This window comes from Magallana gigas, chromosome 7 (genome assembly GCF_963853765.1).
Source record: "Magallana gigas chromosome 7, xbMagGiga1.1, whole genome shotgun sequence".
Classification (NCBI taxonomy): Eukaryota; Metazoa; Mollusca; class Bivalvia; order Ostreida; family Ostreidae; genus Magallana; species Magallana gigas.
Genome location: NC_088859.1, coordinates 24,946,122 through 25,090,300, shown reverse-complemented (window position 1 = coordinate 25,090,300; position 144,179 = coordinate 24,946,122). Strand labels below are relative to the sequence as shown.

Sequence of the window (144,179 nt, the reverse complement as noted above, 5' to 3'; positions counted from 1 at the left end):
GTCATACTCCGCCAATCCTTCATGAAGGGCTTATCAGTAGATCCAAGGACACTTAATCTTTTGACCTTGGTGTGTTGTTTTTTTCAAAGAGACCATGAAAATATCCACATAGCCACTGCCATTAAGATTTTAAGTTAGATTTCGTAAATTTGATTGAAGTATATTTTTTATTTTTATTTTATGAATTGGTATCAATTTTACACAATTTCCCATATGACCAACTACTCATAACTTTTATCAAAATTGATTGAGGTTATATCTACAAGATCGATTGTCTTGATTGCATTTAATAATCATTGTATGTATCATTGTATGTATGTAATCATGGAATGCCAAGATTAGAGAGAACTCGTCTTTTAAACTTTTTACTCAGTGAGTTATCTCCTACATACCAGTTTTTCAAAATTGTCATGATGAGTTGTTATAAATAGAAATAACTGCTACATTTGCCGTTTTACCGTCAAAATTATCGCCCCATTTCAGGGATATAAATACTCACCCCATTTCAGGAATATGAATACTGGTAATATATGTTAATGAAGCAGCCATTCAAATTGATTTTGTGGATGTTCAAATATTGCCACAAAATATTTTTTCTTTTAAATAAAAATGATAGCGTAGTCTGTTAGCGTAGCGAAAATGTAAAGTATATACATATTAAAACATTTAATGTATCAAAGAGATTTTAGGTTGGTATATTAGTTGTGAATAATGAAAAAGTTTATTTATTCTCTGAGTATTAAAATGTTATTTCCTACCTATAATTAATCTATATGTCTCGAGGATCAACCAAGTCTTTTTAATTAACATAACTAATGTGCATGCATTACGTAAGCTATAAAAGATTTACGTTTATAGTCTAGACTAATAAAATATATATTTATTAGTTTAGACTAAACGTAAATCTTTTATAGCTTAAATATTATAGCTCCGGTGGAAAAATGTCAAATTCAGTTTGTGCTTTCTTGAGTAATTTTATCCATAGGGATGCAAACTCTCTCTCTCTCTCTCTCTCTCTCTCTCTCTCTCTCTCTCTCTCTCTCTCTCTCTCTCTAAACCCCTGACCAATAGCTGACTAATTCCAATAGTTCAGGATCAATTGTTATATAAAATTTTAAAGGTTTTCTTTTTAATTTTTAGATGTTCTGAATTCTACAATGAATGGTGGACCTAAATACAGATAATATACTTTTTTTCAATCAGAGAAGTCAACTTTAGGGGGTTTTTTCAGGTTGGCTAAAAAGGAAACTTCAATTTAATGTTGTTCTTTCACAAAGTTAACATCAATTTTCTAAATTTGATTTGTTGATTGTTTATCAATTACACCATAACAGGAAGAGAAATTGACTCATTGCCATTTAAACTAGAGATTTCTGTTGCCTTGTTAGTATGCATATTTTTGAATTGTATTTTAAATAACCCTGACCTAATTTTACAATTTTGTGGCCATGCACGGTTAGTTATATGTCTCACCTATTCGTCAAACATAAAATACTTCATGATTTAGATTCATGTTTTGTGATATTCTTTCATAAGTTTTTTAAACTATAAAAGTGGAAAATCAACGTGAAGAAGACGATATACCTTCAAATATGCCATTCGAAAACAGCAAAACAGAATTCCAGAATGCGTTGTGTCCTTTTCATTTTCTTAATAATTTAAATAAGGTGGTTAAACATTAACTTTAATTAATTAACTTTTCAACTATTGAAATATCTAAGAACAACATTCTCATGTCATAGTTAAACCAAGAATTCATAATTTTGAAGAATCATACAGGCACTTATATTTGGGCAAATAGCTGAAATTCTATGAATATATTTATGTTAAAAGCCTGCTCCCCAATGCACATCTTTTAACTCGGGTCCACCGCCATAAAACATTCTTAAGTCTGAGAATGTTCTCAAGTCTGAGAATATTCTCAACACCTCAATTCTCAGACTCAGTCGCCGCCATAAAAAAGTTGAGCAAAATAAAAATTCTCAAATTCTGTTTTATTCTCAAATATTTGAGTATACAAAAAAGTAGACTTAAGAATTTTCTCAAGCAAACAAAATGGCTGCCGTACACAGACGATTAGCAAGAAATCGCAGACGACGTCATGTTTTAGTCCGACCAAGGGTTTTTAGAGATCGTAGTAATCCCTTGGAGTCGTTGGATGACTTTGAAATCTACCAGCGCTATAGATTTCGCCCCGACACCATTCACTTCCTTGTGAATGGTGTTTCCGACCAACTCGTAACAGCGACCAAAAGGAACAGTCCAGTGCCTCCACTGTTGCAAGTGTTGCTGTTTCTACGGTTTGTAGCAACTGGGGCCCATCTTCGGCTGATTGGAGACAGCCTCGGGATTTCCGAATCCTCAGTAGGAAGATCGGTCAAGGCTGTCGCTGCTGCCATCATTGCTGTTTTTGCGCAAGCTACACTCGTCTTCCCTGTTGGAGAAATTGCAACGAAAGTGAAGGAGGGCTTCAGACGAGTTGCAGGTGAAAGCACAAACATTGCAAACACTAATATCTTACTTTTTCAAATAAAATTCCTTGTCTCTTACACTGTACCGCCACATGTTACATGCAATTTTTCCGAAGACCAAACTCATACTGACTCGATGAAAAAGCCGTGTGCAAAAATAGCACCTTAGTGTTTTCCTTCGTAACGAGAGTTTAGATGCAAGGGGGAGTACTTGATAAGAAACAAAATAAGGGCGGATCCACCTTTTAGTAAATGAATAAAATTACACCGGAGTAGAATTAAATACATATGGAACAAAAATACAAACACTTTCCTATTTCGCAAAATGAAAATATATTCTTATCCTATTTAAACTTTCTGAGTGAACAAAAACTTCTGTCAATCAAATAAAATGATAGATTAAACAATTTGCAAATTGTGTGTGTGTGTGAGTAAGGGGGGGGGGGGGGCAGTGTGATAAGGTTTTAAGAAGTTTCTATATTTTATGCATGTGCAATTAAAATTAAATACCTCATAACCACAAGTCAATTAACATCAATTTGTTGAACACAACTGCACCTACATAATTGTCCTCTACTACCACTTATTTTCATTAACACTATTTCATTTAAATTATTTATACTAGTTCATATCAACATTAAAATTCACACACATTTATCAGTCTATAGATTAAAAGATAATGATAATTGAGTTAATGCGATAATCCATATATATACAGTTGCATTTTAATTAACAAATGTTCCATCTTCCTCATTGCTAACATGAAATTGTTGTAGAAATATAAAACTAGGTATCATTTAACTTTAAACTTTCAAATCTGAGTAAAAAAAATAGAACTAATTTAAAAAAAACAGAATTCATATTCAATATTCAATTTCAACTAACTTTATTTAAAAAAAAGAAAGTATTTACATTTTTTTTTAATTTTTTTTTCTCAAATTATAATGCTCACTATTATGCAGACTTCCCAAAAATGTTATTTATAATATTTTCAAAATTTAACATAATTTTATGCACAATGAAATAGAACAACTGTTGATAAAATATATGAAGAGCAGTGGAAAAAAGGATTGATAGTACAATTGGTTTACTTTATTTTATCAAGATATATATATATATATAAGATTATTAGGCTTTGATCTACAGTACAGTTAGAGTTATAAGGCATATACATTGGCATTATTTATATAACACCCCGTTATGGCCTCTTCCTTACGGAGGGGGGGGGGGGGGGGGGGGCTTGGGGGGATGGGGTCATGATTTGAAAAAACTTAAAAATATACTTCATGAGGATGCTCCCACACACAATTCTAAATTTTAAAAATTTTTAAAAATTTTTTTTAAAAATTGCCATTCAATGAAAATGAAATTGCATCACCTTCACCAAATGATGCATATAAATGTGCTAAGTTTGATCCAAATATACCCAGTGGTTCAAAATAATAAGTTGAGAATGTGAAAAGTTTATAATGACAGATGGATGACAGAAAAATGTATTCTAATAACAGGGAAGATGTTATTTTAACTTAAATCATTTATTTTTGACAGGATTCCCTAAAGTTATAGGATGCGTTGATGGTACCCAAATTCGCATTTCAACACCAACAGCTAATGAGGCAGACTATGTGAATAGGAAAGGTTTCCATAGTCTTAATGTTCAGGTACTCATTAAAACATGCAGATACATGCATATGCATACCTAATCTCACATCTCTAAAATTCTCTTAAAAAAAGATATTGTTTAAATACAATTAAAAGCAAACTTATGGGTTTCTATGACAATAATAAATAATGAAATGATCACAGCTTTTTTGGAAATTTCAGATGGTATGTGATCCAAATTTTCGAATCACATCATTGTGTGCCCGTTGGCCTGGTTCCTGCCATGATGCAAGGATTTGGAGAACCTCTGGTCTCTATCAAAAATTTGAAAACGGTAACTATCCCTTCAATCATACTACATGTAATAACTTGATTGTACAGTACTATGTTGACAATTCTTTTGTAAAACTAAATACATGTATAACTAAAACTGTATAATAAGCAATGGATTATGATGCATACTTATGTACATGTACCATCATGAACATTTATTTTAATGCAGGTGACTACGATGGCATTTTATTGGGAGACTCTGGGTATCCCCTATCCAGGTACCTTATGACTCCGTATCTAACCCCTCGGACCCAGTCTGAAGAGAGGTTCAACTCAAGTCTCTGCCGAACACGAGTGCTCATTGAGCAGACTTTCGGGATAATGAAAAGAAAATTTCAGGCTCTACATTTTGGCCTCCGCACGTCTCCAGACCAGGCAGTGTCATACATTACCGCATGCTGTATCCTACATAACATAGGCATTGAGAGGGGGGATACAATTATCAGTGGTGACTGCAGGGAACTGAATGTAGCAGATTGCCAACAAGCAGTTATAAACGCACATCCAAGAGCTGATGGGGTGGCAAAGAGAGCCTCCATTACACAATCATTTTTTTGAAATCCTAGCTACTCAGGGTGACATCATTGTGGACTTGTCATTAAATGCCTGTCATTAATGAATCAATTGTTGATAACGAAACATTTTTGTTTATTTTATCTGTATTTAAACATGACATTGTGTATCATTATTATCATTCCCAATCTCTCTCTCCTCTCTCTCTCTCTCTCTCTCTAACAGTATACAAATAAGCTAACAAATACAAAGATAATTACAACTCGGCTAGAAAACTGGGATATAGAGTTTGGATCTCTCCTAAAAGTTTCTGTTTCTTTAACAACAAGACCTCTTTCTTTAATGCCAGAACTTCTCTCTCCTCTTGAACCCTGTGTAATTCCTCCTCCAGTCTTTTGTTGTCTAATAACAAGTTCTTCTCCTCTAGGTCCTCATATCTTCTTCTTTTGCCTTCTCCTGTAATTGAATTCCAATTTTGAGTTGCAATGTTTTGACAGCTTTCAAAAAGAAAAAGACACTGATTAGTAATAAATACATGTAAGTTTATTACAAACCTGCATCTGTCTTTCCTTTTCGTTTCACTCCATGATTCACTTGAACTGTTGGAACTTTAAGTAAAAAAAATTAAAAATGATCAAAATCTATTTAAGGAATGAATTTAATATTTATTAGTTTTATGCGATATAAAATGGTTTGGGGCAGTTTACACTTACCGGTAATAAACCACGAAGCGGTTTATAAAACCTTTATGTGTTCCAAACCATTTTATATCATATAAAACTAATAAATATTCATTTCATTGCTTATAATTTAATTTTTTGCTATTAATTGTAGATAAAAACGGTCATTTGATGTTTAAAATGAAATCAACATGTACAAAATTCAAACGTAACATCAGGCAGATTATTTATGAATTTAATGAACTACATGTGCATGTAGCTCTGATATTTGATTTGAATGTAATTAAAAATTAAATAAACATCATGTACCTTTCTCAACTGAGGTAACCGTACTAATGGTAGGCGTATCTGTCAAACACTGTTCTTCTGAACCTGAAATAACAATTCCATCAGTTTTTCATTCTCCAACTACAGACAAAGATATGTTCATTAAACCAGTAAATGGTAGCTTGAAGACAAGAAATACTTTATTTAATAAGAGGCCCATGGGCCACATCGCTCACCTGAGCAACAATAGGTATGATAAAATCAGCTTTATGGAGCCACATACAAACAAGATGTAATTATAATCAGGGCGATTATACAGTCTCCCAAACGAATGAGGCCATCACTGGTGGTAGGGATGACCCACATGGGCTAAACGTTACAGAAAACATTACCCAATTTGTATGCACACACTGGTGCAGTTATGAGAAGTACTGTATCTTTAAAAAAATAATGATTCAATTATGAAATAAACAGCAATATTAAAAAGTTCACCGGGATATGAAGTTGGCGGGTCACGTGATCAAATACTGTGAAGCCCGAAGGGCTTCTCAGTAGATTTGATCACGTACCAACCAAATTCATATCCTGGTGAACTTTTTAATATTGCTGTTTATTACTTATATTTACGCTTGAAAAAAACAAATCATCAAGAACGTTTTGAATAACCGAATAAGCGATAAGCGCGTGATATGATCATTGTGACGTCACAAAAAGTTCATACAGAATTGAACGTTTTCGCTATTCTATAGGTTCATATTAAGAAACATATTTGCAAATGTAAATATTGCTTAATTAAAACTTGATTATTTCTTTTTCTGAAATTTCATGATGTTCCCCAGGGGTCATTTACTATATATCAGGTGAACAAACATGACCCACGGAAAAAGAATATATATGGTGGGGTGGGGATCTTGACCATTTTCAAGATATTTGGGCACTTCCTGTTCGAGGGGGATCAGGACCTCCCCTGGGGCCAATGACCTACATGTACATACCATTTGAGAAGTACAAGTTTCTGAGAAGAGGATTTTAAAAGATTTACTCTAAATATTCCTTTGTAATAATTTGACCCACATTGTGGCCCCACCCTGCCCCCGAGATCATGATTTGAACAAACTTGAATCTACCCTACCTGAGAAAGCTTCCATACAAATTTCAGTTTTCTTGGCCAAATGGTTTCGTAGAAGAAGATTTATTTTTTTGAAAAATACTAACAAATTTTTAATAATTTTAATTATCTCCCCTTAAAAGAGGGTCTCGCCCTTCATTTTAACGAACTTGAATCTCATTCACCCAATGATGCTTTGTGCCAAGTTTTTTGAAAATTTGCCCAGTGGTTTTGGAGAAGAAGTCGAAAATTTAAAAAGTTAACAGACAGACAGATGGACAAAAAGTGATCAGAAAAGCTCTCTTGAGCTTTCAGCTCAGGTGAGTTAAAAAAATGAAAGAGCTAAAAAGTTGTAACATCCTTTTTTCCTTAATATTGACATTATTGAGCTGCAGAACTGTAGCTCCACAGAAAATTTGGGTTGACTGACCATCAAACTGAATTTTCCTCAGAGCTAGCCTACAGTTCTGCAGCTATAATCGATACACATGTATATACAAACTAAGACTAGTGTAATCTTTTAAAAGTTTTTTTTTTTCAAATGAAATCTATCTCATTGTTGACCATTTATAAAAAACTTAAAATGGTTTGATGTTAATTTTATAATTGAGAAAGTTAACTAATGGTATTAAATTGTACCTTGTTCGAGGTGGTCACCTGCAGGGTCAACTGTCTGAGAAACTGAAGACATGCTTGGAGCTAAGAAATAATTAAATGCTTCCAATAAGAGAATGTACAGTAGTCAATGGAAACTTCCATAGCAAGTTAACAAGTCATAAATTTTTAACATTTAAAATGATTTCATCTGATATAACAATCAAGGTTGATTGGTTTTCCACTTCTTCTTTTTTGAAGAATTAAAAAAAATTAAATAATAATCAAATTGCCATCTGTATCAATACCCCCCTGTAGACCAGAGAGATGTGGCTCTCCATCTGCAAGACGCAGAAATGTCTCCTCTCCTTGTGTGAGAGGGGGGAGAGGGGGACCACCACCAGTTTTTGGGCGTTTAACTCCATCCAGCTTTTCTTTGCCTATGACAATATATAGTATAAAGTAAAAACTACTAAAAAATATGAATGTAATATAATTTGTCTATAATCAGTATAAACCAACAATCTGATACCAATCATAAATGCCTCTTTTAAAACAATTTTTAACTCATTTATCTTTTCCATGCATTTTAATTATAAATTTAGACCTTCATCTTGCTCTTCATATATAATATGTAATTTATATGTTGCCTTATATTCAGGCATGGGGTAATCGAGTAATCATATTCGATTGTAATGATTACTCTTTTTCAAGTAATCGACAGTAATCTGTAATCGAAGAGATTTTCGATTACTTGTAATCGTAATTTAATCGATTACAGCTAAAAAGTTTAGTGTAATTATCATTACTTTTTTGATTTCTTACGATTACTCTTTACATAAACATATTGTGAAGCACTTATTGTATGAAAAAATACTCATCAAGTGTTGTTTATAATACAATTCATTGAATAAAATTGTTTATATTCATTTTTATGATTTTCCACTTTCACATAAAATATAAATATTGGTTCACATGTCATTGAGTACATAATCAGATAATCAGTTTACTCCATGTTTCACACTTCTTTGCAGATTTTTTTTTTTATTATTTAACATAGTGTGGCTCCGAAAAACCACTAAGCTACTGACAATTATTAGAGAGAGAGAGAGAGAGAGAGAGAGAGAGAGAGAGAGAGAGAGAGAGAGAGAGAGAGAGTTATAAGGATCTATTTTAAAAATCAAAACAATTACAAGCTCCAAACACAATTCATTCAAATCATGAAGCAAGGCTGCCTAAAAGTTGTTTTCTTGTTTACATGACAGAGCTCTATATATATAATTGCTTATAATTTGACATTTGAATAAGCAGTAGAAATTATAAAATGTTATTTTATGAAGATTGAAATATGAAGTCTCAAATTTTCATATCATTCATAATGAAAATACCCCTTTAACTCTAAAACCAAATTAACTTGAAGAGTTTTTATATGATATGTTCAGAACAGGTACCATGCGCATTTTAATGAAATTTTTTCTAAAGTATTCTATTAATAATTGATTACATGTTATAAAGTAATCGATTACTGGACAAAAATGAGTCTCAGTGTAATCGATAAATAATCGATTACACAAAATTCCCCGAAGTTATCGATTATTAATCAATTACTTTTTTAAGTAATCGTGTCCATGCCTGCTTATATATAAACAAAGGTCTAGCTTCAATTAAATTGTATTCTGACTATGATACTTGTATATAATTTATATGCATTTAAAACTTATGCTAAAAAAATACACCCAACTCCAAAAAGAAAAAGAAAAATGAAGTGTCAAATTTGTGTCGAATTAGAACATATTAACTATTTTTTCTTCAAATCATCAACCATTTAAAAAATGTTTTATTAAGTGATGCACTTAATTGTTAAGAATTTCCTGTTCCTGGTGACAACAAATGTTTGAAAAAAGAATAGTTATGCTCTCAATAAATTAGATCATATCAAGTAAAATTTGGCAATATTTCATATAATCATTTAATTATTTGTTATGAATTCATATTCATACAGATCCTACTCTTTTAAATTAAAATGAATTCATACTTACTTCTTGATTTGACATTATAATATTTTTTCTTAACCTCCTCCCAGGTCCTCCTTTTGGTGTCGTATAGTCTACAATATTCAAGAAATACATGATCCACCCCTTTATTAGTGTCCACAAAGCAGAGATAAAAATAGATCAGTCAGTTGCGGTGGGTTTTTTTCTTCTGATAACCAATGCATCTATCCTTTTTTCTCATAATTAGTTTGTCTTTCTTTTAAGCACCTCAGTGTATATATATCGTAAAACGTTTCTTGTATAAATTTATTCAGTTAATTGTGTGTAAACGGGCAAAGAAGAATCACTTCGACGATGTTCTTAAACTGTTAAACCTTTACGAATTTGTCAACTATATATTCTAAATTTTATACAAACGAGTATAGTTTTCCGGCAAAATTTCATACTAACGAATTCAATTTATCGGCAATCAGTTGCCATTCCCTTTCTCGCGTTACTTTTAGCTTTCCTTTGGCCCCGCTCCCTTTCATCAAGCCGAACAAGGCCCCCGATCTTGTTTTAACTTCCTCAATTAACATCACTTCCTCGTCATCTTGCCAATTCTGAGATCGGCGTTTACCCGTAATTGCTTTGTCGTCCATTTTTTGTTTTTTTAAATGAAAAAGCAGACGATAAGAGGGTATACTTACGTTTTGTTTACACGTTGTCCAATGCGTTTTATTGCTCTTTCAACACTAGAGAGTTCCATGGGGCCGCTTCATGCGTTGAAAAAAATCCGCGAAAACCGTCTCGCGAGAACATGAATTTGAGAAAATTCTCAACTCAAGTCTTGAGAATTACTCAGCTAAGAATATTCTCAAGTAGCTTTATGGCGGTGGTTTTGAGAATATTCTTAGCTGAGTAATTCTCAAGACTTGAGTTGAGAATTTTTTTGAGAATTCTCAAAGTTTTATGGCGGCGGACCCTAACCCTAACCCTAACCCTAACCCTAACCCAACCCTAACCCTAACCCTAACCCTAACCCTAAACTAGCATTCACCAGCAATAATGTAAAATATCACCACAAGTCTATATATCAATTGTTTGTTTCATACCTACACAAACTGTCGCTGGTTGGCCATCTATTGTAATATCTGGCAAATCGATCTCATCGAAGCCTTCCTTACACTCGCATTCATATAATGAACCAAGAGTGCTTGTAGCTAACGTTACCGTTGCAAAGTTATCGTTACCATTATCATCACATTCGGCATTGTCGGGACATTCGCTATCAAGAGAACAGAAGCCGAAAGCGTCAACCTGAATGGAGTAAAGTAAAGCGCAAAATACGAAACATTGAATTCCTCGCATTTTGCAGCCCACTGACAGATAGAACAATTTTAATAGGAGCTTGGACTTTGGGTAGTTGTGTTAAACAGAATTGTGACGTAGGTCTGTCTATTTCATTTCTGGCCACTCAGCCATGGCTCTTTGAAATCAACAAGATTTGTCTGGCTTTTGAGCTAAGACTACGCATTCTGTATAAATTTCAATTAAAACCGGCGTCATATTTAACTTGTTCTGACGCAAAAAATAGAAGTCACATCCTACCGAAAGTCCAAGGTCTTGTTAAAATGGTTCTAATGAGGGGATCCCTGGGTGTACCGTTGTAACATCATGCCATATGTGTATTTATATGTTTACATGCATCTGTAACTTCTGCTATGATCGGGGGAAATTAATTAACAAATAAGATTTGATCACAAACCCGTGTACCAAATGAAAATGTAATCAAATCTACATACACGTAACAGTATTCAGGCCATAGTGGATATTTTACCGTTAAAGGTCAGACGCGACCATCTTCAATTTTTTTCTATCCCCACAATGTAAAGATTTCAGCTATGTAATTCCATAATTATATTTTCATGTTATATCATTTTTAAATTTAAATTGTAAATTTAATTGAAAATATATACTATCATCACTTTTTTTTTAAAGCATTCGAATGCATTTCGCATGATATTTGAAGGAAAATTCTAAAATATTCTAGCTCCCAAAATAGCCTGGAAATATCCCCTTCAATTTTGGGGAAATAAAAGGTTTGGTTTAAAGGTTAATAAATAAGGAATAATAAATCAAGGAAAATTCTGTAAAATGGAGGAAGTCCTATTGTGTCCTTAAACATATGTCATAGAAAGTCCTGCTGAAGAAGGGTACCTTACAATGCTTTACTATAGAACCATTTTAACAAGAGCTTGGACTTTGGGTAGATGTGTCAAACAGCAATGTGACGTAAGCCTAGGCCTATCTATTTCATTGCTGGCCACTCAGCCATGGCTCTTTGAAATCAACGAGATTTGTCTGGCTTTTGAGCTAAGACTACGCAATTGGTTCATATTTCGCTTGAAACCGCGTCATTTTTAAATTGTTCTGACGCAAGAAATAGATAGCCACGTCCAACCGAAAGTCAAAGGTCTTGTTAAAATGGTTCTATTTACTGTAGACGTACTTTTGTCCGCGTGGTATTAATTTACGCTATGAACGCGGGCACAGATTTTCCGCGGAATTTTTTCCTAGTGTACTTAAAGTGCATTTTGGAATGAAATTTTAAAATTGCATTACATGAATAAGGATAATTGGAAGTTACTACATTCTATACAAGTAACACTTGCATATACGTGTACCCAGTGTACATCATTTTTATCTATGCAAACTGTCAAATTTGTATTGAGAATTCACTTGATAAATAATTTAATCTCCTAAAGATTTGAATTTTCTGTAAAATTACTTGCATGAAATTTAAATTTCTCCCAGCTTGAGATAACGGCACGTGTCAGACGACAAATAGCCCCAAGCGGGTGTGTCTTTCAATGACCCAATTAACTATTCGCTACGACCCGTGTTTTTACTGCAATTTTTAGATCCCTTTGTGCTCTGACTTTTAAGTAATAAAACTGATCAACTCATAATTTAAACTACATGTGAACCCATAAATTGACAGTTACTATTAATTAAAGTTGTGGTGTTTCACAAGACGATTTTAGCCAGCGTCGTAACATCTTGACGGCTAACTAATGACTACCGATCAGTCCACAACCGATAATTACTGTTCACAGTGAACAGTTCTTACAATTTAAGTCTAAAGTTGGACAAATTCTAGGTAATGAAAATCACTCAGAACCAAATTTAATAATAATTATTCAAATGATTTTTTTTTTCATTCAAAGAATCCGCGTAAATTTTTACCCGCGGATTAAATTGATATTGTGATTCCGCGGAATTATGACCCCGTGGAAAAAAATACGTCTACAGTATATAAGCGTTTGATTCCCGAACTCGATTCGTTTAATTGTAAAATGAAAGCAACAACCATGCAATAGGATACACAGAAAGTGAATGTGTGAGTGTGTTAACAAAAAGTATATTTGTCATTACAACAGGTAATGAAATTAAAGAATCACGTCATTTTTTTTTTTTAGTTTTCAATAAGAAAAACTAACTATTTTTTAATTTGTTTTCGACGAGGATGTATTGTGAATTCGTGAATGAAGGACACGAAACTTTAGCCCCAACGACTTTTAATGATTCCATGGTTTTTCAAATTTATTGGTAGCAAATTAAGTTAAAAGGCGACTTTATTCGTAAATTTTCATAATGTAGAAAATAAAAACAAGAAAAGATTGAGTTCAGTATACACGTGTAGAACAGGGAAGAAATTAAATTACAAGCTATAAACCGCATAATAAAAATTTAATAATTTCGAATTCATGGCAAATATATTTAAAAGTCGTGAGTCGCACAATCATTTTTTTTAAAGATCTGTAATCATTGCCATAATGATAGCTTCGTTTGAAACTGTCAACTTAAAAGAATGAAAAATATTTACCAACACAGCACATTTTGGTATTGTAATACACTTTCTGAAATAAAAGTTTATCTAAACAAAAAAAGAATCGAAAGCTAGCGAAAGATGACAAGCGGTTTGGTTAAAGCACGACCGCATATTTTTTTCACTTATCCATGATTCTTAGAATAGGTAATTCCAGGGGAAAAAAGAACGCACAGCGTAGATACTATCGCCAGAGGGGAGCAAGTCATGTCTCAAGGCGTTTGGGAAGTGCAATGGTGCAGGTGATACTCAGTACTATCCGATTAACCCTTATATTACATACAGTACAGGGGGTCTCAGAAATCTATCTATAGCGAGAGATTTGTGGAAAATGTTTTGCTTCGGGAGTTGGTACTATTCTTGTATCTGTACAACGAATCGCTGCCGCAAAAATGTCAGCATGATCGAGTGACCTACAGGTAGGGTCGAGGTCAAATATGGATAAAAAAAAGACGCAATGCAAGTATCATAATTTGATCAAATTAAGTGTTTTAGATAGTTCTGTTTATTCATTGTTCGAACTATTTTTTTTATACTAAAATACATGTATAAAAATGTACGATTTAATTTGTATCATTATTTAAAATAAAATATTCCATAAATAGTCCAGACAATTTATTGTTGACATTAAAACTTTTTTTTATCATAACATTGTTAAAGTAACTTAGTTGACTTGTAGCCTATATTAAAAGTCTAAAAAATATCACAAAGATTAAGTTGAAATAAAATAAAAAAGAATAAAAAAGTATGTACATGATGCAAGGAGATTTAAGAAATGAATACATTAATAAAGATTTAACTTTAGAAGAGAATTCAGTATTCTTTTTAACAATTTTGAATCATGGAAATAATGAAATCATAGAAAGGAAACAAGGGGAAACTGAAAAATACATGCTTATTAGGATACCTACATGTACAAAAATATGCTGACTTCAAATTTTCAACATTGAGCGAATAATGTACATGTACCATAGAAACAAAGGGAAGTAATTATTACCTTGGCGTTATCAATACTATGTGGGAGCCAATCAGAACAATTTATAGTGATTTTTAATATAGATATCTTCTTATTACATTTTAGAAATTTATACATGTTTTCCAATTAAAACTTCGGTTTTATACCTATTTATGATTGCATTCTGATTATTCCATAGTGTAACATAACATAACAGTTTGTCGTCTGCTTACTGCTACGTTATGGGTAACTTACTATAACTCATAGTTTGTTTGTTTTTTTGTTATGTTTATGAACTGTAAACTCTAAATTAAGATACCAATCTGAATAAAGAGAGTCTAGCATATCACGTAATCATTTAGTTTTTGTAAATTAGAAGTGTCGTTGTTTATGTACAGAAGTATTTGTTATACCCTTGTAAAACAGTTACTATATATCTCTATACGAAAAAAATTCCAGCATTTTGACTGTTGGACTGGAACTGTTGGATTCACCGTAAACAATCCCCAACGCGGGGGGAGTCGATAAAAAGTAGGGGGGAGTCGATTTTCTTCGTTTCGGAGACGGAAGGAAATTAGGTCACGCCTTTTGTTGGTATTTATAAGAAATATTTCCATTATATACCACACGGAAGACAGCAATAGTCAAACTTTGTGTCGGTCATCGATTTTTGGAAAACAGAATGCATGGTAAAAGTGCTTCAAAATAATTTACTAAACTTATGAATTTCAAAGATTTTCATCAGTGCTTTATTACTTGATAAAAAAATATGGTGCATTATTTTATTATCACCGTTTTATAATAATTTAGTAACTATTTACTAGGATTTGATTACCTTACTTTCATATAAACTGCCATTGCACATTTTACGATAAATGAAAATTATGAAAATTCATGTACCGGTATATTAATGCAAATCTTATGAAATTGATTTTGATTATGCAATAAAACTATTCATTATTAGCATTTCTCTATGTACTTTCAATGTGACACACATGACATGCATTAAATTTGTTTGTATATTCTATTGATTTTTTAGAGTCCGTTTTCCTGTCAAATAATAGTACAATGTAATAATTATGCATGTCTAGACACTATCTTTATTTTATGAAAATCAAACTTGATTCTATGTTTTATTGACAAGGAAGGACAATCTAACATATACTACAAGTACAATCTAACATATACTACAAGTATACGTTAAAGTAATCATTCAGCTTAGTGGCCCATGATGCGTAAAAATAATTTACAGTTTGGACGAAAGGTCGCCATACTTTATATGTAGGCCAGCGTGTAATATATAGAACTTTGCCTCGTCATGTTGTAGAGAAAGTTTAAAAGACAAACCATTAGGACGTTTATATACAAAACAATCAAAGACGATGGCAACATGACGTTTAGGGTTGATAATTAGGACTGATATCTGAAAATATACGTCACAACGGTTATGTATAAACACATGTAATAAGAGAAGCTTTGCTATAAATTTTTACCGCGGATATTTTTGGAAATATTTATGAAAATCATGTGACTCACATGATCTGATATTATGAAAGAAAATTGGCATGGGTCTGAACCATACAGAAATTCGTCTTTATCTCATGTACTATTCATCCATAAACATGTGACCGTTTGAGGAAGCTGAATATCTACACATGATGAAAAATGTTAAAAGATATAAACAAAGGCTTTTACACATACCAGGAAGAATCAATTAATTCGTCTACATGGATATAAGGAAATAATTAGAGATATTCAGGTAATTTTGCAAGTGTTTGGTTTTTTTTTTTATTTCCGAATTATGTAGTACATGTAAATACTTCTATTGCTGAAATCTTAGTAACAATCAAAAGGCATATTCTTGCTATCAATCATTATGGGACAGGGTATGTTTGTACAATGTATACACAGCACAGACTGGGGTGTCTTATTGCTTACATTTAAAAATTTACGGAAACCCGTTAGAGATTGAAATGAATGTATTCAATACAGGTGAATACCACTCTAAAATGTCATGAAAACTTATATAAGTACTTTAATTATCACCTTTCCATATTTCAGTTTGACACTGAATGATTTAAAATTCATTGTAAATTAATCCACAATTTACATGTTATTAGATATTAATCTAAATATTTTCTTTACAATTGACGCGACTTGTGTTCATTTTTATATTTAAAGATATGGATAAAGATGAAAAAATGTTACAAAGCCCTAGGAACTTTAATGTTGCACGACAAATATTTCGAATAATTACACAATCAATTATTATCAGATATATGGTTACAATATATATTATTTTTTGATGAAAGAGTTTCTTCCTTCCTCTGTGTTTCAGTTACATCTTTCAGATTGTGAGGTTTGAAACACCCTCTTGGTCAAGAAGTATTGAAATACAAAAAACTTCAAATCTGTACACTTTTGTGATGAAGGGGTGGGGGGTGGGGAGGGAGGGTTAGAAAGTCATTTACCGGTGATTGAATAAGTGTACATCATATGATGTTAGTACCAAGTTCGTGGGGGCGGTAAATACGAGCCAAACGATGTCTACGAAATCCACAAAAAAATGAATGATGATTTCAAAGTTTTCTGAATCACAAACCATCCGTTTGAAACAATTTTTTTTTACAGAAAAGCCGAATAATAAACAATTGCAATTTGTATACTGTCGTGTAGACAGGAGATCAGAGGGATGTCTGCAAGACATTCATGCCCGATTTCTTGACCCAGAATTCATCTATCACTTTCTGTCGAGTACTCTGAGAGGTCATTAACAAAGCCTCACTCTATATTCTCCAGGGAGTTCAAATCCGACCCATGATAGTATGTGTGCGTTGTTTGATTTCCTATAATCAAAGCAAATATCGAATTTTTTAAAGTTAAAGTACGTTTACAAAAGTATGTGTCGATGGCAATTTTAAACGAGGTATAATAGCCTGGAAGAGAATAAGGAGTTGATATTCAAGCTTTAATCCTCGAAGATTTTTTTGTGAAAGCTATTTCCTTTAAATCGCAATTAACGAAATATCATTTTTAAAAATTTGAGCGTCTATTGATTTATTCATAAAATAGATAAATATCAACATTTACAAGTCAATGTGAGAGAGAGAGAGAGAGAGAGAGAGAGAGAGAGAGAGAGAGAGAGAGAGAGAGAGAGAGAGAGAGAGAGATATTTCTTAAACATGAACAGGATAATTAAACACACTCTATAAGGGACTTGAAACCTATTCTGGTGGAATGAACAACAAATTGTATCCTGTCTGATGTCTTCTGTTTGTTAACTGCAATAAAAACGAAAGTTGAAAATTATTTCCTCTCAACGTGTAGATGATTAATATTTAAACTTATCTTTAAAATGGTGGGGGTTTTCATTAAAGATTCTACCCAATTATATGTCATGCGTTCTTTATAAGTATTGATATTATTATATTGCAATATCTTCCTCAACACACAAAAAGCATCACCTCAACGTTCTCTCTGAGGACAAGATAAAGATCTTACCTACATGTACATATCTACACTACCTAGCGCCAAATTTCGACAAAAATAAATAAATCATGTTTTCTTATCAGGTGAAATACCGTTATCGGCAGGCTTATACCCCTTGATATGGCAAGTTTTGACCCAGACGAATCAGAGCCTCTATTGAAGAGGACGGGAAGAGAGGGGGCCAACATGGAGGCGGAAAAGAAACCATCGAGTCGGCCGATGAGCCGCCAGCAGCTGGTGGTGGTGGGGTGCATTCTGATGTGTGAGCTCTGTGAACGGCTGACCTACTACAGTGTCACCGCCAATGTGGTGCTTTTCTGCACCAACACATTGAAACTGGAGAGTACCACAGCAGCAACTGTTTCGTTGGTCTTCTCCGGCAAGTGTCTTTATTTTCATTTGACATCTTCTTATAAGTAGTAAATACTGAGTAGAATGTATAATACATAGAGAAAGGTTACACAATTTATTATCATTATTTAAGACTTTTTGGTGAAGGGCATGGAGTTTTTGTTTTAGGGATTGGGTGGGGTAGGGGTAGATAAGATAAACGCTGTTTTTTTTAAGTTACTGATTGAAGTAGAAGCAAAACTATATTATAAGTCTGGTACGTTCAATTGCCACCATGAGTCGGTTTTCTAGTGTCTTCAAAGTCCTGCAATATGCCTGTATGAACAGGTGCTATCGGACCTCGCCCAGTCTGTTTTGTCGTGTGTTGACCTCTTACAGTGCTATGCTTCAGAGGAATTTACAGAGTTATTGCTACCATTCAAACTTATCACTTGCATATCTAGCCGATTTTAGCCACAAAATGTTGAAATCTTCACTCTTAAATAAAACAGAAATTTCGTCTTGCGTGAGTAAATATCTTGACCCTTTTCTAAGGTTAAAAATAAATCTATGTTAAGTCAGATATATTCGACCCATTTGATTTGTATTTGAAATCTTAAGATTTTAAATAAAGTGTCAAGTAAAGAATAATGACCTTAGTTAACATGTATATCTACTAAAATCAACAAATGTTGAAGTGGTGTTTTTTGGTGATGGTCAAATTTAAACAAAGATAAGACTGTATCAACGTTATCTACCCTAAATACTTTAACTCACGTTTATCTGCACATCATGTGACTTCCTATAACCAACATCAAATAACCGGCGAACACGGGTAAGATGGAAGCTGGGGATGACGAAAAAACGGCTCTAATCTCCGTACGAGGTTGGGAGGTGGGGGAACCGATCGCCCGTCCCTCGATCTGGAGGGGTAAACAAGTGGTGCTCGTGGCTTGCATCCTCTTCACGGAACTGTGTGAGAGGTTGACCTTTTATAGCGTGACCGCTAACCTGTTGTTGTATGGTACCACGGTACTAGACTTGGAGTCCACTACTGCTACCTCAGTGAGTCTCTACTTCACCGGTTAGTTACCACAGGTCAAGGGTCAGCTATCTGTATCGATCGTAAGATTCTTTCAAACTTATATTTTTTTTCTTTAAAAAAAAAATTCATATGCCAACTTCTAGTTATGCAATAGTCATGTGTTTTATTTGGCTGGGATTCTCAGACTTTGCTCCATGCAAAGCAACGCAATCTGTTATTTACTGTACCAGAGAGGTTAAGAGATGTTAAGATGTTACTATATAGAAAACTTGAGTTATTTTAGAGACTGTGGAATTTTGCAAGACATAATATTGATTAATGATATGTAATTTTGGGCCTTCGTAAATTCTGACCGAATTGTCTGAAAGTAGTTGACATATGAATGTGCATATGAAGATGAACCATACCCATCAGGGTATTTTGCTCTCATTCCAGTTCATATTTAGGAATTGAAGTCAATGATAATCTTATCAATTATCATTGAAATTGCAACGAGTTACAAGTAAGTTTTGCAAGGGGTTGACCAACAGAAACCACATATGAATAAAATACAGCTGCCATTACTTTAACTTTCCTTTCATTTCGTAGGAACTGTGTTTATTATCCCCGTCATTGGAGGTTATATAGCAGACACTTTAGCGGGAAAATACAACACAATTCTAGGATCGGGACTTATATATGTGCTAGGTAAGTTTAAATGGCAAAATCTCAAAATCACTGAAACAGTGCTACAATTTACAACAGTGCTAGCATTCATATATACAAGTGGACGCGCGCGCAATGTACGTTTTCACTAAGAGCCATTTTAAGATTCAAGATCTTTTGGTGTGATGATACTATCTATATAGTTTACTCATCAAAACAAGCAGTCATATATTAAATACATATTTTCTCAGCTCATCTATATTCAAAGACTGTCGAAGATAGTAAGGGCTTTTTTTTCCTAAGGGCTGTCGTATTGTTTTAGCCCTGCCTGTTGCGTTCAATGCATTCATTTCTATGGAAATTAACCATAAGTAGGACCCGCCTTCATCAAATTGTACGCCCAAAGTCCAAGCTCTTCTTAAAACGGCTCTAATGCTATTCCAAGATTTCTAACTTTAATAGTGAGGATTTATTTATCAACAAGTTTCTAACTTTTTTTCTTTGCAAACTTTAGGCTTGTTTTTGTTGCCGACTTCAGCGTTCGATTACACGGATTTCTTTGGCACGGATGATGATGGTGTACCCTTCGACCTGTCCACAGTAATTTACAATATTCATATTTTCCATTGTCATGGTTTGTAATAACACTACGAATCAATTTGAAATGTAAAGTTTAATACAGTTCAATAATGACAAAGATTACGTATTGTTGTGCGTGCATAATTTTACGAAATGAAAATAACGTTAAACTGTCAATAAATAATATTTATTCGTACAAATGACGAAAATTGTTACTTAAAAAAAGGTAGCCTTATAAGGAATCATTCTTTAAATATTATGAGGTGATCATTACGGTCGGAGTGTAATCAAATTTATCATTAAGGATTCTGGGCCTTAATGGATTTGATTATGCCCCGATCTTAATGATAAAAATATTCAAAGAATGATTCCTTACTTCTTTAATAATTCATTTATGGTATAGAACTGTCATACAAGTAACCAATAATATACCCCATGTTTTCAGAGTATGCGCAGAGTTTACTACTTTATGGGACTCGTTTTCGTTGCCATAGGAACCGGGGGTATCAAAGCAAACGTCGGACCATTTGGCGCGCAACAAGTTGAAGATCTTGGACCGGAAGCTGTACAATCTTTCTTTAATTGGTACGGTCCCTGTGCGTCTACCCCCCCCCCCCCTTAAGAACCCAACTCACCGTCCACTATGCATAGGGCTTTTTTCTATGTATATTGAAAAAGACGATAGCAATGCTATTTTGCCCTTCGATATAGATAGAATAAAATACATTTGTACAAACAACATTCAGTATAGGACATACCATTTTATCAGGCCATATATAATATCATATGCATGTAGAATAAAGTGGATTTTCCGTGTACTTTCTTTTATTAACAAAAAGCAAAAGTGAAGTCACCAGTACTTCATTTTTATACCCCCCGCAAACAAAGTTTGGGGGGGTATATAGGAATCACCTTGTCCGTCCGTCCGTCTGTCTGTCTGTCTGTCTGTCCGTCTGTCTGTGCAATCGTGTCCGGTCCATATCTTTCTTATGGAGAAACATTGGAAGTTCTTACTTCACACAAAGATTGCTTATGACCTAAGGGTGTTTCATGACCTTCACCCAAGGTCATTCGGGCAAGGTCAAGGTCACTGGCAGAAAAAGTGCAAAATTCGTGTCCGGTCCATATCTTTCTTATGGAGAAACATTGGAAGTTCTTACTTCACACAAAGATTGCTTATGACCTAAGGGTGTTTCATGACCTTCACCCAAGGTCATTCGGGCAAGGTCAAGGTCACTGGCAGAAAATTGCAAAATTCGTGTCCGGTCCATATCTTTCTTATGGAGAAACATTGGAAGTTCTTACTTCACACAAAGATTGCTTATGATTAAAGGGTTTGTCATGACCTTGACCCAAGGTCATTCGGGCAAGGTCAAGGTCACTGGCAGAAAAAGTGCAAAATTTGTGTCTGGTCCATATCTTTCTTATGGGGAAACATTTGAAGTTCTTACTTCACACAAAGATTGCTTATGATTAAAGGGTTTGTCATGACCTTGACCCAAGGTCATTCGGGCAAGGTCACTGGCAGAAAAAGTGCAAAATTTGTGTCCGGTCCATATCTTTCTTATTGAGAAACATTGGAAGTTCTTACTTCACACAATATTGCTTATGATTAAAGGGTTTGTCATGACCTTGACCCAAGGTCAATTGAGAAAGTTCAAGGTCATTGTTTCAAAAAAGCTAAATTCTGTCTGTGTCATGTCTTGTTTTAATGGAAATATTAGAAGTTAAAAATTAACAGTTTTCAAAAATAAAGCAGTTGTTATTTATAGTAAATGGACAGTGAAATAGATTCATCCAATATTTTCTATAATAGCAAAAATACACGCGTTATGATTTTTTTCTTAGCGGGGGGTATCAATTGTGAGCTTGCTCACAGTACCTCTAGTTTTGATTTGATTTATACAGGTTTTACTGGTTCATTAACGCCGGCTCGTTCATTGCTTTCCTGGGTGTGGCGTACATACAGCAGAACGTCAGCTTCAGCCTGGGTTACCTCATACCCTTCATTTCCATGATAGTGGCCCTCGTCATATTCGTTGCCGTCAAATCCAAGTACAAACAGACTCCTCCTGGAGGTGAGTCTTCGTATCAAGCCCACGGTCCGGAGTCGTCATAGCTCTGTCCATATGTTGTAGAATGCCAGGAATGGCAATTTTTAATTTGTCTTTTACCTACTGATATTTACATTTTCAAATGTCTTTGACTGTGGTAACATTACGAATCAATTTTGAAGCTTACAGCCCAATAACTTTATAAAAGATGAGTGCCACAGAATGGGCGTGTCTTATAGCATAACCGAAAACGGTATTGGCTACACCGCGTAGTAATACATGGCATGTGCTACATGAAAAAATAGCGGTTTTATAAAATGTTATTTTAAAGTTTTTAAATGGGAAAAAATAAAAGTAATAAGGAATCATTCTTTAAATATTATGGGATGATAATTTTGGTCGGAGCGTGGTCAATCTATCATAAAGCACTTCGGCTTTATTGGATTTGACCACGCCCCAACCGAAATTATCACCTCATAATACCTAAAAAAAAAAAATAACTTATTCCTTAATTCAGGAGAGGACATAAACACGGGGTCTTTTATTAGAAATGATAAATTCTCTTAATCGTATTTCAAAGCTTCTTGACAAATAAACTGGGTTTATTTTTATTTTATTTTTTAGGTAGCATAATTGTCGATTCGCTTGGCGTTTGTTGTGATGCTGGATGTAGGAAGTTTGACAATGCGCGAAAAAGCAATGGAGGAAAGTATCCAGACGATTTCGTTACCGGTGTCATCGCTGTTCTGCGGGTTATTCCAGTGTTCCTGTTGATTATTCTTTACTGGGCAATATATTCTCAGGTAAAACAAAAGTAGTCACTTTGATTAATGGATTAAACATTAAATGGTGAGGTGAAATTTTAGATTTCCCCATTGACTGTTGAGGCTACAATCATCAATTGCAATTGCCGATAGTTCCCAAGCCAGTGTTTAATGCAAAGTTCAAAAGATTAATGTTTTTTATTTGAATTATAAATATGTGTATATTATAAAATTATATGTATTTGTGAATATATCTGTGTATATAGTCTTTTTTTTAACGATTTTGTAGATATTTATGGTTTGAAGAAAAAAATCAACAGAGAATTAAATTTCTAAGCAATGAGGAGAACGTTTTGTTTATTGTTATTTATTTTCCATTTCAGATGCAGTCGACGTTTTTCTTACAAGGCGAACGCATGGACGCCAAACTCGGAAGCGTGATAATGCCTATAGCTGTATTGAATGTGTTCAACACGATCATCATCTTAATCCTTATCCCCATCATGGACAAAGTCGTTTATCCATTTTTGGCTAAATATAACAGGAGCCCCACTCACTTGCAGAGAATCGGTTAGCATCATTTACATTAAAAAAATCCCAAAAAATACCCAACAAACAAAAACATTAAACACGGAGGGAAGTTCCAGTAAATATTGATTCACATGCAATCAAATGTAGAAAAAGAAAAAGATTTTATTGGATATCTTTTGATATTTTGATTGACTTTTTTCCTTCAGCATGCACTTCTGTTAGGAGATGTTTCAAACTAATCACAATGAGTTTTAATAGATTTTTGGGAGTTGATTTTCAACTCTCCTATGCAGTTACTTAGACAAACCGAAAGTGAAACAGTGTTTATACCTCAGCACAAATCACTGCTGCTGACAAGACTTAGTTCTTGAAAATAATTGATGAATTCTATGTAATGTATGCTAAAGCATTGTTTTTCAAGAAAACATATTTATAAATACCTTGAAAATAGTCAGATTTTAGATGGTACGAACATTTTTTTGTAGTCGTATGTATTCCTACGCCAGAGTCTGTCTCCGTAAATCCTTGTCGAAGATTAACGGTGTCAGCCGAGCGTTTGGTTGAACGAGACTAGAGTTCAATATTGCTTGGATCCATACAATTTTCGAGAAATATTTCTATCACCGATACATAGTTTGATTGAATTAATTTTATCTTTGAATATTATTTAACATTATTCAAATGGGGGTTTCTCGACATTCTTGTCGAAAAAGTCCAAAAATTCATATTATAAAAATGTGCGTAATTCAAATTAGAAAATACATGTACTTGTCATGCAAAATAACATATCATTTATTTTAAAATAAATAAACATCGACAAAATCAACTCCTCTCAGTTCCTCAGTACTTTGATTATTGTATTGTAGGCTTGGGGTTTGTCTTATCAGCTCTGTCGGTTTTAGTGGCGGGAATTTTGGAAATTTACCGTAAAAAGGACATCGAAGAAAATGGAGTCATTGAACAAAAACTTTCAGGAGATACATTCAACGCCTCGAGTATTTCGATATTTGCACAAGTTCCACAGTTTGCCCTTGTAGGAGCCAGTGAGGTGTTTGCGAGTGTTTCAGGTGAGTAGCATTCAATTTGCCAGATGGGCAGGTCCTAAGAATTTTTTGGGGGTAACTTTACTATGTGAGATAAACTGATAAGTTTGAATTTTCCAGAAAGGGGAGGCTCCCCTTTCAACTTCCACCCCCAGACCCGCGCATGCAGGCCTGCGGGCAGTAACACCTACCTTTTTTCTACTATATATTCCTTTTGCAAAATTGAGACTTAGACCAAACGTTTAAAGTGTTTTGGCCTCAAGCAAGCTGCAGATCTATAGCTCTACGGAGAAATTTTGAAATGTTTAAGACTGTCCAAAGATCTAGTTATTTATGTCTACTAAGTATGTACTGTCACCAGAGAGCATAGGATTGGAAGAATTTTTTGAAAGTTAAAAGTTTTGAGAAAAAGAAAAACCAAAAATAAACCTTTATAAATACCCTTTCTCGGCTTAGTTTTACTTTTTTCAATTAATATAAAATTAATTTTTTGTGCTCATGGAGTATGTATGGGATCTTAACAGGGATGACCTTTTTCACTAACAGAACCGAACGACACGTAGCATTAGGGGAGGGTTGGGGCAATTTTTTCCCTCCCCATATCTCAGCCAAACTTTGATATTTTCATTTTTTTTATTTAAACTCAATTTATCATCTTTACGAGAATGTTTTGAAATAGGGACGGATTGTTACAAAGTGTATTTTGAATAGAGGTGATTTCGGTTTTCAGGTTTTGTTGATACTCTCTTGTTGCTATCTCCCCCCCCCCCAAAAAAAAAAACAACAACAAAAAACAACCCCAGTTAATACTTGTACTTTTGTTATAGCGTTGAGTGACTTTTAGATGTTGTCTAGCGTTCACTATTTAATATTGCAAGAATTATCACAATTTATGTGTTCATTTCATCAGATAACATATAACCAGACAGGACTGTAATTAAAATTAGAAGTATTTTTGGTACAACTAACGTATGATATATAATTATTATGTGCCGATACTCAACATATCACTAAGAAAACAGTGTATGGAGCTACATGTATTATATTTTATAGAATAAGCAGCTGTAAATTATATACATGTATATTTATTAAGTTAGTCATTACTACGGCCGATGTCACTATTAACTTTTTGAAAACATTATTTTATGTTTGTTTGATTAAAAGGCACAAACAAAAAAAGTTCGATACGCCATCGTGGCATTGTGTAGATGAAGGCGACATTTATCTAATAAAGAATTAATTTTTTTTTTTGATAACTTGTTGTTAAGAATTTGCTCTAGAGAGGTTAAGCTTTTTTTTTTAAAGCTAAACTTGTTCTCAACAGGCCTGGAATTTGCCTACTCCCAGGCGCCATCTTTTATGCAAGGATTGGTGATGGGTCTATTTCTCATGACGTCAGGAATTGGAAACTATGTGTCTGAGGCAATTCTTGAGATAGTCAAAGAGGTCACAGGAGCTGACCCTCCAGGTTAGTACATTAGGTTCTCTTTCTTTCCTTCTTTTGTTTTATATATTTTTTCTTTCTCACAGTCCGGCAATATTTTGAGTTTTGTATTATTGACCTCAACCAGAATTCTGAATTATTTTCTATATAGCCTGTGTAACATTTATAGATGACATATGTTTCAAATCGGACATATTTTTCAGATGCCTGGTTTCCAGAGGAAATGAACGACGGAAAGACAGAAAACTTATTTTTCATGTTAGCCGCCCTGATGGCAGTGAACACGCTAGTTTTTGTCGTTGTGGCTTATTTTTATAAGTATAAGGCACCGGAAGAGACTCAATACCTAGAAGCAGAAAAAGTCGTCGATCCGGATAAACCGCCGCCGTATGAGCAGACGACGGGTGGTTTTCATGAAAACCACGGTTATAGTGAGCATCCGGAAAGCACAAGGTTATGAAAAACCACGAAGCAGCATCGAAAGACGTTTGTAATATTCCGTAGAGATATTACTTTTGCCTTTAATAACGTTCAACAAAAAACTGCTGCGAGTTACTACTTAAAGTAATAACAACTTCGAGTTATCTTTCTTTGAAATGTGTTGGCGTTTTCTCATATCTGAAATCCGACAATGTGGTGCTTTACTAGCATTAGATTAGAGATACAAAAGATCGTCATATCTTAAAACAATATTTTATGATTTTCAAAGAAGAAATCCATCTAATTGATTTGCATGAATACCTGTATGAACATTATTATTATCTTTTATTGAAATACAGTATTTCGTCGTGTGCTCATCAAATTGTCTTCGATTCACTTATGATTTTTGCTTGTTCGATATATTCATATTGTTACAATAATATGTAACTTAGAGGAACATTCATTAAATAAACTCATTTACCATTTTCTTTGTTGTTATTTGTGTTTGTGATATTTAAGCAGGCCGAATTTAGTTTTCAATGTTATCTAAAATGCAGTGTAATTACACTTTTTATGAATTATTTTCGATACCATCAATAAAACTGTACACAAAAAACAAAACACAATTAAAAATATTTAAATATTTTAAGAAAATTTATATTTTAAAACTAAACTATTTCTTTGATGACGTTATGATAAAATGAAGCGTTGTGGGAGTGTGTTATAAGAAATATTATAAAAGAAAAAGTAAAATTCGTAGGCGTAAGCCGTTGAAAATCTATACACAGAATGTAGCAATCCTCGAAGTATTTTTCTTAATTTTTAAATGAATCCATTATACCAATCTACATTTGTAATACTCCATATATGCAGCAAATTTGGTGCATTTTAATACTTTAAGATGGTCCACACTTAAAACTAGACGGTAGAATTAAGTATTTTTTTTAAACATTAAACATTTAATGAAGAAATGATAACACTAATCACATATTACAATTTGAGAAAAAAAGATTTTGAAGTGTTTTTAAAATATGCTTTGAACTGCGGAAAATGACAATTTCTTGTGTATTCCTACAGTAAATGTACCCGTATTTTGAGATGGCCCCTAAAAAGAACCAAAGAGTCGATTTTCTTGAAACATCGCAGATAAACTAGAGTTGGTGTTAATTACATACGGTTAAAAAATGAAGAGTTTTGCTATCGTAGTTTTTTCCGCAAAAATCCAAATTGGCCATCATAATTAAGCGACCTAAGACATTCGTAACTCCGTAATGACCAATAATACTTTCATCAGTATACGTATGGTTGGGGGTGGTGGTCCGAGGAGTTCCAATTATGGCTGACATAATGCCGGGATATCAAAGAAAGAACTTTGGGTAGGCCTTGATTAGAGGTAATATGATTTCCCATATTACATCTTCATTCTTGTCAGCCAAGACGAGAAATAACATAGGATCCCACGTACGATTTTTTTAACCCAGAAGCAAATGTTTTTGGTAGAGATCTTTATCAATTCACATTGTGCTCAGAGGAAACAAAGATTTCTTATTTATTTCATATTTATTTGCAATTTCCCTCAAGTTAACCATAGTTACATACGCTATTAATATCTATTTGACAAAATATCATGAAATTTCATACGATGGAAGAATCTTTTTTGGAAATCCTCAGGCATATAAAAAAAAATTAAACATAAATAAACATGAATGCACAAGTTACGGAAGCAAAACTTAAAATTAAACAAAAATGTTGACTTCAGAATTGTCAACATAGGAGATAACATATCTACATCAATGTGTTGTGTAACACAGACTATCCATATAAAGTTCATGGTGATATTAAAGTGGTTCGAATGCCGTGTCATCCCTTTCTGTTCGTATACTATATATGCAAGAATATAATGTTATTTATGTCTCTGTTTAAAATCAGAATTTGTTGGAGATTCGGTAGATATTCGTTTCACACATATCGATCTTTTGATAACCAATGAGACAAAGAAACTCTACAACAGAGTTTGGCTGAAAATTAATAAAATAGGACTTCTTAATCTTTATATTACTTTAATGGTTTGTCCCATCTTCTAAGGACCTCGCCCAGTCATAAAAATCATTAAATATATGAATGAAAAGATGAATTTAAAATAGGCGTCGAAGACATTTGCGATCCCGGGAATTATAGAGCTCAAAAGTGGTTTAAGTTTCCAGACTCCCTGGTAACGACTAAGGGATGAATATATAAAACCTAAGACGCAAACCTTCATTTCATAACTATATAATTTTTTTTAAATGCCAGACTCCGCCCTCGATAAAAAAGGGTGTCCATCGTTCTTGTTAAAATAATATTTTTATGATACAAAATCTTAATTGAGAGTATTTCGTCATATTTCGACATAACTTGTTGTATTGTGAAATATCTTTTTTTAAAGAATTTGCAGGACCTTCCGTGTTAATAATTAGCACTTAGCACTCATCACGTTTCAGGAGCGGCACTGACTACGTACAAAATTTCAAATTTACCGAAAGCTGATACTCTATAACGGGATAATGTAAACGAAGTCTTTAAAAGAGGGGGAAGCAGGCCAATTTATCACTCCGCTCAGTTTTTCGTTTTAATTAAACTTTATCTACCTGAGAGTGACTAAAAGGATATCCTCACACCCCTTTTCTACAACCTATTTGGTATTAGACTTTTCACAGAATGTATTCCTTAATTAGTTTGATAAGTCCAAAACCGTGCGCAACTCTTTGTGCGCAATAGAGACACGGGGTTTTTTTTTGTACGGGTGGAATTGCAACTCTGCGGTACGTCAACCCCCTGTAGAACTACAGTCTTGCAGCTATCAGTTGTGAAGCTGAACTGGTAAAACGTTAACTAAACCAAATCACAACTAGAAAAACCAGTGCAGAGAAATTTTACCCAAACATTCCTTTATAATTTAGAACAAACCTTTACATTAGCAATATATATAATTGCTTACACGAATATTGAGATTTAAAAAACCCCGAATGTCTATAGATATACTCTAAGGATTCCAAATGAAAAGAATAAATACCAGACCAGCTAGAGTTGTAACGATTAAATCTATTTATTTCCGTTGATAATGAATAAGTATTTGTTGAACATCAAATAACGGGTAAAAAAATGTTTTCAAATCAACTTTAAAATGTCTCTAAAAGTCGGTCAGATTGAGAATGGGGAGTGTCGGTCATGGAATTTTTTTCTTTAATTACTGCAAACGTTTGGCATTCTCACAGGGCTTGTCATTACTGTGGAGTTCTATTAAAGATATCGAAGTGAGGTGTGAAGATTTTTCTGTTCTATAGGAATATATGCTAGTATATATGGAATATATTTTTTAAAAATACAATTAACCTATGTCTGTCTGCCTGTCTGTCTGACGATAATTTATCTACATCCGGTACCATTTTCTACAAAACTCCTCTCTCTCTCTCTCTCTCTCTCTCTCTCTCTCTCTCTCTCTCTCTCTCTCTCTGTCTCTCTCTCTATTCGATGTATATACGTATTGTAAAGTGCATCTACGATAAATGCATCCTTTTGAAGGAATTTATTGTGGTTTATCGGGAGCTATAAAGAAAATGACAGACGTTATGACAAAATAGCCGCAAGAATAAAATAATACTGGTATCATAAAAACGCCCATGCCTGCTTCAGATTACCGGAATTTTATTTCAATTGAAGAATCTCTGTCTTTAGAAATGTTTATATTAATTCAAAGATTTTATGTTGTTAACAATCTCAGCTCGTCTCGGTCTTTTCGGTATGGTTTAACTGCATTAAAAGAACAAAGAATTATCCTATCGATGCAAACGTCCAGGGAACATTTTGCGTATTGCATAATTCTGAGTGTCTTTTATGAGAATTTTATTCGAAAGACATGCAAATATTCAAGTTGGTTGGAAGCAATTCTGATTAGAGTACGACATTAGTCTAGTTGACTGCTAACATACTGTTTTATCATTAAGACCAAATTATTCCAATGACAGATTTTTTTTTTACTTTGAATGCCAATACAACAATCCGACTTAATTAATTATATTTCTTTGCTGCATATAGGAATTGAGAATGTAAACAATAACGTTGGTTTTGTGAATTCAAGTTCTAATTTGTGAGCATTTGGAATTTCATATTTAGGGTAAAATTGAAACAAAGTAGAAACCCAATCGCAACTTCTCGGGCCTTTCCGGCAAGCTCGGAAAAACACGTTTTCCGAGCTTGCCGGAAAGGCCCGAGAAGTTGCGATTGAGTAGAAACCTTCTACAATTGTCTCGCAATTCGTCCTCGTTCTTTTAAAGCATGCGCGGATCTAGAGGGGGGGGGGGGGGGGTCGGGGGGGTCCCGACCCCCCCTGGAAAATGAAAATTTATTAATTTACATAGTAAAATTATCGCGAAAATATGCCTCGGACCCCCCCTGGCAAACACAATTATCCTTCGGACCCCCCCTGGAAAAATTTTCTGGATCCGCGCATGTAAAGTAACCTGATATGTAAGGATAAGTTCTTATTAGTTTCTTAAATGAAACACTTCAATAATTTGAAACCATTTACCCGACCCCGGGGGTTATTGTTCGACAAAAATTATATCCATCATATATATATAAGGCATGGAATGAAACTTGTTTTGATTCTCATTAGCGGTTTTATAATTCTTTTAATAAAAATATTTAAATATTCTATCCTGTTTTCATCCTTCATTAATATTAGTATGTCCCTTTTGGAGAGGAAACCTAACTCTTCAAATGAATAAATTGGAATGTTCTTCGCCTAAATTGTTTAGTGCTAAGTTTGTTTGCAATTAACTCAGTCATTTTCAAAGAGTTAAAACTGTGAAGTGATCGGACGGACGGTCAGACGGACAGCGAACTTAAAGTATAATCGACAGACAGGTGCCAAGTTAATTTCCAATGGCGCGTGGGATTCGATGCAATTCAGCTCTCAAAACGCTTAGATTCTCATGCTTTGAGCATCATACTGTCACTAAGACACTTACATAATTGAACAAACATTTTGTTCAAGCTTAAGCTCAACCAGCACAGGTGAAAAAAAAACATGTCTTTAATTACTGAACTAATTTTAACCATTCCACTGTAATAGTATCTAATATTACACAATTTCAGTGGTTCTTTGTTGCATTATTTATTTGATAAAATAAATCTCTTCTTGGAAAATTCATTATATAATAGCGATTAATTTAAAGGATATTTTATTATGCAATTCAATAATATGATCGGGAAACAAAGAACAATCGAATATGAAAAACACACAATTTTGAGTAATGAATGAGTATTCCTTTGACGTTAACAACAAACTACAATGTATTATATATATATATTGTACATTGTCATAGTACACAATCAACTAGTGGATGGTCACTTATCAAACTATTTTGGCGTAGTTAAATATGTTTTTGCAATCTTAAGAAGTGCCATATTTCATTGAAACTTCAATTGCAAAACAGTGGGTAATTGTAAATTGTCAAATGAGTTAAAAATAAATTGTCTTTGTAAAGAAAAATAAAATGAGGCGCAATATGAGCCAAACATATCAAATCGAGGGTATCTCGTAGACTTTGATTCTACATGTCATCATTTAAATTACTGCCTTTATTTTTTTTTTCTTTTTGTAAATAGCAGTTAAGGAGACAACTGATGCTTGAAGTTTGGAAGATTAAAAAAAATCTATTCTATTTAACTTATCATGAATTCCTGCGAATTAAGATGACTTCTAATGGGTTTCATTGAAATTCAAAGCAATTGTCGTGGTGTTAAAATGTATATATCGGCTAAAACCAATTATTGTACAATTTAAAGAACTTTTAAAATAAGAGACATGTTGAAACACAAATTGCAATTTTACTGTTTGTTTATACGGTTGACTTTAAATCTTTTCACCATTGGGTTCAAGCGTTTATTTTAGCGTTCTTCTGATTTCAAAGAATAAACGAAACACTCGTGAAGTTTGTTTTTTACAATATTTTCTAAAGAACACAAAGTAAGTTAATTTCCAACCTTTATCTTAAGAAAAATATATGTCATACTTAATTAAGGCCAAACAATGAGATACCGAATATATTGATAATTTTGAAACATATACAGGTGTGTATTTGGTCTTTGTGCAATTTAGCTCTCTATTATCTAAAAATCTGTAATTTTTTGTTAAACTAGAGTAAAGACCTTTAATTTTTGGTATTGCATATTCAAACATATTTAATAATAATAATATTTACGCGTTTTAGCCTAAAAGAAAATCTAAAGAACAAAATATCAAAGTTCCGAAAAACTGAACGATAGGAAAATTTCGGATTTTCTGTTGTGAGCCAGCTTCAAGATTAGAGCAGGCAGTAAAAATCTCTCAATTTGATATTTTTTCGGACAATAAATTTTTACAACACTTGAGGCATGTGCAACATGTTTGTAAATGTGTGTTTTATGATCTCAACAAAAGGGCTGATAAACATATATCTTAATCTTTATGTCTTTACAACCATCATTCGTGTATATTTGTAAAATTGAATTTCAAAAAAAGCTAGGAAGTCAAGTTTCCCCTAAAGTTTTCAATCCCTTGTGAAAAATAAACTGCACGTTTGGTTTTTTCCAGGTGCTGGTGTTTCTGTTTGTTAAAATTGCTACTTTGTCTAGCAAAGATTACTGACAGCAAAGGAGAAAAAAAATGAATAAAAGAAAACTGAACTTGAACACAACCAATGCTTATTAATTATGTTTCAAAATTTAATATTGGCCACATAAATATATATGCCTCGCTAAAAACAGGAATATCAATAATGATCGAGCGAGACCGCCAAAGTTTAATGAAAAACAGCGTATTAATCAGTTTTCGACTAATACAAAAACTCATCATATTAAACTGAATATCAATATATTTCTATGGAACGCCTCAGTTGCCTTATGTAGGTAATCTTCATAATATGATGATACTTCAACATTACATGCTGATACTTTAACATTACGTGATGGTACTTTAACATTACATGCTGATACTTTAACATTACGTGATGGTACTTCAACATTACGTGCTGATACTTCAACATTACATGATGGTACTTTAACATTACATGCTGATACTTCAACATTACGTGATGGTACTTTAACATTACGTGATGGTACTTTAACATTACGTGCTGATACTTTAACATTACATGCTGATACTTTAACATTATATGATGGTACTTTAACATTACGTGCTGATAGTTCAACATTACATGCTGATACTTCATTATATGATGGTACTTCACTATGCGGTGGTTCTTAAAATAGGGAAGTTTTAACATTGGGCTGTTTCTCTGTTTCAGAGATTGATCACATAGGACTGAGGTCCACTGAGACTAGTTTGGGTCATGTAAATCAAAGTACTGAAGTACTGTCGGGAGTGGATTTTATTGATTATTATCAATTTTAAAATCAACGATATGTTATAAAAAATTTTATAATATGAATTCTCGAACTTTTCCGACAAGAATTTCGAGAAAACCCCATATGAATCATGTTGTGTAATATTTAAAGATAAAAATAATTCCATCAAACTGTAATTCCATCAGTAATCGAAATGTTTCTAAAAATTGTACACGTCTAGATCCAAGCAATATTGAACTCTAGTCTCCTTCGACCAGATGCTCGGCTGTCTCCGTTAAACCCCGACTACCAAGAGAGACTTTCTGCTTGTCGGAGATTTACGGAGACAGCCGAGCGTCTGGCTGAACGAGACTATATTTAACTCTAGCGTAGGAATACATGCAACTACAAAAAACAATTGAATTGTTCGTACTATATAAATTCTAACTATTTTCAATGTATTTATAGATATTTTTCTTTTGAAAAACAATGGCACAACATACAGTACACCGAATTTATCTATTATTTACAAGATCTACGTCTTGTCAGCGGTGATGATTTGTACTTAGGTCCAAACACTGTTTCACTTTCGGTTTGCCAGAGTGACTGCATAGGAGAGTTGATTAAAATCAACTCTCAAAAAGCTGGAACTACAAATAATAAAAAACAGGATTCTGCTTGAAAAATATATGTTATTGAAAAACTGTAGATACTCAGATTATGAAAACCACTGGCAAACAATTTGTGAGAAATTTTACCAAGTTTTAAGACATATGTGATTGCTTAAACTATTCTCTTTTTTTTTTTAATTATATTGACTTGTGAACAAATATTTTGATACATGTACCCCCTTTTTTATTGTATTTTTTTTTATCTTCTATATCTTCCTTTTTCTCTTTTCATTTACTGCTATTATTTATTTATTTATTTTTTTTTTACAAGAAAACACGTTTTCACACTACACGGATAATCTATTCATTAGATTAATAAGATATTACAATATCTAGAATCTTGAAATGTATGAAATATGTCTGAAATATGTGTGTATGTGGATTTATGTGTAAACAAAAATATGAAAAAAATTAAAAAAAAAAAAAAGCTGGAACTGAAGAAGTACACAATACACTACAGCTCATGAGAGAGGATCTTTACGGAATAAAAATATTGTCGAAACATACGATTTGTGTTGGTGCAATGTATTTAGGCAAACGACAACCACACATGCAACTTATAAGATCATGCAAAGGATAAAGCATTGCATTGCTGTTGAATCTGATTTTAGCAGTGACTGTATTGTTGAACAAATCAGACTGAGTGCTTTCATTGCCCACTCTTTCACGTGGATCTCCAGGGAGAACCCATTAATCCCAATAAGTCCAATCTACATGTAACATGAATGACAGAAGTCTTTGTTTAGATGCTTTTTTTAAAAAAAAATTAGCTGTCCGCTCTGACTAAGCGCCAAAAGATTGGGTTCTGAATGCACTTTTTTAGACAAAATTCCCTGAAGGACTTTTCGTACTCCCTGATTTTTATGCGCTGAGCCCCAATGGACTCACAATGCAGCCATTCTTTAAAATTTAAAATGACCCATTTAAAAGACAACACTTAATCAAATAGTAGCATTTGTTAAGTATCTCGATCTAAACTAGTTTAAGTGGACCTTAGTCCAATCTGATCAATCTCTGAAACAGAGAAACAGCACAGTGTTAAAAACTTTACAGGCATCCACGTGTTCTGAGTTTTAGTGTATTTCGATCCCTAGGCGACGCTTCCCAACCCCTATTTTTAGAACTACCGCATAGTGAAGTACCATCATATAATGAAGTATCAGCATGTAATGTTGAAGTATCAGCATGTAATGTTAAAGTATCAACATGTAATGTTGAAGTATCAGCACGTAATGTTAAAGTACCATCACGTAATGTTAAAGTATCAGCATGTAATGTTGAAGTATCATCATATTATGAAGATTATCTACATAAGACAGTTGAGGCGTTCCATATATTTCTTATCCCAATATTTCTAAAAGTTTGCGTTGCTCTTGTAATACTATACTGTACTGTTTGTGGACTGCAAAAACGCGATCGAAGATAATACTGACGACAAAAGGGACACTTTAAAGCAAGCTGATACATGTGAATCATTAGCATGTAAAAATAACTTTTGAATTAAATTTGTGTCTCTACCGCATGCAATGTTACTTGCTCATTCGGATCAATCGGAAGCAGCTGGTACACGAACTTTTTATACGTTAAATGAAAACTACACACAAAAGAAAAATTAAATATACAGAAAATGCGGTAAAGTACGAGGCATCAGCTTTTAAAGCACCACGACACTTTTCGTCTAGTAACAGTTTTTATTAATGTTTATAAAATTTGTGTTCTTTAAAAACTGAATTTTAATTGTCAAGCTTGCAAACAGTTTCACGAATCACCGTTAGAGAAAAGACAACGGCAAATTTACAAAGTAAGTACATGTACATCAATATTCGAGCAATGCACTGGGTGGCTGTTGCCATAGTAAATCTATAGATTATCATAGATTAGAAATCTAATATCCTTGAGAGGAAGAGCTCTTTATAGGTACATAGATAAAAAATCAAATTTTAAAGATAAGTTTTTTTGGAATACTAGTATATTTTTTACAAAATAATAGTTAATGGCAAAACAAACCATTTTTGAAAATTTAAAACAAATCTGATCGTTAATTTGTTAACTAGCGACCCCCCCCCCCCCCCTTAACAAAAGGGTCAGTTGTTAAATTTCGCTGCATGTATGTACATGTATAAATCTTTCACACAAGTTTAGATTCTTGATAATCAGAATTTGTCGTGAATGAATTTCGAAACAAAATCTGAAAGGACTATATGTATACATGTATCGACCGATGATTTGACAAAGAATCGATAAGACAAAATGAATAATATACGCATCAGACTCTGTTATATACTAGTATTCTTAATCTTATCTAAATCGTTCCAAATCGACGCCAACCTCTTTGGGGAAAAAAATCCAGGAAGAGAAGGCATTGTAAAATTTTTATTTTAAGTTCATTCCAAATCGATGTACAGAATACTCTTTACAGAATGTGATACTAGTAATATGCTCGGGTGTGTGTGTGTGTATGTGTGCTTTGTTACGTTTCCTCAGATCTCCAATTGTCGACTGTTGTAGAATAATTTTAATTGTCGGCAGTGTAATCACTAGATCATGAAAAGAGGATGTTTTACCATGGATCGATTCTGCCATTTTGTCACGATATTCGCTTACTCTTTCACAATGACCCATGTACACAAGCATATCCGCCTACCCAAAATGCTCATGGGGGAATTTCCAGAACATTTGTCCATCAACTACTTTAGTTTGTTCCATTAGCATTTATTATTATTAATTATTATTATCTATTATGCTGTCAAAGCGAGGTCATTTGTCGGAACGTTTGAAAAATCGGAGAGAGAGAGAGAGAGAGAGAGAGAGAGAGAGAGCGAGAGAGAGAGAGAGAGAAAGAGAGAGAGAGAGAGAGAGTTTTAGTTTTGTAAGATTTTTGAAGAAAATTGTCCCTGGATGTAAATAAACCATCGCAACTGATATATAGTAGCATGAATCATTTCCCCATGGGTCGGGATCGGTTTGTGTGGACCAGGAAGTCAGGTTCAAACAACAATAAAATGGTCCTAACTTTGAAGGACTGTCGTTGTGTAAACAAGCATATAAAAAAAAATATCAGCGAGCTTATAATTCCCGCTGTCATCCACTGAGAGATATGGAATTTAAGCTTAGTCACTTTTATGTATTGAAAATCAATGCACCTGGGATAAAGGCGTACAGGGATTTTTTTTCATTTTCGATATAATTTGATATACATGGAGCAATGCAACGGGTAATAGTATTCATGCGAAGGTTGTGGGTTCCAGAGTGGTTCAATGTATAGCTGCACTGTTGTTGTCGTCAATAATTAACAATAATATGAGACTTCGTCGCTTCTTTTAAGTTGTATTCACTTATACTCCCTGTTTCTGCAGCATGCCTGTGAAAGACAAAAATCGAACTCAATATTCGTTTTGAGTTCTCAACTGGATGTAAGTGTGAACTGACAATCTTTTCGTCGCAGTGAAGCTCAATTGCAAGCGCGCTGCGTTTTCTTTGTTTTTGAAATTCTGCAGGATATTTTGGACCTTTAACTTTAGAAAATCGTAAGTCGTTCGTTATAAGACACTTTAGTTATCAAATGTTTTCTGTGAGCCGACAACATTGATTCTATCAAATCTAGCAGCCGCGTCTTTTAATGATTTATATATTGACTTCCATTAATTATTCAAAGCTGTTGGAATCATTAATCCATTCACTCACATCCCTTAAAATACTCGACCATTTCTTTTCAAATAACTGGCTCAAATGAAGCAAATCGCGTTCACCCACCCGAGTATTTTGTATGCAATATTTGCTAACATTTCAATGGGTTTTTCCAAAGACTGAAAGAAAAAAAAACAACAAACGTAAACAGGTTTAAAGGTCCAGAGTTTTGATTGCTTTGAGTTAAGTTAAATTTATTGGGGGTATGCTTAGTTACTTAAACCGATAAGGTCTGACAGTACGGAAGAATTCTGCACCATTTCTAAACAAACTTCTTCATGTCAGGTCTATGAAAGTTAAGTAAACTCGGGCTGTTTGAGCGGACCGCGGTGTTGTGAAATCTCTTTACGAGTGTGTGATTCCCTTAATGTAGGTGTAGCCGAGAATGGAGGAACTACCTTAAGCATGGTCGAGCTGATTCCTGTCAAATGTCTCAGACTCCAAACAAAACAACCTGTGCACAATGGGTAAGTAATTTTTTTTATTATGATTTCATTAGCTGATCGCGTGTAATCCATTTCTAATACACGTCATTCAAAACCTTTTAATTTATATATGACCATAACTGTTACACTGTATGATTATGGTGTTGTCTTCAGTGGGGAAGTGTTTACGATCCAAGAACTTGGTGGTTCTAAAACTACAAGCAATATAAATCGGTAACATTTTACGCTGTATAAGCATCCAAGTGTCATGTTGTAAATTTTGAATTCACTTCCATCCGTTAAATTGAAGAACAACGACAATGCACAAGGAACCTCATCATATTCATGCATGAAAAATAAAATAATAAAAAAGTATGTTTTGTGATTAAAAAAATACAAACTATCTCATGATTGAAATACATATCTAATATTTGATAACTCTGGTTGATGCAATTCTTAAAACATAATCTTTTTGAAATACATGAGCAAAGTAAACAAATTAAACAAAAAATTTACATGTTTAAGTACTCTCGTTTGAAATGGAAAAGAATATCTAATAAAAAGATTTTTAATGCCATTTAACAAAAAATATGCATGCAGTTATGTTGACAAAGGGGGAGATGGTAAGGCAATAGGAGAGCTTATTTGGAGCTTTGCCACGTAAAATTCGGTTCAGAAAGAAACCTTATATCTGTATGTATACAGCCAGGAAGTAGTGGATATAGTGACGATCAGATACCGGGTAGATAGATGAAATGACAACCCGATCCTAGAGATGATGCTTAGATATCCCACAATTCATCAATTAATGAACACAGGTTTCATGGCTTTTCATAGTCTCATTATTTATTCAGCGAGGTATAATATCACCGATACTCATTTTGCTGATATCTTCTTCCCTTAGACCATTTTTACACTTTGATCAGTGTGAATTTGTGTAGTTCGGGTGACCATCCATTCCATTCCATTTAAAATTCAGGGTACATTCGTACTTTAAATTGGTCGATTCTCCTTTCAAATTCAGAATAGAATAAACTGCAAACAGCTGCGGATGACAGAAATTGTTATTAATTCAGCTTCTTTAAACATTATATAAGACTCTGATAAAGCAGCTAAAAGGTATATTTGCGTGTAATTTTTCTACTGTAGTACCTGGCAAAGAGAGCTAGTCGATAATTATTTATTGCTTCTTCACTGAGGTTTTTTTTTTTTTTTAGGAATTTTCCAGGGTTTCTTGCATAACAGTCTTATTCATGACAATGTCTTATTGCTTTGAGTCAAAGAAAATTGCCATGTTTTGATAAATATTCGCAAATGCAGTTTGCATAGCGTTAATTGGGGGATAGGTTGATATCTTATCTTTGAAAGCAAAGTCAACATTTACAAAGCGTTTATATGTTCCAAAAATAAGAAAATGTCTTCAAGAAAGGGTATTTCGACACGTAGAATTAAATAGTGTTTGTATTAAGACCATGGACACGAATACAAAATGCATGCATGTGGAATTCGTGAGCTCGCGATTGTTTGGTCATTTAAAAGAAGGCACGACACGTGAAATAGATACCTATATCCATTCTAGCCCACGGTCTGCAAACTACTTTAAAGATTCCCAATCAGTGCTAGTTATTTTTTTTTAAATCAACAGCAGCAAAGATGATTCAAATTATCTGTGAAAATAACTTTTTTACAATCCTTGATTCCCAAGCACATCATCCATGACGATTTTATTTGGATGATGACAAAAATTATTCGATGGAATTTTTTGTTATGAGGTTATTTTAAAATTGTTTGATCGTGTTCTTCTACATAGATACTTAGGACATTCTAAGTTAAGAGGGGGAGGGGGTATCCACCACCTTTAAATGTCAAGTCATTGCGAAAAAAAAAATTGCAATTTATATTAGAAAAAAAATAGGTTTGTTTGATATTTGCTTGTAGTCAACGTAAGAAATGTAATTATCTTTATTTATTTATATGTTTTGGTCATAATAACTTTGTTGTTAAAAAGCTTCATCAATGGTTAATAATTGCGTGTTCTGTCATTATTGCTCTTTTAAATATTGAGTTCAAAAACGAATGCAAAAATACAAACTCCATTGTCATGCGGTGACTTTTCAAAGCCACTGATATATCAAGTTAATAAGAATGCATTCATCAGTACGTCTTTTGTTGCGAAAGTTTTGCAATTTCTATGCTTATATTGCAAATTGGTTAATCAATATTCAAGCAACAACTGCACATAGAAAAGAAATTTGCTCCTCACTTTGAAATATTATCGTAATTCTTTTAACAATCGATGCAAGTTCAGATTACAATTGTTAAATAATAATTAATTATTTGGTATACCATCATTTCAGAAAGGATAGAGTTTCCATATATAGATTTATAGTTGTACAAATAATTTATGGCGAAATTGAACGCCATGTTATAGAAATAGACCACTAGACGAATGCTGATTTTCCTCGTGATATTAGCTGGAAAAATAGGTTTATTGTGTCAGAACAGTTTTAAAAATAATCAAATTTCTATATGAAGTTAAAAAATCAAGTTCAACGTAGGCTATATATGTATATGCACAATGAATTTTTTAAAAAGTGTTTAAAATTACAAAACAAAATCTATCAATGTAGGAACACGTATATAAATGTATTAAAAGTACAAATCGGAAGAATAAAAAACAACTCTCTTCTTCTTTACCTTCCATCCCTAGGTATTGATTTTTTTCGTTACCATCAATCGGGGTTTAATTTTTGTCAGTTGTAAAATATTATGTTGCAAATTAAGTACTAGTGCCGTCGAACTTTTATTAGGATATATATAAAAAAAATCTGCCAAATAAAATAACAATATTGCGTCCTAGTGACGTCAGATGCAATTAGTTGCTGAGAGTAGAACGTTGTAACCATAATTGCTATCATAATGTAGTTGTTCATGCAACACTATATCGGGTATAATGAATTTCCCTAACATGTCTTCATGAGCCTGATCTATTTCTAACGGTTTAATATCGTTGTTTTCTTTCTACTGAGGTCTCGCTTTTAAAAATTGATTCGATGGCATGGCATTAACGTCTTTGCGACTTTCGTCTTTTAGCTGATTGAAAAGATTAATACCGGTACAATAAAGTATTTACAATTAGGCCTTTCATATATATGTGCATACGATTAATAACTATCATTATAGACACATACAACTGCATTTTACTTAGCCAAATCACGTCTTAATGTAAATTAGACAAACAAAAAAATCAAAACAAGTCATCATTAATGTCAACCAATACAAGACCAACATCACGCGCCGCTACCGGAAACCAACAATCAGCGAAGTTGTCTACTAGCAGACAACTGTTGTGCTTCCATCATCATCAACCTCAGTAAAAAGAGAAACAAAAAGAGGTGCTCAATTTTCTAAAGGATGATGATCATTAACAATAACATTATAATATAATAATAGATACCCTTTCCCATATCATAGCCTGTATCAGCCCTCGAATAACAATAACATATATAAAAACAAAAAGAAGTATTCAACTTTCTGGAGTAAAATGTTTAATGCCTCATCGAATCATTAACATTACCAACATCATAATACTGTGTAATACTACTAAAAATAACAGGTTTAATATTTGATGTGACATAGAAGTATGAATATAGCATTATGTTGTCAAAATTACTATTTTTAGGACCCAAAAAACAAGATCGAACCCAAGGAACTAGCGCAAAATTTACCTTGGCCTAAGAACGACAGGAACCTCAAAATTCCAAGTCATATCCAGAACTTATACTTGAAAATCATATCATTCTTCTGTTCATATAAATAAGACGTCGTTTAACAAGCCTGTGTCGTGTTTGCTTCGTTCTTAACATATATTTCAAATTATGATCAAAATTAACCGGCGAGTTTACATATGCAAAACTGAGTATTTAATAGGTCGGAAGTGGAAAAGTTCAAAACTTTTGATCCAAGCACCTTGAACAGAGGAGTCACCATTCCATATTTATTCCAAAACATTGTTAAATTTTTTGAGTCAAATTATGTATTACTGATATTCTAGTCTGCTTTTGCAGCGTATTTAGAACCATTTTAACAAGAGCTTGGACTTTGGGTAGTTGTGTCAAACAGCAATGTGACGTAGGCCTGTCTATTTCTTTGCTGGTCACTCAGTCATGGTTCTTTGAAATCAAAAAGATTTTGTCTGGCTCTTGAGCAAAGACTACGCAAACTGTGTATATTTCATTTGAAACCAGCGTCATTTTCAACTTGTTTTGACGCCAAAAAAAAGATAGTTACATCCTACCGAAAGTCCAAGGTCTTGTTAAAATGGTTCTATATGGTCTCACAATTCCAGTTTCAGTTACCACGTATATATGTAGAATGAAATTCGATTGTTGTGTACTGAAATTTGTAAATATATAGTATACATCTAAGCCAAAAAATCAACCTTGCTTCAATCAAGACCTACAAATGTAGGAAACTTTAATTGACAATCGCATAGTCACGAATTGATATCGATCCATTTGAAAGATTTAAATCTAGACTCTATAAATACAAGTCTATATATATAAATCTATAGTCTTTAAAAATCCCACTCTCATTAACGTTTTGTATACGATCACAGGGTCCGTCCGGTGTCACAACTATTGACCCCAGGAGTTGTTTTATTTTAATCTTAGAACAAGTTTTAAATCTTCGCAGGGATTTCCTTAATTGCAAGGATTTACTTCGAGTTTTAAAGACAAGTCCGTACAAATTCCAAGGCCAAACACGATGCTTCATAAAATTCTAATCCCATATCGTCTTTTAAAAAGCCAGATTAGATTGTCTCCTCTCGATAGGTTATTTGCAAATCTGGGTACACAATAAAGATTTTAATTCATTTCTTTTGGGTTTTTTAACTTAACGAAAGTAAATTTGTTTGTGCAGTTTATAAGGAAAGTTGGGAACTTTTTTTTCATGTAAAACCATTACGGAAAAATATCGAAATTTCGCATCATAAGCTTTAATACAATACAGTTTAACTAATGATAGGGGAAAATATTCGCCTTAATTTAGGCATTTGCAAATTTATTGAAAAGAACTGTAAACACTGCATAAAACAGATTCAATATTAGACAGTGCTTTTAATTGTAATTTCTAATGCCTGAGGTAGAAATATTAGGAGATATAAACATAGTTCACGATTAAATAAACAAAAAATAAAACAAAAACATTTAGTCTTTCTTAAACCAATTCTCTCGAGTTTGCATATTTGCGCGGATGTCATCATTCCTGTTATACTCATATTCAATAGTTTAGGATTCGGTTGCGCAAACGTTAGTAACATTAGCTGCAAGTTAGTGCCGTAACTAGCCTTTCAGTTAATCCATCTAAAAGAGGACTGCGCTGTTTTAAGTGCAGATCTGAAGAAATTCCCATTCAATTCCAATGTGGATGTCATCTTATTTTTTTTATTCATAGTTTTAAGACAGAGTGCACCGATTAGCTAAAAATGTTTATGCATCGAACATGAAATCCATAAAATGAGAGAGTCCTAAAAGTCAAGACGCTTCGCTTCGGTTAATGAATGACTTTAGAACTGCTTTAATTAATTGTCGGGGTGAAATACGTCCTTGCTCACCTCAAAGTTAGTCAAGACTAAACGAATAATCTAGATATAAAATAATTTAGTCTGTTTAAACGGCATGATCGTGGCTGGGTAGTTCAGCCAAGCAATGTATCGAGTGTACATATAGGATACAATTGAGGGTTCACGCTTATCGCGTAATGGTACCTTGACAACCGGTCTTGTATTTCTAATATTGTTTTTTTTAATTTGTTCGTACCATATCGTAACTTTAGAAAACAAACTATTGATTTTTTTTTACCACCAGACAACGGTGTCGAAATGATTTTCCTAATGATGCGCTAAAGGGTTTTGAACATTCCAATTAAATTGATGCTCTTAAATTATTTAGCACGGGTGGCTTTTACGCGACAAGAAAAAAAGAAAGATGCTGAGTCATATCGATCGTGATAAAGTATAGAATTTATTACGAAATTCTGCATTGCGGAAAGTTGACCCTAATTATGTTTTATTTCTGACGAACAGCCCAAAATACACGAGAAATGCCACGCTATATTTCCTAAGTGATTGATGGTAACACCAATTACAGGAGCGGCGAGCGTGTTTCTTCTTCTTCTTCTTTGGAGACAGACCATATACTTTAGGTGTTGATGCATTCTGATATGATGAGCCATGTTAGCTTAACTTGACCGGTAGAGAACCGGTCCCGAATTCGGTTCCCTGGCCCAGTCACCAATATTTGTTCATTCACTCTTTTTCTACCTTTTTTTTTCAAGACACCCTCTTCCTCTTTTCCTATAAATATTCAATTACTTTTAAGTTCTTTTCGTCGGAGAAAATACTTCCATCCACTGTTAGTACTGATTTATTTTCCCTTTTTATCTGAAGAATTCGTTCTACAGCCAAAACAAAAATATATATAAAAAAAAAAAAAAAAAAAAAAAATCTTAAAGCTTCTGAGCAGGCTATAAATATGAGCATATGTCGTACTTTTATTCTAAACTCGATTTTTAATATCCATGGATTATTTCTTTTATGCAGTGGAATGTAAGATTTCCTGGTAGTTGTATACTAGTAGTAATTTTCATATACGGTAGAACTGACACTTAACGTTTTTAATTGACAGTACTAGTATTTTTAAAAAGTATACCAATGAGGGAGTCAGCGAGATTTCAGCTCCCCGAGAGCAAGTCTATTTCCCGACGCGAGTCCTCGGGAAATAAGCTTGTTTGAGGGGATATGTTTTGATGAAAGATGAATATGTGTAGCCAACCAAAAAGAACGTTTGCAACAAGAATTAACACTTACAGTTATGAACATTCTTGATTTTATTTAGAATATTTTGGAACTTTTTCTTTGATGAACAAAAATTACATAAAGTGTTCTGAGTAGGTGTGTATCAGTTCCTCGAAGTGACGCGTCTTTTTGCAGATTTTGGGCTGATTTGTGCCAACTTTTAAAGAAACAACTGATATGTACAAGTAAATATATAATATAAATGTACTCTATTTTTCGGCTCAGGTGAGCTAAATAAACTGTTTTAATAGATATATAAATCCGAGGCTCTGTCGATGGATAAGTTAACAAAAAAACCAAAAACAAAAACAACCCCCCCACCCCCCCCCCCCCCAAAAAAACCCAGTTAAATATCTCAGATAAGCCTATATGATGAATGAATGAATAGAAAAAAAATCATTAGAAACAGTATATAACACTGATTCAATAAGTGCATCTACTATTTATGAATTACGAAATTATATAATTGATCAATACGAATGTTCTGTATTATAGCACAATTATTGAATAAATTACTCAAGGAATATCAAGGATGTGTTGAAATCTATTTTTAAATGACACATACACGATTTACTGGAATGTAATGGCGGGTAGTCGTTATGCTGGCTATTAAATATTTCAAGCTTCGGTAGTTCTGGTGTATCGATTGGGTAAACAGTCGAACCCGAGTGGAAGAAGGGTCACTGTGAATACATTGTGACTGTGTGTGTATGTGTTTATTTCCTTACCTCGCTGTCGTGTCGATAGACATGCGAACAAAATATGGAGAGTGAAAATAGTGTAACATTTAGGAAGAGACTAAAGCTGAGTCTCCTGGCCATCATTCAGGTAATTTACGTTGTTTGTTATAGTTTGATATTATCGTCCAAGTCACAAAGCGAAGCGCTGTCATGGATTCATGACTGGGAAACATGGCCGATCTTCTGTCTTGGGGTAGGAAAAGATCGATTAACTTGTGGTGTCATGCATTGTAAGAATATTGTCCGACTATATCTGTGATATTTTCTTCTGAATTTGAGTTATATAATCGAAGATCTAAGAAAAATATTGTCATCTCATGTGAACAGGTGTTTTCTCAATATTAACCTTTCTCTTCTAGTAAACTTTTGATAGGCCCTTAGGGGTTTCCGCAAAGTGTTGAAAAGGGGGAAATGGTTTAATATGCAATTAGCAAATTGATTGAGTTTTACATATATGCAAGCATATACTGAAATATCTCAGTCATAATTCTTGAATATTTAATGATTATTATGATTATTAATAATTTAATGATGTCACCATTATTAACCCTTATTAATTAGTTTGTTTGGCAGTCATTTGATATAATTTGGGTTAAATAAGGAGAACAGATTAAACTCTTTATTTTCAAGGATATTAATTTATGTAAGAGGTTTACAACACTATAGGTTTAGACTTGTCATCTGGACCATTAATTTGAAGAAGGATTTAAAAATCAGAGCTATCAGCATTTATAAGAACAATAGACACTAAGTATATATGTTAAGCCCTAGACATGGGGTGTCCCTTGAAGACTGCAGAAGTTAAATTGACCAAAACCAATGAAGCATGCTGTTTGTGAAAAAGACTGCAGAATTTAAGCTACACGAACTATAAATCAAAACAGATAATCTTTTCTGAGAAGTTTAAATACTGTGCTGTTTTGTTACTATTTTGCTACATGAATTAATACAAGTTATGAAATACTTCTTGCCTATAGGTAATTCAATGAGGAGTATTGTATATTGTGCATTTTGTTTAGAACAATGAAATTTTTTGCTGATGTATCATAAGTCATAATATTGGAATATTATCAACTTTTATCTACCTGATTTATAAAGCCAAATTTAAAAATGTGAATTCTCTTCATGTCAGTTATCTGCAGTAAGTATATACAAGTATACCTGGCAATGATTTAGAACCAAAAAAAAAAAGCTTCATCATTGTTTTTAAGGAAGAGATAGCTTAGAAATATTTCACAACAAATGACGTTCTCTTTGAAATAGTTTATTGCGTTCTTTACTTAATGTGTGCATACACCTGTAGTAAAATCTCGTAAAGTTCAAGCCGGGCTCATAAATCATGCATAGAATATTCACGAAGAAGGTGTGACGTGACAAAGTTTAGTGAAATCTGTAAAAACACAATAAACTCACAACAACAACAACAGAAAGCAACACGAAACTCTTGTGATTTTTAGAGCATGGAAATAGTTTTGTTGTGGAGGAATGTGTTTATTTTTTTTCCACAAAATTATATGTATGGTGTATACATTATGATTTTCCATCGTTGATGAGAAATTTGTTGAATTGAATGGGAAAGAGATGACTCTGCACATGTAGATACTATCATGCCATTTTTTGTTTTAAGCATAAATGAATTTCTATCTGATAGTCGGTCGGCTGATTTTCTTTACGTTTGTAAGAAACCAACTGATTTCTAACGATGTGATTTATTCTGACACATGATCTCAAAGAGGAAGAATTCTGAAAACCGTGGCCATATTTTTGAATGAACTTTGCTTTCAATTGACAGAAGTTTGAAAGAGACCTCACAATTAAGTTGTAACCCTTTGAATAATGACGCAGACATTTGAATTCTGAATACCTGGTAATATTCATACTAGATTAGAGTATTAGATTTCATGCAATCACATGTAACAGTATTTCATATACCGGGTAATTTTACCTAAAATGTGGCCTAAATATGAATAATGATTTTTCACAACTGTGTTACACTGAACATAATATAAAGAAGAGTCTGCATGGCCATCTAAGCATAAAATATGCATGCGGAAAGCCAATACCAGAACTCAAAATAGATGGAAGTACTAGTATGCATTAGGTTAGAAGAAGGAGGGAAGGAAATGTATGTATGTATATCTTTGTTTTGTATCAAAGGTTCACCTCTAAATGGATGTAAAGGAAGGAAGGAAGGAAGGGGGAATAAATTAGAAGATAATTAGAAGTTATCCCAAACTTCATTGAAAGATTTTTTCCCCCATTTTACTAGTTCTTCACTAGAAACAGTTGTTTTTGTTTTTGAAATGGAATTATTTTGTACATTAGCAATGGCACAGCAGTATTAATTACTTTTTGCTCATTGAGGCAATTACAAAATAAAAACCTTTACATTTTTTAAGTTTTTATTGTCTGTTTCTTCTTTATTTTGTTCACACTTCAATGCAAACAAAATAAAAATAGCACCAGTGTTGGAATGAAATAGAAACTTTTGTAGAGGTCATTAAAAGATATTTGATAGACAATGGAATAAGTTAAAATTATCTTTGCGTATGTTCTCTGTGGTCAATATCCACTGGTACATGTGTAAACGTAGAGGCAATGTCGATTGTACATGTTGAAGTGGATACTGAACAACAAACGTCAATACTAAGTGATATACAAGAATATAGTCATATTACTATTCATCTCCATCTGTCTACAATCGATTGCTTTTGCCTCTATGTATTGTAGACAACAAAGGAGAGATTATGGTCATATGTTGTGCATCAATGATATTAAACATGATCTGCTCTCTCCAATGAGATATGAATCTTCCTTTTACAAAAAATTTCCTTAACACTTGTTGCTGTTCTTTGTGAGCGTCTTAGACCCGTTTTATAAGTGGTGCCACCCTTTGTCATTTCAGATGCCCAGGATGCACTCCAGCTCCACCCAGTGCTGCCTGTGTGTGGTGGGGGTATTCATGTTCCTCATGGGGATCATCATGGTCTCCACAGGAGTCTGCCTTATCCTCAACTATGGCTACTTTGACAATGCACTGTTCCCTCCGGAATTACAGAGCCAAGAAGGCAAAAGGACCGTAGGGATTATTTTGACAGTGTCTGGATTTGCTGCTGTGTTTATAAGTGTCCTTGTGAGCTCCATATACTTGTGTTCACGGAGTAAGACTCCTTCTGTGCACTCGGATGAACTCAACAATATTCCAAATAGTGGCAGAAAGTCTTCTGCTGGAAGCAGGAATAAAGTGGCCTCCTCTGATGCCAACACTTCTACAGGGAAACATAAACAGTCCTCTCATTCAACAAAATCTCAAAATAAGAGCAAGGACATGCACTCTACCGCAGTGCCTCGTGCAAGACATCCCAGAAAACGCAAAAAGCAGAGGATTATGCAGAGGAGCAAACTAGAGGGCATACAAGAGGCAGACGCCATTTCGAGAAAATTCTCAGAGAAAGACATAAATGTTACTGAAGATGTAGACAGTCAAAAAGATTCTCAGGAAAGGGAGTTCGTTGCATATGAAATGCAGGAAGAAGTGTTTATTGCAAGTGAACACAAAGTCTCATCTTCAAATTCTGTTGGAAGTTGTGATGACTTGCCACAAGTGGACAATCCATCCTTTTCTGATATGCCCAAAGCCAAGGATGATTTTGACCGGTCTTCCACCTCAAGTGGATTCACAGGATCAGAGCAAACAGACAGCCTTCACAAAGTGGAAGGGAGCATGGACCATCCAGTGTGATGTTATTGCAGCAAACTCCATCAGGAATTAAGAACATTGCTAGTCCCACTGATCATTGAAGGACAATTTTGTCATCAGAAGGACTGTATATGATGAAGGTTTGAAATATTCACTTACAATGAATAGGTTAAATTTGCAACAATATTCATCTCAAGTTCGACCATGATTTTAAAAATCAATTTGGTTCAAACACAAATATCATGAGTAGGTTAAACTTATTATTGATCGAAAATCCCACAATGCCTTTTCACAGCATTTTAACATTTTTTGAATGAAATTGTATCAAAGTTGAAATATTGACTGCAGGCTTGATCAAATTGTTTTTTTTATAAAACACATTCTATCGATTCAGAATTACTTATAACAGAAAACATTTGCTAGTTCAAAGCTGCACTCTGTTTCCCACTAAATAAAAGTTGAGCAAAATGACAAATTATTTTATGAAGCCACATTATGTCGAACAATTTCATACATTCTCTCTCAACTTTCTTTAAAACATCAAGAAAAAATTGAACATGCATGAAACACATTTATTTATGTGTTGATTTAAGGGGACCAAAATCAACTTTCATCATATACAGTCCTTTCAGCGAGGAAGCTGGTCTTCTGCTACTCATGAGAGAATCTTTCATCTTATATATATATTATATAAATCTATATGTATACAAATTTTGTGTGATAACAAGGGAAGTGCTTGTATTGTAACTGCTTTAAGCTTTTGTATAGACACAGTTCTAGATGTAGTTAAACTTTGTGGTTTCATTCAGGGTTTATTTTCTTCCATTATCGTTAATTCTCTGTTGATTAGAAAATCTGACAAGGAAAGACTACTGATGCTGTGCATTATGATTGCATGTTGTGAACATTTCACAAATTTTGTAGGTTCAATGCAATTTTTTTTTGTGTGCAAATTATTAAATTATTATTTCATTATATATTTTTTTTTTTGTTAGTACACTTTGATAATTCCATTGCACCCCTACCCCTATCCCTTTATATTTTGTGTTAGTAGGCAAAGCTATGCATAATATTTTTGGAAATTCAGTTTGATTTTCTAATCTGAATTGCTTTTTTAGCCCAAATTGATCATTTTTTTTGGCTGGCTTTTTTAAGTGATGAAATAAATCAAATCAAAACTAAAAAGATATTTTGTGCTTTTAGAAAAAGAAAACGAAAAGAATTCAGATCTCAATTTTTACCTCCCATCCTGTGTACATTTGTGGGTGTATTGTGCAATCTAATCTTAGAATGAAGTCACACTAGTTATATTTATTGTAGGAGTGAATTGTGAGACATTACCGCTCATTTGGATACTGCTGACATACAATGGTCACTGCCAAATAGATCCTTTGTATTACCTATAAATCCTAAGTTACATGTACCTTTTACAGATGTAAATGTTAGGTGTTATTCAAGTTTTCTTTTTGTGTATTGGTCTTGTTTCTTTTGTTATTTTATATTTTTCTTTGTTCTGGTTGTGTGTTAAACTGATGCTAAATTAATTACTTGTATGTAAGGAGTAATATAAAAAGTGTTGGTGTTAAGTATCTGAGTGTAGATATTTTTTTAGAGAGAAAGAGAAAGAGGGAGACATAGAAATGATGTAAGCTTAATATTTCAAATCAATGCAATCATCTTCCTTCATTGAAGCATGTAGGAGATGCAAGTGTTCCCATGCATGAAGTCCCAGAATCATGGTTTTGTGACAGAAAAAAAGGTTAACACGCTATTATTGTGACAGAGAAAATGGTAAATGTACTGTTTGTGTGACAGTAAGCATGATAAAGCATTTAACACCGTAGATACACTGTTATTGTGATAGTTGACATGATAGATACATTGTTATTGTGACAGAGAAAATGGTAAACTGTTATTACGACAGTAACTAAGCATGATAGATACACTGTTATTGTGACTGTAAACATGGTAAATACACTGTTATTGTGACTGTAAACATGGTAAATACACTGTTATTGTGACAGTAAACATGGTAAATACACTGTTATTGTGACTGTAAACATGGTAAATACACTGTTGTCATGATGGACAGTGGACCTGACACAAAAGCTCACCCCCATCACAAATTTATAAATGGCTGTATATGTTTTAAAAGTATTTGAAAACCTACCTATATACAGGTACTGTTACAGGTTTTATTTTAAACTTTATGTGAACATCCTGAACTTGACTATTAGCCAGAAAACCAGTCAATGATATTTTACTTTGCAATTATTTTGACAGGGTTTCTCTGATTGAATGCATGATTTGTTGTATTGACATCTTTTTTAGTATTGGAGTATTTTGTACTGTTTAAACCTTTAAAGTGATAAATAATGTTATTGTTATTATTTTATTGCATTGAAACGAAATAAATTTAAATGATTTTTTCATTTTTTTATTTTTATTTAATTGAGATATGAATGATGAAAGAATTTGTTAAAATTCAACGCGAAAACTTGAAAATTTGGAAGTAAAGGGCCTCCTCTCCTTTTTGCTAATATTTAGGGGTCCTGTAGAGTAAATAAAATTACCCGTCATTATTTTCTGTAGTCTGGACATGACATACGACCAAGATGAAAAATTACTCTTTTGCATGTATTTTTCCCGCATAAGTAAGTACTTTGATACCATTTAAACCCAGTATGCGATAAAAGTCCCTAAAAACGCTTTCCTCTATGAATAGAGCTCAATAGAGTGTGAAGCAATGAACAATGTGTACGTTAATACTAATAGCTTCAAAGAGAACTGAACGATTTGTTTTCATGTAACGAACAACCGATTTATCGATATCAAAATGTTCGGTCATTAAAACCTCAAGTTTAACCGAGCGATGATGAATTTATATTGGTTTTTAGAAACCAAATACCGTCGTAAAATCAATTTGGGGTGTAATATACTTGCTACAACAACACACACAGGAGTTGCGCTGAATTATTGGTACAGACTGAAGATCTTGTAGCTACCCGAAATACTGAATAATATTGACCAACAAGCGTCCCTGGCAACGAGGTTTCCGGACGAAAGCACCGCGAAGTCAGGCGATGACGTACACGAGAAATCGGCCTGGCATTCCTCATACTTTAAAAGTTGAATGATTTTAATTAGCATATTCAACATTTCGGGTTTTCCAAGAAAAGGTTTCCCACTTGTTTTTCGGAATCATGATAAAAAGAATTGACGATTGACCTTAATTGATGTGATGTGTTTTTTATGATAATTTTGCAATTCAAACAGGAAGTCGCGAGACAACATACTGTATAACATTTTAAATCGAATTGGGACCATAAATAAAATTTATCTCCTTAACGCCTTTCGTCGTAATGAAATTGTCTTCTTTGATAAACGAATAGTTTGAATGAAAATCTTAGCAAGATAAGTGCATTTTTTCGAAGAACCATGAAGGAAGTGAATAACTATAAATGCATAACATTGTAATGAAACTATGTGTTATCTGTGTTAACTTTAAACCAAGTTACAGATAGCTTGAAAAAAAATCCATAGAATTTAAACGCTTCAATAAAGGCCAAAAGTTTGTCTTCATTTAACGTTTATTCACATATGGTCACAGTTAAAATTTATGATTTGATTTGAACATATTTTATAATACAAATATATATATAACATGCATATACAAATGGTTATGACACAAGTTCTAACAACTTGCGAGGTCTTCATTAATTACAATTTATCAAAGGAAGGAATATCTCTGACTTATTTGTTTTCTTGCCCCTTTTTTCCTGTGTTACATTAAGGACTTTGGATGATTGGTGTCCAAATTAAGATTGTCACAGAGCCAACAGGAGCAACCGCAATCGAAGCTGTAATGAGTAAACAGAGAATCAAGCAGGAACATTTAAAGTCGTGACTAACAGTGTAAATATCTTAACTTTATTCTTCAAAAGGGTATACGTAAATTGATTCACGGTTAATCAGTGGCCAGTGGGAACTTTTAGGTTCACCTGCCCACGAATCGCGAAAAACCTGGGACAGAAAGAGTTACGATTACTAAATGTATGCACCAAAGACCCATAGTGATCAACTTTTGAAAAAGGGGGATGGGGCACAAGCAAACTAAAAAATATGGAAAACGTAGCTATCTATGGCAGCTCGTATATCTTGATGAAAGAACTGGTGGGAATTTCCCTTGCAAAAAAAAAATAGGAACGGTAAAAGGATTCTTCATTTCCATACAGGTGGTCAAAGAGTAGGGGCCTATATAAATCAAACTCATATAATTGTGGTCGGAGATTGGCGGGGTGGGGGATGGGTGGAGTAGCGTGCATGAGGAGCCACAACGGTAAAGAGGCAAGGCAACTCTCTGCAACCTGTTCCTCAGCCCTTATCAATGTATGATACCGGTCTGCAAACTTAACCGATTTTAATCGGAAGACGTTAACTTCTAAAATTGATTCTCGTTGCCATTAGCAAGATCATCATGTTTATAAATCACGGAAAATAGTTTAATTAAAACACGTCGACGTTTTAAAAGCATTGTTTGCGGGTTTTTAAAGTGTCTATCTCCAAACGGGTGTCAGTTTTTTTATGTGACAACTGAGATTGTTGCAATAGCAATATAGCTGAGCCACCCAGTGCGCCATGCCAATTATATGCGACGATCTAAACACAAGGCAGAGATAGGGAAAACCAAATCACAGAGCTCTGTACCTTGCATTGAAATGTTACCGCAGGAAGTCTAAATGACAGGGACATAAAAGTGGGGTTTTTTTATTGGATGATGGGGAAAATTGCACTCTCAGGACATTTTAATGTAAATTTTAAAAAAAAATCAATAAATTGCACATCTTAGCTATATAATACGTCTACCCGTTCAAAAAATTGCGCAGAGAAAAGTTAGGCTTGAAAAATACGTAGAACACTTTTAATTCGTGGAGACGAGAATTCGTGGATTGCTATTTAATTTATAGTTGGCGACGATTTTGTAAAAAGACTATATTTACGTGTAAGCTATAAAGACCTTGTTTCATAATTTGTCGGAGAGATCCATTCGTTGGTGAAGGGTACCCACGAAATCACACAACGAATTCTGTTTTCACAGTATAACTAGCTAAAAATCCTGCGAATAACCAGAATAACAATTTCTATATCGAACTTTGATGATATGGTGAGATCTTGGCAATGGGGTTATACAACTGACAAGTTCATCAAAGTACTGAATGAATAAGGTCATTTGACAAAATACTTCTGAGCCGAGAATCAGTTTCAACTGAAGAGACTGCAATTATTTAGTGCAAAATATTGATTTGATTGGAAAGGCTGGTTTGAACATATTTGATTGCATGTATTTATAATATACAAAGGGTTCGAACACAAGCTCTTGCAACTTACCAGGTTCTCACCCTTAGAAAGGCTACCGAAAGATGACGTGCAGAAAACAACTGCAAGGCAAACACGTGCTACACTGAAGTTGTCGATTAAACAAATACGACAAAAGGAATCATACCTCTATAGAAAATAGGGTTTAATTACTGAAATAACCAAAATTAGCAACCCTTATTTTATATGATTTTCAAATGTTATTTTAAATTAGTTATATTGAAACAAAACAAAATTAATGATTTCAATAACGTACTGATTATCTGTATTTGGGTCTTAATGCATGCATTTGTTATGGGGTGGCCTCACATTGTTTGCCATCACAGACACTAAACAATTGCCGACATTGCAGAATTGTTACACAGATATTCTTACAGACAACGTCCTCAGAATTTTGAATGAATAACCATTTCAAAGCCTTCCCTGCTTAGAACCATTTATATGTAAAGACCCGTTTGCTCATCGATAACGATTCAAAGCCCCCTTGTTTTTTGACATTGATTTTTCGTTTGAAACAACGACACTATTATATCATTTGATAAGCAGTGATTATAGAATATTGACACATTCTGTTATTTCTGTTTCGGCCAGATCTCTCTGTATCGATATTTTGTCGAGTTTTACCTTGCATCGTTGAGATGTCTGGCAGATTCTGGTTTGATAGTCGTCATTTCGTAGTCTATGTAAGACGACCCCGACAGACTGACACTTACGTCGTCTTTTATCCCATAAACCCACTCGTCATCTTCGTTGTCATGGCAACACCAACAACATATGTTTTTCTTACGACGTTCCCGCTGGTAGATGACAATTGAAAGACACAAAAGTAAGCCCCCAAAAAGTATAAAAAATGCACCGCTGGCGACCAATACCTCCGTGGATAGAGTGTCAAAAATCAGAATCTTCTTCGGTCCGAATATGAGCAGGAAAGTCCCAATAGTCGTAGTGCAGATGGCCAGTAATGCCAGAAAGCCATACACCTCCTTTGAAAGACATCGGAGGGTTCTCCTGCTAAGCCTTTTTGAAGATCTTTTCGTAGGAATTGTTGGATATTTCATATCAGAAACACAAACTTCAAATTTTGTGTTTGTTCATGGTCGATATACTTACACGTTGCTTTCATGGGTGTTTTTATATATATGGCTTTATGTAGAGAAGAAAAGAAATAGGGAGAACATCTGTTGCTCTATATTTCCTCAACATCAATAAATGAGCAAGCTCTACTGTTATACAGTGTTATCATTGCATACTTATTCACATGATATGATATTAGGGTGAAGGAACACATTTCTTGTTATTTTAAAGAAGAAAAAAAACCCTTGTTCATGTTAAGCATGTAACATTTCACTGATTTGTGTGAAAAAATATAATCATTCTGACAAGCCACTGCAAAATCAAGAACATTATTAAGAGGAAATGCACAATCTCCGCAGCTGGGAATGCATGTAACATGGCTTTCATAGAATTATTCCTTTGTCAACATTCATTCATTCATTCATCTTTTATTTCCTCCATTATGGAGATTAGAATAATACAAACAACAAGTAAATTACAGTCAACGAGTCAAAATTATAAAATGAAGATATGTATGTACATATAAGTAGTGATAAGGAATGAAATTACATGTAGGGATGAGATTATTTACATATATTTTGAATGTAAGAAAGTTTTAAATAAGTTGATGGGGTGGGAGCTGTGAATTGAGCTACCCAAGGAGTCTGTTATAGACCGCGCAAGAAGTCACAACATGTCTTGAGTTCAATTTCCTAAACTCTATTTCCTCCGCTTGAGAAAGAACTGTCAGTGTTTGTTTTCCTAGGAGTATTAGGAAAAGGTCGTCTTCCGGAAGGCCGCTGAGTTCCGCTTCCAGGTGTACGGTAAAAGACCTTGTCAACGAGTTCCACCAATTGGAATGCTGTATTGTTAATGCCGGACAAGAGATGGTAGCGTGCGAAAATACGTCGGTAACAAAATGTCCACACAACACACAAGCTATCGAAGTCTGTAGAGGTTTGGAAGCTATGAGTTTGAAAGTAAATTTGAGGTTTTGAATTTCACTATATGAATTGATGTATTGCCACATAATAAATGGATTAGAGGTGCTGAAGACAGCATTAAAGCGAAAGAAGTCCGGATCGTATGCTGTTCGTTCGATTCGTTGTAGAGTTTGGTGCGTATAGACAGATGAGCGTACCGTCGATTTCCAGGCGGATTTTGACGGGAATGATCCATCCGAAAGCCATGTATTCAGGTAATCTGTAAGTTGATAGGTCTGGAGAAGTTGTAGGACGTCAGGAATAAAGCCCATCTGGGTCTCACTTAGGTTGTACAGGAAGGAGAACAGGCGTGAGGTAAAGATCTTTTTGGGAAGGAATTCAGTGTTCATCCGGCAAAGTCTTCCTAAAAAGAGGAGTTTTCTAGTATCAATTTCTGCCTTGATTGGTAGAATGTTCATGTATTGCTCGACTATATCTGATCTGGTAGGTTTTGGTAGGTTAAAGATCTGCTTGCAGATTCCGTGTTGGAGAGAGTTAAGACGTCTTACGTCTTCTTTAGTCATGTGGTTCCAGGTTTCACACCCGTAGAGGACAGATGGTAATACTACTGACCGGTAGAGGTGAGCCATCGTCGCGGGGTTAATACGAGAAATATGTAGATCGGACAAAGCGTAGAAGGATTTCCATCCTTTGGAGCATGCGTTTGAAATTCGAGATTTCGATTTTGTATTTGAATTGATGGGTATACCTAAATGTTCATAATCTATTCCACATTGAATTTTGGATTGTCCTAAGTAAATGTCTACTTCTGCAAGTGGTTTCTGTTTTTTAGCGCGGAATGAGAGAATGGATGATTTGGATGCGTTGTATTCAAATCGCCATTTGGATGCATATGTAGAGGCAGTGTCAAGCATAGATTGTAGAGCGCTTGGAGATAATGCGATGCAGGCTATGTCGTCTGCAAGGGCTGGTGAATGGTAATTTTTGTCAAATATTATTGGGTGGTTAGAATGTACTAATTGAAGTTCGTCTAGCAGGTCATTGATGAATACTAGGTATAGGAAGGAAGACAACACGCCTCCCTGTCTGACGCCTTGTTGGACTGGAAACCAGCGTGATTTAGTTTGGTTGACTATAACTGCACTCTCGGTGTTCTGATGACAGTCATCAATGATGTTCCATATCTTTCCTCTAATGTTAAGCTTATGCAATTTACACATGAGACCTTTCCTCCATACCGTATCAAATGCTTTGCTTGTGTCTAGAAAGCTTATGTAAACGTTACTACCCATTTCTAGGTTGTGATACAGTGTTTCATGGAGGTTAAATGAGGCAGTGAGGCAACCTAGTTCTTTCTGAAAGCCTTGTTGTTGTAAGTTTGGAAACGGTTTACATAAGGACAGAGAGGATATTCTGATTGATAACACTTTTTCAAATATTTTGAAAATACTTGGTAGTAAGGCTACTGGACGGTAGCTGTTACAAGAGTTTTTAGGCTTAGAGCCTCCTTTATGAATCGGAACGATAAGACCTCGTTTCCATTGAGGTGGGACGTAGCCGATGCTAATAATTGCATTGTACAGTTTGCATAGACATTCAACAATGAGATTGTCAGAATATAAGATATGTTATGCATATAGGGAAGCATTACAAACGCAGAACTCTGGGAGTGACAAGATGGGATTCACTGACTGACATTAAGACTGCCGACATGGCATTCACATACATGTAATTGACATTTGGAATGCCGACATGACATTCACTATTTGACATCTGGATTGCCGATATGGCATTCACTAATTGATATTTGGATGGGTTATAAGGTATTCACATAATTGGAATTTGGATTGCCATGTCGGCATTAGATTTTGGACAAAGAGCACAAAAAACTCCCACACTACTGCCACGGCCTAAAATGATCATTGATCAAATTGACTGATCAACTTGTTAGCTCTTTGGCAATGTACTTATTAAACTTTTTGTCGTGTCTTAACTTATGATGGTTCGAAGATAATTGATAATTCCTTATTTGTAGTCGGTTATTTAAACGGAAGAGAGATCAAAGGATATATTAGGAACGTATTTTTGGTTGGAATCACCAGGCATATACTTCATACTCATTTGTAATTAACAATGCCTCATAATGCGTCATATTAAACCGAGTTTTTTTTAAATTTTGAAAAACTTCCAAGTGTCCCAAATTCTGACGTGATATTAATTAGTTTTTCGTGTATTGCCAATATATACATGCAAGGCAGGTAATGTTTTATTTGCATCCAGTAAGTATGATTTCTAACGGAAATTGTAATTCCAAGTTCATTTACCGAGACTTATTGTAAATGCATAGCTCTACAGAAACTGACAGGACTGAAATCTACACGTCCCGTTTATCGATTGATATCTACAGCGACTGAAACTAACAGGACTGAAATCTTCACGCCCCATCTATCGATTGGTCGAAACCTATACAGTGACCTAAGAAAAATCACGGAATGCACGAAATTATCTTAATGTTGGATTCAAATTCCCATAGGAGACGACTTCGCTGTTTCCATTAGCCAACGTGTATAGAGATGTACATTTACAGTTATCTAGTTTATAAAACTTACTTTTTACACTCAAGATGTAAATATAAGCAATATAATTCTTTCTTTGATGATTCATGGGGGTTATGAAAGTAGCGACCATTGCAGAAAAAAATTGCACAACCCGCAAACGCGACAGGACTGAAATCCACGATCCAGTTATTACCAGTTTCTTGACTGGTCGAAACTTTCAGCAACCTATAAAAAATCACGGACTGTACAAAATAATCATGACAATATCAGAGCCAAAATCCCACATAAGAGCAATTGACTTTTTCTTCTATCCAACGAACTGATGTACGTTAACTTGTCATTTCCTAACTCTCTCTGATTAATTCAATAAATTTTAAAAAGAAAAAAAGTAAATACAAACCTTTGGTGATTCATGCGAACTATGAAGGTAGCGATCATTGCAGAAAAAAAAATTACGCGGGTTATGCATCTTTTATGCAATGTCGCCACCTTCATGCCCGCATGAATCCCCATTGAGAGAAAGCATTTTATTGTTTAAATGAAACAAGACGATATACGTTTCGACATGGCTATTTTGAGAAATTAATATTCTTGTTTTCCTTTATTATAACTCATTTTCTCCACTTGAGATTTACATTGTTAAATGTAACACTAATTATCAGTAATAAGTTGCCAAGAAAAATAATAATCTGAGGCAATATTTTTCAATTTTATAATATTGTTTCCTTTAGGTCCATTCTCAACACCAGTCAAGTGTGATATTTTTTGCCATATAAAAGTCAATAAACCCTGATATGTCTTTTATTTATTTATTTTTTTTTTTGGTGTAAACTACTAGTAACTGACATACATATTTCGATATTTGCGTTACATGTACGAACATGAAAAACGACCTTGGTATGTCCTATTTCATAAATAATAAATTAGCTGAGGAGACTGCGCAAAAAAACAATAAAAAACTAATTCATAATTAATAGTACATGTAATAATTTTTCTAGTATAACAGTTCAAGAACAAATGCACCGTATGAAACACGACCATCAAATACACCACGTGTTTGACATAGCTGCAATTGCCAAATAGGTTACAATCATAAACATCTTCTCGCATGACTGCAGTCTCTTTGATAAAAATCAAGTCGTGCACCGGATCTTAATTATGAAATATTCAATGCACGAAAAATTGGAAAATGAAACGCATTGAGACCCGTGAAGGCTGGGTTATTGATTTCCTCTACGTAAGAATTCCAAAATTAAAAAAAAATCATGTGCAGGTCGAGTTGATCAAAGAGCAGAACGCCAAACAGATTTGCTTTCAGAAATGTGGCCTATATAACTTTGTGCACATTCTGTTTGTCTTGGCATTAAATAACCAATGGAAAGAGTGATCAGTCCAGGTGATGATGTCTACTTCTTAGTGTGCTCGTAGCAGGGATCATTCTTGAAAAAAAAAACAACCCCAAATACCTTAGTTACATAACATTGACTTCGGGACCTGCAACGGTTATTCGTCCCTGTTCTTTATTTTTTTTTTAAATTGAAACAGGAAGGTGAATTATGGAGTGAAAATTCGATTATCTTTCAGTGTTATCACATAGAATCTAACAAGAAAGCCGACATCAGACGGAAACTTACTTGTAATTTCAAGCTTATCTGATTTAGAGTTTGTCCCCAGAATTCGTTAAATATGCACTCTGATATTGCTTTTTTGATAAGCCTTGCTTCGATCAACCCCAATGGATTCTAAGAACGACAAATCTAATTCTATAGCTGTAACTAACTACGAAGACAGAGTGTTGTGAATAAATATTAAAACATTACACGGACAGCTAGATTGAACTTTATCCATGATAAAGGTGCACAGTTGTTTATAGTAATTTCTAGGAAAGGATGAATATAAGTACACATTATTTTTACATTGTCGTCTATATTTATTATATATCATATTCATTCACACAGACACAAGTATGTATGCATAGCTTTTTGAAGAAAAATAACAATAACTCTGACACAAATGTAAAATGCCATGGGAGTATTTTTAAAATTTTCTTTTTGAATGGAACACCCTCATTAAATAAGGAATAATAATCTAAAGTTGTTAAGCTCGAGAGACTTAAAAAGTTCAAGTGAAATTTGGAATTGTAACAGATTGTTTGCTTGATACATGTACACTTTAGGATGTAAAAAAAAATAGGCAAATAAGTAAGTAGGAAAGTAAGTAAGTATAACATATATCACAGTGAGCTATGGATATCGTTTACAATGACAAATATACATGTACATATTTTTAAATTAATGACCCGGCACTTCTGACGTACATGTACGTATAAGTCAATGTAAACAGTAAATGATAACTTTCGATGCATGCACGAATATAGCATCATACGTTGTCTTAATGTAAAAGAATGATATGTAATACAAACTTTTGCAGTTCGTCATTGAAATTAAAATTACACATGAGAGTTACTGAAATAAGTAATATTTATACACCAGATTTTACATATACGCTCAGTTATAGGATCACTCACTTCGAAACCGTCCGGTCTCATATGATCTTATTGATCTTATATGCTCAGGAATGTTAAAAAAATTTCTCATATAAATTGAAAAAAATACTTTGGTTGCAAATAATATATTTTTGAGCGTAAAATTTGGTCTCAATAAATGGACAATGAGTTAAAGTAATAGTTTCAAATTACAATTACGGACGGCACTTTTCTCAATATCCTTAATCGATCTAATTAAATATAAATTAGAGGAGACGGTGAACTTGCATGCAGCTGTCCTGAAGAAGGACAACGCAAATTCAAACTGCAGCATTTGTGTTTCGAGAACAGAAAGTGGCGACAACAATCTGTGTTTGATATATAAAATTTGTAAATACTTATCAATGACCCCCTAAAAAAAATGGATATATAACTCGTAAACCTGTAAAGGTCTTTGGCCTTTGGCAATGATAATTATATAATGTACACTTAAATATTACTAGTACACTAATATTTTAGATTATGTTAAAGCACAGTGTACACAGTGCATTGAGAAAAAATAACGCATTCATAAAATTACTGACTGATGCCAAATACACGTAATATTAAAAAAATAAAGATATGTTGACTCATAGAAGAGTGTATATATTAACTCTCCTTAAAGTGCGCGATTATTCGATTTCAACGTACTCTTATGTAAGCATCGAACAAAAATGCCATTTAAACACATAAAAAATAGAAAACACACTGTAGATTATCCATACATTTCAATCCTAATTGGCTGCTGCATTATATACAGAGCATCTTAGGCCGCGCAGTATTTGTTTTCACTCGAGGAGATAAATAGACAGTGCTTAGAGAAGTGCATATTTAATGTACTGGTCTAAAGAAGGTTTTTTTTCATGTAAACAATCATTATATTATATTTACATCTACCGAGTATGATTCCCTCTGTTTCTTACGGAAACATAGTTAATTCATTGCTCTGTAGAACAGCTGTAGAAACTGTCGGGATTAAAATCTACACGCCCCGTTTATCGACTTGTCGAAAATCGGAACATCGCTCGGCCTTTTCCGTCTTGAGTCAAGTTAACGGTGAAGGCCGAGGGATGTTCCGATTGCTACAGTGACTCCAAAAAATTTCGGACTGCACTAAATAATCATAATTATGTCAGACTCAAATTCCCATCGCAACTTCTTAGGCCTTTCCGGCAGGCTCGGAAAAACACCTCGAATGTATTATAAAGGCGTCCATTACAACCCTCCTTTTTATTTGATATATTTACATTTTCAACCGTCTTTGTCTGTGATAACATTACGAATCAATTTTGAACCCTAAAACCCAATAACTTCATAAAACATGAGTGACATAAAATGGGCGTGTCTTATACCATAGACGAAAAACGGCATTGGCTGTGCCGCGTAGTAATACACAGCATGTGCAACATAAAAAAATAGTGCTTTAAAAATAACGCTGTTTTAAAGAGTACAAATTGGAAATAATATAAATATAAGTAATAAGGAATCATTCTTTGAAAATTATGAGGTGATAATTTCGGTCGGAGCGTGGTCAAATCTATCATAAAGCCATTCGGGCTTTATTGGATTTGACCACGCCCCGGCCGAAATTTTCACCTCAAAGAAGGATTCCTTATTCCTTAAATAAATACAACATATTCACGATCGTTTGAGATGTGAGCTACACATCATTAAAATCGATGATACCCTAAAATATACAACAGAAGCGACATACAAAGCTGTCTAGTCGATACTTCTTTTAATGGGAAGCGACTCTGTTTTGTATAAAATTCTTATGTAATGATTTTACTTCCGGATTGAAATGTATCCTGTGTTTAACCAATCATTTGCCTCCATTTTTGACCAATCAGTGATAATCAGTATACCCAATAGAAATGATGCATGATTAGACCAATCAGTGAGAACTTGCAGGGTATATATACAGCCACCCTATCATTCTTAGTCAGTCTTCTGCCGGTGAACGACTCGAACGGTCTTCTGGTGAATCTCTTCGGTTAGAGTTCTACAGAACAGGGATTTGAGCTGTGTCGGAAAGCAACAGAATTGTTAGCTAGACCACTCAGTTCTTAACCCTGCTTCTGTAAGTAGTGTCTTAGTGACTTGATAGTGTCTTTGTGACTTCGATTGTGTCTTGGTGACTTTCGACTGACCGTGTATTGGTGAATTGATAGTGGTTGTGTAGCACAGTGGTAGCAAACAGAATTGTTTGTTTAAATCCACAGTCTACGGATAGTTGATTATAGGTTAATTTTGTATTTTGATTCTGGTTAGTTGTTCGACAATCAAATAGCCAAGGTAGGCCCAAGGAAAATCTTATTATTACTGCGTGTTCTATTGGCAGTTGAAATATTCGTTGCATTTGTTGATTCTTACTTGATTCTTAGGAAGGAAACCTAAGCGAACTCACGAATTATAAACTGATTATTTTATTTGTAACTTGAAAAACCGTTACAAATTTGGTGGCAGCGGTGTTTGTGAATCAAGTAAAATCTCTTGTTTTATTTTAAACGTAGTGATCGCCGTGAAATAGATATGAAGTAAATTTCAGTTTATTAGATGTTTTTTATGCTAGTGAAGTTAAGAGGTTGTATAATTTGTTGAATAAAGTCCATGTAATTGTTTCATTTTTATCGACGATTGTTTATGACATTTTATTGTGGCATTATCTAAAACATGGCTATGACTAACATAGACGACATAGACAAAGAGATATCTTTTATTGAACAAAAACTTCAAGAGTTAAAAGATGAAAGTTTCAATATTCATAACGCTAGTGCTATAGATAAAGTTAACTCTGACACTCATGAGCCACAAACGAGTAAAAAACCACGAGATTCGGGGTTTGTGTCAGATTCTTCAGTTATAGACTATCACGGCGATGTAAAGCCTAAAACACGCCCTACTGCAAAAGTATCATGGCAAGATGAGTTGATGCCGGGTGCAAGGTCGCCTTATGACAAATACGACCAAGATCATTTTGCGTCAACCCCATTATCACAAAACGAACCAGAAAGTAACATTACACATCGCAGAAAATCTGGTCGGTTTAATGCAGTTGATGAAAATAAGAATACGAGAGACTTAGGAGATAAAAAGTCTCAGTCACATATCAAACCTGCAACATTTGATGGCACAGGATCCTGGTTGGATTATCGTTCGCATTTTGATGCATGTGCCATGCTTAATAATTGGAATGAGCGAGAAAAGGGACTCTATTTAGCAGTTTCCTTGAGAGGTCAGGCTCAGGGTGTTTTAGGAAATTTGCCTTACGCTCAGAAACACGATTATGCACTTTTAGTGATTGCCCTTGAAGAAAGATTCTCACCCTCAAATCAAAACGATCTCTATAGAACCCAATTGAGGGAACGCAAACAGAGAGCAGCAGAAACTTTGCCAGAGCTCGGACAGTCAATTAGAAGGCTAACTAACCTAGCTTATCCTACAGCTCCAGGAGATGTTAGAGAAACTTTGGCAAAGGAGCAATTCATAGATGCTCTTATAGACTCCGATATGAGGTTACGGGTAAAACAAGCAAGGCCATTAAACCTCAATGATGCGATTCGGCATGCTGTAGAATTAGAAGCATTTGTAAAATCAGATCGTAAAATGTTAGAAGCCGAGTCTCATTTAAGACCATTGCAAACAAATAAGTCTGAAAGTGTTCAAGTGACATCTGCAGATTGTCCTTCAAATAAGCTTTTTGAGGAACTTAAGAACGAAATAGTAAACCTCCGAAAAGAAGTTAATGCAATGAAGTCAAACATATCCCAAACGTCCACAAATATAAAAAAACCCAATCCTATTGGCAACAGAAACTGTTATGTATGTGGATCAAAGTATCATTTACAGGCAGAGTGTCCACAGGGAAATGTTAACATTGATAGATATGATAGAAGTTCTCGATCACAATCGTCTCAGAGACGGAACAATACCTATGGTAAAAGACGCCCTGTACAGAACTCATTTAAGAGCATCAGGTCTAGGTGTGCTCAAGTTGGGATTCATCAAAATGATCCCGAAGCTGGCATGTATGTAAAAGCACTCGTACATAGTGTTAACACAAATTTGTTGGTTGACACAGGGGCTACACTGTCTGTGTTATCAAGTAGAGTATATGAAACCATCAAATCAAAACCTGTATTGTTTCACACTGATCAAGTAGTTTCATCAGCAAGTGGAACACACCTTACAGTTTTAGGGAAAACATTGATAAACATCAATATGGGCGATACAACTTACACCCAGGAAGTTATTGTTACGGACTTATCTGTTGATGGGGTCATAGGATTGGATTTCATGAAAAAATACAAATGTACTGTTGATGTACCAAATGGGTATTTCAATGTGCAGGACATGTGCTACAAAGTTGAATTTGTTGGCAAGATAGGCTGTTTTAGAATAGCAGCCAAAGAAACAGTAGCGATACCTCCAAGAAGCGAAGTCGTTACTTGTTGTTGTGTTACAGGGTTCCCTGAGAGCTATCAGAACAAAGAAATATTGGGCTTAGTGGAACCAGCTGAAAAATTTGTTAAATCTGGAAAAGCTTTAGTAGCAAGGTCAGTTGGCTACTTGAAAAATGGTGAGATCCCCGTGAGAATGATGAACCTTTCTGAAGACAACCAGATAATCTACCCTGGTACATTTATTGCCAATTTAAGTAATGTTGAATCAGTGATTGATTCCTCTCAACCTAAAGAAAAGGTCTGTGACGATTTACCATCACATTTGCAGGACCTCTTTGCAAGGTCAACGGTGCATCTAAAAACAAAGGAAGTATATGCTTTAAAGAAATTTTTAATCAAATACGCTGAGGTATTTGCGAAATCAGACACAGATCTTGGACGCACATCAATAGTAAAACACACTATCGACACGCAAGATGCTAGACCTTTGAAGGAACCCCCTAGACGTGTTCCCTATCACTTGGAGAGTGAAATAAACAAGCAAATAGATGAAATGCTGAATAAAAACATAATAGAAAAGTCAGCAAGTCCCTGGGCTTCAGGAGTGGTTCTGGCAAAGAAAAAAGATGGATCATTGCGTTTCTGTGTGGACTACAGGCGATTAAATGCCACCACTGTCAAAGATGCCTATCCACTGCCTAGAATTGATGACTCTTTAGACAGTCTTTCAGGTTCAAAGTGGTTTTCAACCCTTGATTTGTGTTCAGGTTACTGGCAGGTTAAAATGGATGACTCTGACAAACTGAAAACTGCCTTTGCAACAAAGAGGGGTTTATTTCACTTTAACGTAATGCCATTTGGTCTTTGCAATGCCCCAGCAACCTTTGAAAGGCTGATGGAGACAGTATTGAGCGGTTTGCAATGGCAGATATGTTTAGTTTACCTTGATGACATTATTGTTATTGGGAAAACATTTGAAAACATGTTAGACAACCTCAAACAAGTACTTGATAGGTTATTGTCATCAAATTTAAAACTAAAGGCGAAGAAATGTCATCTGTTTCACAAAACTGTACAGTTCCTTGGTCATGTAGTTTCTGAAAACGGGATCAGTACAGACCCATCTAAGATTTCAGCGGTAGAAGATTGGTCAATCCCCGTAAACCTTACTGAGGTAAAGAGTTTTTTAGGGCTCTGTAGCTATTACAGACGTTTCATACCAAACTTTGCTACAATAGCAAAACCATTGAATAGACTGACGGAAAAGGGAACAAAATTTGTGTGGACCAAACCATGTCAAGATTCGTTTGATTCATTACGACGAGCACTCATCTCAGCACCAGTTCTTGCACATCCTGATTTTTCAAAACCATTTATACTGGACACAGATGCGAGTGGTGTGGCAATTGGAGCAGTTCTTTCCCAGGTACACAATGGTATGGAGAGGGTAATTGCATACGCTAGTCGAACATTGTCAAAAGCAGAACGCAAGTACTGCGTCACAAGGAAGGAACTTTTAGCTGTCGTCTACTTTACCAAATATTACAAACACTATCTGTATGGTAAAGAATTTCTAGTGAGAACAGATCACAGCTCTCTAAAGTGGCTATTGAACTGCAAAAATCCGGAGGGTCAACTTGCCAGATGGTTTGAAAGTCTGAGTAATTTTCAAATTATCATTGAACATAGAGCGGGTACCAAGCATAAAAATGCAGACGCACTTAGCAGAATACCCTGTAGAAAAACGTGTTGCGCTGAAGAAAAGAGTATGGTGAGTTCTATTTCATGCCCACCATCTAAAGATGATGATTCGTTGAAGGACAAACAAGCAGTTGACACTGATATAGCTCAGGTGTCAAAGTGGGTTGCTTCGGGCATAAAACCAAACTCTGAAGAGCTATCTAGCTATAGTCAATTTGTTAAAGGCATTTGCGCACATTGGGATGCTCTTGAGATTAGAGATGATGTTTTGTTTAGAAAGAAAACTTGCAAAAATGGGAAAGTTTTGTATCAGGCTGTGTTGCCATACAGTGAGCGCCGAACTGTGCTTAGTCAATTTCATGACGAACGAACTTCTGCTCATTTAGGTTTTAGAAAAACTTTACAAAAGGTGAAATTAAAATTTTACTGGCCTGGATTGCAGAAAGACGTGAAACAGTACATTGCTGGTTGTGAGAAATGCCAACGACGCAAGGCACCAACAACGAATAAGAAGGCGCCAATGCAAGTTGTCACTTGCGGTACCCCCTTAGAACGTATCGCTACAGATATATTGGGTGAACTTCCAATGTCAAACAAAGGTAACCGATATATACTAGTTGTATCGGATTACTTTACAAAATGGACGGAAAGTTTTCCAATGGCGAATATGGAGGCAGCAACTGTTGCTCAAATAATTGTGGAAGAAGTCATTACAAGATATGGGACACCCAGTGTGATCCATTCTGATCAGGGCGTTCAATTCGAAAGCCAATTGTTTTCAGAAATGTGCAGATTATTTAACATCAAGAAAACTCATACAACCCCTTACCACCCTCAATCGGATGGTATGGTTGAGAGATTTAATAAAACTCTTGCCAATATGTTATCTGCATATGTTGATGAACATCACAGTGACTGGGACGATCACCTTCCATACGTAATGATGGCCTACAGATCAGCTGTCCACGAAACTACATGCACGACACCAAACATGATGATGTTAGGTCGAGAAGTTGCTACACCTCTTGATATTGTTTATGAGATGCCATCATCCATGAAAAGAATTCCTCAAAACAGATGGGTTTTGGAACTGCAGGAAAAACTAGAAGAGGCCCATACCATCGTGAGAAAATTGATGAACGACAATATACAAAGGCAGAAATGGTACCACGACAGGAAACTCAATTGGCAATCATTTGATAAAGGCGATAAGGTTTATGTTTATTTTCCAAGGCGAAAAGCAGGAACATCGCCTAAGTTCTTTTCTTACTGGCAGGGTCCCTTTGAGGTGATTGAAAAATGTTCTAATGTAACATACAAAGTCAATTGTGGTGCCAGAGGCAAACATCAGGTCATACATACTGATCGAATCCGACCAGTTGTGAAACAAGTTTTGAGAGGAGAGCAATACAAAGAAGTTGCCTCTAATAAGCAGGAAGCAGCCGTTTCCAACCAGATTGACGACGAGAAACGTGACATGACAACAAGTAAAAGACGTACAAAACGACCAGCCTATCTTGATGACTACTGTTCATTTTAGTTCTATTCTTTGTAGATCATGCCTAAAGTTAAGCTAACTCTCAGGGAAGAGTCTACAATGAAATGACCATTGTACTTCTGTTCAGACAGATTTCCCCAGGCACACCAAAGTGACTAAAACAGTTTTGACTATTACTAAAGATCACGAATGTTTAGTAGGAGGCACCTTTAAACAATCACTGTTATCATATCAGTATTTAATAAATGTTTTCGATGACACTTATGTTTTATTTTGGAATGCGAGGACGCATATTTTTTTCGAAGGCGTGGGTAATGTAATGATTTTACTTCCGGATTGAAATGTATCCTGTGTTTAACCAATCATTTGCCTCCATTTTTGACCAATCAGTGATAATCAGTATACCCAATAGAAATGATGCATGATTAGACCAATCAGTGAGAACTTGCAGGGTATATATACAGCCACCCTATCATTCTTAGTCAGTCTTCTGCCGGTGAACGACTCGAACGGTCTTCTGGTGAATCTCTTCGGTTAGAGTTCTACAGAACAGGGATTTGAGCTGTGTCGGAAAGCAACAGAATTGTTAGCTAGACCACTCAGTTCTTAACCCTGCTTCTGTAAGTAGTGTCTTAGTGACTTGATAGTGTCTTTGTGACTTCGATTGTGTCTTGGTGACTTTCGACTGACCGTGTATTGGTGAATTGATAGTGGTTGTGTAGCACAGTGGTAGCAAACAGAATTGTTTGTTTAAATCCACAGTCTACGGATAGTTGATTATAGGTTAATTTTGTATTTTGATTCTGGTTAGTTGTTCGACAATCAAATAGCCAAGGTAGGCCCAAGGAAAATCTTATTATTACTGCGTGTTCTATTGGCAGTTGAAATATTCGTTGCATTTGTTGATTCTTACTTGATTCTTAGGAAGGAAACCTAAGCGAACTCACGAATTATAAACTGATTATTTTATTTGTAACTTGAAAAACCGTTACACTTACCTCCGGTTATAGTGTTGTTTTTCCGACTTCTGCCGGAAAGGCCCGAGAAGTTGCGATTGTATATATACCCTTATGTGCATTATGTACAGTCATGTACATCATACTTTTATTTACATGTACATCTGGTAGAATACTTTTCTCCTATATAGGAACTGTACTCAGGAGGGAGGGCGAAAATATTTTATCTTTGACTGAGTTTTTATATATGAATTCGAACCTCCACAATGATTAAAAATGCAACAATTATGTAAAATATATATCAAATCACTAGACTCCTTCTAAAAATATACATGTAGTTATATATTTTTGGGAAGTTTATAATTCCTTATATCGTAACATTTGTTCATAGACAGCCATTTCAAAGAGACATAGAAAATGATGAGTTTGATGTGCGTAAAACAAAGCCTTTTTTTAAAAACAGTGTTTCATTTCACCTGTTGTCATGGGGAATTTTTTTAAATCGACTTGTCTATGAATGTGAGATTGATATATTATTTACATTGTAACATAACAAGTTCAGAAAAAGTTCACCCAAACGCGCCATGCATCGATTCATCTTTTGCAATGAAAACGTTCGTGAACACTCTCCCTATATATTAACCCGATTGTGTAGATGTCCAATAAAAATTAAAACATATTAATGATTAACGATCTATCCATTAAAGTCTCTCTCTCTCTGTTTTTTTTATTGAATGGAAAGAACAACAACTCTAGACAAAAATTGTGCATTAATCTTTGTTTAATTTTTCGTTTTCCGCTTTTTGCTCGAGGTTCAACGCACTAAGAATATGCTACAAAGTAAAACTCAGGAAGTCTTCTCTATATTGCATTTTTAAATCACAAAACATACTTTTCCAGATAATTCTATCAAGTTAATCTTAAATGTCGTTGCATGTTAAAGAACGCCATTTTAAATGTTTAAAAAAAAAGGTATACCGCTTTTATGCAGCTGTGACATGCATTTCAACTGTTGCCATGGAGATGGTTTGTTCTTTTAACGAATTTTTACGAATGTAAAACTGGCTGTTACTTATTATTCACATGGTAACATGCATACTAAACAACAATCTATTTGTATAGATCAGCCTGATTCGGTTCAGTTCAAAAGCACCCCTGCGAATGTGTTCGGAATGTTTTCTTTATCGTTGCTAAGTATGTAATAAATCCAGAGAAGCTCGAATGAAAGTTCACGAGACTTCACCTTGGTTTGTTCAGTTCCTGTGAAATTTCGAGCGGAAGTATAAGTGTTCGGATAATATTCTCAAAATACGTAAGTACTGGTCGTTTTTCATAACGTATCCTACTTTGGTTTTTGTTAAAACATGAAACTCTCTTAATATGTTTGTCTTATTTCACCATTTAGCGGTTTTTATATTAAACGATAATATTCAGAACAGAGTTATCGTTCGTGTTCAACCACGTGTTGAGTGGTTGAAAATATAAACATTGCGTGGCTTAATAAAATCATATCCATGTTTGATGCTTGTGGTGTACAATACCATGTTTTAAAAAAAATAATGGATGTTTGTTTTGCATAAAAACTTAGTATATCGAGTCATTTTCAAGGAACATTCTGCAGAAAATAGTATTGTCTGTTTCACTATTGATGCTATTACTAGGTCAGGCGCGGATCGAAAACTAATCCTCAGGGGAATCTCTACTTAGCATGTTAATTGTTGCAACAGCAGACAAAAACTATTTTTTGTATTTTTACATTTATTTCTAGAATACATTTTATCCACCAATTAATGAAGATAAAGTTTCAAATCAATAAACCTCTAGATTTAATAATTGACTACTATAGTACCTAGATTCTATGAACTAGACTATAAACACGAGGCACAATTTTTACTGCGAAACTGAAAGGGTCAAATAAAACCACGTGGTCTAAAATTTAAATGACAATAACATTCGCAGGGGTGAAAAGGGTCTAATTTTGTCATCATTAGAACCGTTTTAAACGGAGCTTGGACTTTGGGCAGTACGTAACAAACTCCGATTTGACGAAGGCGGGGTCTATTCATGATTAACTGTCCAGTCATTGGCTAATAAATATGAATAATGGCACTCGCCCGACTTCACCCAGATATGTATATTTCGCTGAAACAGCGTCCATTTCACACAGCAGAGCAGATCTTGGCAAACAACATTCCGGTTTTGAAAGCAGGTCAATATTAATTTGACAGGTTGTTTTGAGGAGTAAACTAGATAGTAACATCCCACAGAAAGTCCAAGCTCTTGTTAAAACGGTTCTAGTTACATATATAGTTTGCAATTGCCTGTAACTAGTTTTGTGTTTATTCGCAGATATTAGCAGAGTACAAATTGACAATTCAAAAAAAGTTGTTAATTTCAAATTATAACAACGTCATTGGTGTAATAAACTATCTGCTTGTATCACATTACATAGGTAACCAACCTAATCTAACTCTAAGACGTATTAAGTGAGTTTAATGATTACCGGAAGTACGTGTTTGTTTACCTTTTGAATTCGATTATTTACTTCTTCTTGCAGTGGTAAGTCGCCCTGCAAACTATTTGTTCAAACTAAGTAAAGATGTAAAAATTCTGGAGTCGTTATTCATATTTTGATGCTACATAATTATTTTTTCCCTATTAAAACCTTTCGATGTGCCAATATCAATTGTTTTAAAAACGCCTGATGTTACGATCATGAACAGCTGTTCCAAATTCTTCCCTCTTTGAAAAGTGTCTGGGCAAATAAATTGTCAAGGGGCTAAAGGTCGCTCAAATCTTAGATTATATTATCTTTCCCTAGAGTGAGGGTTTTTGCCGAAATGGGAGTTTAAAAGACAACATTGGGTAGGGAATGTGCATAATTAATTTTTGACTGAATTTTGAATATATTTTTTTTAGTTATTAAGCCTAACACATGATTGAAGTATATCACAAAATATGATACGTCGAAAAATATAATAAGTCTATTGAATCTTTAGAGTCTACTTAATTTGTAAACAAAAAATACAATTTTTTCAGAATTTTATACAATAGCTAATTAATTCAAGTGCTTTTTTGAAATTGTTTGATTTTTTTTTTAGATGTCCACTAATATAAAAACGGTGGATTATTTGCATATATTTACATTATCCAGTGTCTTTGTCTGTGATAACACTACGTATCGATTTTGTACTATATAACTCATAATACAAATGACGCCAAATCGAGGCGCCAGCGGGGTTTGTTTATTTATATTTAAATATTTAATCGTACGATGGCCTAAAATTATATAAATATAAGTAATAAGGAATCATTCTTTGAATATTATGAGGTGATAATTTCGGTCGGGGCGTGATCAAATCTATCATAAAGCCCTTCGGTCTTTATTGGATTTGATCACGCCCCGACCAAAATTATCACCTCATAATACTCAAAGAATGATTCCTTATTCCTTATTAAAGTCGACTTTAAACTATCATTCTCAATGAAAAACGTGAACCATACAGTATATCTATTTACACAGTTTTCATTTTACTGCTTCAGCATAAAATATGATAATGATTCCCTGTAACGTATTTCACGAAGTAGATACTGGTAGATATGCCTATTTATACATAATACATTAGTTACAGAAGGAAGCGATTCTAAGGGTAAGAATATAATTTCAGATATCGATGCTGAAAATATCTCCTACATGCTGGACTAAGACGGACACCTGTGCATTGTTATTTTTAGAGAACTATACTGCCGGAAGTAAACGACCTCAAGTATTCGTATGCATAAACACGGAACACGGAAAGAAGTATATGATATACAAAGGAAATATTATGTTTGTTAACTTTAAAGCTAAAGGATTTTCTCTATTTGTAGAGCATTACGCATTATTTTACATCTGGGTACCTTGTGAAATCAATTGTAAAAAAAAATCTGCATTGTTTCCTTTAAACTGTAAAGTTATATAGAAAAATATTGTTTTGAAAACAAAATTCGTCTTTTAAAAAAACCCATTTAATAAGAAAAGACTCCATGTTAGTATGTACAGTAAGAAATTAGAAAAAAATAATATCACAGATTGTAATCACTGGATCAAGAATTTTCATTAGTTTTCAGAAAATCACTTTGCTTCATGAAGTCAAAATAAGCCATGAGACTGGTTACGCAAAATAAATAATCGTAAACAATACTGAAGCACTCGTGCGCACAAATTTACGTAATGGGGCGGACATACCGCATATAGTTCCTCATTGACGCATTACGACAACACGTCCAGTTTGAGCTTTGGCAACCACATACATCTTAACTGATTATTCGGTCAATTAAAAAGCTAATTAGAGTCAATCGGATGCGGGCTATCCGAATCGGAAAGATTGCGAGTTATGACGTCATCGTCATTGCACGACCCATGTGATGAGGAGCGACACACTGATTGGACAGAATTCGTTTGTTCTTTAGATTCTTGGCGTAGTGAACTTAATGCTTTCTTTTTCCTGCGTCTTTTTCTTTTCTTTCCGGTGTCTGGATTCTCCTCATTCAGTAGACTACGATTTGAAGATACTGCGGATTCCCTGTAAAAAAAAAAAATTAAAAAAAATGTAGAAGAATATAAATGAAGTCTAGCATGAAAAAGAGTGTATGCCAAATACCATTACCATGAAGGAATCGTGGTACAAAGTGTTTCACACTCTAACTTAAATATTTTGAAATCATTTTCTAATTGAGGGGATTCCGTTAAATATAAGAGTATATGTGTTTCCATCCGATCAGTCAATAACGTTTTCGTATACATGCACTCGGCATTTATGCTTTTCAAAATACCGCATACGTTTTCTGTGTGTCACCCAACTAATTACTGACTTGAACTAACCAGGATATACAACTGTATTCCCAGCTCTTGTTATGGTTATTTGATGAGTAAAAAATGGAAGTTTCTGGAAATCGAGCCTTATCAAAAAGATTTATTGGGATGCCCATCTTCGAGATAATTCACACCAAATCGATAGTTGATTGATTTTTACCCTCACACATGCATTGTAGTTCGCAGATAATTAGCTCATAGTTATAACTAACTGACAAGTACACATATGTTAGTTTTCATTGCATAACAAAACTTACAAGTACAAGTATAATAGAACTGTTATAAACGGAACATGCATTTCTCAATGCATCAAACAATAATATGGAAAATTATGTCAAATAGTTTTGATTTAAATAACATGCAGAGGATTATTTCAATCATATCTTTTTGAAAACAAAAAATTGAAAACAAATATAAGAGACGATGTGTACCCCCAAAATGTTTATGAAGTAATTAATTAACTGGTACATTACCCTGAGTTGTTTTCATCCAACAGATGTTCTCTGGCTTTCTGTAATTTTGGCAGCTGGAGTTGACTCTGTGCGTGAGAAACATTGTCTTTAACTTCGTCTCCTCTTTGAATAGTCTCATCTTCCTCCTCCTCTCCTTCATCCTCCTCCCCTTTGCTCCTTCCTCCTTCTTCACTTCTGCGATGGCGTTTACGTTTCTTTTTCTTCTTTCTAGACGCCGATTCTGTTTCTCCAGGATCACTGAGTCGAATTCCTCTTGACACATGCACATCCGGGACTTCGCGATCAGAACTAGGAACTCTGTTACGGGGTACGGGTCCCCTGTCTGTGGTCTCTATCGGTGGTAAGCGGCCTCCACGCGGAGACTGGAAGTATAAGTCATTTGGGGGTAATGCTGATAAACCTTTGGGTTGTGCATCGTCTTGCTCTACGCTTCTTCTTCCAGACTGTTTACCTGCCTTCCCTGATTGTGCAACATCGATAGATTTAATTGTGTCTGTACCTTTCTGAGAGTCTAAAACAGTTTCTTCTGTCTTTGTTGAACTATTCTTTCGCTGTCTCTCAGGTGCGGGGTTGGACCTCCTCAAATTTTCACGCTGAATGCGCTCAATTTCTCTCCTGTAGAAAGAATCCCCTCTCTCACTCCTGAAAGACTCTCGAGGGGACAGCTGGCGCTCAATGTCAGGGAGTATGATAGGTTTCCAAATGAATTTCAGGATACACCCCGAAAGGATCAGAAGCACGGATATGATTAAAATGATGAGTCCAGTGATGTGTAATGTTCCGTACACAGGGAATGATTTCTCGTCACTGAACGCTACAAGCGTGATAGTTAGTCCAGGGATCGTCAGGGGTATAGCAAAAGTCACCATACACGGCCCCACCAGGCTCTTTATTTGGTCGTTCCAGTATTTGCTTTGTATTGGATCCATGGTTCATGCCGACTGAGGCAATATCACTACACGCCTGATAAAAAGTTCCTTCACTTTTTTTGTAAACAGTTCAATTATAAAACGAATCGAGGGAGAGAAAAGGGGAAAAATGTAAACAGTTCAAAATTTAGATCAGAGTATTGACATTTTAACGATACCGGATGCCGGCTGACGACGAGATCCTGATGTAACGTGACCGAGCTAGGAGCTCCACGTTATTTGCAACTATACTCCAGAAATCGAATCTTACCGGCGCAGGATCCACGGCTCTGGGTCTGTTTACCTGGACTTCGTTAGAGTACCTTTTAATTATTCATCTCTTGCCCTGTAAATTTGGCCAGGTTATTACTGCACAGGTACATCATCTTCAGATATCACTTTAACTCTAAAAAAAATCATTGGGATGAAAAATCAACACAGTTAATACGTTTCAGTGTGTTGGAAACTGCCTTGTTTGCACTCAGTTAAGTTTCGGAAAAACCGATCAAAACATGTCTTGGTTTAAGGTGGGTGGTCTTTTAATCTAGTTCGCGTCATATAGGAAAATTTACAAAATTTGATATACCGACAGAAACAGAAAAAAGATGTGCTTATTTTGGTTGACATTTGTTTATTGTGAAAGAAAAAATTAAACCTTACCTGAAACTCAATCACTATGAGATATTTTGGTTGACATTTTCCCTCTCTGGAGACAGAGACTCCATTTTTGTTGTTGTTTTGTGTGGAATCCTTGGACCATATCTCCCTATTTTTAGACCTGCACCGGGCCGACGTTTAAAAGAAAAGACGAACTAACTTGTTTGATAAAACATCTCGTCACCATGGGGACTTTTTAAGATTCTACAACAAAACGACACATCTATATCTCTTGGAAATGTCACGAGAGAAATGCTATATATGGAAAAGAGGGAGGGTATGTTTTTTTTTTCTTCTTCCTTTGTAGCTACAAAAATTAAGCAATTAATCGATCGTTTACTATACGTTAACAGGATCGGCGGTTTTCAATGGATGCACTCTAACGGTCTTTACTGCGGGTTCTTCCTTATTTACTCCAGTCGCCGCTATGGAACTAGTAGTATTTTTCTTCCGTTTACATCTCTCCAAGACAAGCGGGAAATAGGGGCTCGTCATGAATCCGCCAAAGACGAAGAACACGGCGGACAGAGACAGAAAGACCGGACCGATGATCCGGAAGGAAGAGATGGAGTCCGTCGGATCTTTTTCCGTGTATATAACAATTGTTAGTATAATTCCTATCACAAAGAGAGGCTTACAGAAGACGAAGATGATGGAGCCTATAGTTTCCAGGGGACGCCGCTCGGTGTAAACTCTCTCAGAATTGTTTTTGTTTCGATTCCAGCGTTCCAAAAATCCCATTTTCGCCAAGTCTGCAGAAATAAAATGCATCAAATACATGTCAATAAATTGACAATATAGGTCGCAAGTCGTGTTATTTGATTTTTTCTTTCTCTGTGACAGAAAGTGCTAATGAATTTTACAAAATATGGCATATGAAACACGGACAATAGGACAGGTCATGTGTTACGAAAAATGTTACATGCTTTGGCGGAATTGCTGCAAAAATCTAAGAAACTTAAAATTCGAAGGATTATTTGTACTAGTAAATCTTTTTAAATCATTTTTATGATACTTTTTTAAACACATTAGCAAAGTCAAAGGAGAAAAATTCTCTTTATTCAATATAACTCAAGTAATACGTGAGAAAACGTACTACACGGCACATCTGTTCCGCTTTTATTTCTTTATAAAAATTGATATCATTAATTGTAAATATATACAATGTACATGTATTTCTCCTATTAAGAGAAAGGAGCGCCCTTTGCATTCAATTTTAAGACTTTTGGAGGTATTTATTAATCTTTAATTTACTAGATGGGTAGTTACATGTACAAATGTAAATATTTAATTTAGAGTCCTTTTGTCTACGTACGGAGGTCATCATAGTATGCAAGTAAAACAGTATAATCAGCAATTTTTGTATACAGTTACATGGCATAATATATGATTTATTCTGACATTTACTCTAAACATTAAAATGACCAACACAGTGTAATTGAAAACTTTAATTATTTACCTGTTTATGTTATTAATTAACCAACAACGATTTTAGCATTGTCTTTTAAGATTTAATCTGCTTTTTACAAAATCACCATGTTTAAAATGAAGTAAATAGTATCAATATACAAGGTATATCTACTATGTCATTTTACATGTACTTTCTCAAAGTCAACAAATATTTTTTTCGTCAGTGCAAAGAGGGCCCTTTCGTGTTATGCGAAATTTATTCACTTCGGTGTATAACATTACAAAGTTATGATGCAGGGCCCTTTTGTGCTACGAGTTATTCATTCACTGGCAGGCGTGTATAATATTTATACATTACAAAGTTATGAAACAATTAACGGAAATTCTTTCAGCTGACGATACATTCATATAAATCACAAGAACATGTGATCAAAACACGTGTACACAACAATACAACCATGAAACAAACAATAATACAATTCAAATTTCAAATCTTCATGAAACAATTCGATTGGATGAGTCGTCCTTGCATGCTTACTAATCATATATAATAAAATTGGTGAATTTTGAAAGCATCATAAAACATTGCGACTTTCAAACAGGGTTTTATGTCTATTGATAATTTACTAGCACATAATGATACGGGTTTGTGAAGTCCTCCTGGCCATAGCTTATAGTTATTTGCTGACTCATGACAAGATTATAAAGGTATTCTACATTAAATATTTATTCCTCATGTTTCGATCGAAATGAAATTATACCATGTAGATCTTAGGTTTCATTTGATAATTTAATGCAAATTCACGTAAATTAAATCATCGCTGTCGGAATCGGGGGGGGGGGCTGGGACTTTGCGCCTTCCCCCACTTTTTTCCAAATTTGAACGTGACCATAACTTCTGACGCCACTGAATGAATCATAAAGCTCCTTTTTTTTAAAAAACACTATGTTTATTTATCACAAAATCATTTCAGTAGCATATAAATTCGTCGCTTCAAATCTTCCTTAATTTTTATTTTCCAGGTCTGGACTGTCTTTTTCAAATTTTGAGTGATCGTGATTTCGCATTTTTTGGGTTAATTTGCAGGTAAAAATATACTGAAATGAAGGTTACATAAATAACTTTACCAACCCTTGGGTAATACACTTGTTGTTTAATCATTACAGAATTGAAATTCATATAGAAATACTTTGTACCTCCAATTTTGCATTTCTTTTTCAAACAAAACTAAATTTTCGTCAATGTAACTCTCCACTTACCGCTTAACCATGCTTATTTTAATCGATTTGAACCTGGTTTTGAATTAGACGGAATAAAATAAATCGATATATACTTTAAGAAGAACAAGCCTTAAACTATAATGATACCCGATAATAATCTTTTTAATGGACAGATGGAAAAAAAATCTTGAGAACAATTATATACAAACAATCTTTTACTTAATAATCTCGAAATATACCCATTTATTGATTTTTGTTCGTTGCGAAACGGGCGTTTTTGCCATTCCAATACCAAATATAAATACTACCATTTAGACAACATTGGATTCAAAACGAATTCCGACAACAATGCAAAAGGCAAGCTTTCTGTACAGTAAAATCACACCTGAAGCAGTTTGACAGTTGTAACTAAGTGATTGTTTGAATGATTTACATACCTGTAGGCTCGTGGTCATAGATTAAACCAGCGATGTGTGCACGAGATATATTCCTGTTTACAATTGTTTTATCGATTCCGGGGTAGAGGAAGCGTCAATTTCGAAGCATCGATGGATGTTGAAATCTGCTCCAACAGACAACGATTTATTCGTCTGCTACATACCGTTTCTCGTTCGTTTTTTATGTTCATATCTCAACTCTTGAAGGGTATTTCATCTAAATTCACGATATTTTAAATTTTGAAATGCATTGAACCTGGAGAGAGAGAGAGAGAGAGAGAGAGAGAGAGAGAGAGAGAGAGAGAGAATGAATTCCTTTAACATACCCCTTATAAAAGATATAAAAACAACCCCAAGGAATAACAATAACAATGACGCTATGCGCGTCAATGCATGTAACATGTGCATTCCTATTACTTTTACTCTTGATGCAAACACGCATGAAATAGTAAGTCAACATGATACCATGATAATATGATGTAGTATGACATACTGGGGGTATGCCCTTAATTTATATGGTTGGAAAAGTAATAATGCTTGCAAGATTACCGACAAATATAACACAATTCACATGTACTACTACAGCACAATGTATAAAATTCATAATAATTTGGTACCTGATTATTTAAAAGAAATTTCCCTTCTATTAGGACTTCAGAATCGAATTACAATACACGCAATCGAGAAAACTATACTATTCCAAAATGCAGACTAGAAATATTCAAGAAATCGTTTGTTCCTGACACGATCAATAAATGGAATAGTTTAAGTTTACTTATCAGAAACAATTCCTCCTTTACAAGTTTCAAAAGCAGTATTCAATTAAACCAAATTAAACCTCCGTCCTATTTTTACTTCGGCAAGAGACGACTTAACATCATACACACAAAACTTAGACATAACTGTATCTTAAACTTCGTCCTTTTCAGAAAAAATATTATTGAAAGTCCTAATTGCCAATGCGGATTACCAGAAGATTCTTATCATTTGTTTTTTGGTTGTAAAAATTATACCAATGCACGAAATGAATTGTTTTCAAACCTTTTGAACTTAAATCAAATTAATATTATTAATTGTCATTTACTTTTGTGGGGAGATGAATCTCTGAGTGTCAATTTAAACCAACATATTTTTTTAGCTGTTCAAAGATTTATAAGAGATTGTGGCAGATTCTTGTAATTTCTAATTTTACTGCCTAAACCAAATTCAACAGAACTGTTACTACATGTATGTTTGTTCAATAACTTAACTATATTAGTAATATCCATTTCTATGTACTTTCCATTCTAAACTACTATACAGTTGTAAATTGTTATACTTGGTAAGAACCTCGTAAGTTGTAAGAACTTGTGTTCGAACCATTTGTATATGTTTATACAATAAAATATGTTCAAACCAAACCACTACTACTGCAGTTTTTACCCAACAGCAGCTTTTCAAATTTTACTTTATTTGATATAAAGCAATAACATGTACAATACACGACGTTTGTCAAAACAAATATGTTTTTAATTAAAATACTTTTCAAAATACAATTTTTCCATGACAAATGTTTCATCTAATATATTAAAATATGCAGTCTACTAAAACATACCACGGGCAAATTCACAACTATAACTGCAACAGGGGTAGATCTTAACAATAAATAGATGCAATAGAAAATTACCAAAAGTTCACAATACATGTAACAAATTCTATTCACTACATTATGCAAGTTCACTTCTTTTGTTCATAAAATTCATTTATTTCCTTAACCACAAGTTTTGTATTGATAAACTTTACTGAACGATAAAAAAAAAAATAAAAGCTCATTCTGTGCTCGTGATAACACCACACAAAAGTAAACAAAAAACATGCGTCGGCCGGGAATTGAACCCGGATCGACTGCTTGGAAGGCAACCATGCTGACCATTACACCACCGACGCTTGAGAACACAAGGAAAAATTTTGCTATGTAATTAAAAGATTTGAGCCATTAAAGACTTGTGTAATTTCTTTTTTTTTTAAATACATTTGAATATTGTAATACTAACAGTCACAGGAGATATATAGTGTAATTATTCAGAGAGAGAGAGAGAGGAGCATTCATACCTATCTATAAGAAACGTTTCATCAGGCTAATCAGTTGTTTATACGTTAAATGATTATACACAAAATGAGGTACAATGATACAAAAAAGAATATGGGGCCTATACACGATTAAAAAGATGCATTAAATTTCACAATGTAACATAAAAGATCCTTTTTTAGTTTTAGGGTTTGTAAACACATTTTTTTCATTGTTCTAAGCAACTAACTATCTATATGACGTGGCATAAACAAGAGTTATCGAACATTATGTCAAACATGCGCCCTTAATCTGTTGAGAAAAAAAAACATACATAAAGTTAATAACCAATTATTTCCCGAGATAATAAATATATCATTAAAACAATAATTTAAATTATAAAGTATTTTATATTTAATAAACTTGCAAACTCATGAATACTTATCAGATAAGTTTAAAAAACAAAAACAAAACCAATACATTAAAATTATTTCCACTCACACTCTATGTTCTAACGTTCATTATAAAAGCTAATGCTGCCATTAACAAATCATACTTACCTGGTGCAGGGGATACCATGATCAGCAAGGTGGTTCCCCCAGATCGAGGCCTTACCATTGCACTCCGGTTTGGCTGAAGTCTGCGATAACCCCAAATGCGGGTTACTCGGGCACGTAATTTTTTAGTGTGGGGGTCTGCGTTCGCGCTAACCCCTGGTCAAAACTAATATAAGACACTTACAACAACTACTCATGGTAGCAAGACCTTTAGGCCCCAAGATGTTTAGTCCCTTCATTGATAAGACGCTTAGGCCCCAACATGTTTAGGCCCCAAGATGTTTAGGCACCAGCCTACATTTTTCTAAGTTATTATAATTTTCATTTTATTTTTTAAATGAATAATGGTTGAGGCACCAGCATACATTTGTATAAGTTAATTATATTTTACATTTTATTATTTAAAACTTCATTTACTTTAAAAATTATAAAGAAGTATAATCTGCATCTTATGCATAATTTATTATTTTTTAAATATCATATTATTTTGTCACATCATATTATTTTCTATAATTAATTTTCTAATTAGAGATCAAAGAAACGGTAAAGACTTTCATTTACTTCAAGTTGTGTATGACATGAATTAAATTGTTAAAACAACACCCCAGCGTATCCTGCTCCCTCTCTAGATAGGTGCTAATTAGGAGAAGATAATGAAGAGATCCTCTAGTAATACAATGAGGGTTTCATACCTCACTTTGGAAGTAAAATGAAGAGACGGGTCTCCAAAAGAAGACAGTCCAAATACAAGTTAAGCTTCATTGGCAGAAAAATTACATAATTTGGGGAGATATCCTTTAATTGTACAAATATGATCACGGAAATAATATTTCACTCATGAATACTTTTAATGTAGAAAAACTTGTCAATATTTATTAAGAAAATTTTCAAAGTCTATTCTTCCAGAAACCAATTTTAACAACCTATTGTACATGTATTGTGAATTTAACCTTTTTTTTCATTATTAATTACTCCTACTGTACATGTGATCCTTGACTGTGTTTGTGTACATTTGTATATACTGATTTTGAACCTCAAATATCAGTGAACTGGTCTTGAGTGAATAAAGAATTGAATTGAACTTGTACTAGTTTGGGTAATAAGTAGGTGAATTCTTTTGGGATATATAAGGTTTCTTAAAAATATTATGTATAAATCGGTTGCCATAAATAAGCTTACTGAACAATTTTATGACATTCAAGTGTTGTATAATTCCAATAATAGAAAAAAAATACAATAATTTGTTTTCTTTTCTTGAAATATCAATAATGAAATACTTCGCCTTATATAACATTTGTTCGTTTCTTTGTGATGAAAGTATGATCTGATCACGGTATTAACTGATTTAAAGCACGGACACATAACCATGCTGGATGATACTATCATTGATAGCGTGTGCATGCAAGTTTATAGCATAATGTTTTTCGAGAATTTGTATATAAAGTAAACAACGCCATGTTTGAGTAACGATTGTTAGTTTACTACAAATCAAAGTAAATTGCATTTATTGGCTCCAAAGTGCTTAAAAGCCATCTTCTTTCACATATCAGTTATTATTATAAGCAACAGGTGCCTAAACATCTTGGGGCCTAAACATCTTGGGGCCTAAACATCTTACCTGGGGCCTAACCGTCTTGGGGCCTAAACATGTTGGGGCCTAAACGTCTGCAATTCCTACTCATTCCCTGCACATAATACTATCGGTATATCTTTCTTGTCTTTCTAGTCATCACGTTTCCCTTCATATAATGTCCGTCGTATTTATTTTATTAAAATTCATCAAGGTTTCTGAAAAATTATCAAAGAACCCATTAAATTTACAAAAACTGGATATAAAATACATATGCAGTATCAAATACTTCATATCATAAATACACAGATGGAAAATTGCGACGATTTAAATGCCAAAAAAAGACATTCACCCATATGAAAATTATGTCTCTGCTTATACATGTATGTATTTGAATTACGCACATCTTTATAATATGAATACTCGGACTTTTCCGAAAAGAATTTCGATAAAACCCATATGAATCATGTATTGTAATATTAATAATACCAAGGTACATGTATGTATCAGTAATCGAAATATTTCTGAAAAATTGTATGGATCCAAGCAATACTGGACTCTAGTTTCGTTCAACCAGACGCTCGGCTTTCTCCGTTAATCTCCGACAAGCAAGAGAGATTCTCTGCTTGTCGAAAATTTACGGAAACCACCGATCGTCTAGTTGAACGAGACTATAGTAATCTCCTCTAGCGTAGGAATACATACCACTAGAAAAAATATCTAAATTGTTCCTATCATTTAAAATCTGACTATTTTCATGGTATTTATAAATAAGTTTCCTTGAAAAGCAGTGCTTCAGAATTCATTACACCGAATTAATCGATTATTTTCGAGATTTAAGTCTTGTCAGCGGTGATGATTTGTTCTTCGGTCCAAACACTGTTTCACTTTCTGTTTGCCAGAGTAACTGCATAGGAGAGTTGATTAAAATCGACTCCCAAAAAATGTAAACCGCATTATTGTTCTGCAATTTATATCTACACTTCATATGCATTAAAATTTGATCCGATTGTGTTTACACATCTACTGACAAATCTAACCAGTTTGATAAGGCCTAAAAAAGTTTTGGGTTTAGGGAAACCCGACCTAACCTACAAAAATGCCCCGATCCTACCATTTTTAGATGTATGTTTTTTATCCGATTGTAAGTTTTATATTATATCTATTAAAACATCCGTTTTTAAATATGACACAGACATTCTTAGGATTCATGCAGAAAAAAATATGATTAAAAAAATCCCTACCTACCTAACCTAATTTTTTCATCAGTGTTACCCTAAACACACAATTTTTTTTAAAGGCCTAAAACAAATCAAAGTAAATCCATGCAAAGCAAATCCCGTTTTCGCTCATAAATTTTTCATCATGTTATACGGTACATTAATTTTAATGATAAATCTATGAGTATAACCAATGAAATAAAAGTGTTTAACTCGTGTAATCAGATGTTGCTATTTATTTATTTGTTCATTTTTTTTAACTTAAAAAAAAATTATTTTCTACATTAACTCAAAGCTTTTTTACGCTTTCTTCTTACGACTAAATCTGTGTTATGAAAATCCACATTCTCCACGGTTTCTCTGATTATGACATAAAGACAACTCTTTTCTTTCATTTTCGAGAATATATTTTCTTTTTGGCAATACCACTGTGCCCCATCAAGTGCATGCTCAGAGTAAAAATGTTGACGCTTTTAATAGCCAACTTAGTATACAAAAATCTCTGTATATTTTCCCCTGCCTATGATGTATTGTGGTAAATACCAAAAATCTATAGAGCGTATAATTTCTTCAGCTTACTTCAGCAAAGTCAGAATGTGAGGAAAAATCCACTAAAAAATGCTATATAACTTTATTTTAGGGATTGTGAAGATGCACTTGCTTCCTATGTGCTAAACGGGAGATAACTCTTGTACACATGTATAGCGAGTTAAAATATAACTTCAAACACAGTATTCTCATTTTCTTGATGTGTTTTGCTTGGCAAATACAAAGGAGGATATGATTTTTTTTTATGTTGAGTCTATCAGCACAAGTGCCTGAATCAATCGGTGATTTCGGACTATACTATAGTGCTTACACAACGTGATCTTACATAATCCAAACATCGCAGTGCAAACATAACGATTACTATATTGAAGAAAATATACCGCAAAACTCTTACCCCAAAGTTCACTCCTTTGGTTTACTTGTAACTGTTAGTGTACTATACTCGAGCAGTCTTTTGACTCTAGGTTAGCAGTCCCCAAAAATCCATGCGGTCTCTCTGTGAATGTTGCGTGTCTGTTGATCAAGATGCTTGCACGCGATCGTGGGACTAGAGAAGTCGGTCAGAGTTTTCCCGCGTTCTGTCGACCCTTCCGCGTGTCTTGACACAGTCCCTATACCCGTGCTCATTCACCCTGTTCGTAGACCTGTCTTTCACAGAATTCAAGCCTCCAATACCTATGTATACTTACTTTTGTATTTGGCATCATCAAATTGTTCATCCTTTAAATAATCCATGCAGCAGTATATAATCTACGAATCGAAAGTGTGCTTGATTTGAATCACCGGCTATACTTTTGTCGTGTGTCTTGAGTTCAGTCAAAACTATCTGCAAATTTAGACAAAAACGCCATTTTAAGCATTTTTAATGCATTAATAATTTAGCGGGCTATGTATTTTTTTCTGCAATGATCGCCACCTTAACCCGCGTGAATCATCAGAGAAAGTATATTAAGTATATTGTTAATATTTACATCTTTTTATATTATTCTAAATTCATAAACTGATTGTAAAAAGTAAGTAAAATTAACTTAATTATTGTGTATCGTCCTCTATCTGACATCATACCATGGTCATCTCGTGCAGTCCGTAAATTTTTCGTACAATATAGGTTGGTGAAGGTTTCGAGAACTAAAAAAATACAGCTTGTTTTTTGTGTGGGTTAAGTTGTAGTTGCATTCTTTTATCATTTCTTAAACAGATAAAGATCACAATGTAGATCATCTTCCAAGACAGCAACATTGCTTGAACACTGTTGTAATGAACTATCATCAGCATAAAGACTGCAAATTGATCTCATATATTTAGAAACATTATTTACATAAAGTAAAAAAATAATAATAGACCAGTAACAGAACCCTGAGGAACACCAGCATTTGTGAATCCAGTTGATAGAATTTTGTTCTTACAATCTTTTGTATCCCGTTGCTTAAATATCTATTAATAATCTTAATTCAAATAAATACGTAACCATACAAATGTCGGTTTCACGATCATTGTGAGATCAGCAACTAAATACGACAATTTGAACGAATACAAACCATCTGGGACACAAAACAGATTTTAAAACAGCTAGTATATATGTATTTGTATGAACTCATGTTAAATAAATATCATTGGGTTGAACATTTTATTCGTTTACAAAATTTACAATTCTCTTCTTCCCTTTTGTTTCGAATTTTGAGGTTGACGTTTAAATTAGAAATCCACCTGAACAGGATTTTGGCCAACAAAGTAAAACAGGTGTATAAAATCATAACCAGACGACATCATGTTTGATCAAAGTCTCTATTCTCCAACATTAACAATATATCGGAATAGTGAGACTGTGATCAAAACGTTTAGTTCCAGGGTCTGATGCATGAAAACATTGGTCTTGTGTAATATAATTACATTCATGTTTTATGAAGTTATTGGGTTTTAGGGTTCAAAATTGGATTATAATGTTATCACAGACAAAGACTAGTTGAAAATGTAAATATATCAGCTTCTAATCGTTTTTTACATGGAACTCTTGTAAAGCAAAAACCTATTAAATGTTTACTGGTTTCTTTCTATATCAGTTTTCTGATCTAAAAAGAATTTAAAATGTTGATATAATTCCCATTTTAGAATTAATCATTTGAACTAAAAAAAAGTATCCTAAATGAAAATTCACATGGCTTGGGATATGGTGACGATGACAGGGGGATTTGAAGTTTTATTGTCATGACACGTGATTGTCTATAACGAGTTATACAAAATTATTATAATGAGGTATAATAAATCAGTTTATAGCATTAAACACAAATAATTTAAACATCTTTCTTAACTTCTTTTATTGAAAATCATAACAACTACATGCATACATATATAAACAAATAACAGTGATATTATTTTGTCTACGTGGACAGCTACATCAGTGCTATATGATAGCACTTAAGCATAAGTTTTATGGCTTTGCTATTTGATAGCATTTAAAATGGCGTCAGCAGCTTTTTCGGCGATCATGATCACAGGTGCGTTTGTGTTAGCAGCGGTTACAAAAGGCATGATAGATGCGTCAACCACACGTAGACCTTTTATGCCTATCACTCTGAAATATTTGGAAGATTTTCAAACATGACAGGAACTAATAAATAATAAATCATTATTTGAATCGAAAACTAAAAATGTTGAATACCTCAAATCAGGGTCAACAACAGCTGTCTTGTCGTCTCTGGCCCCCATCTTACAGGTGCTGGTGGGATGGTAGTTCGTCAGGGCGTAATGGCGGACGAGGCATTCCCAATGCTCATCAGCATCCTGGTCTTTTGATTGGCAATCCTCGTGCTTTATCTGGACAATTCTGGCCTGTACCGACTGGAATGACTTTGTTGCCACAAGATCCTGAAGCTTGCGAATTCCTATATCAACCAAATGACTATTACTCATAATTTTCAACAAGAAAGACTGTTCTTCTTTTGCATAATGCAATAGTTCAAGTTTCAAAAGCGTTATTTATTTTTCTTCGAAACAGTTATGGAAGTGAATATTTTTTCTCCCGAAAATTTCAATGTATGAATACCTCTTATGAAACATCCCATGTCATATGGATCCTCCAGATAATGTGGATCAATTATAGGGTAATCAAATGGGTCTGCGGATCGGAGGCGGATTTCTCCAACGCTTTTTGGGTGTTGCGGGGCCATGATTCCTATCGTGAAAAGTTGCCCATTTCCTTTGATATCTCCTTCTGTCATTGCCTGGTTAAATTCATAAATGCACCTTTTCCGATTAACTTTGTAGCTTCCGAATCTTGTAAATTCTCTATGGTAACGACATAGGAAAAAATCAAAATTTTAAACTTGATTTCAACATAGATTATTTACAACCTTCGGTTTTGAGAAATCCAAAAAGGAGAATCGCTTTTCGTATTTGATGTCTATGCTGTGTAGCTGGTACTGTACATCCGGCGAGATGTCCGAGGCTGATCTTTCCGTCCGGAAGTAAGCAGCAGCTTCGCGCATGCCCGCAAACGACAGAGGTCCTTAAAAAGGAAACAAATAGGACAATATATCAATGGTGGCAAAATGGATTCCACATCTTATGTATTAAGCAAATATTTATTGAAATACTGCTTATAAAAAAGGATTGAATGAAACAATAACCATTATTTATGAGAAAATAGTAGAAAGAAATAAAATTCTGCCCAAGGGCAACATTTTTATAAAACAGTTTAATAAAAAATATTTTGTTGAAAAGCAACACGACAATCATAAGAGCCGAGTGTTTTATAGTGCACCAACCTGATCTAAACAGTGAGTATTTCAGCTGACTCCAAAAGCCGTACACCCAATCAGATCCACTGATAGATTCGTTCACGTGGATCATCGCGGGGAACATCATGTGATCCTGAAGGTTCTTTCCGACTGGTAGATCTGCCACCAACGGTATCTGTAACGAATATATTGATTGGTCAACAATTCACAATCCACATTATTTAACGTCCAATCAAGGAATATTTTCGTTACTATCAAGTAATGATACAGGTCTTCAAAATTTGAATAAACTGTTAATCTTTCTTTATCGTTGCATTGTTTTTCAACTGGCAATGAATAAGCTATGGAGTAATCACTTATTATTATGTAAATGTACTTTGAGTTTATCCATATCCTTTTTAGGTCCCACACCGGAAAGCATTAGAAGTTGGGGCGATCCAACAGCACCACTTGATATTATAACTTCTCTTCGAGCATTCACAGTAAATTTCAGGCCACCTCTAACGAAAGATACCCCTGTAGCAGATTTTCCCTCAAAATGAATCTAAAAAGAATACTTATATAAACACTATACAGAAGGTGAAACTTTCTTGCCGCTATTTTCAAAGCAAAGAGAACAGAGCAACCAAAAAATGGAATTCACTTCACCTAAAGGAAAACAATATAAATGTAGAGATGCACATTAAATTATGTGTTATCAACTCAATCAAAATTTAGTAGATGCATACCAGTAATTTTCCATCAAGTGCAAAAGCTATTTTCGGTCACTTCATGATAATGCTTTTTGGATGTTTTCAAAATACTGTGAACTACATTTGCAATGAACTTGTTTGCTTAAATCGAAGTTTAAATTATTTTTTTCTTATCTTCAAATCTGGTGTAAGTCTTGCGACTTTTGAATAATTCTGATTCATTTTAAATTTTAATGAATTATTCAAAACTTATCGTTAAAAATGCAAAACCGCGTGAAAAAATATCATAATTCTAGAATTTGATAATTTTTATTTTCAACCTCTTCCCTATGAATGCTCTGCTGCAAAAGAGCATAATAATTTTATTTGCTTTACCTTTGTGGCATGAGAATTGATTGAAATATGTAAATATTCTCTCTTAGAGGCAGGAATTAAAAAACTTCGAGCTGTACTTGACCGTAACCCGTCTCCGGTAAACGTCTGAAGCCTGCAAAACCCTTAAAACGGAAGGGAAAGGTAAATATGTCAGGACAGAGTATAGAATTTAGAACATGCATATAATCCAACGTAAATCTATTTACAAATACATCAATCTTAAAGAAATTTTTTTTTAACAAATCACATATACCCTCTTGGTCGCCATCATTTCCATTGCAATCATGAATTTTATAGCCTAATTCTTTTCCACCATTCAAAAAGATGTCGGCTGTCCGTGTGAAAGCTGTTTCGGTGATTTTCAATGGTCCATTCGTATTGTGATATTCTGGAACGAAGAATAAAGGCATACACGTAGATCAAATTTCGATATTATTATGTATCATTTTCATGGTACGAAAACAATAGGCAGATAAACTCACTGCTATCCCTAAACGATGGCGATTGAAAGGACTCGGATTTTAAGAAATACGGCAACACACTATCGTAATCCCACCCTTTTGCTCCAAGTTCCGCCCATTTATCATAATCTCCACGCCCACCTCGATGATAGACAAGGCTATTTATAGTACTTGTTCCGCCTAAAGTCCTGCCTCGTGGCCAAAAACTTATCTATGAAATAAAAATTTGAAGAATATATTCACTGTCATAATTCAGTTTTTGAAAGTGTAAATTAGACATACACATATATTTATAAACGCCACTTTTTACGCCTTTTATACCTTTTACCTCTTTTTTATACGCCTTGTAGGCGTGTTTTTGTGGCTCGGTGTGATAGCCCCAGTCTGCGTGCGTTCGAACGGCTTTGTCGGTGTAACCGGGAATGTCGTAGACGTAGTTCCCCATATCATTCCCTCCAGCCTCCAACAGTAACACGGAAAACTGGCCATTTTCTGTCAGCCGGTTAGCAAGTACGCAACCGGCGGATCCAGCTCCCACTAAATGGGGAAAAATCAGATAGTGCTGTATTGTCACAAATGCAGTAAAAGTTTAGAAATAAACTTGATATAGTTATTCTTATATCGAAGTTACTTATCATTATCTAGTTATGTTTATTATATTTAAATGCATACCTATAACGAAATCATAAGTTGCGTTTAGTTGAGTTGTTATGTGAATGTTGTCTTCTTTCAGAAGATAATAGTGTATAATCACAGACAAAGCGAGTATCAAGATGGGCACGGCCTTCCACGCATTGTTCCAAGGTTGTGACCTTTGTACATAGAAAGATATATACTGTATTATCTGCATTATTAATTTTTTTTCTGTCTCTATCTCAAATCAAAATGGTGTAAAGGAAAAAAAAGAGGTATAAATCATTGAGCAAAGAAATAAAAAGGTACCGAAAACTTTTCAGTGACTTCTTAACATAAAACCTAGTGACCTTAGTGTGTGCTGTATAAAACGCACGTAAACTCTCTCTCTCTCTCTCTCTCTCTCTCTCTCTCTCTCTCTCTCTCTCTCTCTCTCTCTCTCTCTCTCTCTCTCTCTCTCTCTCTCTCTCTCTCTCAATTAATACATAAACTCGTAAATTATGACTACTGATAAGGAAAGTTAAAGTTTTCAGTGGTCATTCAAGGATTACCTATAAATGTATCTATGAAATGTTTAAAGATGGAAGTGGCTGTCTTTCTCCTTTCTTAATGCAAAGGGGGAAGGAACACCTTAGGTGAAAAGTGCCAATTAAACTTCACCCAAAGAAAAGCAACTTAAGAACAATGTTGAATCTTATTGTGTCTTAATTGCTGTTTCTCAGAAACAGGTACTTCGTTTTAAAATGCATAATTTTTTGCCCCATATTATAAAGCATAACGGTATACAGCAATATACAACATGCGAGAAGTATAGACAGTTTAAAAATGAATTACATTTACCTGGGTTTCTCGTTTTTAGGTGGCTTGGAGTTTTTCTTCATATTTTTTCCGTTTGTGTCACCTATTCCTCCACACTGTGTTAAGCCATAATTATTCTGTGTCAGCTCATTTCTTATCGGAGTTTCGGGGACACGCGAATGCTCTTGGATTGGAGGGCAATTTGCTATTCAAGTTAACCTCTGTCTTGATAAACATGCATTTATTTTCAAATCATAAACGTGGAAAAAATGTCATATGGTCAAAGAGAATATCAAACCTATTGATGGTTTTTTTTTTCTCTCTTCTTACCTTATTTTTAGGTCCAAGTAATTTGTGTGCTTAAATATATAAACATGTATATGCATATATTTACATTCTTCAGTGTCTTTGCCTGTGATAACACTACGATTGATTTTGTACTATACAGTCCAATAAATTCAAATGACGTATACTTGGGGCGGTGAATATTGTACATCTCGGGTAGCTTAATCGTCGTATTGACCTAAAAACAGCAGTAATTGTATATTCTATCACTTGTTTATTGTTATACATGTGCATACATGTATAACAATGTGTTATACATGTCTTGATTTTTCGTGGCACCTAAATGTGCCTAGGTGTACCCAACTTCTTCACTTAAATTGTCTACATTTGTAGATACTTAAACAATAAAATACATTCTTTGATGATTAATGCGGGATACGCAAGTGGCGACATTGCAGAAGAAAATACATAACCTGCGTTATGTAATTTTTTCTGCAATGATCACTACCTTCATAACCCGCATGAATCATCAGAAAAAGCATTTTATTGTTTATATTTACATCTTTCTTTCAACGAATTAATAAACTGATTGTATAAATTAAGTAGAATTCACTAAATTTCTGTTCATGTACATCAGTACGTTAGCTAAAAGAAACAGATAAATCGTCTCTTATAGGTATTTGAGTCTGACATCATCATGATTATTTCGTGCAGTCCGTGATTTTTCTAAGGTCGCTGTCGATGCAAGTTTCGACCAATCGATAAACGGGGAGTGTAGATTTCAGTCTGGCTGTTTCTACAGAGTCTTGATTTAACTATAAGTTTCCGCAAGAAATAGAAGGCATCATACTTGGTTGATGTAAATATCACATGTATTTTATTAAAATGTTGTTAAAATACTGCAGTAGACTTTGATTTATTGAAAAGTGTGGGAAAATGGAATCGAATTCAGGATATAGCGATTTTAATATTAGAATAATCTATCATATCATATTCAGTTTAGAGAATCGTAAAAGAATGTATAGGGAATGTATTTAAATAATTCTTCAACGTGTAGAGTTGTGTAGAAGAAAAATTATCCTGCCACCACTGACCACCCCCCCCCCCCCAAAAAAAAAAAAACCCCCTTAATGCTTTCATATTCATGAATGAAAAAAGCCCAACTAAATTTAATTAGACTTTGTCTTTATATGAGGAAAATTTTACAAATAAAAAATTCGAACGGTGCAAACTTATATTTAATTTTTTTTCCAATTTAATCAAACTAACGAGCGACTTATACATTGTTTGACATCGACATATCGCACTGACCGAGAAACATCGTCACAAACTCGAAAAATAATACAAAAGAAACAACTTTTGGCCCATGTGTGGAGGCAATATCGTTCCCAATATGGATTAAAATCAAACATTTTTGAATTTTAAATAAATAATTTATAATTACTAGAGAATATCAATTTCTTTTTATAGTGATTATAGTATTAGTTTTGGTGAATTTGAATTGAATTGAACATATTTATGTGCTGGTCACTTCGCCCCAAAGCCTAAGCGCCCCGTGCACGAGCGCCCCATATTTTTGTTGGTGCGCCTCAAGGGGTGCTGGTCACTTCGCCCCAAAGCCTAAGCGCCCCAAATTTTTCTTGGTGCGCCCCAAATATTGGTTTTTTAATGATTAAATTTTTTTAATATATGAGCGCCCCAAAATCGCTTTCGCTTACAGTATATCAATTTGAATGATATGAACAAAATTTTCCGAAAGCTTCGAATGGTTAATCATGATTATTTTTTTTATGAGCGCCCCAAAATAAGTTTCGTTAAAATTATAACATTATGGATGTAAATTGCAATTTTATTTTTTTAATTGCTACACAAACTGCTATTCATGCTTGATTTTTTCACGAGCGCCCCAAAATTGTTTTCGCTATATTTTATTTTAAAAGTATTTTTTTTTCGAGTTATAAGCTTTTAATGAATAGATTTTTTTTGAGCAAAAAAATAATTTTCGCTATACAATATTTTGAATATCATGGGCGCCACTTATTTAAACAAAAATTACGAACGCTGATATAAAACGCTGACAAATATTTCAGGAAACGCTTATTTTTTATATACAAAGATGAAAGCAGGAGCACCGAAATTGATATTCATCAAACAATATGGCAATTATTTGGGGCGCTAAGGTGTAGGTTTCATGAGATTCCATTGAAGATTAATTAAGACTAATAAGTAAAACCATTTTGGGGCGCTCGTGAAATTAATCCAAACTTGGGGAAAATACACCAACGTTGATTTTAGGTCAAAATCGAACAATCTAGTTTTGGGCGTTCGTGTAAATGAGGCATATTTTACGTAAAAGTGAGATTCTCCAACATACATTTTAAAAGCAAAATCAGGTTTTGAAATAATTATAGCACATGTAGTCAGATAACTTTATAGCAACATAGAATCGTGCAAACTTAAGTAAACTTATTTTGGATTTATCGTGAAAATGATATCCAAATGTAGTTTTTACAAATCCTAGGCAACTTTGGGCGCTCGTGAAAATAACCCAACAAGATTTTAAGCAAAATCGAGGTAGCATATTTTGGGCGCTCGGGAAAATGATTTAAGTATGTGTTCATTGAGATTCCATCGAAGATTTTAAGACATAATCAGGAAAACCATTTTGGTGCGCTCGTGAAAACGTTGATTTTAGTGGACAATCCAATTTTGGGGCACTCATGCAAATGGTCCAAGACGTAAGGTGTACAGATAATTTTACTTTGGGGCGCTCGTGAATTTATTCGGGGCGCTCGTGAAATGTATTTGGACGCTCCAAAAAAAAAAAATTGGGCCGCTCGTGCATGGGACGCTTTGGATTTGGGGCGAAACGACAGTAACCCCTTTATTATGACTAAATATGTCAAAAGAATGTGATACAAGTTCAAACTCCTTGGATTTTATCCCCTTAATACATGCATTACATATTACACTTACTGCCATACAAATGAACAATCATTGCAAATTTAAATGCTATCAGAAAACCAACCATTGGGTAAATAGACGTAGCACAGCATGTCTCCAACACCCTTTGAAATGTTCCCTAAATCAACAAACCGGAAGTAGCTTGTTTTATTCATACGCGTCAATAAAGGAATAATAGTCCAATATATGTCTTCCTTCCCGGTTTCATTTTTACAAATATTGTGAAATGTCTATATATATACATCTAGTGTCAGCTTAAATATCATTGTGGTTCGAAAGTCAAATATCTTACGAATTGGCTAACGCGCATTCGTTTCCGGTACAGGTGTTGACTTAATTATGCGATATTTACCTGTGTTGTAATCGGTGGGTGTATGATTCAGGTATAAACATGGAGGAAGATGTATTAGAAAAGTTAAGGACTGTGTTTAATGTCTGTGATGAACGTAACGAAGGCTACATTTCTGTCGAACATTTTAAAGATTTAGCAAAGGAACATTTTGGACAGTTTGGAGATGATGAGGTGAGACGAGTGTTGTATGTTTTCCCATTGTCAAGAATTCTTAAGAATATCTAAAATTAACGAACACGTATTGGAATTAAAAATTAAACCTGGTATCACGAATCTCATGAAACGTAATGATTCGTACTATTAAGGGAAATGTACTTCCATAGGCCTACATAAAAAATGTCCAAGATAAATTTTATCTTAGAAATCAGTGGTTGTTGGAAAATGATACTTCCTTCTGCTACAATAAAATTTTATGAATTTGCAAGATTAGTCATTTGATCACTGAACAGTCTTTAAATGTTCATTTACTATTGATTTACTACTTATGAGTCAACAGTACTTAAAACGTGTCACCTCCATACTGTGTACATGCAAAGTGAAAAACACAAGAATTTTTTTTTTGTTGAAATTGATTACCTATGAAACACAGTGTAAACAAGTGCATTTACTTGTTAATTTCTCTTTCAATATTGTTTGCTGTCCACATTTGCAGACATGAAGTTATTTCATATTGATTTGAGAATTTTGTGTCAATTTATAAATAGTATAGATATTAGGGGGTGTTAATCTGTGAAACAAGATTAAAATTCAATTACTAGTATTTTTACATGGCTGATTCACTTTCCAACCTCTATTGTGAAGTTCCCCTCTCACAATTATTCCAATATTTATAATTGACTTTGTCACATTAGTGTTCAATTTGTAAGCAAATGTTGATGCATAAAAAGTAATTAGCTGTAACCATTGGTGTCACTAAAGATATATGATTCAGATTTATCTTTATTCCAGAAAATTGTTGGAATTATACAAATTCTTGATCCAGAAGGCAAAGGAAAAATAAATTTCGAAGATTTTTGTGAAGGGGTTCAGCAGATCAATGAATTGCAGGTGCCACTTTCACCAAGTAAGTTAAAGGGGGGGATCAGGTATAAATAATTCCATGGTCAATCATTATGTTGAAATCGTCAATGTATGTGACTACATTGAAATCAATAAATCTGAATATAATGGACATTTCAAATTAGATTTGTCGCATGATTAGTATCTATCAGACATATTATCTCAAATATGCTTCTGTCAGAGATGCCTACATTTTAGACTCAATGCATGTATGTTTACTTTGAAAGTGTCCAGTGGTTGAAATCAAAAGTGAATGATTCAAATATTTTCCCTGCAGCCATGTTGTTTAAATAAGTACATGTACAAGTATTCTGTCTGTAAATTTTAGGATTATTATGTCACACTAGAAACTCTGTTTTTCTTGTAATTTTCAGTTAATCTACAAGGAAAACAGTTCCTGGTGTATGCACTAAAATATTGCCTCTGGTAATTGTTTGATGATGTCACTTAAAAACGTAGATTTTATGCTATATATGTATGAAAAAATAAGACCATCATGTCTGGCATCTCAAAAATTCTGATATCCTACAAGCGGAAGACCTCTTGTGACTCTCTTCCTCCCCCTTGCTCTCTTGACACTTCATTTAATGACAAACTTTTATATGAATGACAAAATAATAAAATATAAACTTGGAATTGTTTGTTTCTGATATATATCTGTGATATTTGTTAGGATATTCTGCTTAAACAGGGATTTTCATCATTGCAAACCAATTCATTTTCTAAAGAGAAATCAGATAATAATTAGATATTAGATGAATAACTACAAGTGTACTTGCTTGTAGACATTTGATCAACATTACAGATTTACTTCTCAGTGCACCATTTGTGAATGAAAAAAAATATAAATGTATTAATCCAGCCAAGCACAAGACCATCTCTTATTTTGTACGTTATAACATAATACATGTATCATGTTGATACATTGAATGCATAAGGTTTGTTAATTGTCTGTATGGGTAACAACACATAACTCAGTAATTTTGGCAAGCAAGGTCATGTTTTACGTAGATTAAACTTGCGCATGATAATCAAATGTCATTATGTGTCTGATGACAGAAGGCCAACAAAAAAAAGATAATAGAGGGAAAAAAATAAGTACACATATAAGGATAAAGATTTGACTTTGAATTATTTAAGCCGTAAAGAGGTGTATTGAGGTATCAAGCTCAAGGTTTTAAAGTGTTTACTTCTTCAATCTGAGCTGAAAGGACTTTAACAGTCAAGTGATTGCGGGGACTAATCAGTTCAGACTGTTGACATAGTGGTCTAGATTGTGGTTTGTACTGAGATAAATCACTGATACTAATCTATTATTGCTTACTAGTGCAAGTCTGTATATGATAGGACGAGTTTGTATTGGAGTACTCATGTGTGTATTGTCCCCCTCCAGATATCAAGGCTTCTGGTTGACCAGTCATCCATTTAAAAACAGTGGTGTCCGTTAGAGATTTGCATGACCCTTTGTTGACTGAAGAAGACCATCCGCTTATTATCTCTAACGGCCATCATTTTCTTTCTTCATTTAACTGTTATATTTATAATGTTTATATCTCTAGTAAGCAGTCAATATATATATATATATATGCCTAAAAGCATGAAAATGTTTTATAATGTATATGTCAGTCCATAGCCAACATTGGAGCATTTGCTTGCCTCAAGTTGCAATGCAATGTCGAATGGACTGTTGTTTGAAGTATACATCTGAATATGCTGTAAGTCAGTTTTGTGAACTAGATACAAGTCACACTGCAGTATACTGCATTTTCATCATCCACACAGGCTTTAAGGCATGTAGGGGTACTCAGGGCATTTATGCAAATGAAGATTGGCGATTATTATGGAGCCCAAGGATAATTAAGCAGTGTTAACAGTTTATATGGCAAGATGCATTATACCTTCAGTTGGTAATGATGTCTTTGTCAGAACAATGTGCATGCGTTAAACAGTTGGGTTGGGTGTTTTTTTTGTGTATATTTTTTTTTATCTTTAAAAGTGACAACTTTGATTACATGATAACTCATTGTTATCAAATTGAAAAAGCACCACATGTACCAAGTACACCCAATGAATTTATACATCCTTGTAATGAATTAACAGCTATAATGGCCCTTGATGAAGCTAACTATTCAACTAAAGGGAATTTAAATTCAATATTTTAGAAACTTTTCAACCAAGACAACTACTGTAAGATCAGAATTATAGTTGATGGGGATTTAAATTTTATTTATTTTGTTGATAACATGAAAAAACAAAATTAAAACTGAAAATAAATTTTTTTAAATCTGTTGAGTATTTATTATTTTGGAAACAACAAAATCAAATCTCCACAAACCTTTTGAATCAGACATTGAATAAATTTTATCCACATGAAAATTTCTACCTTCACGGTATCTCTTATTTTGTTACAAAACATAGGGGGTGGGTATATGGTTTGTCTTGAAACAAACTCTTCTAGATCTGATCAGAAAACTTAATTTAACAAGTACTGCTTTCTCTTGATTATTTCATTGTAAACCACTGCCTGTTAAGCTTCTTTTTTTTTAACTCTATTACCAAAACTACATAAATTGCAAACCACATCTGTAATTTACATGGTATGGTTAGTTCATGTACATGTATTTGCATTTAATTCTATTGTAATAATGCAAAAAAGTTTTTGCATTGTCCCTGTGTCGATATACACATGGAAAGACTCACAAAAAATGAGTCCTGCACATAAGTTTCTTAGGCCCAACTATGCATGTTCATATTTCTGACTTTTAGGACACTGTCTTTTCTGAGGATGATTAAATGAAAATGATATGAACCATTATTTATCCTGAATTGGTCCCTTACTGTAAACCACATGATATCAGCTACTCATGTTGAATTGGTAATTGAGTTGATGTCATTGAGGGATGAGTTGTTTGCATCCCTGGATGGGTCAGTTTTTTAATCCTTCAGTAATCCTTTATCAGACCTCTATCTTTGTGATGACTGTAATGAGAATAAAATGTCAGTTCCTTAATATGAGTAGAATTCATCACTTCCAAAATCACTCCTGGACTCGGTTTACAAAAAAGGCAACGTGAGCTGTATTCAGATCATTCTCTCTCCATTCATTGCTTGGATTGGAAGTTTTTTTCCCAGATGTTATATAGTGCTTTGATTTATATACTTTCTTTTTTTTTTTGTTCCCATTGTAAATACTCCTATGTATAATTGTACAGTGCTGATGTAAATAGACCTTTTTTGTTGAACATGTCCTGTTTTGGATGTGTGTTTGGATGCTTCAAATGTTTGCTTGACAAATGCATCAAATTCTGGAAGAAGTTGTTTGGATTTGGAAAGTCAAAGCAAAGGACACGAATCTTGGCAGAGAAGTGCACCCAGACAATGAGTCCCCCCCAGTTGAAGGTCTCGGGGAGGGAGAACCTAAGGGTGGGGTTTTGTGATAATCTTCATCTCCCATGTTGTGGGAGGGACAAAGTGATACAGACATTTTGTGACAGGAGTTGTGTCCCTGCTCATTATATTAACCACAGGCACAGGAGGAAAAGGGCCAGAAGGAGAGGTATAGTGTACAAGTAATGAAAAAATGAGGGTCGGTTTTTTGAAGACGTAGTTGAAATGAAAAGTTTGAAAAGGGGCTAAAACATTATGAATTCTTTTGAGAACAATGGTTTTTAAAATTTTCTTTGAACTGATACTAAAGAATCTGAGTTCCTCAAGTTTGAGCAGTTGACTCATTCTTGGAGCAATCTTGAGAGAAACATAAGCTGAATCTGGGTAAGTGTTGGTATCTTTGTAGTCCTTCATTGACATAATGGAAAAGTTTTCACCCCTTTAGTAACAAACTGTACACAGTTTACACCAATACAAGATAAAGCTAGGACAGTCATGCTGATCTTGTTGTTGCAGTTTGGGGACAAACTCGGGTCCCATTGTGGGAATTTGGCTGGCTTGTTTAGGTTTATTTCATTTCATTTGCTTAGGTGACCATTTTGTTTGAACAGCTGATAAGAGTTAAATAAGAGCTAATGAAAGTCAATGAATTTCTCTTTTGCTTAGAGATTGATAAGTATATGGTAGTTTCTTTTTTAATGAAAATGCAAGTCTGTTTCTCTGTCTGATTACTCCTGTGAGGTTTTGGTCTATTCATGTTCAATCATGCAAATGTCATGTATAGGTACTGGTAACACATACTGTAGATGTGAAATAGAAATCCATTTTAAAGCACTGAACTTTTGAATCTCTGTAACTAATATTAATTTAATGTTGAAATGAAAAGGGTGGAGGGCAGAATGAAAACTTGATCATACTGTTACAAATTAAAAAGAATGTACTTTGTGATTGAAACAGGTTATATTCCTATACTTTGAAAATTGAGAATTTGCTAGACTAATGATTTTGGAAATGACTGGTACATGGATATGAACTAGTACAATTGTTGTAAGTCCTGCTGTTGATAATCAAGAACTGTGGGATATGTCTGGTAGTGACTGATGACACTGCCTGATCCCCAAAACATCATTGATTGTTTGGAGGACTTTGTCTGCATTAGTACAATGAGAGGACAAAAGTACATATAATGGTACACTGTAATCCAGTTGAAAACCTGGCATTTCCATGAAAGATCAGAATTTTAAAACTCTGTAGTGCTAGTACATGTATTAATCGTAAAACTATATAGAACCATTTTAACAAGACCATGGACTTTCAGTTGGCCGTAGCTATGTATTTCTTGCTTCAGAACAAGTTAAAAATGATGTGGTTTCAAGCGAAATATGCACCAATTGCATTATAAGTCTTAGATCTAAAGCCAGACAAACCTTGTTGATTTCAAAGAGCCATGGCTGAGTGGCTAGCAATGAAATAGACAGTCTAATGTCACATTGATGTTTGACACATCTACCCAAAGTCCAAGCTCTTGTTAAAATGGTTCTATCTCTGTTACAATTAATATCTCTTTACAGTATCCCCTGTAAGTACACACAGTCCCAGATCCCATGCAGTTACAATCAATGATCTAATTCTTTTTCTTTCTCTTCTACAGTCTCCCCTGTCAACAGCCCCTTCCAGATCCCCAGTATTTCCTCCAGTAACAACAACCTCCTCCTGAACGGCTTGGATGACTTCATCGCGGGAGACGTGTCCTCCACCGAGGTGTGTATGTCTTACAACAAACTGTGCATTTCTGTAGATTTCTCAAATTGTAAGGAAGTAAAATTCTGAGCAATGAACATTTGTCATCATATCTGTAAAGAAAAAAAAGCGAGATTTTAATCCATGAGGGATGATTCCTGCAATCTATGTTAATATTAATTCCTCACAATATTAATTAGAAATTTTCAATAATATGGGTACTTGAACTTCGGGTCAATCTTTTTGTAATGCATCTGGATGATAATGATAAATCTATGATCAATTACTTAGCATCTCATCCCCTAATTTTGAAAACTGTGGATTAAGCTAGATTCGGTCTAGACTCAGATTTGTATTGGACAAGATCGTAAAGAATTTTCTACAGATGTTTAGATTTTACTTTTTAATTGGCAGTGTCCTGAAACATCTGAAGCGAGTGCATACACTTACAATGAATATGATACCAACACAGATGAAGATGGACACGGACAGGGAATACTTATAGATTTGTCCACACCAGAGCCCGTCCGCCGAAATCTACATCCTACACCTAACGGGTAATTTATGTGTTATATCTACACCCTACACCTAATGGGTAATTTATGTGTTAAATCTACATCCTACTCCTAATGGGTAATTTATGTGTTAAATCTACACCCTACACCTAATGGGTAATTTATGTGTTAAATCTACATCCTACACCTAATGGGTAATTTATGTGTTATATCCATATCCTACACCTAATGGTTAAGTTATGTGTTAAATTTACATCCTACACGTAATGGTTAAGTTATGTGTTAAATCTATACCCTACACCTAATGGGTACATGTACTTTATAATCTACATATAATGGGTAATTTATGTGATAAATATACACCCTACACCCAATGGGTAATTTATGATCTACACCTAATGGGTAATTTATGTGTTTCATCAATTAGGTAATTTATGTCTCTGTGTCACTCTTGTATTCTCTTTTAAAACACTACCAACATGTTGAGCTCACCAAATCTATCATACGGTAGTTTTTTGTAAACCATCATTGTATTACAGTAACTGTGATGCAAAACCTTATTATTTTAAGCATGTATTGTGCATTTTCCTTGCATGTATAGCATTGTAGTATGTATGATCATGTATACAAATTTCTTCTGTTAACAAGTTTGAATGTACAATGTACATGTACTACCTAAATCCCACAGTTATGGTTAATTCATTGGGACATACCTCACATTTCAAGATTCCTTGCAAAAGTTGCAGTGTTTGATGGATAATTTCTAGTTGATTAAGGTGAAGCTGTCATTAAGTTGCATGCCTTTTTCTATCTCCATAAACAGAAGATTAGACTTCACAGATGAGGAGAATTATGAGGACTTTGGTGAGGTTGATGACATTGAGTCAGACATGTCTGATCCATCACAGAACAGGTCAGTGTACCAAAAAGAGGGACAGAACTTTTGTAATTGGTGCAAACACCCAGTAACAGCTAAGTCAACATAACTCTATTGTTATTTTACAAACCGAAAATAAGTGTAGATTACATCAAAGCATGTTTTGCCAATTTCCCCCCCAAAACCTTATTTGCCAATGGATGTTCTGAGTCTAATTATGGCAAATCTAATTGAGAAGTTTAGAATTGCATTTTAAGCATTTTTCACAGAGGACGTTTGAAACCTTATTTTGCAGAAGTCGCGATAGTATTCACAAAGTTAGAACCAGAAGGGGAGATAAACACCACCGTAAAAGCTTTGGGTAGATAACTCTTGATCTTGTGCATGTGTGTGGTGGTTGAATACTAACTGTCTCTAGTGGCCTGTGCATGATTAACTGCTTGTATCATTAGGATTGTACTAAAACTGAACTGTCAGCATCTTTTACTAAGCTTGATTCTCATACTTTCGCAAATCTTTTGCTTCTGAAGATTGTTATCTTAATAGAAATCATAGTTATCAATAAAATTCATTATAGATTTGAACCCAGTTATCATTTAGTTGAATTTGTTATTGTATGACCCTTTTGCTCTGTCTCTAGTTTGTTTCCATGTTGACCATGCAGTTTTATGATGGTTGCTCATTCAGTAATGGTGATAAGTTATGATTACAGAAACATTAGATCATGATCGAGATATTGGTGTCGGGCTTGTTATAAGCTTACCACACAAGGAACAATTTTTTTTTTTACCTTTATATGTCATTTAAGAAGGAAACAGAAGATAGACCCATACATAAATGTCACAAAAACGCACAAGTCAGAAGTAAACATCAAATCGTGGAGGACGTGGTGTACTTGTGTACCTGTTTACTGTATATATTGCCATTACATGTACATATATTTGTGTACAGGATCTATATAGACACGTATCTAGAATAGCTTAATGTTGGAATTTCATTCAAAACAGGAGCTAAATACATGTGTAATATGATTCATGGATCCTAGAATTGTCAAAATAAGAACAAGGAGGTGAGGATTTATTATTTCTCAAAAGAAGTTAACTTTACCAATATTTAACAGAAGAAATGCAACTTGTTCCATGAATTGATTTCTAGCTCAGATCGCAAACTTCCTCTTTATTATGTAGCAGTTTCTTCTCAGAGAGTTTTTATGCCCTTGTTTTCTTAATTACCACTTGCTTTCAACAAAACCATACAGGGATATTGATTTGCTGTCAATATTGGGATTAAACTACACTTGACATAAGTACAAAAAGAGTGGTTGTAATTACGAGATATGCATTAAGGTCATCTGCTAAATGGGTCATTTTATTCACCCACTCTCTGACAACTTAATGGGTCACTTTGTAGATGTACTATTCACTTTGATGTTTTGATATCTCTGCTTATTAGAATAGGTCATGTAAACATTCATTTCATTCATTTATTTCAATCTCAACACCATTGCACAATGGTACACAGAGATTATAATAATACAATATGTGGTATTTCTTAATAATTAACAATGCATGCGTAAGCGAGAGAGAGAGAGAGAGAAAAAAAAAAAAAAAAACAAAAAAAAAAAAAAAAAAAAAAAACCCATATACAACTCTGACTCGTTAATACAAATGTGAAGTATGGGGGTTCTAACCTGGGGAGCATTTTTTATTTATTTTTCTAATAAAAGCACATAATTTCCTCAAAAAACAGTGTTTTGTACTTGCCATTATAAATTTAAAACTAATAGCATTTTTTATTTTTATATTTATATTTGATAAGCATTGCTTGCGTTCTTGCTGCAACGAACTGTAAACAGATCGTGTTTCATATACTGTATACTTTATTGTTAGCTGTAGATAGTAGCGTTCTAACGAACTAGTATTTTTGTTTGCAAGATTCTTATTCAGAATTTTTGGTGTTTGTATGAATGTATTTGAGATGTAGCCTTTTTGTACAATATATTCTATTTTTTCATGCACCCTTTCTCTCTATAATGACATATGATTAATATGTATGTATGTATGTTTCCATTAACAAATGTACCTAATTATCTAATTGAATTGAGACAAAGACATATATCAAAGCTGATTCAGGCTCCCACTTGTATAGACTTGCTTTTAGCATCCATATGGGTCTGCATTATGTGATTAAATGTGTTTTATACATTGTAGTCAAAGGTCCAGAGTGACGACATCTGCTGCTTACGCAAGGTGAGACTTCTATGATACGATTTTTCTTAGACTAAGTATGTTTTATAATATATCATTATATTGCTATGTTTTATAATATATCATTATATTGCTTTTAAGCTTTTGAGATATTGCTCCTCCCATAAACCAAAGTATATCCTTAACTTTGGGATTTTTTTTTCAGCCAACTTCAAAATAAATCACGGACGGAACCAGGTGATGAGATATTGGACGATATCGACGGAAATTTCCAGACCCTCAACGACAGGGTATGTACATTAACCGTAACTGGTCAACGGAAGCAGATTTCACTGTCTTTAAACATGATTTACTGTCGAGGATATAACTATGAACAGATTAGTTGTGTTGTTGATCAGAGAATTTGTTATAGATTGAGATCGTTTCCTGTGAGAAATATTTCATATAAGACTAAATATGAGTCACTTTATAACATAACTGTTACACCTGCATGCTTGTAGATTTATGTACAACACAACTCTTAAACATGTATTAATTTTACGGTAAATGTTTAAGTACCGATAGTCTTTTTAGCAAAACAATTATGGTACTTGTAATCATGCAATTATTATAAACATAAACAAAACAGTCATTTCTTTCAATAATAAAAACCTTGGCAAGCTAACAATTAAAATAGTTAGTTAATAGATATTTTACTTGGTATTCATTTAGGCCTATAAGGAAAATATTAATACAGACACAAAGTGATTTGGATATGTGTCAAACTAGATCTAAAGATTTCCTTGTTTTTTTGTTGAATCCTATTCCAATAGTCATTTATATTTGGATTTAAATCAACAAATGTTATGATAATCATGCATTTTAAATACTAAACCAGAAATAGATCAGATATGAAATGGTGTCTATTTAGCAGAAGAATATTTTGTTTCATGTATACCGCTACGTGTATTTTATACAAGGAAATGTGTATTCATAACAAGAAATTAGGAAGAAATATGACAGCTGTAAGAAGTTTGGGTAAATTGTCTGGTTCCCCACCTGTCGCCAGTGACCAGTCTATTGTTACAGGTGTCTTTATTGAGTTCAGGTGAATGTTTAATTTCATTTGTCAGCGGTCAGTGACAGATGTGTTCTGTTTGCTGATTTTTGTGTTGTTGATATTTAATGAATAGAATATTTTAGATCGGCTCAGTCTGACATGAGATGTTTGGTATTTATTAAATCTTAAGGTCAGTTAGTGTATAAGAAATGGGTGGGCATTAAAGTTAATTTGGACTTTGGATATATGCATAGTACGGTATACCAATTTGTAATAAGTTGTCCAGATTCTTCAAATAAAGCCACGGTATAGGTTTGTGATCTTGGTGTGTAAAAATGTGAAGCGTATTATGATATACATGTATCATGGAGTTTTGAAGGTTTATTTGTGTCTGTAATAAAATACTACTTATTTAGCACTTTTAACAGCAATTTTCCAATCAAAATTAATAAATGATGTGAAATTATAGATGAGAATTAATTAATGGATTATTGCTTTTTAATTCTACAGGTGCAATTTTTAGAGAAAAAGTTGGTCCAAATATCTGAAGAGAAGTCGTCAGTCAACACTAGTCATTCAAAACTCAAAGATGAAAACAGTCACCTTATGGAAAGGTAGGTTTGCACCCCGATATAAAGGGACTACTTTTTTTCACCCACTGAGAAGACGACTGACCCCACTTTGTCACAGATTACATGATTAGATAATGTGATATATGGCCTAAGTTGTATTGAGGAAGGTAAATTAGCCTTAGGGGGTGGTGTCAAACATTTGTTTTTCTTTCTGCTCAAAGAAGTCAGCTCTTGTGGAGGCATGTTTTACAGGGAAAAACAAAATTAATAGAATTTTTTCCTAGTAGTAATGAACTTGTGTTAGTCTTCAAGGAAATTGTTGAACAATGTAACTCCATTTTATTACAATTTGATAGCGACTTTACATTTTTTAATGTTGGATATACCATAAAGATTGTATGAATTTTTATGATAAAGGTATTCAAAATTGTTCAAATGGATACTCCCAATAAAAGTTAAAGTATGTGTATAAAATGAAATGATCCATATTTTCCTCTAGCATTGTGGACAGGTAAGTGACCTCCATGTAGATGTAGTGTGGTATATAGATACTAGTGTCAATATGGTGTTATTGTTATTAATTTTTCATGACATTAGACTAAGTTTTTATTCCCAAACAATCTAAATTAGAATAGTTTGAACTGATAAGGAAGTATTTAAAGACATTTTATAGACAGAAAATGTCATTTGTTGCAAGTCATTGAAAACAAACTTTCGATTTCTGATCCTTCTAGGCTGTTCAAAGTTGATTCAATGTTAGCTGTCACCTGCTTACCTTGAAAATCAGCGATTTTTTGTTTCAGAATTTTTTTTTTTATATCTTTCATTTTGTTTTTACTTTTGACAGCTGAAAACTTCATTCAATTGAAAAATGAAACATGTTTGGCTCTTTACGGTGTATATCTGTGAAGTGTACAATTGTTAGAATATATCATTCAACAATTGGCCTACATGAGATTTTTTCATCCCTTGTAGGGTTTGAATTTTTGGTGACATTCAATTTAGAATTAATTTGAGACAGCCTTATATGAAAATTATGTTTTACAAAATTAACTTGGAACTCTTGTCTGACGGCAATAAAAACTAATGTCATGGAATGTTAAAACTGGTGCCCTCATCAATCAGAGGACCTGCACCAGTCAATACATCAACGAGTGGTGTCTGCTTGGTTCTGTGGTGTATATACATGTATATATACTCATTGATAGTTTGCTTACATTTAGTATTTAATTGTTGGCGTATTAAAATGGCAGTTGATACATGTACTGTTTTGGACATTAATTAAAGAAATCGAGACTGAGTAATGTGGTGGTAGCTAGCATGTTTGTTAATATTTGCTTGGGACTCTTAGAAACTGTGAACATTTGATTGCAGAGGAAACATATTGTCAATTTTGATATTTCTTTTGTCTTCTAGCTTTTTCTTTCGTAACAAATGCTTTGTTAAATGCTCATACAGTTATCTCTGCTTGATATGTGATGGTGCATCAATTAAATTAAGTAATTTATAGTTCTTTGGTGAACTCTTCTATACACAATAACTTTTTGTTTTAAGTAACACGTGTATGTGTGTAGCGGAACTTAAAATTTTTAGACTTCAACAGTGCTTTGCATTTCTACAAACAATATCCTGTGTATACTTTCTTTTCAAAAATTTTCTGTAAATTTATGTACTTGTTCTTCCTTTTTCTGACTGTTTTTAAATACAATGAATGTAGTTGTAATACCTGTAATAAATTTGTGAGCTTTTCAGCTTGTTTAACCTTAGCTAAAGACTTAATATGCTGATGATGCTATGTTTTATGTGATTTATGTCCTGTTCGTCTTTAAAATTGAAGGATAATTTAATGTCAACTTTCATTCTTGATTTGCACTCTCTGTTTCATTTAAAATCAAAAGCTTTAATTCTTTTATCAATTGTCATGTTGCATATATTAGCCTTGAGTGATATTAAGTTAGGCAATGTCTAATTCAATTACATAGTTCTGTAATGAGTCATATATTTTTACCTGTTGTTGTATTCAACCTCGAAGTCTTATTTTTACAGAATTCATTCATTAGAGGAACAGTTGAAAGATGTTGAGGTGAAATCGAAGGAGACACTTGCTGAGGAACAGAAAAAATTTAAACAAATGCTGGTTAGTGTTAAATTATCTTCTTTTTCCAATATTTACAATGATTTGAGGCTTTTAGCTCTTGTTTTGAAATAATTTAACATCATTTACATATACTTTGGACAACCTGCAAATCAAATAAATTGTATTTTGAAAACATTTTTCTATCTCACTCTAAATGTAAATTTTCGCTGTCAGGTTGGCAAAATTGATTTGGATAATATTGGTTCTACCTGAGTGTGTAAATAGTGACAGTCAGAAATAAAAAGCACTAAAAGATTCTGTTCTAAAATAGAGCAAAAGACAACTTCATACCTTGCATTTGATATTTAGACTCAACCTCATTGCCTTGTTGAGGATTTTTTTTTTTTTTGGGGGGGGGGGGGGGTGGTTAGAGGAGGAGGTGGCAAGGACAACAAATCAATTAAAGTAAAAACCTGACATTTAAGTTGTCACTGATACATATATGGAAATCATGTTAACACGTCTATGCTTTCCTACGCAAGGATTAAATGTACCATATCTTTTTAGTACATGTAATACATGTGTTACAGGAATGTAAGAAATGTTTGAAGTAAAATTTTGTTGCTGAAGAACTTTATGGAATGATTTAATCTGGAGCAGTCATATTCATATATATTCAATATCAATTTCGTATTATTTATCCCATTATTCCAAAGCTGCATGGCTCTAGGAGATTCTTGTTACACCTGTAATATGTATACAATGCTTACATTACCTGCCCTAAGACAGCTTTACCCATTGATTTCTGTGTGTGTAGTTTTCTATATATATACTCGTATTGATTTTGTATCCGTTTTCATTCGTTTCAGTCACGGGCAGAAACAGAGAAAGCTGAACAGATGTACATAGCTCAAAGGTAGGAATTTCAAAGACATCTTTTGACGCAAATGTTTCTATGATGGAATCGTTAAAAAAAAAATGAATTTCAAATTCTAGAATATAAGATGTGATCAAGTGTGGCAGTGTACCGGTAAATAAGTCAAATGAAAGGCTTATTTTTGGTAGCGCTATACTTACCAATTGGTGAAACATCATGCATGCCCTTGAATCTTGATGAACAGTTAATTTTTGTGTTTCCTTTCAGATTGCAGAGTATAGAAAAAGAATATGAGGTGCTAAAAATAGAAAATCCCAGACTCAGGCTAGAAATAGACAAATTAAGAGTGGTAAGTTGTATGTTCCTTTCATCTGGAAGAAAACAATCATCATTGTTAATCATACTGGCTGAAAACAAAACATTACATGTAGATGCATTATTCTAGTTATTGAATATCTGAAATATAGCACATGTATTGGAAAATTATGGCATATCTTCATTATAATACATTTTGAAGTTATGGATTGAAAAAAGAGATACTGTAGATTCCTTATTTTTCGCGAGAACTTAATTCCACGTTTCAACGGTTTTCCAACAAATCGCAAAAAACATAAAATCGCGAATGCCAAAATTTTATCAGTTTCGTGTAGTTTACATATGGCTAAAAATAAAAAGCGAGATTTTAAAATTTGCAATACAGGCTTTTTGTGATTTTACGCGGATACTAATTTCTCACGTTTAATTAGAAATTTACAGTACTGAGCTGCGTTTTACAAAAGAACTTATAACATAAGACCAAAATAATGAATGCTAACTAATCATTACCTAATCAATGATTTATTCTTATGGCTGGAAAATATAATTATGGTAATTGAAATATTTGTAAACAAATGGTTTTATGTCAATTTTGTTCTTTAAAGATCATTTTAAATGTAAATATTTACGACTTTATCATAAGTTCTTTAAAATTTGTAAAATGCAGCCCAGAGCTTTAAAAGTTGAAAAATAAGTTACATTATGTGCCTACTTTCTGAGATTATGTGGATTTTCATGAATATGATACTTGTAAGTGTGTATTTATCAGAATGAATGTTACTTTTTTTTAGGAGAAGTTAGACTTGCAGGACAAACTGACGGACGTACAGGCCGAGTATAACGCCGTATACAGTGAACACGAGGAACTTAAACAGAAATTTGAGAAAGAAAGACAGTGCACTGGAACAGTAAGACTTTTTTTTTTTTAAAGGAATTTTAGAAATTATATGGGTTAAATCTCAAACACTGTTGTGTAATAGTTAATCCTTGTTGATGAATTGTTACTGTGAAAACAGTCATCTGCATGTATATAAAAAGAAAGAGATAAGAGAAAGAAAAAGGAAAAAGAGATAGAGGAGGAGAGAATAAACAGATTTTAACTCCAATCTTTGTCAAAATTAAGTATTTTGAGTATGGTTGTATGATATACAATTACATTGTACATTGCTTTCATTAGATGTGAGGTCAATATGCTTTTCTGTGAAGTCAATATATCTATAAATTGACCAATTACAAGAAGTACATCTGTTATATTATTTTCTCTAGGAAAAATAAGAGATTAAGTCATAAATGTAGAATTTGCATATTTATATAACCCTCATCTTAAATTTCTGATTTTAGGATCTCAAGTCAATGTATTGCAAAATATATTTAAAAATGTGATTCATGTATAAGGCAAACCAGTTAACAAAGTCAAAAGTAATACTATTCAAATTATTTTCAAAAATCTATTTTCAGCTTTTAGATGAGTTAGGAAAAGAGTTGGAAGAATTACGGAAATACAAGATTGATCATGAGCTGAATCAGTCCCCACGACCCAGGAATAACAGCATGGCCGACTTACCTGGTCGATACCAGGCTCTCAACTCAGAGGTCAATAGGTTAAAGGAAGTAAGTATTTGTAGAGTTGATACTGATCAACTTTACAAAGTATTTTGAAATGTAGAGACTGAATACCATTTTGACTTACTTTTTTATCAAAGAAAGGTTCACTGAACAGTGGTAGAAGTTATATTTAATTTCTGATTTTATAGTATGTATGCAGTGACATCTATCCAGTTTAGCTTTTGTTTGAGAGTGCATATGGTGCAGATTTAAAAAAAAAAAAATTCAAATTTGAGATAATTTGCAGGATGGCCTTTATATAAGATAATTACAAGTATATGAGCATTGAACAGGGCAGATTCACTGTACTATGTATAACAAAAAGCTGGTGTATAGATCCAGTGGTGGTATATCCCATGCCTTTATACCAGTACATGTAGATATCTGTGTGTGTGTACGTAGTAAGCCAGTTGTCTTTGATTATAAGTTCCATCATTAAGAGCACAATTCTGACAGCTTTTATTTGTTTTTAACATGAAAGCACTTTTCATCACAATGTTCTGACTTGTTTCTTGTTAACTTGAAAGGCCCTTTCGTATGAATGGAGGAACCTCTCTCAGGTTGGTTTGACTGTCTAGATGACTAGCGACATTGCTGTTGTGCATTTTGGGTGCTTGTGTCCTTTGTTGGTCCACACAATATACTGAGACTAATACAAATAGTGGTTATTAAGATAAAATCCCCCCCCCCCACCCCTACTTTATCCCCAAACCCAATTCCTCTCTTTTTCCAAATTCATCACATCCTACACCTACTCCTTGCTGCTCCTAAGAAGGAGTCTGAAGTCCTCTCATCCAGTACTAGTAGATGAATATTCTATTATCTTATTAATTCTTCCCTTCCAAAATTTAATAATAATAAGATGCATTGTACTTAAATTTGAGCATCTTTCAGCACCCCTATTTTTTTTTATCCCTTTCTTGCTGATTCATATCAATACTTATTCACATCATAGTTATGTTTGCATGAGAGTGGAATGATTTTATTTAGTCTGAGCATATATTGTGTTGATCAACAAAATGATTCATATATTGCTTTATTTTGTAGATTTCTTTCTTTCTGATGTTTCATGGAATGCTCTTTCATTATTTTGCTTTGCAGTTGAATGTTTAAATTCCTTGATTTAAACTCTTGCTTTTGTAATTTATCTGGTTAAAGTTGGATTAGTTTTCTTACCATCTTGTTTGACTGGATTTAATTGGATTTGTTAATTTATTTGGATCCACAATATTGTGTTATAATAACTGAGAGAAAAGGGAATCTATGAAAAGGGAGATAATTATCCTTTATTCCAATAGGCTGCCAAAAGTCAATTTTATGTTTAACGTCACTTTAAAATACCAAACCTATGAGGAAGGGTGATAAAATTGAAACAAACAAGATTTCCATACAAATGATTTGTAATCATTAACATTAGTGAAAAAAAATTTAGCACTCAAGCTACATGTAGGCTACCTCTTTATTAATGATCTTTCCTGAAAATCCCATTGAGTATCTGATATATGTAGTCCATAATGTGCTCTAAACATTTCAAATTTCTACAGATGGTAGTACATGTATTTTAGTAAAATCAAACTGGAAAAACTCAAATCAAAATTGGGGTTTGGTTTTGGGGTTTTTTTAAACACAATTTCTACTAAACCTATGCCGAGGATTACATTAAACATAGAATTAATTTTGGACAGCAATATGAAAGAAATGGCAAAAAAATCCTAAGGAATCTTTCCAATGAATATTATAAATGGTAATTGGCTCCAAACAAATTCTCCGGATCAAGACATACATGTAGGTCCTGGCCAGTACTAGGGCTATCAGAATTACCAGAACTATATACCAGTACATCATTATAGTGCGCTACTTAATATTCCTAGATAGGTACTTGTCATGAGAACGGCACCAGCTATGCATGATTTTCACCTCCAACGTGTTTGAAAATTTCTTCACAGATCTATAACATAATAATACAATGTAGTATTTCAAGCGTTTCATGAAAACATTACACTGTAGTAAAAATTCTAGAGTGATTCTTTACTCTTCCTTTTTTTCACGTTCAGGCTGTCATCGGACAGGTAGGAGAAAAGTCTGTAGACTTTCTTAACATTATTTGATATATTTGATTCCAGGAAAACAAACAACTTCAGGACATGAACGAAGACCTGAACGCCCAGTTGTTGACCCGGTGCATCAACGAGGGGAAGACCTTGGTCAACGACACCAAAGCAAAGTCTCTTGCCACGGAGCTGGAACACTTAACTAAAGAAGAGGTAGCTGGTCTTTATATAGTGAACTCAAATACTGTAAACGTATTATATTTGGCGTATACGATATTTGGCGGAAATTAGTTTTTGAACAAGTTGGCGTGGATTTGAATTAGCGTATTCTGGAACGTGACTCTTCATATGCATGGCATTTAGCGATATACTTGATTTAGCGCTAGCTGCATTCCGCCAAAAGCGCTAGATAGAATACACAGCTAAATGTAGTACGTTTACAGTATTAAATTAATTTTTTTGTCATTTTTGTACATGTATCTTTTTATGATAGTTTTCATAGCACCCAATATTTTAAAATTCATGACAGCATGTAAATGTAGATTTAAAAACTTTTGAGGATGTTGAAAGTGTATGAAATTTTTAAATCTCATTTGTTTTTCTTTTTTTTTTCTTTTCAGCTTATGGCAAAACTTCAAGAAGTTGAGTGTGTGAACATTAATTTGAAATCTTATGTAGACAAAATTATTCTCACCATTCTGGAGAAAAATCCCTCTATATTGGAGATTACAAATCGATAGTACTGGTACTAATCCCGGCAATTGAAAAGGGTAGAAAGTGAGGGTTTTTTCTGTGATATCCAGAGGGTAGCATTGATGATATTGTCTCATGAATGAAGGAGATTTGGTAAGCTGGACTTATCTCATGAATATTTAACAACCTGGAGGAAACCAATGAATTCCATGGAATCCAAGAAATACAAGAAGGCCATGGAAGGATGGCATTCCTGATCTCATGAATATTCATTTTGTGATTGTTGAACTTTTTTCGTCTAAATGAGCAGAAGTAAAATGAACGTTTAATTTATTGTGCTCTTCTGTCCAGTGCTATATGTTATATTGTTTATTTGTCAGTAAGTGTAGAGCTTGTGCATAAGGTTAAGTTATGGATGTGATCGTTGTTAACATTAGAAGTGACGTTCATTAAAACTTACAGTTTGAACTAAAATGGACTAGCGGGTACCCACGGATACCAGCCATTTCGATTCTTTCATTGCTTGGAATCGATTTGAAAAAAAGGAAGATTTTACTCAACTTTGAATTAATTAATGTTTTTTTAAAGTATACCCATTGAGATCGTATGTCTTATTAAACTGAACAAGACAAGACTGAAAGAACTCTTACAAAGTTGACATTTTTGATGTTTTCAGTTTCTTTTTTGTGTAGTGTTAGAATTTGACAAGACACACAACTTGATTTTTCTGTGTTGTGAATATTTTTTTACTAATTATAAGCATGTTCAAACATATCATGAGAGAAAATGGAAGAAAGAAGAAAGCTTCAAAGAAACTATGCATTAATTCTTTTTCCGTCATGAGTTTTTTTTTTCACAATTCATTTCATGAACTCTATATATTCCAACTATAAAACAAAACATCTTTTATATTTTCATTATACATTTGTTAAAAATATGTCAAAATATTTTATTTTTACAGATATATTTTTATCAGAATGGTATATGATGTTGAAGTCATGCATTTAGGGAAAAAATTTCCTTGCAGTTGGTGCTTGGATCCATGTCACTTGCGTGAAAAAAAGAAATTGTTAATTTACTCCTGGATTTCGGGTCATACATTATGTGTTGGTTTACTCATCTAAGTCATCTCTTTGTTGCATTTTTATCTCCTTTGCTTACATACACCAGCTAGTAACCAGTAATTTTTGTTGTGCAAAAGTTTTTAAAAAAAAATCTTTTCACTTTAAAAGCTAAGTTTTGTAAGAGTCTTGAAATAAGAGAAGTATATTTGGTAACTAGAATGTGAGTCTGTTAGGTGAACTTAATTTACTGCATTGTAACAATTTTTCAAATTTCTACAGTTTTTTTCAGCTTTTAAATATTTTTTTTTATCAAGATAGAAGTTTGTCACACAATTTTAATACTTTGCTATATTTTTATACACTAGGAATGATGTGAAAAAAAAATGTTGGCGCGACCATCTGGCAATTCATCTTTGCATTGCTTGCTCTGAATAAGTAGAAATTCTCATAGAGATTTTAGAGTTTTCATTGTTTTTAGAGTAGTCTCATAACAAAAAAATTGCTTTCCATCAATATGATGACATTCGTTGCTTCCACTGATATTATTAAAGCAAAAACCTAAGGAAAAGAAACTTTATTAATCATAATGGTTTTCCCTCTGTTCATAATTTAGAAAATCAGAAATCTGAGAAAAAAAATCAGGACTCCTTTATAACTTGATATTTGAACCAAATTTCTGAAAAATTCTCATTTAAAATATCAATGCTGTAAATTTTTTGCATTTTTTATTTTGTGTATATGATCTAGTCATATTTATTTTGTCATCTGGTTTTCATGACTATACAGTTCATTGTTCCATATGATATTGCTTAATTAATTTGCATTAATTACCATCTGTGCATATGTAGGTAAATTTTTGCTATGGATTGTCATTTCACACGTGATATTTGAAATTGTTATGAATTTTTAGACATGTGTATTTTCATGGTAGTATACAAAATTCAGAGCTTGTTAGAAATACTTCACGCAAGAAATAATTTGTTTCAAATAAATCGTAATGAAAAAATACACACGTTTTTTGATTTTTTATAGTAAGAGTTACCATTCTTTATTGGAGTTCACATGGGACACACGTACCGTGTCTTTGCCTCACCCCACCGCTTCCCTTTTTCATTTTAGAGAAATATTATGATCCAATAGAATTTGCAACGGAGTCAAACTACTTGTGCTTTTTCCAAAGCAAGGTGCAGAGAAATTGATTTTGGTTAAAAATTATTTTTTGAGGTTGGGGGGGGGGGGGGGATACAGTCCAGTCCACAAGTACATATGCTGAATATAGTAGACAAAATCAGGGGGAACACTTCCGTTGTGATTTGTATAAGAATCCCATGTAACATTTTGTAACTTTCGAACTTAAAACCCAAAAATCCCAGACCACTTATTTAATTTTAAAGACGTTTTCGGAATGGATGGGTCCTTCTGTCCTCTGATGCCACGTCAGTGCTAGATTATCAAGGAGGTCACAATGTCAATAACGGCAGATTTTATATTTTTTTGGAGGAATAACGATTTCACGCACATTTTGAAAAAAGTTCTTCCAATTATTTTCTTCATGAATGCTATATGTATGTCTACTTCTTTAATATAAAAAATTGCCATTCGTTAAAGTGTCAAGACAAGAATTTTTAAGAATTTGGGAAACTTTAAACAGCTCATACTGACCAACGATAATTATTAATAAACTGGCGACGTAAGTTCTAAGGAAATGTCTTCCGTCGTGACTGCCATTCCGTGTTATTGTCACGGTCAATCTAATTAAAATTAGAACTTCCATCCGCTCCCCGGTTTTCGTAAGTGAAAGCGACGTGTCGAAAACTGGGGAGCGGATGAAATTCTAATTTTAGATTGTTGCCACTGTGTACATGCACTCAAGTTTTCTTAAAACCTGTATTTGGTCTTAAAACATGTCATCAACTTCAGCAGCGTAAGGTCCTGGGTGAGATCTCGTACACTTTGTCCTTGATTCTACAGTTTATTTCATTCAAGTATAAATAATGTAAATGTAAACCATGTACGTTATAACATAATAGTATAATGCAAACTGAAGTAAAACGCCAATAATACATGACCACTGGAATTGATTCCCCTAATACACATGCAATATATTCTTGTGTTTTCGGAACTTCCCGAAATTTCGTCGTACTACTATAGTATATAGACGACTTTTTCCCACAGTGAAGCGAGTATAAACTCTTACTGCTTTATACTATTTCATACATGTGTAAAAATGTGACCAAAGGAAATGTGGTCAAATTTACTTTAAAAAAAACCCAGCCTAATTTTCCCTGAAAAATATACACCAGTTTAAGCGAAAGCCTTAGTGAATGATCTGCAAAATGAATGCGCTTTTGGCTGAAGTGTAGCCCCAGCTAAATAAGCTCTACTTTCCTTTTATAGCTTGTTTTTTTGTTTTTTTGGTTGTGTGTGCGTGTGTGTGTGTGTCCAACTTAAGCGTTTATATTGTTTCGATAATAAAAGTGCACCCTATAGTGTTAAATAATTATATACTATTAGACTGAACTTTATTGATTAGAAGTGCTTGTGGTTCCAAACAAGAGACAAATGACACGACTGAATTAAACCGGGGGGGGGGGGGGGGGTTTGCTGCTGTGAAAGGCGATGTAATCATTAAGGAAAAAAACCCAATACTGAATGATTTTTTTCCCAACATAATCTCTAAAGTTATGTACCTCACAAAATAAAGGCAAATTTTCCAAGAGATAGTTTTTAAAAACTGGTCGATATCAAATCATTTTATATTTAGCTTCAAAGCAACCTTTAGAGAGAGAGAGAAAGAGAGTGAGAGAGTCTGAGAGATTTTGCCAAGATAGCTATTGTGTATAAATTGGAATAAAAACAATCAATTCACATAATCAAGTACTAGGGACATATACACTAATGTTAGTATATACGTCCCTGCCAGTACCTATAGTAATTTCAGTTGTATATTCATGCGCGGATCCAGAAAATTTTTCCAGGGGGGGTCCGAAGGATAATTGTGTTTGCCAGGGGGGGTCCGAGGCATATTTTCGCGATAATTTTACTATGTAAATTTAATAAATTTTCATTTTCCAGGGGGGGGTCGGGACCCCCCCCCCGACCCCCCCTCTAGATCCGCGCATGATATTTGTCAATTTTGACACCCCACGCCCCAACATGTGGTCTGCACGCTAACTACGTTTACGTAATCTTCGCAGACGCGTCGGACCTACTCACTTATCAAAGAATGGCCTACGCGATAAAAATAGTTCAGATGATATTGAACAGCTTTTCCTAAGCCTTTTGATAATGATAAAAAAATGAAAGTGCAGTGTGCTATAAACATTATTTTGAAATAAACATATATATTTGTTTTCTTATAAAAATTGAAGTAATATCTGAGAAGGACAAGCGGAGGGATTTATTCAAAACGAGGTCAAGAGGGCAAGAAATTTAAAGTTTTTGTTGTAAAAAAAAAACAGCGCGGGAGTTAACCGCATAGTACGCAGGGTGTTAGTGCTTACTGGAATTGTTTATAAAAAACTTAAAAAGGTAATTTATTTTTATTTCTCATAACCTTATAAATCGTAATCGAGTATCGAAAGTTGTACGTGTATTGCGACAATCGCGTATCGATTTTTGGACCTTTGTGTGGCGTAGCATCATCGGTGTGTTGTTTCGTTTTACAGGACAGGAAGTGGTAGATCAAAATAAGTAAGACCAGCGATGTTTAAATTTCTCAGGAAACATCCTCCTAAAGACAGTGAGGAGAGAGGTCAACTTAAGAAAGAATTATTTGGATACCGGCGGGTGAGTGCTTTGGTGTCACTGTAAGCTGCCATGTTGCACACATATTGAATGACTCTGAGATGACTCATATTCACTCGACCGTGAAGATTTCCAGCATCATATTATGTTTTTAATTATAAGGTTCATTATGTTGTTTAGATAATTTTGAACTATATAAATCAACAGTTTCTGTATATAACATTTTTATGTCACGTTGCTCGTGAACTTTGACACTTTGAGGGCACCTGCTACAATGATAAATTCACTTGAAAGATAAATTTAGATCATTGAATAAAAACCCAGCTTGAACTACAAACTTTTTTTGAAATTTAAAGAATTTTTTTTTTATCCCTAACATTATTAGGCGCAGTTCTGTTTTAAATGTCCAGAAACTGTGCTTTAAAGGCCTAGTCCACGTTATCAAGAGTTTTGGTATGGTACAATATTGAGGATAAGGCGATTCAATTTCAATCACATGTTTTTGTATATATTATTATTGTTGGATCTTGAATATTTTTTTCATCAGTCCTTTACTAATCAACATATCACATAAACAAGATTAACATTCCACAGCTTTAAGAGCAGTGACATCTGTTCTTAATTTTTTTCTTGACATCATTAATAATTCATCCATGAAACAAGGGTAATTGCCCTACCCCTCTTTGCTTGACAAGTTTTTTGTCATTGTATTCTTAGAATGAATTCATTGATAAAGTCAAGACATAGAATCTGACATTATTGTCTTGCTATTTTGAAACAAAGTGTGCGTTGACTTAAATTTCATACAGATCTAATGAACTGAACATAAAATGAATATTGAAAAGAAATACACACCTTTATCAACAATATTACGATATCTATATCCTTCAGACATCTGTAAAAGATGACACTCTATATGATTTATTTTGCAAAGTTACATTCCTTCAAAGTTGGCTGAAAATTAAACAAAAAAATGATTTTCGTGATAAAATGTGTATATTGTTTGAAACAAATGATGTTTTATGCAGATGCACTATCAATGAATGTACAAGTATTGTTGTATTTTAAACTGAATGGTCCATGGAAAAGCACTTATCAAGCTTGTAGAATTGTAAATTTCCATAGACTATACAGATTAAAAAGTAGTCTGATATTAAATGACAGATAGAACTAATTAAATGTTAATTATTCTGTTTAAAAACAGCATGTGTTGAAAACTAGGTCTATATAATAATGTCAATAAAAAAATCACTTTGTTAAAAAAATCAATGTCAGTTCAGGAAGGAAACAGGTGTTATGAGTAGATGTGATTTGCAACAGGTCGTTGTATCGCACAATACTTAGTATTAATAAAGGTTTTACCAGTGTAACATTTGGAATCCTGTTTTGCTATATATGTACATGTAAGATTTGCCATGCATGCATTAAGAGAACTGAGTAGATATTAGTATGTATTGAAAAGGACATTGTGTATGAAAGTTATTCTCAGTGTGAATGTAGATAAATAGATGTGTCAGTTAAGTGTACATGTAAGCTTTTATTTATACGTAGGGGGAAATGTACATCATTCAGATATGAAACAAGTAGTATTTCATATAAGAAGTTATAAGTTTTGATACTTTTGTTTTATAATTGAAAATTGATACAGTTGTATTTTGTTTCAGTGTCTTGACCATGGGTTTCCAAGCAAGCCATCATGTATGGCTTACGACCCAAAGCTGAAATTGCTAGCCGTTGGGACTAAAACAGGCAGAATCAAGATGTATCCTTCACATTAATAGAGAAATACAAACAGTAATGTGATTTAAAAAGAAATTTTTGTGTAGGATTTTCTTATAAGGTTATTTTTTTATTTGAAAAGGGTGTATAAGATTATATGTATTTTTGAATGGGGTGTTGAATTACAGAATTGTTGAATTGATTGTCGTTTTGTTGACACAAGGGTTACTGTTGTTTAAGAGTATTTGTTAGGGACTGGTGTGTGGCTCCTCGGTGAGCTGTTGTGTACGATTGCTTTATGAATCACTGAACATTCTCACTGGACAGTGGACACACACCAGCAGGTGTTGTTTCTGGAATTGTTAGTTTGTGTAAATGTGCAGTAAAGTGAAAGAAGATTATTAACTATATTTGCATAAGGGAGACCAATCTGCCTGTTACTCTTTGAGCAGAGTTATTGTCCCTGAGTGGTAGCAGCGGACCTGTGGCTTGTTATAATCCTCTTAATTACAGAGTTTAATCCAGTGCCACAAAGGACTTGTGAAGCTCAGACAAGACTAGATTTAAATCACCTAACCTTGTAACTCCTCCTAACTTATTGATCACAATCTTTTGTGTCCCACTTACTCAGATTTGGATCTTTTTGGTGGAGAATAATGTATTGTTGGACTCTTTTGCAAAGTTTATGAAAAAAAAGTAAATAAAAAAGAATTGAGCTAAAATAGGCCATGCATCTAATTCATAACTTTAAGTATTTTGTGGCAAAAATTCTTTGAAATGATTAGATTTTTAAAGTTGTTTAAGGGGTGGTTACAATTTATGAAATTTTTCAATGAGATATTTTGTATAGGGTTAGATTGCTCTCTGTAGAAGAGTTTGTTCTTGATTCTTGATGAAGTATATAGGTAGTGGATATTTTACTTGCAATCAAGATTTGCTTGCAATGATATAAACACATGTTGAACTATCTGATACGTATGTGTAATGCTTAAAGTTTAACTTGATAGAAATTACAAAAAAACACAAGTTCATGAATAAAAAAAGCGATGAAAAAAGAAGCAATGGAATTATGGTGGATAGACTTGCTCAAGTCTCTATGTTTCATAATTTTAGTGCTCTCTTTAATACATTTAAATGATGCCAAACTTAGATGTTTGATAACATTAAAGAATGGTAGAGAGCAGGAATTAAAATAAGTATAATAAGTTAATTGAATATAAAAACATTAAAATATAGAGACGTGAGCAAGTCTATATCATGCAGTTCCATAAGATTTACAGTTGGTTTTATTTTTTAAATCTGTTAACACTGGAAATTCAGCTGAGGAAGTTGGTTTATGATGTTGATAAGTAATACAGGTCATCTTGTCAGGGAAGAAAAATGGTAACTGTTATAAAGCGATGAAATTAAGACTGACCACGGTTTGAGTCATCTCTCCCATTATGGGGGTGGGCAGCAGAGTTAGGGTTAGTCATAGGTAAACTAATAAGACACTGGAAAATACAGGTGAATCAGAAATCAATTCCTCTCATTAGGTACAGTCATACATCAACCTGTATTGATTAAGTCATTTGCACACACACACACATAATTTGGTGCCAGTATTTTTATGTTGCAGAACTGGTTTTTCTGGGCTGACGTCTTGTTATTAAACAAACAGAATTTGTAGAGGCTGATTTATTTTTCACTGTTCAAAACAAAATTCAATTAAAACTCACAAACCGGATTGTAACAGCATGACCTAATGAAAGGCTTTCAATTGTTAATTTGAGAGAGTGTTTCACAGCTCCACAGAATATTGTTCAGACCTTGCAATTTAGATTAGAAGGTCATGCTTTACAATGTACAGACAAAGTTATCAATTCTTAAATTACATGTTGTTCCTTGACCTAGTAAAAGATTAGGTGCTCCAGGTGTGGAATGGTCCGTGGAATTGAGATCAGACGTTTCCGTCAATCAGCTTTTCTTTCTACCAGAACAGGTAAATCTCTGCGTTCAAGGAAATTCATCTCCAAATAAAGTTATTTAATTAACACATGAAAACAGCTACTGCCACTGCAGCAAGCTGTTCACAATCATATCAAGTTGATCATTTTTTATTTGCATTTAAATGTTTATTAACAAACACAGTTTACACATGTTTAGAACTGATTAGTTTGTATCTCACATTTCATATCAAAAAGGCTTGCATCTTGGACTATATTTAAGGAATGAATTCAATAGTTATTTGTTTTATACGATATAAAATGGTTTGGGGCAGTTTACGCTTTATAAACCGCGAAGCGGTTTATAAAATAGCGTAAACTGTTTCAAACCATTTTATATCGTATAAAACTAATAAATATTGAATTCATTGCTTATAATTTAATTTTTTTACTCTTCATTGTAGATAAAAACGGTCATTTGACCTTTAAAATGACATAATATTGTACAAAATTCAAACGTAACGTCAGGCGTATTGATACGTTTTTGACGTTAGTCTTACTATGACGTCGGCAACATTCTTTATACGATATAAAATAATTTTTTTAGCCAATCAGAAAGCGCGTTACAACCAAAATTAAATTATAGATATATCATTTTCTTTCTATTAGTCAAAGTCGCAGAGACTTTGACCTAATCATATGAACTTATGATTTTCTTTTTAATGAATAAGAATAATCATTGTAGGGTCGCTTGTTGTCCCTGTGCAGTGACAACACTGTGTACTTATGGGAAATCAACCAAAAAGGCGAGAAGTCGGTGCTGGAGCAGAAGAGGGAATACACCTTCAGTGTGGATGAAAGGTACTTGTCCAAAATTATCCATACACCTTCAGTGTGGAAGAAAGGTACTTGTCCAAAATTATCCATACACCTTCAGTGTGGAAGAAAGGTACTTGTCCAAAATTATCCAATCTTATCCAAAATTCGTCATGGGCCATTGTTGCAGGGGGAAGCGTGTAAGACTGAGGAAATGCTGCTGTTGAAAAGAGATAGTTTGATTTGTTTTCATTGTGTTCCCTGCCAATGTATGAAAGATACAGAGAAGGTGTATGTTACTTATGCATAGGTTTCAATGTTAAGGCATTTTTAAAAAATATGGAAAATTGAATTTCTGATCGGTTCAGGTCCTGTTTTGTCTTTCAAGAGGTCTCCAGATGATCGAATGAGCGTCTGTTGAAAAATTTATTGGTTGTTAATAGACAAAGGTAGTGCATGGAAAATGAATTTTGATCGTGGTATAAATCATTAAATTTTGTAATTAAGTCACATTTGATTAGGATTGAAGTTCTTTAATTGAGTACTTTTTTCAGTTTAGATTTGCAATAGGTATGGATCTTATGGATGTTGGCAGTTTTGCTATTTGAACATTTATGTTGTTGTTATATTTCTAAAATTACCAATTCTACTTACACCAGGACAGGAAGATAGAATTCTGTTATACAATTTTGCTATATTTATCATTAAAATCACAATTCCATTATATAATAGACTGTATTTTGCAATATTGAAGTTTTTGAATAGTTGACAATTTTAGAGCTTTGTTTTCAAATTTTCACACTATTGAATTTGATTTTCGAACTATTTCATCTGAATGTACATATGTAGAAAAAAAAGTTAATGTAGATCCTAGATTCTGTTCCCACATCTCTGAAATTGTATTCTCGTATTTTAAGAGAATTCCTTCTATCACAAAAGTATGCACTTGTAGATACTTTCTTGGGCAGGGTGATGGCATTAAGAAGTATGAGAAACTGCACAGTTGGTTGTGAAATCTTGCATATAGATGTACCATCAATCTTGTAAATATTATGGAAAATAGCATAGCTCAAGTGCCAGAGAAATTCAAGGTAGTAGAGATCTTGGGTGTAATCTTGCAGAGCACTGCAGTTTTACAAGAGCTGATATTGATTGTGGAAGCCCTTAGTAAAAAATCATGCAGCAGAATGTTTGAAGCAGTGTCAGAAATGATCCATAAAAATGCTCCGACTGTTTACTGCTCTGGGCAAGCTATGTTTGAAAACGGAGATGTTGATAGAGAAGCGGTTGTCCTCATCAACGAATAAAAGATTAAAATCGGCTTTAAACTTGGTAGCCTGAGATTGAACACAATCTCTTGCTGTATCAGAAGTTTTCAAGTCTTCCCAGATATTCATTTGTATCTAAATCCCAGGAGAGGGCTTTTTTTTCTGGCGCTTTATATGTTACACCTTTAAAAACATGTATTGAAAATGAAAGTGTAACTGTTGGAATTTAAAAGTTCTGCATTGTTGATGAAATGCAAGAAAAGAACAAAATCAAACTCTTTTGTGTAGCAAGCTGTGCATCTTCAGTTAAGCAGAATTGGTACTTAGTAAATAATACAAGTGTTCAAAAGTAGAACTCTGTTATATCATGTACTTCTAAATATAAACAAAAGGCATACACAGAGTTGTACTTGTCACAGGCAGTACACACAGTGTTAACACCTATTTCTAATTACATAGAGACGGATGAAACAAGTATGATCATTGTTTTAGCTCTGAGGCCAGAGGTGTTGTTCTGTTGGAGTGTGTAATCATTCACTAATTTATCTCGCTGGAATGTGGAGTAGTTGACCTACTTAAACCCCACACCCTCGCCTTATATTGAGCTGACTAGGCTGACACTGATGTGCACCCAGCCAGATATGATTGTAAAATTATCCAAATATTTTCCTTCAAAGAACCCGATAAAACCCTTTGTGTTTTGGGATTGGTGAATTCCATTTTGATCGTATACTTATTTATTCACTGTCCTTACTTACCATTTAAAATATATGCATATTTCACCACCAGTTTTCAAAGCTTGTAGGTCTTGCTATTTGTGGGGGTAGGGTTACAGGTTGTAAAATATTTCACCCTCGAGAGTTCAGTGTCTGAGTCTCTATTTATTGGAGAGAGTTTGTTACCTCTAAACCCTGATAAATCAGATGATGTTATGAATTAATTTTACTTGGATGGAAGTGCACGACTGGCAAAATTTGACTCATACCTGTCCGCACCCCTGTTATTGAAATTTAATGGACAACTTAGGTAGCTGGGAAACACACCTGTAAAATTCACAGTGCACCTGTCATCAGAGAAAAGGGGAGAAAAATGACTTTAAATCTTCTCCTTACATAATTCACTGCTTATCTTCACAGTTCTTAGTCATATCGATGGACTTGCCTATGAGGTAGTGCTATACAGAAATCGGAGCTAAATGGGAATATTGATTAGTTATAGCCTAGGCCTCTCTGATGATTAGACTATGACCTGATGAACGTTATTGAATTTGTCTAGACGATCTGGTTCTTTTGTTTTATAAGCTGAAGAGACTGGCAGATTTTGTGCAAGTCATTCAGTATTTAGCACTCCACTCCATTTGTTTGATTTTCTTATTTAACCCAGTCCATTGAAATCTGAGTACCACCAGCAATTAGATTAACCATTTGTGGCTGACCATGAAAGTCATAATGCAGCTATTGAATGAAAGGGGACCCAAAAAGTCATTGATTCTGTTGTAATTTATCCCTGGTTTAAGGCCAAACTTCCTGCTTATAATCATTTTCAATTATTTGCCCAACTCAGCTTAATTATAGAAATCAGAGCCCTTAATTTTTCCACTTTTAGAGATAATCATTTGCAATCTGTTGAGATAATTGGGTCAGGAAAAATATGACAGGGAGGTCAAAATACCATCTGTTGGAAAATCTGGGTTGATTTTAGATAATTGACATTTCTATATATTGTGGCCTGGTGAATAATGTATTTTGATAAGATTTTAATTGCCATTTAAAAGTGGTGGGTTGTGATTAGGAGCAGTTTCATTGCTGTCATTTTCCTGTACTTATCCTTTTCCTGTGGGAATCCTGTCCGGGGGACAAGGCAGGCTTGTCTTCCAGAGGTGACTAAAAAGGCTTTTATCTCGAGCGTGTTTCAAATCAACCTTGAGATAATATTGACATAAAAAAAAAATATTTAATGTAAATATTGATAATAACCAAGTGAAAAGACAGTTATGTTTGAATTTTGGTCTTTGGGATGCCAACAACTTAGTTAAGTGTAGAGAGAAAATTCCAGAAAACAAATTCAATGAGAGATAACACCTGTACATCAATTAAAAAAAAAATAGTTTGTACTTGTTTTTTTCAACTGACATTACTATTGTCAGGGATCAGATATTTTGATCGGGAAGGAATGGTAAAAATCACTTTAACTAATACAAATAATCATGGCATAGATTAAAGATAAAACAGAAATAGAATACTTGAGGCATCCACATTTTCTAAATATATTTGTGGAAGTCGGGGTTTTCTCTGTTTTATCATTATACATAAATTGTTCACATGAGAAAACATGATCAAATTTTGAATAACGACCAAATGTCCAATCCTTCATCTGTGATTAGTATATACACAATAATTCTACAATGAAAAATTTCTGTGATGTTGATGATATTTGTTATTTGAGATACGTACTCCAGTGATGTCCATATTATTTCTTGTTATTATCATGTTAATATGAGTTGCCTCTATTAAAATGACAGTTTTATGAAATGAATCAATTACAGTGGCAGACTTATGAGTTGCCTCTGTTACTGTGGCAGTCATATAAGTTTGTTTGTGTTTACAGTCGTATGAAGGGCATCTCAGTGTGCTGTCTGACCAACAACTGTGAACAGCTGCTGATAGGGACAGAGATAGGAAACATCTACATCCTCGACCTGAACAGCTTCAAACTCCTCGACCAAATCATCTACCAGGATGTGGTCATGCAGAAGTCAGTATAGTCTCTCTCTTTCTTTTAAATAAACAATAAAATGATGTGAGAATTCCATATGCTTATAAAAATATATTTGTGTATTCATTGTTTTATATGACTTTACTGGATTTTAAATCTTTGAGTTATATTGTATAGAATAACTATGTTATTGTTCTTATGCACAGAGTACTTGTTTTGTAGTGTTCCGGACGATTTTAAAGTTAATCCAGGTGCAGTCGAGGCCTTGGCAGTGCATCCAACAGATCCAGACAAGGTAATGTGGACAATTTTCTTGCCAATACATATATATTAAAGTGAATGAATGTTTCAAATTTATGGGCTCTAAACACCTGATAATTGAAAAGATGTGAATGTATATCAAGATGAGGTACATTAATGTACCTTAAAGTCTGAGTCAAGAGCTGTAGTTAGGCTGTAATTAGGTGTTTTGTGAATGTTGATGGTTTTTGTGTTACAGTTTTTAATTGGATACAACAGAGGATTGATTGTATTATGGGACAATGAAGCAAGCAATGCCGACCAGACCTATAACTCTACACAGGTAAGTGTTGATTTACAACCAACCAAAACCCCCATATTATCAAACGTGCTTCGTTAAAGAGTACAAACCAATACGTTATGAGGTGAATCCAGAGATTTTGCCTGAAGATACGCAAGTGAATAATTCACCATAATATGTGAGAATCTGTAATGAAAAAAAAAAAAGATGAAAGCTTTGAATTTTGTGATTTACATGATGCACATGTTTCTTACAGCAACTGGAATCCTTATCTTGGCACAGGAATGGTACTGAGTTTATGAGCGCGCACAATGATGGCAGCTACATTATATGGAGCAGTACAAACTCCGCTGAGCCCAAGGATCCCGCACTCACCCCATATGGTAATGAATTAAAGGGAAATCAGCTGGACATGTAGATTTAAGTTTAAGGAGATGAATTGATGGAACCAAATTTTTCACTTTTTGGAAAAATTAAGTGGAATATGTCATGAAGGAATGAAATAAATATGGTTAATAATTTTAGAAATCTTTATTTTATAGCATCATGGGGATTGAAACTTGATTTGAAAAATCAAAACAAATTTTGTATGGTATCTATATTATATATATTCAAGGTCCATTCCCTTGCAAGGCCATCAGCAAAATTGACTGGAAAACAGCAAAACTGTGAGTATTGGTGCACATTCTGTTTTATTTACAATAGAAAATTGACTTGGAGATGAAGGAAAAAAGAAAATGAAATTGAATTACTGTATTTTTCAGGGACCCTTTCATCATCTTTGCTGGGGGAATGCCCAGGGCTAGCTACGGAGATAGACACACAGTTACTATCATGCAGGGCGCCAACAATATTCACACTGTTCTTGACTTCACCTCTAAAGTGGTGGATTTTATCACCATCTCCAGGGCTGATGAGGCAGAGGATGATATGGGTAAGTGAAGGGAATAACTGTAGACAGGCACAATCATATTAGTTTAACTTGCTGTTGCTTTCAGCTAGTTCAATTGTTATAAAAACCATTTCAGTAGAAGTATAAATGTTTTTCAACCATATAATTCCAACCACTATTGAGAAAAAAATGACAATCATGAAAAATACACTATACTCTTAAACATTTTTTGTTTATTAAATAAACATGATGAGCAAGGCATGGTTATTGCAGTAATCTTACTTAATGTGAGAGACTTAATATGGATTGTTAACAACTGAAATCTTTACATATTTAACTGTTTTAACAGAGATGGATGAGCCCCACACCTTGGTGGTTCTAGCAGAGGAGGAGCTGGTGTTGATTGACCTGGAGACCCAGGGGTGGCCCAGCTTCGCCCTCCCCTACCTGAACAGTCTTCACTGCTCGCCAATCACCTGCTCACAGCACGTCAGCAACGTCCCCGACAACCTGTGGCAGAAAATCGCCGACGCTGGACAGGCACAGAACAAGAATTTGTCATCTAGGGTAAGGCTTGGTTGTTCTTCTCTTAAGTTTTCTAGCAGAGGAGGAGTCGAAGAGATTATTATCACTGATATTTTTTCAATGATTGGCATAATTCAATTGCATTTGTGTGTGTATATATTTTGAAACATAACAGTAGATTTGTCTTTGTTTAGGAATGGCCTATTAATGGTGGGAAAATAGCAGGAGCCGAATCTTTGACAAAAGACCTGTTGCTAACTGGGTATGTTGCTATGAAATTTTGTCTCTTAAATTTTGTTTTCACTCTGTTCTTTGAATGGTATGATATCTTGGCTGTGGTTTTTGTTTTGTTTTTTTTTTATTCATCTCTGTAAATTATCTCCTGTTTCTAGGCATGAGGATGGCACAGTTCGTTTCTGGGATGCCTCCAGCACCTCTATGTCACTTCTGTACAAACTGTCCACTGCTAGTCTCTTTAATGTTGAAATTCATGGGGACCACAACAGTGGAGAAGTGGAGGAGGAATGGCCACCTTTCAGAAAGGTACACAGAGGAATGGTAATGGTGCCATGGAGGATCAGAACCACAGCACCTTGCATGGCACATACCATTACTTTTACTGTTTCAAACTTTAATTGGGTTTTTATTATATTTCATATATTATTGTAAGTTGCATCCTTTAAAACTAACACCTTGTTATTATTAGTTTGTTTAAATGAGGAGAGGAAACGGACTTTTTTTTTGTCTTAACTAATAACACAGGCAAGCACAATACATAAAAATTTGTATTCCTTGACTTTATTGTGTTTATATCTATACATGTAGTTGTTGAAGGGAGAGTTGTATTTGAGGTTGTGTTGATCTCTTTCTTAGGTGGGTAACTACGACCCTTACAGTGATGACCCTCGCCTTGGAATCCAAAAGATTGCCCTGTGCCCCCTGAGCGAGACCCTGGTGGTGGCTGGTACCGCTGGTCAGGTGGTAGTTATGCGAGCGGAGCGTGACGACCGGGAGCTAGAGGTCAGCTCCACCACGGTCAGTGTAGTCAGTGACCGTGACGGGTTCGTCTGGAAAGGTCACGAAGCTTTGGGTAAGAGAGAGGGAGAGGTGACTTTTCCTGCAGGATTCCAGCCAGTCGCAGTCATGCAGATCAGTCCCCCAGCAGCCTGTACAGCGCTAGCTTTTCACTCGGAATGGCAACTGTAAGTAGAAATAATCGCCTAATAACTAGGCACCTTTTGAGTTTTGGAGAATGGGTTTTTTCAATAATAATGGTTAAATTTTTTGTTGACAGTGTGGCAGCTGGAACAGCACATGGATTTGGTCTGTTTGATTATGCTCAGAAGAAAGAGGTGACTTCAAGATGTACTCTAAATCCTGATGGTAAGTTAGCATTGAACTTAACAACTTTGAAGTGTTTCAGATTCTGCATTTCATCATACTGATGTGAAAGTCCCTTTTCTTGCACTGTAGACTTGACGGGAACATCAGACACCCCTATTTCTAGAAGAAAAAGTTTTAAGAAGTCACTTAGGGAATCTTTTAGACGTTTACGTAGGAGACGTTCAGAGAGAAGAAAAGCCGAAGAAAAAACTAAGGAACAGAAAAAAGGGTATGTGTAAACTGCAACACTCTAACAATTTTAAACTCTTTATTACTTGCTTGCTTTGGTTCAAGTTATTTAAACAATGTTTTTCATTTGACAGTGATGACAAATCTGAAGGCATAGAGGAGAAAGCTTCTCCCATCAAGACCTCCCCTCCTGCTTCCCCTGAGTCCCGCCCAGTAGAGCGACAGGTAGAGGCCCGCAACCCTGAGGATTCCATCAGTTCCATGGTCAGATGCCTGTACTTTGCTACTACCTATATCTCAGATGGTAAGGCACTTTATTTTCTTATTCCCATAACTAAAAAATGAATAATTACACTTTGGACTTACACCACTTTAGAGCATTAATGAAAGTTAATCATGAACATGGTGATTACCTGTACTTCTCATTTGTAGCAAGAGTTTACATTACAGCTATAATTTTGTAGTGTAATTACTGATATACTTGGTGTTTAGGATTTTACCTTTTCAAGAATAGTTAATAGACATAATTAATGCACTCTCAAGATTCATCAATATGACTCGTTTCATTTTTCAGTTTCAAACACAACTTCCTCCTTGTGGGTTGGAACCAATGGCGGCCATGTGTACATCTACACAGTCACCGTCCCCCAAGAGAAGCGGTCGGAGAATGAGGTAGCAGCTGTTCTGGCCAAGGAAATCAAGCTGAGACACAAAGCCCCTGTCATGTCTATTGCTGTGGTGGACGGTAGGACCAAGATTCTGCCTGATCCACTGGAAGTGCAGCATGCCAGAGCCAAGGAGCCTCAGGGCAATAACCACTCTGTTGTCATTTGCTCAGAAGAGCAGCTCAAGGTACACAACTCCTACATATAGACAGGGTTGTCTTTAAAAATTGAAGTAGAAGGAAAAAATAAACAAGTAAAAGGGGGGTCTGGGGGTCTAGCTTATAGCTAGATTGTGTTTGAAATGCTATTATAGCCGAGTAAGTAAGGCATTATAGGCAGGGGAATTCCCCGCCCCCAGGTCCTAGAGACAACCCTGATTATAGATATATTCATTGTGGAACTTTGCATTAAAGGGTGATCATATTGAAAGAAATTAGAAATAATTACATTTTGTGTTTTTATGTGCCACAATACGTTTGTTTTTGGGGTTTTTTTTTAGATCTTCACATTGCCACATCTGAAGGCCAAGTGGAAGTACAAGATCACTGCTGTGAATGGATCTAGAATTAGAAAAGTAGCTTTTATCAATTTTAGGAGTAGAAGTGGTAAGTGAAGGAAAGGGAATAATATCATTATCATTGTCTGCTGTCTTTTTTATTGCTCATCAAATGAAGACTTATAAAATAATTTTTGTTTTGCAGATGACAATTACAGTGAGTGTAACATAGCCTGCTTAAATAACCAAGGTGAACTTAGTGTTTATTCTGTGTCCACACTTAGACAACAGTTAGAAGCTTCCTGCTTAAGGAGAGAAGATATCAAGTGAGTAATTAACAATCCAGAATATCTCTGTACATGTGATTTAGATAAACCAAAGGAACAGATCAGAAACATGGCATGTCATTTCATAAATGTCAACTTGGGTGTAATCAATTATTTTGATATATTTCAGTGGCATTTCATCATTCACATTTTCCAAGAATGGACAAGGCTTTTACCTACAATCTGCTTCTGAGTATGCTAGAGTGACTCTATCAGCAAGATGCGCCACTGAACCAACATGTAGCCTGGAACTCAAGGAAGGAATGCGAGTTGTGGTGGAAGACGAGCCCGAGCCAGAAACTCAGGAAGCTGCTCAAACGGAAGGCAACACCGAGTATGTTGTTACAGTGCACTCAGTATCTGCTAACGTCACTAACTTGTTTATTCATCCTAAATAATTTGTACCCCAGCTCTAATCAGACATTGCCAGTGTAATTGACTAATATTTGTCACTTCATTCTGTTAAAATGAAAGAAGAGACATAGCTGTTTTGGAATCAATTATTTACAGTTGTAAAAAAGCATAAAAAGATGTATTTAATCAGAATAAGTATATTTCTGTAAACGAGACTCAGTTATCAAGTCTTTAAGTGTGGAAGTAGGCCATTGTTGGGCGTTGGCGTGACCTGTGTTTGTGTTTACAGGACCGAGGCGGCCCAGACTAGCGGTGGGGACAATGCGGAGGGTTTGAACGATTCTGTTCTCAATGACTCCCAGGCCAACACCACGATGGAAGGGGAGATTACTCAAGATAGTGTACAAATGTTAGTTTGTTACTGCTAGTCCATGCTACTAATGACAAAATGCACAGAGAATTTTTAATACCATTGCATGCTACGCACATTATTTATTACTGATACATAAGTAGTCAACTGTATATTTTTTCAGCAAATTGCACATGAAAATATTTTGTTGCTATGACTTTATTAGAAGAATAACCCCTTCATGTTAACTGCAGTACTGCTCTTTTACAGGGCAAAGTGACATAATTTAGCTAAATGTGACGTAACGTAAATTGTTTCAATTACGACATTTAATTATCTACCTACTAAAACTTCGGCAAAGTATATTAACTTGCCCTGCAAGAAAGCAGTACCGCAGTTACCATGAAGGGGTCTATTTGTATGACAAAAATCAAATTTATAGAAACTTGTCATGTGCACAGTTGATGGCAACGTTCTGTGTTGTGTTGTAGCATGCAGCATACAGAGGAAGTATCGACGTCCACCGAGACAACCAGGACAGCCTCAGTGCAGGAGACAACAACCACAGTGATTTCAGGAGACAACCTGGAAAACTCAACGGTGACAACAACGGTCACCGAGTCATCGCAGCAGGTGACCTCTAGTGGGGACGCCCCCATCACTGGTAAGTTTTCAGGTAGTTGTATGCTGATTGTTATCTCTGTATACCTATATATCAAAGAAAAGACTTCTTCAGAAACTATGATTAATCTCAAACAAATATTTAACAAGTATAGCCTGGATTTGCATGTAAATAGCTGTTCTTTTTGATATGTGCATTACTTTTTTAGTTGCCAATTGAATAGTCACTTCTTGTGTACCTGTACCTATATGTGTTTGAAATTCATTTTAAATCATTTGCTGATTAATGGCTGATTATCCTGTGTTTAAATTTTTAAAAGCAATGAAATTTTTGTGAAGGTCTCCAAAACAAAAAGAAACTGACAATAATCGATTTGGATTTTAAAAATTCAACGGATTAATTAAAAAAAATTAAATAGATAAGGTAAAGCACATGACAATGGGCACTGAGATACAAGCATATTGGTGAATATTAGACATGATTTCTATGAATTGTATGGCTGTGAGTTGTCTTTCTTTCAACGTCTTTGTGATTTATCTTTCTTGGATATTAAATGTTGTAAACATGTATATTTTTAGTGGGGTAAAATCCAGCAAAGTGTCTGCATATTACTAATGATGTTTTTAATCAAATCAGGACATCACACATTATGTCATTCACAGTGCATTGCAAATTACTTAATTTTAGTAGCTGTTAATTTTACCAAGATTTACACAAATTTATGCATGTTTACAGTATATAAGTATTTAATCAGAATTGTTGATATACTGGAGTATCGTGTCCTCACCGCCACGGCTTCCTAATGCCACTTAATTTCCCTTTTTCTAGGCAATAATGAGGAAAACAAAGTCCCAACCCCTGAGACACAGGTGAGATTAAAGTGATTCTGAACACTCTCTTATGACAATCCAGTTTGTACTGGGTGTGTGGTAGGTAAAAACTAGATAGATGTGTGCCCTAATTACCTCCATTAACACGGTGAAAGGCTAACTATTACCATCCTTTCTGGTTAAATTAAAAAAAGACCCCCTGTTTTATCATTGATTGTTTTTGTTCTTTATCGATGTTAGTTGTTATTGTGTTGTGATAAGAATTGCCTTTCTGCACAGAGAAAGGTGTCATAAGAGAGCTGATACAGACTCAGTTTTCTCTCACACTATCTTTCACTGTGCATGCTTTTTTCTCTCTCTCTTTCTGTAATTTGATGGCTGCTCATCAATATATCATATGGAATTATTAACCTGCTTCATAAAGGAAACTTTGATATATATATTTTGTGCATTACTGTCCATGGTTTTTTTTCTTCTATATCTTAAAAAAAAATTTATTCTTGAATATCATGCAAGTTGAATTATCTACCCTGGTATGAAAGAGTGAATGGTACTTTAGGTTGTTGAGAGGGAAGGTGATTACTGACCCAGATATTTGTCCGTTTTTTTGCAGATAATTGAGAAAACAGAGGAAGAGTTGACAAAGCTAAAGATTTCCGATGAAGATGAGGCATTGAACAAGAAACGAGGACTGGAGAATACAGCAGAAATCCAAGCAACCGTGACGGCCAGCTAAAGCACAGACAGCTGGAGTCAGTCCGGGGGAGGGGGGACTCAAGGGGGTAGTAACCCCAGATCCCTGCCCCTCCAGAACTGGTTTTTGATGTCATTTAGTGTGTGTAGCCATGTTGTGTATAAGGGTTGTGCAATGCTGTATGGCAATCAGTTCATTGGTCAGTGGGAACAGGAGTACTCTAAGAGACTAACCCCGAGTCTTGTATTAGCATAATTATTGTCATAGTAGGCTGTGTTTTATATACATGTATGTGTACGACTAATGTGGTTCTATCGTGTAACATCCTTACAATTTACAGTTTATTTATATCATGTACAACTGAGTTAAATGAAATTTTAAAAAAGTTTGTAGTGACTTAATCCACATAGATTTCTGAATTTATATTCTAGTGTAATTTTCATACCAAAAAAGTATTAAATTGTAGTAGTATCTAATTATATATATATATATATATGCTGTGCAGATGAATTGATGATTCTAATTCTTGAATTGATTTCCAACAAGATCATATGCCTATGCATTATAATAAACAATAGAAAGAGAACAATTGAAGAAAGATAACTCCAAATGAAGCATTCCTGATAGTAGAAGACGAACCATAATTACAGAACTGTAAATATTATGCTTGTAAGACTGGCATCTAGAACATTTTTAAAATGTGTTTTTTGAAAACCAATAGCTTTAACTTTTAGGGGATATTTTTTTAATTGAATTTTTTTTATATACCTTTGGGTTGTGGTGTAGACGATTTGTGTCTGTGTGTTGGGAAAATAGAAGGAAGTTAATGTAGAAATAAATAGAACTTTGTCCATTGTCGCCTGAATTTACTGGGTCATTGTATCACTTAGGAGTCTGCTGTATGTGTTATTGCTGTAGTGACGTAGAGGCCTGTTGATGTCAGTAGAGAATCATCCAATCACTGTTCTTCTCCAGTGTCCAGGTCTTGTCAGGAATTCCACTGTCCGCGGGACACAGACATTTCTGCTTGAATTAGGTTGTGCAATTTCAGACATTCATCATTATCAAAGCTTCCGTGATATGGACTTGCCTTTCAAATTTTGTTTTCAATGTGCCTAAGTTGCAATAAATTAATGTCTGAATAAAGTGTGTTTGTTGTTGCTGAATCGAGCTCTTTAGGAATTTTTGGAATATATATTAAAGCATTGTAGCAAGAGCATGAACTTTCGGTGGGATTTAGCCATTTAGTTTGCCCATCAAAACAGGCTGTCAAATATTAAGAACCGTCTTTATATTTCGTTATAAGAAGCTACTCAATATTTTTAGACAGACAAACCGACATTTTTTTTATATATATATATATATATATATATATATATATATATATATATATATATATATATATATATATATATATATATATATATATATATATATATATATATATATATATATATATATATATATATATATATATATATATATATATATATATATATATATATATATATATATATATATATATATATATACACACACACACACACACACACACACACACACACACACACACACACACACACACACACACACACACACACACACACACACACACACACACACACACACACACACACACACACACTGTTATATGTGTCTTTGCTCTTTACTCACAGTACCTTTGGGGCAAAGATCGTTTTTTAGTATAGCTGAGAAGATTTTCAAACTAATGGGATGCAGTTAAAAGATGAAACCTTTGAAACTTTGATCATATAGTGCAACAGCAATCTTTTGTCTTAAAGTGTCCTCAGCATAAAGAAATCCGAATTCTTCTAACCCGCCAGAGAAATCTTCGTTATACTATTAGGGTTTACGATCCGCTCCTTTTCTTTGCGGATTTAGTAACAGGTTGGAGCGGATCGTACACATTTGGCTAGCGAAGATGCAAGAGAGACAGATAGTGCTTTTGCTGGGATTTAATTCTGGGTCTTCTGACTGTACGTGTACATTTATAATAACAACCCTAGTAAGCCCCGTACGATATATCATTAATAATACAACTTTCCGTAATAAATCAACAATTAAAAGCGTATAAAATTCTAAAAATTCATTATAAATCAATACTTCTTTAATGACACCACAACCTAGTTTATGAAGTAAAAATTTAAAATTACTATATATATGCATTTAAAATATTGCAACTTATGGATTGGATTGGATGCATTTAAAAAATGCATGGAAATAAACTTAAATGACAAAATGTCTGGTAAGCTAAATTTTAGGCCCCTGATTTTCGTTTACTGAAAACTCTCTTCCCTCATCACAGGGTTGCTTTGTTCAGTTGACCAAAATTGGTGGGGTGTCATCAAATTAGCATCTGAACAACACCTGGTGGTACATTGTTCCTTTTTAGCCCAATTTGACAGTGGAAAATGGAATTAAAAGAAACTATAGCCAGAAGAGAAAGAAGTTATCTGATATTATCAAAGGTTGTCATGATATTTGAAAGTGTTAAATTTTGCATTCACCTTAAGTACCAGTAATTTCTCCTGTATTTCTTATGCAACCCGATTGTAGTTCACATTGATATCGAAATTGACAGGGCTGAAATCTACACAATCCAGTTTTAACCAGCCAGTTTATCGATTGGTTGAAACCTTCATCAACCTAAGAAAAGTCACGGACTGCACGAAATTATCATGATGATTTCAGCCTCATATTCCTTTGTATGAAGACTTGGCTGTTTCTTTTATCTGACGTACGGATGAACATTAACAATAATTAAGTTATTTTTACCTACTCTTTATGATTAATTCAATAAAATATTACAAGTAAATAATAAAATGCTAACTTTGATGGTAGAAAGAATTACACAACCCGCTAATTGTTTGAATATTTAATTTTGATTGTTTGTGAACAGCGACCAGTGACTTTAAAAAAATTATGACAAAAACAGCAACTGAAACTGGTTATTTTTGTGTGTATTGAATTGTATCGCACGCAATTATAGTTTTAACACCACTTTGTATTGTGGGTATCACAAATACCTTAAGTTAAGAGCAGTTCTGAAAAAAGTTAAGTCTTTAATGAATGATTTAAAAAAAAAAAAAGATTTTCTAAGTTTATCTAGAGCAGACACTGCATCTTAGATATGCATTGTCGACATAAGGAGGGCATGGGAGAGCACCACACCTCGCGTGGACAGGATAGAACAGCTTGCCATCGCGGTTATCTCTCGACCCCTCAATGTACTGAGGGTTGTCATCCAGGCAGACGTAATCTGAAGCAGAATTAAAATCGTCACTATTCGTGGTCAGAAAACCGCTGTATTGAAGAGTCCAACTCGGCGGACATGTAATTTTGGCGGGAATCATTAAAGTGGCGGCTGGGACGTAGCAGACGGCACAAGGAACATCGTCATCCTGGGCGACATTCCTGTAAGTGAACTGGTACTCGGCCCCGTAAACAGACCCTTGAAGATGAGGTTGTTGAGGCTGGATTTCGCTCGCGGATAAAAATGAGCTGGGATCGTGAGGTAAACACAAGTAATTTACGCCACCTCCGACTGTATTAAAATTAGCCCCTGCTGCAAGACCTGCCAAGGAAAACATGATAATGACAATGTTTACAATAAATAAAACCATCTACATGTAATATACCAATGATTTCGCCATCAATCTCATAAACTTTCATCTTTATGATTTTATCTCACTGATAGTCAACTTCAAGTCAAGGGTCAAGGTTACAGTTTTATGTAAAGATTTGCTATCATATCAACTGTACTTTTTTTTTTTTACAAATGATAAATACCTGAGTAAACAAGACTGGTGCCATTCACTGCAGGGCATCCGCTTCTTCCCCAGCGTATGTATGTACTTCCAACTGCAAAAATAATGATCGCTATCCATTTTGCCAGTCTTGTTACTTCAACATAGTAAAGGTTATGATCTTGTTACTCAGGCACGTAGCATCGGGGGGGGGGGACTTTTTCTCGCAGTAACCAATTTTTTTTAAATTTACATATAAAAAATTGAATTATCATGGAGTTTTTTTTGGGAATATGTAAGGAGTGAAAGTGAAGTTTCAGATATTCTCCCCCCCCCCTACACCCACGGAACGGATTAGGATTTTGAAGATTTTGGAAAATTAAATTTTTTTTCTGCTTGTCAAGATTTTTTGGTTGAGTCTGCCCCCCCCCCCCCCACTTTCAAAAACGATGTGCTACGTACGTGCCTGTTACTTCAACCAAGTAAAGGTTATAAATTATGAAAATAATACTTTGGAAGGAAATTATTTTAGAACATTAACATTCACCAAGTATTTTCACCCTTAGTTTTTCTGCAAAATCATAAATGTTTTCTTAATTGTCAAAGCAATTGTCAGTTTGATCATTATGAAAAATTTCATTGCAGTTTGCATGTACATGAACAACAACAGGTCGATCCACCCGCGGGCAAACAGTATAAAAAGTCATTAAGATATTTATTAAAAACTGTTTGAAAATATTTCTCTGCCTAATGTTCATTATTTATTTAACTTTGCTTTGTTTTTTTTCATCTAACCCTTCGTGGACCATTCCGAGAAAAAAACAACCCAGCAAGCTCGGACTGCGCGGACTAACAAAATACGTTTGACTCTTCCTTGCTTTCAACTTCTGAATTTTGATACAGAATATTCCTTTTTTGACAAGTTTAGGTTTATACGAATATTTATTAGAGAGATTCAAAAAGAGATGTCAATATTAAGAGTATTTTTTTCTAGGTGGTTTATATGACAAAGAAAGAAGCTATGATATTGCAAAAATGAAAGTGGGTTTTTTTTGCACTCGCCGCTACCTTCAAACAAACATGAACTGCCAGTGAAAACTTATTTTAACGTCGGCTCCATCTTCAGCATTAGTCAGTTTCTATCAAATTTTTGTTTAGTTTTTAGTTTGTTTCTACTTTGATTTGAGCCCCTCCCCAATTCAACGTTAAAGTGGGTGTCTAAAACTTCATAAAATAGAGCTTATTTTTTTTCTATGTACATTATGTGGGTGAACCATTCGTCACAAATACAGTCATATACTCAAAGAGTCTAACTCCGCTAGTAAAGATTTTAACTAAAGAAATGCTAAAAGTTCCTCTGACCGATTCTTTGAAAAACAATGAGACATGCGCGTTCTACAGAAGACAGTAAACCTATGTAAATGTTGTTTAACCAAGTTGAACGTACTTCTGTCAATTGCACTTCTGAGTTGCTGGAGCTGTTGGTGCTCTGTGTTTACGTCGTTCAAAAGAAGCCCTTGGCACACCTCGCTGATCAACCAAACACCAAATATCATACCACACAAGTATACTGTCGCCATGTTATTTCTTGTACTATTAAGTAGCTTACAATCTTATCTCTGTAAGGATCGACGACTAGACACAGATTGTTTACAACAACACGGCACTTTTCCCTTATACATGTGATAAGTTGAACCGTTTCGAAAGACTCTCTGGCGGAATGTTGATTGCTGCTTTCAAATGCCGATATTTTTTTTTGTTCACAAGCGATGCTCTGTTGAATATTGCCACAGATATTTGAATAACATTTGGTGACTATAACGGGTGAAATTGGTTTCAAAAATAAATAACATACCATGTACATACCGGTAATTCGCGTCAGTGGATTTTGTTAAATTTTTGACAGTGGTTGCTTCATTCAAAACCCGTATAAAACACAAAAGCATTTTACGGTTTTCATATTGTACATTTCTCTGATCATGCATCTTTCACATTTCAATTTTAAAAGCGAATAAAGTGCTTTTAAAATATTCACTTAAGATAAGAAAATGACATAGACGGAATAGTCAATTTAAAAACATAGGGATAATCGGCTTACCGTGTAGTGTTTCCGTTATTTCCATTGTTGCTTTAACCGTATTGCTCTATCTATAGCATATGTCCCAAGAGACCGTTTCCGTTAATACTTAGCGATTTTTAACGAAAACACACACATGTCAAAAAAGTATGTTAAAATGGAAGTGAAGGGAAAATTTTAATCTTTTATTACTTACACGTCATCTCTTTTTACTCGCATAAGTTAACAGGAACCAAAACGGATTTCTTACAGAGATTTAAAAATGGAAAATCTGACATCTTTTTCAATTCCAAAGTTTCATGAAACAACTTGCTCTATTTTAAACGTTAGGTGGTACGGGACAGGTTTTTTTTTATACATTTCATTGTAGCCAGGGTGTTTGTGTCGTTGGAACTCTGTAACTAGAATTTCCTCAGTTCCCATTCAGCCCAAATGCCTTTAATTCACTCATTATAAGGCCCATCACCAATTTCTGAAGAAAATTACTAGTCAAAACCTGTAAAATTTTCTACATACTGGTTTTTATGAGATTTTGACCCTTTCATATTTTGCTAATTTTTCATGATTTTTCAGCTTTTTAGACCTCCCCCAGCCAATTACCTGCAAAGGGTTGACCATCCGTACCGTGTGCATGTTGCACCATCACATGTCAGAAACTTACCGGTGTATAGTTAACAATGTCCAACCCACCTACTTTTTGTGTTATTTACCCTCCCGTCTGTAACTTGCAATTTCACTGTGTTAAGTCACCGCAACAGTCATAGCCGCAAGTTTTGCATTTTACTTCTGATTCTCATGTACCTAA

At 34.1% G+C, this 144,179-nt stretch overlaps 8 protein-coding genes, 2 long non-coding RNA genes and 2 other non-coding genes across 26 annotated transcripts; 7 read left to right on the top strand and 5 right to left on the bottom strand.

The window, feature by feature from the left end:
• Window positions 1–2,055: 2,055 nt before the first annotated feature.
• LOC117684328 (putative nuclease HARBI1) lies at window positions 2,056–5,472 on the top strand. Its single transcript, XM_066066837.1, has 4 exons — window positions 2,056–2,485; window positions 4,020–4,132; window positions 4,296–4,407; window positions 4,576–5,472. Exons 1-4 carry the CDS (start codon window positions 2,056–2,058, stop codon window positions 4,962–4,964), a joined length of 1,044 nt encoding a protein of 347 aa, XP_065922909.1. The 3' UTR covers window positions 4,965–5,472.
• On the bottom strand, window positions 5,176–10,522 carry LOC117683945 (uncharacterized). 4 transcript variants are annotated; one of them, XM_066066840.1, is made up of 5 exons: window positions 10,252–10,522; window positions 9,608–9,675; window positions 5,909–5,971; window positions 5,474–5,527; window positions 5,176–5,375 (listed from the first exon to the last, which is right to left on the bottom strand). In XM_066066840.1, exons 1-5 carry the CDS (start codon window positions 10,308–10,310, stop codon window positions 5,176–5,178), a joined length of 444 nt encoding a protein of 147 aa, XP_065922912.1. In that variant the 5' UTR covers window positions 10,311–10,522. The 4 variants fall into 4 exon arrangements, with proteins under 4 accessions (XP_065922912.1, XP_065922910.1, XP_065922911.1 ...); XM_066066838.1 differs by lacking the exon at window positions 10,252–10,522 and adding an exon at window positions 10,013–10,244; XM_066066839.1 differs by lacking the exons at window positions 5,909–5,971; window positions 10,252–10,522 and adding an exon at window positions 10,013–10,244.
• A 5,435-nt stretch (window positions 10,523–15,957) lies between these two features.
• LOC105348980 (solute carrier family 15 member 4) lies at window positions 15,958–27,209 on the top strand. 2 transcript variants are annotated; one of them, XM_011458604.4, is made up of 11 exons: window positions 15,958–16,147; window positions 17,961–18,256; window positions 19,841–19,939; window positions 20,412–20,497; window positions 20,922–21,061; window positions 22,385–22,554; window positions 23,155–23,333; window positions 23,678–23,864; window positions 24,692–24,892; window positions 26,193–26,336; window positions 26,516–27,209. In XM_011458604.4, the coding sequence occupies exons 2-11, from the start codon at window positions 17,998–18,000 to the stop codon at window positions 26,770–26,772; spliced, it is 1,722 nt and encodes a 573-aa protein (XP_011456906.3). In that variant the 5' UTR covers window positions 15,958–16,147; window positions 17,961–17,997; the 3' UTR covers window positions 26,773–27,209. The 2 variants fall into 2 exon arrangements, with proteins under 2 accessions (XP_011456906.3, XP_011456907.3); XM_011458605.4 differs by lacking the exons at window positions 15,958–16,147; window positions 17,961–18,256 and adding an exon at window positions 18,973–19,291.
• A 10,779-nt stretch (window positions 27,210–37,988) lies between these two features.
• LOC105348979 (uncharacterized) lies at window positions 37,989–52,611 on the top strand. 3 transcript variants are annotated; one of them, XM_011458602.4, is made up of 3 exons: window positions 37,989–38,184; window positions 38,832–38,925; window positions 49,388–52,611. In XM_011458602.4, coding segments are annotated over exons 1-3 (933 nt in total). In that variant the 5' UTR covers window positions 37,989–38,182; the 3' UTR covers window positions 50,225–52,611. The 3 variants fall into 3 exon arrangements, with proteins under 3 accessions (XP_011456904.3, XP_065921720.1, XP_011456905.3); XM_066065648.1 differs by having other exon boundaries at window positions 37,991–38,298; XM_011458603.4 differs by lacking the exons at window positions 37,989–38,184; window positions 38,832–38,925 and adding an exon at window positions 46,386–46,570.
• Window positions 52,612–75,185: 22,574 nt separating this feature from the next.
• Window positions 75,186–78,225, bottom strand: LOC105346973 (NKAP family protein CG6066). Its single transcript, XM_011455807.4, has 3 exons — window positions 78,092–78,225; window positions 76,524–77,837; window positions 75,186–75,760 (listed from the first exon to the last, which is right to left on the bottom strand). The coding sequence occupies exons 2-3, from the start codon at window positions 77,450–77,452 to the stop codon at window positions 75,520–75,522; spliced, it is 1,170 nt and encodes a 389-aa protein (XP_011454109.3). The 5' UTR covers window positions 77,453–77,837; window positions 78,092–78,225; the 3' UTR covers window positions 75,186–75,519.
• LOC109621068 (uncharacterized) lies at window positions 78,225–78,891 on the top strand. The gene is made up of 2 exons (XR_002201653.3): window positions 78,225–78,365; window positions 78,442–78,891. It is a non-coding gene; the product is annotated as an uncharacterized lncRNA (long non-coding RNA).
• A 4,119-nt stretch (window positions 78,892–83,010) lies between these two features.
• Window positions 83,011–83,082, bottom strand: Trnag-ucc (transfer RNA glycine (anticodon UCC)). The gene has a single exon. It is a non-coding gene; the product is annotated as a tRNA-Gly (tRNA).
• Window positions 83,083–83,755: 673 nt separating this feature from the next.
• Window positions 83,756–83,919, top strand: LOC117684979 (U1 spliceosomal RNA). The gene has a single exon (XR_004598722.1). It is a non-coding gene; the product is annotated as a U1 spliceosomal RNA (small nuclear RNA).
• Window positions 83,920–89,397: 5,478 nt separating this feature from the next.
• Window positions 89,398–93,995, bottom strand: LOC105346974 (L-sorbose 1-dehydrogenase). Its single transcript, XM_011455808.4, has 12 exons — window positions 93,838–93,995; window positions 93,037–93,176; window positions 92,693–92,901; window positions 92,386–92,575; window positions 92,157–92,291; window positions 91,904–92,025; window positions 91,213–91,380; window positions 90,864–91,011; window positions 90,450–90,604; window positions 90,143–90,320; window positions 89,759–89,981; window positions 89,398–89,671 (listed from the first exon to the last, which is right to left on the bottom strand). The coding sequence occupies exons 1-12, from the start codon at window positions 93,876–93,878 to the stop codon at window positions 89,539–89,541; spliced, it is 1,842 nt and encodes a 613-aa protein (XP_011454110.3). The 5' UTR covers window positions 93,879–93,995; the 3' UTR covers window positions 89,398–89,538.
• A 3,215-nt stretch (window positions 93,996–97,210) lies between these two features.
• LOC105346975 (rab11 family-interacting protein 4A) lies at window positions 97,211–118,482 on the top strand. 6 transcript variants are annotated; one of them, XM_011455814.4, is made up of 18 exons: window positions 97,211–97,567; window positions 98,345–98,459; window positions 103,494–103,603; window positions 103,997–104,139; window positions 104,921–105,010; window positions 105,270–105,335; window positions 107,185–107,223; window positions 107,387–107,471; window positions 108,731–108,834; window positions 109,292–109,303; window positions 110,839–110,929; window positions 111,739–111,785; window positions 112,014–112,095; window positions 112,853–112,969; window positions 113,520–113,672; window positions 114,194–114,226; window positions 115,790–115,930; window positions 116,338–118,482. In XM_011455814.4, the coding sequence occupies exons 1-18, from the start codon at window positions 97,436–97,438 to the stop codon at window positions 116,455–116,457; spliced, it is 1,680 nt and encodes a 559-aa protein (XP_011454116.3). In that variant the 5' UTR covers window positions 97,211–97,435; the 3' UTR covers window positions 116,458–118,482. The 6 variants fall into 6 exon arrangements, with proteins under 6 accessions (XP_011454116.3, XP_019930381.3, XP_011454112.3 ...); XM_011455810.4 differs by lacking the exons at window positions 97,211–97,567; window positions 98,345–98,459 and adding an exon at window positions 101,619–102,011; XM_020074822.3 differs by lacking the exons at window positions 97,211–97,567; window positions 98,345–98,459; window positions 105,270–105,335 and adding an exon at window positions 101,618–102,011.
• Window positions 118,483–120,882: 2,400 nt separating this feature from the next.
• LOC105346976 (lethal(2) giant larvae protein homolog 1) lies at window positions 120,883–138,115 on the top strand. 4 transcript variants are annotated; one of them, XM_011455816.4, is made up of 26 exons: window positions 120,883–121,005; window positions 121,143–121,263; window positions 122,886–122,983; window positions 124,840–124,921; window positions 125,611–125,726; window positions 129,557–129,703; window positions 129,887–129,959; window positions 130,164–130,247; window positions 130,462–130,588; window positions 130,822–130,873; window positions 130,970–131,139; window positions 131,447–131,664; window positions 131,817–131,884; window positions 132,015–132,165; window positions 132,496–132,824; window positions 132,917–133,005; window positions 133,096–133,234; window positions 133,329–133,498; window positions 133,769–134,046; window positions 134,359–134,464; window positions 134,561–134,681; window positions 134,812–135,015; window positions 135,325–135,444; window positions 135,876–136,048; window positions 136,835–136,875; window positions 137,450–138,115. In XM_011455816.4, exons 2-26 carry the CDS (start codon window positions 121,180–121,182, stop codon window positions 137,570–137,572), a joined length of 3,363 nt encoding a protein of 1,120 aa, XP_011454118.3. In that variant the 5' UTR covers window positions 120,883–121,005; window positions 121,143–121,179; the 3' UTR covers window positions 137,573–138,115. The 4 variants fall into 4 exon arrangements, with proteins under 4 accessions (XP_011454118.3, XP_034312423.2, XP_034312424.2 ...); XM_034456532.2 differs by lacking the exon at window positions 135,325–135,444; XM_034456533.2 differs by lacking the exon at window positions 136,835–136,875 and having other exon boundaries at window positions 137,450–137,594.
• Window positions 138,116–140,510: 2,395 nt separating this feature from the next.
• Window positions 140,511–142,944, bottom strand: LOC105346977 (uncharacterized). Its single transcript, XR_010708039.1, has 3 exons — window positions 142,745–142,944; window positions 141,341–141,412; window positions 140,511–141,125 (listed from the first exon to the last, which is right to left on the bottom strand). It is a non-coding gene; the product is annotated as an uncharacterized lncRNA (long non-coding RNA).
• Window positions 142,945–144,179: the final 1,235 nt, after the last annotated feature.

What these genes read in the sequence shown, in the direction of transcription:
- LOC117684328 (XM_066066837.1), top strand. Translation starts at nt 2,056, where the DNA reads ATGGCTGCCGTACACAGACGATTAGCAAGAAATCGCAGACGACGTCAT. An exon ending in GGGCTTCAGACGAGTTGCAG is followed by an intron (nt 2,486 to 4,019) that starts GTGAAAGCACAA and finishes TATTTTTGACAG; the next exon opens with GATTCCCTAAAGTTATAGGA. An exon ending in CTATCAAAAATTTGAAAACG is followed by an intron (nt 4,408 to 4,575) that starts GTAACTATCCCT and finishes ATTTTAATGCAG; the next exon opens with GTGACTACGATGGCATTTTA.
- LOC117683945 (XM_066066838.1), bottom strand. Translation starts at nt 10,203, where the DNA reads ATGGACGACAAAGCAATTACGGGTAAACGCCGATCTCAGAATTGGCAA. An exon ending in TTATAATGTCAAATCAAGAA is followed by an intron (nt 5,972 to 9,607) that starts GTAAGTATGAAT and finishes TTGTTATTTCAG; the next exon opens with GTTCAGAAGAACAGTGTTTG. An exon ending in GGTTACCTCAGTTGAGAAAG is followed by an intron (nt 5,528 to 5,908) that starts GTACATGATGTT and finishes TTTTACTTAAAG; the next exon opens with TTCCAACAGTTCAAGTGAAT.
- LOC105348980 (XM_011458604.4), top strand. Translation starts at nt 17,998, where the DNA reads ATGGCAAGTTTTGACCCAGACGAATCAGAGCCTCTATTGAAGAGGACG. An exon ending in GGGACTTATATATGTGCTAG is followed by an intron (nt 19,940 to 20,411) that starts GTAAGTTTAAAT and finishes TGCAAACTTTAG; the next exon opens with GCTTGTTTTTGTTGCCGACT. An exon ending in CACTCACTTGCAGAGAATCG is followed by an intron (nt 23,865 to 24,691) that starts GTTAGCATCATT and finishes ATTGTATTGTAG; the next exon opens with GCTTGGGGTTTGTCTTATCA.
- LOC105348979 (XM_011458602.4), top strand. An exon ending in AAACAACCTGTGCACAATGG is followed by an intron (nt 38,926 to 49,387) that starts GTAAGTAATTTT and finishes TTGTCATTTCAG; the next exon opens with ATGCCCAGGATGCACTCCAG.
- LOC105346973 (XM_011455807.4), bottom strand. Translation starts at nt 77,452, where the DNA reads ATGGATCCAATACAAAGCAAATACTGGAACGACCAAATAAAGAGCCTG. An exon ending in TTGGATGAAAACAACTCAGG is followed by an intron (nt 75,761 to 76,523) that starts GTAATGTACCAG and finishes TTTTTTTTACAG; the next exon opens with GGAATCCGCAGTATCTTCAA.
- LOC105346974 (XM_011455808.4), bottom strand. Translation starts at nt 93,878, where the DNA reads ATGAAGAAAAACTCCAAGCCACCTAAAAACGAGAAACCCAG. An exon ending in GCCATCGTTTAGGGATAGCA is followed by an intron (nt 92,292 to 92,385) that starts GTGAGTTTATCT and finishes TCTTCGTTCCAG; the next exon opens with AATATCACAATACGAATGGA. An exon ending in CATGGGATGTTTCATAAGAG is followed by an intron (nt 89,982 to 90,142) that starts GTATTCATACAT and finishes TGGTTGATATAG; the next exon opens with GAATTCGCAAGCTTCAGGAT.
- LOC105346975 (XM_011455810.4), top strand. Translation starts at nt 101,699, where the DNA reads ATGTCCTGTTTTGGATGTGTGTTTGGATGCTTCAAATGTTTGCTTGAC. An exon ending in TCTGATCCATCACAGAACAG is followed by an intron (nt 105,011 to 105,269) that starts GTCAGTGTACCA and finishes CTTATTTTGCAG; the next exon opens with AAGTCGCGATAGTATTCACA. An exon ending in AAATAGACAAATTAAGAGTG is followed by an intron (nt 112,096 to 112,852) that starts GTAAGTTGTATG and finishes ACTTTTTTTTAG; the next exon opens with GAGAAGTTAGACTTGCAGGA.
- LOC105346976 (XM_011455816.4), top strand. Translation starts at nt 121,180, where the DNA reads ATGTTTAAATTTCTCAGGAAACATCCTCCTAAAGACAGTGAGGAGAGA. An exon ending in CAGGATGTGGTCATGCAGAA is followed by an intron (nt 129,704 to 129,886) that starts GTCAGTATAGTC and finishes CTTGTTTTGTAG; the next exon opens with TGTTCCGGACGATTTTAAAG. An exon ending in AGACCTATAACTCTACACAG is followed by an intron (nt 130,248 to 130,461) that starts GTAAGTGTTGAT and finishes TGTTTCTTACAG; the next exon opens with CAACTGGAATCCTTATCTTG.